We start from the raw sequence: 101,953 nt of genomic DNA on the forward strand, positions 1-101,953 counted from the left end.
ATATTTCATCATCGATTTTTTACGAGAAACCCTTACTCTTTCACTCTGAGCGATTTTGTATGTGTTTGCAATTTTACTAGTTTTAGTACGAGGAATTCCGGATTGGACCTAAAAATAGACGTATTTTAAATCCGATCACCTGGAACAGTTAAAACTATATATACGAAGAATGTTTGTGCATGACTAGATCGAGGTCGAGGTCTCAAGTAAACATTACCAGGATTTAATTGTATTTCATTGCACTTCGAAAGGATATATACACGTACTCGTTCCCTTTATGGTGAAAGGAAAAGATTGCGAAAAATCTCGAGACTGAAAAATTACCTGTTTTAAATTATTATTTTGTACATATATATGCGTTAGTAAATATTTAACTAAAACTATGACTCTCATAATAAATTCAACATAATTATATTGTTAGCAAACTGTTTCGCTAAGGAGAAAGGGCTTCTTTGGAAAAAAGTTGAAACATAAAAATATTCGCACATTTTGTAACTTATTCCTATGTATATACATTTTTTCTGTAATTTAATGTTGTTTCTCACACAAATTGCGAACATATTTCATTATCCATACAAATACTTACATCTGTTGCCATTAACTATTACGATTTTTATTGCTCCACATGAGTAAATAATGAATGTGTGTATGTGTGTAGCATTTTCACGTGTTCACATAGGGTCAAACACATATTGTATAATTTTATTAAGGCAGCGCTCGACACGTACATACATTCATGTATTCGCTTTAATGCCCAAAATGAGGAGATATGTGTAGTTGATATAAAAAAGTGAAATTTACAACGCAAACACATAAATCACAGCGATAATGGTATTTTTTTTGCATGTTTTTTTTTTTGGTGTTTAATCTTTTCATTGTATTTTTCTTGATTTCTTTTGAAGCTTAATAATTTAAATGCACTTTTAAGTTTAGTTTGGCTTATGGCCTCATCTACATGGCAATAAACCCTCGAGTACGATCCGTCAAAAACGTAACAAGATTTCAATATTTGCTATGCGCAAGTACTGTGGTTAGTAAAGATAACAACAGAACCTTTTTCTATGTACTTACATATGCACATACAAGTATGTACTTACATTCGGTGGCTCGTTTAGTAAGCTAAAGAACGGCCGAGCAGTAAACTCTTACTTGGTCAGTGTTACAAACTAGTTTAATGGTTCATTAGGTCAGGTTATAATATGAAAAGCGAAAAGAAATCTACTAAAATAAACAAATTTCTTTTTAGTTAATAGTTTTGCATTGTTTTTGTTGCATTTTATTTTTTATTTTTATTTTTTAGTCTTAGCGCTTTCAAATTCTCGAATTATAGTACATTCGTATACAATATTTTTAATCGTACTTTAACTAAATATATAATAAATAACTTACTAGCTAGCGGATGTGTTTTTAAAATTAATACATAACAAGTAAATTTGGCAAAATAGCAAGTTTGTCAGTTTGCATTAACGACACTCGCGTGCAGATCCCCAAGTCCATCTACATGCACATATCGCTTGACAAAGCGAATTAACTTTTACACTAAAGTGTAAGTAAATTTATTACGCTAAACAAACGGAAAGACACCTATGCATTACAAATCTGCTAGTTTTAAATGCTTGTGCGAAATCACACAAAAATATGGTCTAACGACAGATTGCGAAATCCACGAAGTTTCATATGCTCATTATTCTATCAAAAAATAAGAAACTGGCAACACTCTTTGTATACCTTAGCTGCTTCAACTAACATTTCATATCACACCAAGTTCCTTAGCAATGTTCCGTTTCCGTTAATATTTGCAGTTCGCCACATCCGTTCGTTTTAAATAGTCGTCATCGCCGTCGCCGTCTTTTTATATTACGTGCATCTATTGGGCAGCGTACACATTGCACTTTTTGTGCAGAAAATCAAACCTTTGGTGCATGTCATCTTGTGACCCTTCATCATACCCTGCGCATTTTTATAGCAGATAAAGTAACTGCTCATAGAAGTTTGATCAGCAATTTTATCACCTTCTTTGCAATAGTATTTTCTTTTCTTCACCGGCGCTGATGTAGGCTTAGCCGTTGTGCTATAGACCTTCATAGCAGCTGCTTGCTGCACATACGCGTTCAGCATATTCTTCTCACTACTATCCTCGTGCGCGCCATCTTCATTCGCCGCTTGTGTTTGGCCACCATATTTTTGTATCAAATTTGCAATATTTTCCGCTTTAATAGCTTGCTCTTGTCGACGCTTGGCATCCTGCCACGCTTTCAACGCCTCCATTTGCAAGCGTTTATTCTCCGACACTGTATAGCTGCTGATAATTGCATCCGGTGAGCATACCGCGTACGTATGGGCATCACAAATTCGCGATTGTGCATTGAAGGCGGTATATGGCGGACAGGAGTATGAGAGTACTTTGCCATCCTTTTTGCTGCAGACATAGTAACGCGTACAGTCGGTGGTGTTCGGTTGACGTACGCCGGTAGCGCAAGTGATAACTTCAACATTATTTAAATCACTAAGCGATTGTGATTGGCCGAGTAGTGGCAGTATTGTATTCTGAAAGGCATCGTAGCTAATGAAATTTCCACCCATATTGATCAATTGGGTTCCATCGGCAAATGAAGAGGAGGAATGAGTATTATATGGCTTCAGTTTGTTTGCGCCAATTGTATAAGATGGGCGTGTGGAGCCAACACCCGCGGAGGGTCGCGGCATATAGGCGTGCTTGTTGCCACCACTATGCCCACCATAAACCAGCTCTTGATACTGATTGCTCATATCAGGTTTATCATTGTCATAGTTATAGGTGAATAATTGCGGCAGTGGTCGCGCTTGGTTATCATTGTAATCATCCGCTTCGACTTCCATGCTCTCAATTGTATGACCATTTGGACGTACCTTGACTTTGTGCTTATCCATCTGTGGCGAGAAGAGTGATGGCCGCCCTAAACTCATGGGGCGTGGCAGATCGTCGTATTGTACCGTTGGATAACGATCGGTCGATTGAAACAGCTTATTGACGTTATTATCATTTAAGTGAGGACTAGGCGAGAAGTACTCTGTAAGTGTTGGTGATGTGGGTTCAAAGTGTATGGGGCGTATTGTAGTGGCACCTAACTCTGTAGGAAATGGCGAAGGATATTGTGCAGCATAGCCGGTCGGTGACGGTGTAGTAGAAATTTGTGGCCGAGTTGTGGTGTGACTGATAAGAAATTTATTGTCACCAAAACTATTCGTATGGAATTGCTGGTGATAGCCGTTGCTTTCGGCACTGTTAAGTGGCGGATAAATCCCTAAACTTTGGCCATAGCTGTCAACGATTTCCTTTTCACCCGAGTTCGTGGATGTCAGATGTATAGGTATTACGTTGTTGTGTATGATGGTATTGGCCGGTTTGTTATAACTGCCGGCGGGTCGGAGTAGCTGGTTATGTCCTGACGGGTTATGGTAAGAATCTGTAAAAGGGCCAAACTTTCCGCCATTAGCATCATAGTCTTCTTGTGGTTTATTATTATTAACGCTGTTGAAATATGCTGCAAAGGGGTTTGCTTGTGCTTGGGTTTGAAAGGCAGAAGCGGGCAGGAAAAGTGGTTGTATTAGTGGTTGCGCGTAATATCCGGTGTTGGGTATTATTTTTGGTATGTTTTGTGTCGCAATCATTTGTTTAGACAGCTCTAATACAGTTTTCAAAGTATCTTCAGATATTTTTGGCGTATTGTGGCCATACTCAGACGTCTGCTGGTTGCCGTAATGTGGCAAAGTAAAAAGCACCGAACCCTCGGGACGATTTACCACAATTTGCGAATTCGAATAGCCCGTAGTACCGTAATGTTTCGGCAGGGTATTGGTCAGTACGACTTTTGTTTCTGGCTTTAATTTATTATCTAAATGCTCTTGTAGGCGTGTTTTATTTTTTGAAGGTATTTGGTATTTGGCATACGCCATAGTGGACTCTGCTGGCGCTGTAGTCGTGGTTGTATCTGCTGTTTCTTTCGAATTCTTCTCAAAAGTAGGTTTGATCAAATTAAACTTGTTTTGTATATTAAAATGCGCCAAGAAAGCATTCAACTGATCGGGTCGTAATTCCGTTTGTTCCTTCTCGCCCTGCTGATATTGATCTTTCAGGCCATCAATCAATTGCGATAATCGCTGTAGATGTGCCGTAAGTTTGGGATCGATTTTTGACTTTTTCGTCGCTGTGTCGGGTTTAATATCATTTTCATCGTTTTCGATGAGCTGCCCCTCATGATGTTCTTCTGTCTCGCGGTTTTCCGCCCGCAGAAAACCATCTAATTCCATTAGCTCGCCAACACCATCACCACTAGACTCTATTAGGCTGTCATCGTGCTCCACTTCTTCTTCGCTGCCCACGCTGCTATCTATTATCACTTCCATATCATTTTCATTTGCGCCGTTCTTCAATGTGGTCATCGAATCAGCGTCAGTAATAGTTCCATCCTTATTATTTATAATATATAAATCTGCGTCTCTCATCACATTCATTTGTGTTGTCTTCGTTGTTTGCGTCTGGCCTTGACCTAATACCGCCGCTTTATTCCTCTCATTATCCTCTACCTTGCCATCGTGTGTGCTAACTCCCAGTATGCACTCCCAGTCGTCGTCGGGCAATACGCATAAGCCCAGATTGTGTTCGTATATCAGGCCCGATTCGCATTTTTCTGGCACCCAAACATAGCGCTTGGAGGGTAATTCAATACATTTGTAATACGCCTCGCAACGTGTTTTGTGTGGGCGCGTCTTCTCCGGGCATGGCTTGCCTTGAAAATAGAGAGAATAGTAAATAATAGTAGATTAATAAATAAAATATTAGAATAAAGTTAAAAGTGCTGAAAAACACAGTTCCTTCCAAACTTAAGCTTTCTTTTAAGATTATACGAATACTTTTCGAGCAAGAAAGTGTTTTAAGAACGTATAATGAGGGAGTGGATGGGGTGTAAGAAACATTCAGGCAGATGTGATTTTTACATTTCTGGACTTCTGGGGATATCATTGTCCCTTCATTGTACACTTCTGTTAGGTGTTTAGCCGAGCTCCTCCTCTTACCAGGTTTTTCAATAAATTTTACGGTTCGATAAAAGAGGGCACTGCTACTAGCCTAAATTTTTTTTTTTTTTTGTTGTATTGGTACACTCTTCATATAAACGTATGTGGAGTTTCATTTCAATCTGTCAATTCATTCTTTGTTTGCAACCCATTTAGTACCGACGTGTCAGTGTATTTTCTATAAGGAAAAAATCAAGTGATTGAATTTTTATTTTTGGAAGGTTTAAAAGCAACGAAAATTTATGAACGAATGTTGAAAGTCTATAAGGATTTTTCGCCATCAATTAGTACAGTAGAAAAATGGGTTGCTGAATTTAAACATGGTCGTACAAGCCTTAAAGACGATCCACGTCAAGGACGTCCAAAAACAGCAACAACACCATAAATCGTAGGGAAGTACAGGAAACCGTATTGGAAAATCGCCAAGTAACTAAAAGAGATTTAGTAGAAACCTTAGGCATCTCATTGGGCAGTGTGAGCAATATTTTGACTGAAGCATTGGGTGTCAGAAAGCTGTATTCACAATGGGTGCCGCATTCGCTAACAATGGCACAAAAACACATTCGAATGCGACTTTCTCAGCAACATTTAGAGCGTTTTCGAAAGGATAAAGTGGATTTTGTGCAACAATTAATCACTATGATTGAGACTTGGATCTATGACCATGATCATAAATCAAAACGGAAGGCTAAAGAGTAATGTGAGCTCGCTCTTCGGCTCTGAAACGAGGTGATGTCCAGAAATCGGCCAATAAGGTGTTAGAATCATTTTTTTGTGATGTGAAAGAAATTTTGTTTGTGGTTTACTTGCAAACTAGTAAAACAATAAATTCTGAATATTATTACAACCTTTTAGACCAGCTGAAGGAAATAATTCGTGAAAAAAACCCAGTTTGCAAAAGAAAAAAATTATTTTTCATCAGAACAATACGCCGTGCCATAAGAGCATTTTGACAATGGCTAAAATCCATGAATTGTTGGAGCATCCATAATAGTCACCAGATTTGTCCCCTATCAAGTTCCATCTGACTCCAGACCTAAGAAAATGCATGCGTGGAAAACGTTTTTCATCAAATGATGAGGGCATAAAAGCTGTGGAAGCGTATTTTTCAGCAGATTCTTGCTTCAGGGATTATTAAGTGTATTTCAAGCCATAAAATTGTGTTTTTCCTTATGGAACCGCAAAACTTATTAAACAACCTAGTATTTGTAGACTACGTCTTGATGTTGGTCCACAAATGGAAAGACCTATAGTTTTAAGCCGAATCCGAACGGCAAATGGTTTTTTATGAGGAGCTTTTTCATGGCAGAAATACACTCGGAGGTTTGGCAATGCTTTCCAAGGAGCGACCGCTATTAGAAATAACTTTTTGTATCATTTTGCTGCTTCATGCACGGAGATTCGAACTTATGCACTCCCGAATAGTAGCCACGCACCACCCCATTCGGCTACGGCTATTAAGGAAGTCCTAATTTTCGATTTTTGAGTGACAAACTATTTGTGTGTCATTGACATTTGTTCGATGAACAGTAATATAGTACCTCAGATGTTATTTTTTAATTTTCATGATTTATATATTTTATAAGTCTCCTTTTTGGCTAAATAAAAACACATAGCTGCTAGGTGGCTGGTTTACACTGATTTACACTGATTCTCTTTCTCGGATGCCACCGACCAGCCCCTTTTAACAACATTAAACGTCTTCATGATCCCTTATCGTTAGCTTAGTTGACTTGGGGTCCATTTTTTCAAGACGCTCTCTTTGCTTGTTTGATAAGTAGTATTCAAAAGAGCGAGCGTCTTTGATGGCTGATGTCTCTGTCTAAAAATATAAGACAAACATTTTTTCCTTCAGTTGGATAATACCTAATGCAAGGAATTTGGAGAGAGGTATTTGTGACTTGGGCTGGTTTTGATATCCTTTTTTTCGGAATACTCCTTTGAGAAGTACAGGGCTTCGAAAAAGCGTCTCCAACGTATGTGGTTAGATGCTATCCCTTCAGCATTGCCCCAGCTTGGGCTTATGAGGCTATCATAATGGCAGGTTTATTAACACCTGAATGTGCTCTGTGCAAGAAAATTCATTCTAACAATACCTATACTAATTTTCTTCCCATTTCTGGCGTTTCACGATCTTTAAAATGCTTATTTATACCTTCAATCTTGAACTCAGAAAAAAATTTAGTTAGTATACAGACACTGTCGAAGCCTATTGCGTTTATGTGTTTATGTATATTATTTGGTCCCGGATTGGAAGTACGCTGTGAAGCATCAAGTAATTGGAAAAGTGTTTTTTGTAATAGCGGGTGCGCTTCAATAGGTGGTAGAAAAACTCCGAAGGTCATGAAGAACTTAAAAACTTAAACTAAACAGTTTAAAGTCGACACGAAACTGTAGTAAGCCCCTCCACTACGCCAAAATCAAGAAGCACACCACAAATTGAAACCGCAGAAGCTGGGCGAAATATACGGCAAAGAATGTGCACATCAATTATGTTAGTTTTGGCAAGAAGAAATCCAAATTGTTGCGCCAATTGTTTTACGCAAATGGTTTTATGGTCGATCATCATTCGATTATTTCTGTAATTTTATCGACATTTTCTTTAACATCAAAAATGCCTGAACGGAATCGACGAAACCAAAATTGCACGTAATTAGCGGTTTCAGTATTCATTCACAATTTCAGCTTGCGTGGTCTGGCTTGCATTTCCGCCTTTATCAAAGAAAAACTGTACAATCTATAGAATTTTCTCTTTGTTGACTTCTTTGGTTAAAAACCTGTAACTCACAACTGAATGGAACAAACAAAAAACAGCAAAATAATTGTTTGTAACGAGAAAAAACTTTGAATTGTTTGATCCATAATTTAGGAGATATTGTTCACTACAGGCATCTACCGAGAAAATAATGGATTTCTGTTTTCCCAAACTAATATATGCATGTATGTATGGATATATATGCATTTAAACTTCTTTACAACGTTTTAGCATTTGTGATCTATTCAATTTATTGAATTATAGTTCAAAATATAAGCCAAGCTATTATTTTTCAGTCACTTAAAAAATTTTCTGCTGAATTAAACTTTTCATTTTTCAGATTTGATGCAGAACAGCATCACTCACTCCAGCTGTTTTTCTATTTTAGTTTAACTTTTCGAAATTTTTCTACTCTTTCACTTTTTTCACAATCACTTCCGCTTTTAAAAATTTCCGTTTGGAAACCGTACCTTCCGAGAAGTAAAATAATCCAAATATTATCAACGCGTAGATTCCGAATTGCATGGCTATCAATTTTCGAACTCCTCTTTGAGCCCAACTAACTACACACGTAAATAGTAACGGAAGCGTATTAATTTTAGATTAATTAGCAACTTCAAACAATCGCGTAACGTTTTCGTGCTTCGATGTGCGTACAGAGTGTACTGGAGCCCTCTGTAGCGCGCGAACCGTTCAACACCGTTTAACTAATTCAATCAAAATATCCTCTACTTTTGTTAATCCCAAGTCAATCCGAATGTTTCGTATAGTTCTGATCCGCTCGCCGTCCAAGACATGAATGATTTTACAGGGCGAGACGCTCCGCTTATGACTAAATTTTTTAATACAATATTCATACTTTCTTAAACCCCATTTAAACGAATGCAACTAACACTAATGAAAATGAAAAAAGAAATAAACCAAAAAACAAAAAATATACGCCACGAAAATGTCCATCAACTGCAGACTGGAAATGCTACCACTTCTTCCGAGTATGTTTATTAGTAGATGTTGTCGGTCGTGTTTAAATTCGAGCAAAGTGTTAAAATACGAAAAAACTAAGAGGCAAAAGATAAGAAACCATTCTGACCACTGACAACTATGCGCTGCACGGCTCATCGCCACACGGCTCATATGTATTATATATTGCGAGCATTTTTCGCGCTCATACACACATACCTGTACGGCCGCACTTCCTAATATAGTACATGTAATTATTATTATTGTAAAAAAATGTATTTAACATGCCGCTACTCGGCTCTCATTGCATTCGCCGCGTATTCGCTAGTGTCTGTCAGCGGCTAGCTGACGGATCGGCCCCTGACCAACGGCCTAGCGCGAGGCCGGCAGCGACGACAAGATGAACTTATGAATTGTTTAAATAAATACTCAGTGCCAACAATTTTGCTCTTTTTTCTTTTTCAGTACTTTTTTTTTAATAGAAGCTTGTTTATAAGCAAATAAAAAGAAGTTTCACTTTTTCATTAGTTTATCATATGCAGATCAAAAGAAAAATATGATATATGAAATATGAAATAAACGTCTGTGCGTATTTAAATGTAACTGTCGCACAAAATATCAAAAAGCACTTATTTACATCTGGATGCATTAATGTGTGCGTACCAACTAATGCACATGTACATGTGCTTGTATATACATACATACATACAATGTAGCTTCAGCCGAGTTCAATGAATGAGTACCATATGTATGTAAGTATTTTTACACCTGTTAAGAAAGCGTAGCTTGAGCTTGTGCTTATTGAATATTGTAATTGGAAGAAATTATAAAATAAAATAAAAACAAATAAAAGCAGCTTCTTCCAGGATAGTTGCTATGTGCGGGAGTGTCAATCTGTTTATTTGTTGTTCTTGTGAAACTGTTACGCTTCATTATAGGGTGTGATATTTATTAACTTTATGTTAGTTTGGGATAAACATGTGACAGTTATTTAATTGCGTTGCGGTAGTTAAATTAGTGCTTTTTTTAGTCACTAATTATGTATATTTGTAGCTGAGTTTACATCACACTCAATCCTTTTATCTTGTTTAACACTATCAACGCTTAAGCGATTTTGACTGATTTCAATAAAGCGGACCATGATAGAAGTGCCTAGTATTCGGTGTTTTCGTAATATTCATAAAGCACAAAAGTTCTTCATTGTTTTTGCCTAAAAGCATGAAATATTTCCCAGAAACATTTGATGAACATTTCTTAGTCAGCTATTTCGCGCCAGCTCTTCTTCCAAAAAAATACGTAACGCTTCATCTCCCGGTAGCATTCTCACAGAACTTTGGGTATGACCGATAAGGTATGACGGTAGTAAGAGAGTATTTGTAGTAGCTTACAAAACCCTCTTTAGAAACGTTATCAATGCCTGAAGTCGATGTCATCTAAAAGTATGCCCAAGAAACGAGCAGAGGTGAAACCAGAAGGGGTGATATGTTATATGAGTAAATCCAAGCGTTGTATAAACATGGGCATGATGGATAAACGGTTGTATCATGTATAGTATGGTTGTATAACCGATTTCCATGTTGGTCCAACGGTTGCATGAAAATCAAAATGTGTTAATTTTTGGTGGCTGGAGTTAGCGGTAGTACAATGAGTTGGAATGTATATACGCAGATTGTACAACCAACTTTGTTTACATTTTTTCTTTTTAATTATATACACAGAAAAAAACTTTAAAAAAATTTAAAAAAAATATAAAAATTTAAATATTAAAAAAAATGAATAAAATTAAATAAAAAAATATAAAAATTAAAATATATAAAAACAATTAATAAAGTTTAAAAAAATATATCAAAATTAAAATATATCAAAAAATTTAAAAATATATATATAAATTAAAATACATAAAAAAATTAATACAGTTTAAAAAAATATATAAAAATTAAAATATATAAAAAAATTAATAAAATTAAAAAAAATATATAAAAATTAAAATATGTATATAAAAAAATCAAGAAAGTTAAAAAAAATATATATTATAAAAATTAAAATATATAAAAAAATTAATAAAAGTAAAAAACAAAAATATAAAAATTAAAATATATAAAAAAAATTTATAAAATCTTAAAATCTTCCTTCATTTTACAAAATGCGGCAACGCGTTTTGTATTATGTTAGAATATGTACACATACTATATACTACAGCCGTCCAACTCATTACACAACGTGTTGGAGTTCCTTCATATACCGAACATACATATGTTGAATATGTTAGGGTCGGTACTGTAGAGCCCTTACTTGTTAATACTTGTTACAATATCTAGAACATATTTCCAGTGCAACGGAGATCTATCAGGGCTGCTAAAGCTCCTCATATGGAGATGGAGATGGAGATGGCAATCAATTCTTGGTAAATGTCGCTCAAACCCTGTCTGCATTATGCCGGACAGTCAATTGGAATAGAGAGAGAGGAGCGCGGTTTAATACTAAATACTGAAATGTATATTTTTATGTTCCTTAAAGCAGGGTATACACATGCAGGCTTGTGTGCATACTTCATGACATCAGAAAAAAAAGCGCTACTTGCACTTTATAATTTATATTCTATATAAAAAATAAATTTCAAATTTTTACGTGATATTGAATTTACATACATTTCTTTTCCACATACTAAAGCAATAAAAAATTAGAAAAGCATCACCTAAAATATTCAAGTTATTTGTTTTATTTTCCAAAGGACATTATTTGTTCACATATATACAGGCATAACAAATTTTAAAATAAGGGCACTGATTGAAGATGGGACCAACGAAATTGGTGGTATTTTAATATATGCGCACAGGTACTCTATTCTTATTCGGATTGGTTGGTTGGTTTAAGTGGTGATTCTCTAAGAATCCAATTAGCGCTTTCGCACAATTTTTTTGCCTCACTTCGCTACCAACAAGTTATACGGGTGATTCCTTTACGGCAATCTGTGCGATTGAGAAACCTTATAAAGTTGTTAGGTCTATACCAACCAGCTCTTCGGGTTACTCAAAAAGTGATTTGCCAAGGGTTAGCAACCTCGCCTTCCATAGGGCAGGGCATTCACAGAGGGTGTGAAAAATAGTTTATTTTTCCTCCAGTTGATTACAACTACGACTATAAATTGTAAAGGGGCCCATTTTGGCTGCTTTCATACCTATGAACCAGAAGTCAGTTATCACTGCCGTGAGTCTGCAGACTTCCCTCCATTTCATATTTATCAATGTTAAGGTTTGTTTGTGGTTTTAGGTGGGCCGTAACATTCTGCTAACTTTGCATATCGTCTGACCCCTCCATCTACAATCCGCGATTCGTAGGTATTTTGAGGAGATTCCATTCTTGATTAGAATGAACCATACAACTCATGCGCGCGGTGGATATCACATTCAAAAAATAAATGTCATCAAATTATTTACCAAAAAAAAATCATTCCAACAATATTTCTCTTCTGTATTATCATTTTCCAATCTCAAATTCTTAAAAAAGCACCCTATATATGTTTATCACGACTGAAAATAAATATGCAACGGATAGTGATTTGGTCGGATATCCGGCGAGCTGATTTGACAACTCCATTATCTAATTGTCGCCAAAATACAATATGTTCTGAATTGACTTGCGAGACATCTTCCAACAGCAGTTGTTCACCGACTTCTGTATCCAGAGCTAAAAGATTACGAAATGAAGCTGATTCAAATGTTTACTAGTGAATCTCACGACACGTTTTGGGAGTTTTTCAATGAAATGGCAGATGGAAACCATATTCAGCATAGCAAACAAGATAAAGGTAAAGATAAAATCCCAGCTCTTCTTAATTATGATTAATAATTTTACTAATTGAAGATTTAAGTAAATTTTCGTTTTCTGCTCTTTGTTACTTTAGCACATTTAAATGAATTTCACCAAAACTAGTGGCTAGCTTATTACCTAACAAACATTTTTTACTTAAAATCATATTGAGAAACTACCCGGCATCTCTCGATTAAACTGCCTACATTTCATTTACCTTACCGGAAGCTGATTGTAATAGCAAAATGACGAAATGCCAAGTGGTTGCCATATAACTGCTGTAAAAGATGCTAAAACGATTTCTTAATATTAAAACCAAAACATATTTTACAGAATTAAATTTATAGAACTAAAGTTATAAGAAAACATGAATTAAATAAATCGTAGTGTTAATGTGCTTGTAAATTGTTAAAATATATCTCGCCTTATGCAAAATGGCTGAAATCGGTTCTGCGAAACGATTTGCAACTGAACCGTTCAGTTATTAAAGTCATATTTTTTCATATTTTTGCAAGGTCTCTGAGTGCTTGCGAAATCTTTATTTTCATAAATTAATTAACCTAAGTTTGCACCAACAACAAAAATACAACACAATTATATTGCACAATATTTTCTCTCATTTCAATTGTTTGATGCACAGCTGATCAGCCTGTGACAAATTTTTTCGCTGTACTGCTGCAAAAATTTTCGCTGCCACCGACTTACTGAAAAAGTAAACAAATTTTTTAACAAAGGCAAATAATAAGCAAATTGAGTACAATAAATTGCAATGTCCGTGGCAGAGTCCAATTTAACAGAGCAGCTAGACAATGAGGAGGTTCGTGAAATACTCAAGAACACCACAGACCTCCGGCAATATTCACGTCAAATTGAGAAGGAATTCAAGGATGTGGAGAACAAATCCATTGAGGATTATATTGCAGAATCTCAAAATATAGCTAGTCTACATAACCAGATCGGCGAATGTGATGATGTTTTGGAGCGTATGGAAACAATGTTGATGAATTTTCAGAGTGTACTTAGTAATATAAGTAGCGAGATTACGCAGCTGCAGAAGAAGTCGGTTGCCATGTCAGTGCAGCTCACCAATCGACAGTCGGTAAAAGCGCAGCTTTCACAGTTCATTGAAGACATGGCGGTGTCGGAGGAGATGATTGCGATTATTATGGAAACACCAGTGACGGAAAAAGAATTTGCTACGCAATTGAATGTTTTGAATCATAAACTTTCGCTGGTAAAAGAGCTAAGTTTCAAAGACTCGAAAGCGACGGGTGATATGAATGAAGTGCTGCATAAATTGCGCCTGAAGGCTATGTCGAAGATCAGAACATATTTGCTTGAACAAATCTACAAATTTCGAAAACCCATGACAAATTATCAAATACCGCAAAATGCGATGTTAAAACATAAATTCTTCTTTGAATTCATTTTGTCCAATGAGCGGCAAGTCGCACAAGAGATTTGCAGTGAATATATCGACACAATGAGTAAAATCTATTATAGCTACTTCAAGGCGAGTAAAATACCTAGATTACCCACGTTAAGTTCAACTTCGTAATATTTATGATTTTATACTTGCATTGTAGAGTTACTCCTCACGTTTGACGAGTTTAAAATTCGAGGAGTCTTGCACAAAAGATGATCTAATGGGAATAGAGGATAATCTTTCGAAAGGATTATTCGCTAAGACCACAAGTTTGAAGCACAAAAGCACAATTTTTACAATTGGCAAACGCGGCGAGATACTTAATCAGCAACTAGAGGCGCCTATAATTGTACCGCATGCCCAGTTAAAAAATAGGGTAAGTTATAACTTATAATGCATTTGTATTTATGTACATTTACAATTACTTGGGGCCTTTGCAGTACACTTTTGAGGCTTTGTTCCGGTCAGAGCAGTACGCACTCGTGGACAACGCCTGCCGTGAATATTTATTTGTAACTGAATTTTTTATGGTGCGTAGCATACAAGCACAAGATCTTTTCAATCAGATTATGGGCAAGACACTAACGCTAATGATTGTAAGTATAATGATCATATTTCTGATTTCAAATTTATTATAAATTTTTTTTGAAAATTTAGAAAAACTTGGAAACCAGTATTCAGGACTGCTACGATACTATTGCAATGTTCCTTTGCATTCAATTAATTTTTCGATACCAACTAATGTGTCACAAACGCTGCGTACCTGCGTTGGATAAGTAAGCTTACTGGGTAGTGAACACTTGCATGATTTGACTGATCAACTTTTTGTTTACAGATATTGGGACTCGCTACAGGCTACCATCTGGCCACGTTTTGATCATGTATTCCGTTTAAACATACAAAGTATACGCGATTGTGATCCCACAAAGTTCAACAAGGAAATGGGGCCGCACTATGTAAGTGCATGCAGAGAAAAAAATATATACAAATTTACGCGAATACTTACTTACCTACTATCCTTCTGCTTCACATAGATTACCCGCCGTTATGCCGAATTTTCCGCTGCCATTGTAGGTATCTCGGAACACTTCCCGAACGAACTTGTTAGTCGCTTACTGCTCGAATTGCAAAACGAAGTGGAATGTTTCATTTTACGCATGGCAGCTATTTTCCCAACACGTAAAGAACAATTAATCTACCTCATAAACAATTACGATTTGGTTCTGGGTGTGTTGATGGAACATACTCGCGACAACTCCAAAGAAGCGGAATCGTTCCGCGAACAACTCAATGCACGCAGCGCCGAATATGTTGAAGAAATATTAGCGCCACACTTCGGCGGCATCATTCAATTTGTAAAGGAATTCGAACACTTTTTCGAAAAGGAGGAAATGGATGAGTTGCGAAAACAAGAGCGGCGTAGCCTTGCTCTAGTCGCTAGTTTTTCGACAAATTGGAAAAAGTCCCTAGAAGAGTTGAATCGCGAAGTATTGCTCTCTTTTCCCTCCCTACTTACCGGCTCGCAATTGCTGCAACTTGCACTGGCTAGTCTAGTGCAATACTACCATCGTTTTCATAAGTTATTAACGCCCAATGCGCGTGCGCAGCTAACAAACATACATGTCGTAATGGTGGAAATCAAGAAATATAAAAGTAATTATTAATTTATTCAACGCACACTAATACACAGGTAGTCAGTTAGTGAAATTAATTCAAATAAAACATTCCAATAGTAAATTATTTTCGAAAATATCAAAAGTTTTCATATTGACGTAGGTGATGTGTACACATTTACTCGCACAGTTCTGTATGCTTGCAAGTAAGTAAATATATCAATATATACTTAAAGAACATTATTAAGGGATCTCACAAACACTGATACATATGTACATGATTAATCCTCATCTTCGAATATCATTTCCACTAGATCCTTATTGCTGACGCGTTCGCCATCCAAACGCTGTGGCGATTTCCAACGCAGTAGGGTAGGCAAAAATATTAAATGCGTATTGGGATCTTTGCGAAATGGGCAATTCAAGTCTTTCCAACTAGAAGAGATAAAAAGAAAGGAAAATAAAATAAGTACTTAATAAAGATAACGGCAAGAAAGTGTTTATAATAACTAGTTAAGTGAAACAGAAAATGCATTGCCGCACAAAAACAAAAGTTATTGTAATTAAAAAAAGATTAATGATTAGAGTGAACTAAAAACACAAATGGGTGTACATACATACATACGAATAAAGAAAGGAAAAATAAAATGTATAAATAAAAAACAAAACATTATACACATCTTGAAGTGGGATAATGTTTATGATTTTCTGATAAGCAGATAAAATGAGTTTGATTTGAAATTACAATATATTAATAAAAGTACAACTGCACTTATTACGCTAAAATTGTAAGCCTCAATTTATGCATTTCACGTGAAGAAAGTGGTGCCGTGGAGATAGAAGCGACTGTGCGAAATTTTGTTTAAGAAAATAGATTATTAAAATATGCCATAATAGCTATTTGAATGAGCAAAATGAGAATGGCAAAATAATACAAACTACAGGGTGATTAAATACGTGTACCCTGCTAGTACTAGCTGAGGCTGCAGCTCCCACTTTCCCGGCTACTCAGAGATGATATTACTTGTTATCAAATTCGAAAAGTGCAGAATTGAACTGGACGATAAGTTAAACTGAAGTAGACTTGCCAGTATTATGCCCTGCACTGGTACACAGATGGCACGAAGACACCAGAAGGAATAGGCGCTGGAATATATGGCACCAGAACCAAGCGTTCTGTCCCGATGGGTAATTTTCTAAGCGGAGATGCATGCAGAGATAAACTTAGATAGAAATTTCCGGAATGAGCGGATTGCCATTCTGAGCGACAGTCGAGGCGACATCCTCTTGTGAGACTAAGTCCTCCCTGGTCCATGAGTATATGGGAAACTGAATCTACTAGAAACGCTCAATCGCATCCGTTTATTTGGAGTTTGGGTGTAAATGGGAACGAAGTAGCAGACACATTGGCGAGAGAGACTGCGTCCTCACCATTAATAGACCCGAGCCCCGCTGCTATGCGACAACACACCATCAAGGAGAAACTTAAAAGTGAAGAGTTAATGCTAAGGGAGGTTCGCTGGTACCAAACTATGGGGATACATCAGGCGAAATCCTTATTAGAAGGTTACAACCAAAACGGGTTTAAAAACTCATAACCCTCCCCAATAATAAACGGAGAATGCTCGGGCAGACAGCGTAGTCATCTGCACATGATCGGGATATGGTCCACTGATTCTTGTCGTTTCTGCGACCAATCGCAGCAGACTCCAATGCACCTTCTCCTATAGCGCGGGGAAGGTTGAGACATCTCGGCAAACTGCAGCCGGAAGAAAAGCACATACGCTCAATCCAACCCAGCTCTATCCCGAGTTTAATAAGGGAACTGGGTCTGGATGGGGTATTGCGATGAGCAGAGGGCACAAAAGCCTATGGGTCGAAGTGCAAACTTCGAAGAAATCTATCTACTACAATGGTATAAGTACGCTGGTCGGGGTTATGCTGCCGGAACAATTGGTATTCACCTACGAGTGAAATGCAATGCTGCAACACCGAGCAAAAATACTATCGCTTACAAACAGCATTATCCAAAATAATGAGAGAAATTGTATATGCTGCTATAACTAAGATAAATTTATCAAATTTTTTTAATAAATATAAACTTTGTAAAAATATGCATATATAAATTTGTTAGATGTTTAGACGAGCTCCTCCTCTAATATATATTCTTCCACAAATGGAGAAGCCATAGTTTAAAGACGCCTCCGAATAGAAGATGAGGATGTTTTTCGTGGCAGAAATACACTTAGAGGCTTGGCTTTGCCTGCCAACGGGCAACCGCTTTTCGAAAAAACTTGGAATCATTTGGGGTTTCATTAGTATGACCATACCGAATGGTAGTTGTAAGAGCATAAAAACATTTCAAACAACTAATGCTGACAAAATGAGGAATAAGAATGTTTGCGCGCACTCTTAAGCCCAGATTGTTGTTACATTACTAAACGGTACCTTGTTGTATACTAGTAAACATGCTTTTTCGACGTGGTTAGACCTAAAGCAAAATGTGTTGGTTTTAGTTTCCAAAAATAAGAAAATTTAAAGGCACTCAAATATATGTTATTTAATTCCACATTTCGTCAAACGTTCAGCAGAAGAATCTTTTATTATAGTTTTGAAAATACTTCACCATAAGTACATTGGTTAAAAATACGTCGCCACAATAAATCAAGAGAAATTTTCTTACAGAATTATGCTCTTCATATGCAATATAATAAATGGCTTCTGTTTTTATGCGATTGGCTCGTCAAATATCATGTCAACAAGATCCTTTTTGGTAACATTTTCACTATCGATACGTAATGGAGTATTCCAGCGCAAAAGTGTTGGCACCCAAACCATTTTAAGCCTAGGATCCGTGCGAAAGGGGCAATTCGGATCCTTCCAACTATAATAAGAGCGCATAACAAATAAAATGTTATTGTACAGATGTTAGTAACTCGAAAAAAGGCTAAACAAGTGACTGGACGTGATGTATTTTGCACAGAATTGAAACCATTTTATATTTAGAATTAACGACTGGCATACGCATCTTCCGATTAATTAGTATTTTATGAAGGCAAATATTACGAATTGTTAATCAATAATAAGATCAAACAAGAAAAGTTGTTAGTATGTCATTAGTATATTATGTTGAGAAGTATGCAGAATCTTTGAAATTATGGGATATTTATTGCATCAACTATCACTTAAACTGTTTTAAACTTCGCGATATAACGTTGAACACCACTTCAACATCTAAATTTGAACGTCAAGGATGATAGATAGAGCAAAATCTTTTCACCATGTTTGTACGTTGTACATTTTTCTTTTGTCGCATGGCATTTTAATTAGATTTTTACCATGAAACGATCCGCAGTAAGATTCGAATTACGAAAATTGTGAGTCATGGAGAAACAGACATAAAAACATGGAAGAATTAAAAAACATTTCTCAAGAAGCTCGCTCAAATGAGTTGAAAATATTTCCACTACATAATGACCTCTACCGCCAATGTCCTACTTAGGTCGGTTTTACTGTAAAGACATACACATGTACATATATTAGTCATAAGTTAAGCGATATCATGGTTATTATCGCATTCACAGAAACGATAATTACATTACAACATACATATACTGACTAACAAGAATGACAACACATATTTTAATAAATTCAAATTAATTTTATTACTTACTATGCACGCTCACCAACATCCACATGAACGAAATGTGATTTTTCTGGAGCTTTAGTAAGTGCATCATGCACAACCGGCTCCGCTGCAAGGGGCGTTAGTAAATCAATAGATGTGTACACAATATTTATTTATGCATCATTTTCGGGACGCTAGAAAATACCTTTTACACAATAAGGGCACCAGCTCTGACCATTCTCATCCTTGCCACCGCTGAAGAGCACATGAATTGGTTGCCCACCGGCATTTGATTCCAATTCTTCTACCAATTTGGTAAACTCTTCATAACCCTTTACGTTGTGTTGGATAACCATTTTTTTGTTGTTATTTTGTATACCGCTTGCTGATGATGATGCAGAAGTTGATGTATTTTGTAGTCGTTGTGAAATCGTTGGATTTTTCAACGACTTAAATAGGTTCTGAAGTAAACGCGTTTTGATTGACTTTACTGACGTACAATAGAAGGAAACAAAGCAAAGATTGTGCTTCGTCTAGAAGCTCCGAAATTTTTTTATCAATTGAAAGCAATCAGAAAAAGCTCCAGAAAATATAGTCGAGCGGTGCCAGATATTTTAAAAAAAGTAGTTTTAATAATTAGGTATTGGGTGAAAACTTGAAATCAAGAACTTCTTCAAAAATTATCAATAATATTATATTTATGATTATACAAAGGCACAAGATTAATCAATGTACTGATGAATTCTCCTCATAAGCAATTAGGTGAAATAAAATGAAAAGTACCAAAAAAACATTAATTATTTTAACATGTATTACAGTTTTACTAGCTCATGGCCAGTAATTTAGTAAATCAACAATATTCAAGTCAAACCTGTATTAAAAAACCCTAAAATATCGTTAAAATACAAGCAGAGCCCTCAATCAAAAATGAATTAGTTAATTAAATTGTGTCTCATTGTTAAAACGCATTTCTCAATATTTTAAAAAGTTTTCAAAATACATTTTTTCTTCCATTTTGCCATTTGGCTATTTAATGTGTAATTTTAATTTTTTAATGAAAGTTTTTCATTAATTATATTCTTCTTCTTAATTGGCGCTATAACCGCTTACGCGATTTTGGCCGAGTTTAACAAAGCGCGCCAGTCGTTTCTTTCTCGTGCTAACCGGCGCCAGTTGGACACACCAAGTGAAGCCAAGTCCTTCTCCACCTGATCTTTCCAACGCAGAGGAGGCCGCCCTCTTCCTCTGCTACCACCAGCTGGTACCGCATCGAATACTTTCAAAGCCGGAGCGTTTGTATCCATTCGGACGACATGACCCAGCCAACGTAGCCGCTGGATCTTTATTCGCTGCGCTATGTCTATGTCGTCGTAAAGCTCATACAGCTCATCGTTCATTAATTATATTAGATATCGAAAAAATATGGTACTGTTTATATTTTTTAATCAATTCTCTAAGAATTGGTAAAACATTTTTATAAACCGTTGGTCGCTTAAGACCCGGCTCATTCCGGTATAAATAACTAGTAGCTCTGAACTTCACGAAAGTTTCAAAAAGCCACACCAAAAGCTAAGAACAGTCAAGCCAAAAAGACAAGAAATTGAGATTAATTAATTTACGGATATGCCATATAAAGGCAAGAATGATAGAATACAACGTAGTGTAAATAAGTGCTCTGGAGTACATGATTCGGCATAGTACTTAATAGGGAGAGAGAGAGCATACGGTTATTGCGCTCGCCCACGGTGTGTAGAATACAGAAATTAGTGCCAAGGCGCATTTATTGAAGGTGGTGGCAGTAGACCAGCAACAATGTTTTGTACGTTTGATTGTCACGGCAAGGTAGTGGCGAAGTAGAAAACAAAAAATTAATTCGCCTTGTTTTATTCTATGCTGACAGCTACATGGACACAGTGAAAGCAAAACACTAATCAAATGATTTACACACACCACTTTTAATAGATTCGCCTTCGTTAATGCCTTCCGAAAATCGCACCTTTTTGCGATTTTAACAACCGTTGACATCAGTGCTGCGAATAAACAAAAGAAAGGAAGAGAAGTTATCACTTCGTTTTGAATATTCAATTAATGGCTTGGTAATATTGTCATTTTAAGATTTGTGACTTTTAAATTAGGCAAACTAATAAAAATGAAATGTTATATATTCTAAAATTTCTTGTGTTTAGTCGTTTCCATTGCTTTCGCTTACTTTTCTTCTTAATTTTGTCTCTTTATCCACAGCATTGACGTCACCGCAAATTGGAAAGGCGCAATCTTGTATGCTATTGGAACTCGTTTAATCTTATAAGAATCTCCGGTTTAAATGAGGGCATGTAATCATGAAGTTTTCCAGTGCAATTTAATAGAAATTTCCAGTTAAACTAGGTTTAAAAGTCATTTCGCAGGGTTAAAAGAAATTTAAAAATGTATACCTTTAAACAAGCCCTGAAAAACTGAACTCAAGGATAGAAGCTGGTAAACTCTTAAAGAAGGGTTGAAGGATTTGACAGCTGTGGGTGGTAGGTTTTCTTTCAGAGCTGTGCAAAAGGAAAGTAATCGCCTATTCTAGAAAAGTACGGTAAACATTTGCGAACTACAAATTTCTAGTCAAAATAAAACCAGAACTTAAAAATATTTGATATCTCCCAAAAAATTAGTGCAATATTATTCTTGGTCTTCAGCCTCATATCCGTGGCTTTTGTTCACTTTTTATTATCTGTATCACAGTTATACAAAAAAAATAATATTTCTTCTATATCAAATAATTATTTAAATAAAACACTTAACAGATAATTCTCATTAGCACTGCGTCAATTGTTTCAACTATTTGTTTTCTTTGAAAATTTTTCAAAGTCTTTGAAAGTAGGTATCCTTAAAAGTTAGTATTGAATGACGATAAAGCTACTCTCGGTAGCTCATTAGTTCTTCTTTTTCTTCTTCTCTTGGCCCAGTCCTTGCGATTCCTGATATTGTCGCACCAATTGTTCTTGTACATCTGGCAGGCAAGGGGAGTATCTGGAGTATTCCATAGTGAACTCGCCTTTGCCTTGTGTGCTGGAACTGCAAACCAAATTTGCGTTTAACATTTGAAACCTAATGCAGCCTCCTAGTAACTTACCGCAATTCACCCGCGTAACCGAACATGTCATTCAATGGCACTTCAGCGTACACAGTGAACCAGCCTTCTGCACCATCCGTGCCTGTAATAATACCGTGACGTTTACTCAGTTGGCCCATAACGGCACCTTGGAACTCCTCTGGTGCTGTTACCTCCACCATCATTATGGGTTCTAAAATTTGCCAAGAACCCACTTGGAACACTTCTTTCACTGCACCATGTGTTGCCAACATGAATGCCAGCTCACTGGAATCGACTATGTGATGACCACCATCTTGCAGGCGGAAACGTATGCCAGATAGTCTGTGGCCAGAGAGCATACCACGTTCAGCCATTTCACGGAAACCCTTCTCCACACCAGGCACAAATTGCTTGGGCACATTTGTACCCATGGTCTCGTCGACGAACTCAAGCACGGTGTTTTGGCTCGCTGGCAGGGGTTCCATGATGCCAATTACACGCGCATATTGACCGGAGCCGCCAGATTGTTTCTTGTGCAGGTAATCAAATTCGCAGGGACTCACCAGTGTTTCACGGAAAGCTACTTTTGGTTTGCCCAATGTCACTGGGCAGCCATATTCTCGTTCCATGCGTTGAGCATAAATCTCCAAATGTAATTCACCTGAAAGTGTTTTTAATAAATATGAATGTGCAAAACTAAAGATGATTGAACTCTTACCCATTCCCGAGACGAGTGTTTCTTTTACATCAGAATCATAAAAGAAATGGAAGGTTGGATCCTCCTTAGTGAAACGCGCCACAGCCTTAGCGAAATTGTCCCTGTCTTTTGCGTTACTTGGTTTGATTGCCATGGACACAACAGGCTCTGGCACGAAAATGGACTCCATTGAAATATTTCCTTTGGGATCTGTAGTGAAGGTATCTCCTGAAGCGCAATCAACGCCAAAAAGTGCAAAAATATCGCCTGCATAGACTTCATTTACATCCTCCATATTATTCGAGTGTAAGCGTACCAAGCGCGCTACACGCACTTTCCTATTGGTGCGAGCATTGTAGATGTTGTCACCCTTTTTCAACATGCCTTGATAACAACGCAGATAGGTAAGTTGACCGAAGCGACCAGCTTCCAATTTGAAGGCCAGACTAAGAAAAGGCTCCTTGCCATCACGCGCAGGATTGAGTATAATTTTTTCAGGCTCCTGCCCTTCTTTTTCCACAAAAGCAAGATTTTCAACCTCCCCTGGATTTGGTAGATAATCGATAACAGCATCAAGTAGTGGCTGCACACCTTTATTTTTCAGTGCAGTACCTACCATGACGGGTGTAAAACTTCGTTTGATGCATGTGCGCCGTATGGCATTCTGCAATAGGTAAAATTAATTAATCTTAATTAAAAAATGCTAACTCGTTTTTTATAACTTACCTTAATATCAACCTCTGTCGGTGTCTTTTCTTCCAAAAACAATTCCCCCAGAGTTTCATCAACATTAGAAAGATGTTCAATTAGTTCCTGGCGACGTTCAACCGACTCCGCGCGCATGTCTTTTGGTATCTCATCATAACGTATATTCATACCGTGTGTGCCCTCGAAATAAATTGCTTTCTCAGTTACCAAATCAACAATTCCCTTGCAGTCACTCTCCACCCCAATCGGCAGTTGTATGAAGGCTGCATTATGATTCATTTTGGAACGCATATGTGAAAGTACACGATAAGGATTAGCGCCTGTGCGATCAAGTTTGTTAATGAAGGCCAAACAGGGTACGTTATAACGCTTCATTTGCCTATTCACAGTAAGCGTTTGACTCTGTACACCACCAACAGCACATAACACTAGCACAGCACCATCCAATACACGCAATGCACGTTCCACCTCCACTGTGAAATCCACGTGACCGGGTGTGTCAATGATATTGACGTTGGTTCCCTTCCAAATCGTGTATGTAGCTGCAGATTGTATAGTTATACCGCGTTGGCGCTCTAATTCCATTGAGTCCATAGTAGCTCCAACGTTATCCTTGCCGCGCACTTCGTGCATTTGTTGAATACGCCCGGTATAAAAGAGAATGCGTTCGGTAAGCGTAGTCTTGCCGCTGTCAATATGAGCTGAAATTCCAATATTTCGGATTTTTTCGATTGGCTTGTGCTCAGCGAATTGTATGTGAGTGCAGAAACCACACTATTAATTTTAATTTAAAAGAGAAAAAATAAAACACGAAAATTACATAACCTACGATATCCCATAAGAAACCTATAAGAATTCAATGAGTTAACGTAAGAATACTTACTTGCTGCAATGTTTTAAGCGCACCAATGCGTTTAGGCAAGTTGGAGGTGATAATCCGAGTTAAAATAGTCATCTTTAACTAATTTTTATTGGACTTGGATTGTTGTTGGGTACACTCAACGGCTTTGGATGAAAACAAAAAGAACCCAAAAACCCCTTCAATACATGCTTCACAACAGCTGTTTTTGGGGGTAGTGAACGAATATGTGCAAAAAAATGGGAGGCGTAAAAACACAGTGTGATGCTGGAATTTAGAAATTTGAAAGAATAGAGTGTGTATTATGTGAAAGCAATGTTAAAAAAAATTAAATACAAATTAAAAAATATAACAGAGAACGTAATCAACGCTCAGATTATAATGCGAAAAAATGTAAGTTATTATTTCGATACGCTGGGCTTGGTGCAATCCACCGAATAGTCTTACAGCCAAACAAGAAAAATGTATGCGCTGAAAAAAGAGAATATCATCTAGAGATTCAAACCAGGGATGGATTAGAATAATAATAATCCAACTAAGCTTTGCAATGCTCTAGACCGAGTAAAAGGTCTATGTTCCTTAGAAATGCGTGCAAAATACATGCGACGTATGGTAAATTTGGGGATAGGTTCCACAATTTTTAAAAAATCGTTAAGATGAAAAAACTTTAAATATTTTAGCCAAAAATCGTGCAAAAGTAGTAATAATGAAATCCATATTACATAAGTAGTTATGTAACAAAAACAATTTACTTTTATTACAAAAAAAATTCAAATGCTAAGAACGAAACATATAAAAATTCAAATTGAGATTAGGAATAAAAATCCATTTTGCAACTGTTCATCGCTAACTGATAGCGCATGCACGTTTATTACGGATTGGACCAAAATTGCTATCATCAGTAGAAGCTTCAGATACTCTCTCAGATATGTCCAGCCCATCTGTCCGATTTTAGTTAAATTATTAACGGCTTCTTTTCCGTTGTAACAAAGGTTGTTATTAGCCATTGCTTTTTGCTTTTCGAGTTGTTTATAAAAGATGGCTCAAAATTAATCACCCTATCGGACATAGTATTCATATTTGACTCTTGTGAACTAGTCAGCTGCAGTATACAAACAGACATGGAACATGTAAACGTCAAATAAAGATTTTCATCACTCAAAATTATTTTTGTTCTCAGTAAAAATAAAATTAAAAGCAAAAAAAAGGATGATTCATTTTGCGCCACCTTTACTTGTTATCCAGCTAAACGTCACCTTAAGATAACGTTGAAATTTTAACGCACAATTGGACTTGGTTAGTTCTAAAATGCACTTATTGCTCTTACACGAAATTTTTTTACTGAATATAGTAAGTCATACTTTTATGTATTACGTTTTGTTTAGAAATACATTTTTTGTTTTGAGATTCGTGCAAGAACGAAAATTTCGTTTAAAAAAATGTATTAGTGAACCATGTTATTTAAAAATTGTGTAAAAAGAGAGTTGGGTACACGTGACAATCTTGTTTTTGTACAACTGCCAACATTTTGTAAGAATTCGCCTTATAAGGAACACGTCAAGTCGAATTCAAATAAGGTGATATCGATTTCTTGTTATTTGATGGCTTGATTGATGAAGTAACCTGATTTTGTTGTTGTTGTTGGTTTTTGTATACCAACTGTTTGAAATTTTGACATTCATCCAACAAATTTCAAAAACAAAATACATGTAAATTTCACCTGTTATCATCTTATCTGTACTCGCCTTTGAACACGTGTTGTTATTTCTTGCCGATAGTTTGTTGTTTTTTATTGGTATAATGTAGGCAAAACGTCACAGCGGTCCTATGCAACCCAGCGCATTATCAAGACATTTACCTTCCAATTGCTGATTTTACCCAAAAAGCCAAGAATCTTGTGCGAAAGATGTTTGAAAAAAGTTCTGCTTCCAAATATTAGTTTATTATTTTTTTATTTTCTCTTATGCAATATATATTTATTTTTCACGTAGGTACAGTAGGAAAGTTTAATTCATAAAGGGTGTTTTTTTTAGAGGTTAGGTTTTCAAGTTGGCACTACTTTATTCGTAGATGGTCTTTTTGACAGCTGTCACTTGATCTATGCTCAGTTTGGTCATAGATAACTAGATGTGAAACTTATTCATTTTGAGAGAGAGCGCGCGCATGAGGACGGTTCAAAACTTGGCAGCACTCACACATTATGGGATTTTGAACAGCTGATAGGCGAAATGGCAGGCTGCCAGAAGAAACGCGCCAAAAATAACAGACGAAAACAGTTCGTTTTTGCTTAATGGAGAAATGACGTGTTAAAATGTTTATAATTATTTGTCTTAAAATTAATTCAATTGAAATGTAATAATTTGAATTTAAGTGAGTTTGTAGAATCCAAAGCTCGTTATATCCTTTTCGAATTCTACTTTTAATTAGTCTTATGTACATAATGTAATTTTATTGAAAACTGTGTGTTGGTTTATGTAAATTTGTATATACGTAAATATTCTATGGTTGAAAAGCGTAGGTAAGGGAACTGAATTTCTGTTTAAGATATTTTACAAAAATTAAAGGTAATCTGCTTTAACTTATTCTGTTCGTTGTTTGAGAATTTTTTTTTGTTACCCAATTTCTGTGTTATATTAAAAAATCGCAATAAGTCATGTTTTTAATTATAACTTATGTTTTTCGCGTTCATTACTTTATTATTATTAAATTACTTTTGTATTTCAGTTTTAAATAATTTCATTTACATATAAATTTTTAAATTTTTTGCTTATTTACGTACATATTTCATACGGATTGTGCTTATTTTTAGTATATGTAGCTGTTTACGAGTGATATAAGGTTATTGGGCAACCGCACACTAAATACTAACCTCAATGATGGTGTGGAAACTAAAAATTCCAGACCTTTGGTTCAAAAATACCCAATTCATGTTTCTACCGGTGTGGCAATATTGGAAAATGTTATAAAAAATGCACATTTTTCAGCGCTCTCACGAGAAAAAGAGTTTCACATCTAGTCATCTATGGTTTGGTTTGCCATTTCATAATGAATAGACTTACACCTGAACAACGCTTGCAATTCATTGAATTTTTTCATAAAAATTCGTGTTCTGTTAAGAAAGTTTAAAGTCGAAAAATTTTATTCAGCGATGAAGCTCACTTTTGGTTGAATGGGTATGTCAATAAGCAAAATTGTCGCATTTGGAGTGAACATAATCCACAAGCCATTGCTGAGACGCCGTTATAAAAAAATAAATAATTGGCGCGTACACTTCTGTTAGGTGTTTGGCCGAGCTCCTCCTCCTATTTGTGGTGTGCGTCTTGATGTTGTTCCACAAATGGAGGGACCTACAGTTTCAAGCCGACTCCGAACGGCAGATATTTTTATGAGGAGCTTTTTCATGGCAGAAATACACTCGGAGGTTTGCCATTGCCTGCCGAGGCAATATTCATAAATATAATATAATATTAAAGTTTACAACTATTAACAATGACATCTGGCGAATACAAATTTCATGTATACGACGGCACTCAACGTGTTAATTTATACTGCTAACAAATATTTTATTTTCATTTATGTGAAAACCAACGTTAATATATAGTAATTTTATTTAAAATTGAAATACATTAAGTCTCAAGTACAGTTATTGACAGTTAACTAATATTAAAAATATGTTCATAAAATGTCATCTAAAGCTAAAATAGAGCTTAAGGGGTTACATACGTCCAGCAGCGCCAAAAAAGCGCTAAAAGAAAAACTGTTTTTAGAAGGGATAACAATAGAAATAAATATAAAATAATTTTATACATTGTTTATTAGTACTTAAACTTTGTAAAAAATTTATTTTAATTTTCTTTACAAAAATTAGTAATAAAAAATCACATGATCCAAAGTACAATGAAAAAATTAGCTCCACGGTCTGCATCATTTCTCCTTTAAATGTTGATGGATCTGTAAAAAGTAAACAAATTCTTCTAAAATAAATAAATGGCTGTCGAGCTGGATTTTTGAATTTCGAAAAATTTCTCAATTTACGGCATTTAAAAAAATATATGCGTTTTACGATATAAATGTCATATTTTAATTATGTTTATAAAATTGTTTAATAAAAATATCAAAAATCAAATCTATAGAGAAAACACTTTCGAATATTTAAAAAAAAACCGCATAAAAAAATATTGAAAACTGTATGTTATCTTGCAGACCGTGCCGGGAAAAGTACTTTCGAGAAAAACGAGTTTAAAGTTTGAGGTACTGGCGCGCGCGGACCGCTCTTTACCTAGTTAATGGGCTGTAGAAGCTTTAATATTGGGATTTTCCGCATGAAAATTTCACAGTATATTCTTAAGATACTATACTTTCGAAATATCGACGTTTTGAAAGTTCTGGACGTATGTAACCCCTAAAAATATAATTGCAACATATTTTAAGTGCCTTCTAGTCTTTAATTTTCCTAAAACAACATATGGACTACACAAAAAAAATAAATAAATGCGAGAGTATTTTCTTTGGCAACAAATACAGCTTGACTTAGCATTGTATACACACACAAACACATATACACATCGAGATTTCGTATAAAAATTTCTTCCATCGTCAACTTAAATTATACAACTAATTTTATAAATGTAAAATTAAAACTAATCAACAATTCATTCTACACAGATGTGCATGCACACTATATGGTATATAAAAATGTATATAAAACCACTAGGAAAAAACAAATTTTAAATAAACACCACCCCTTTTGGTCTTAATGCTTTAAACAGCGCCTAGGCCTTGTTCCTTTAAATTCAGTAGACTAGAAAACCGAAATGAGATTGTCTTCGAAAGATGTTTTTCAAAATCAACACTATCCAAATTATCGGGTATGCAGGTCTTATTCGTCATATCCAAATACGAGCGTCCATGTTTTACTGGCACCGAGTAGTGTGCCGCCATTGTATCATCGCCGCCACCATCACCACCACCTTTGCTGCTATTTTGACTATTCGACGTGGTGCTAGCGGCGCATACCGACTTACGTGTATTTAGCGGGAAGCGTAAATCGTTCGCATAACGTAATACCTGCTCCGTGGCAGCATTTTCAGTGAGTGGACGCGGTACGTCGTAACCAGGTGGTGGCTGTTGAAATTCCATGCTAAATGTGGTGGAGAGTTCACGGCTACTCGGACATTCTTGTGTGTCGTAGCACATTTTTGGTGGTTGCCAGAGATGATCTAACGAATCTGGCTCGCCCCACTGCTGCTCCAAGCAAACGTTTAAGTCTGGCTGCGAAGTGTTGGCCAATTTGGCTTCATCCAAACAATACATTGGATTGGAAATAGCACTCGACTCCATTTCTATATATTTGGCGTTATTGCCGAGTAGCTTTTCGAATTGTGAAGCGAGATATTTAAAGGATGGACGCGAGTTCGGATCATATGCCCAGCAAGTGCGCACAACGGAGTAACTGTGGGGGATGAGAAAGCAAGTTTTTTTACAACACTGAATTACGGGTATGCATTTTTATGTACGACGAGTTTGCTTGCTTGCATTTTAATTCTTATTTTTATTATTCAATTATTCAAAGTCTCACTTCACTCATTTTTTACTCACATTTCTTCCGAACAATTGTCTGGTCTTTCCATGCGATAACCAGTTTTTAATAAATTATAGAGATCCTGCGGTGGTATGCCAGGGTAAGGCGAGGCACCCAAAGTAATTAGTTCCCAACAGAGCACTCCAAAGGCCCACACATCCGATTTGGTGGTGTAGACATGATCGGCCAGAGACTCAGGAGCCATCCACTGCGTAGAAAACGAGCAGATGTATTTTTATTAGAGTAATATTTTTTTGTGTTTACTTCTATAAATAATATTTATATACAAACCTTCACCGGCACCCTATCACGTGAACGCTTCAAATAGGCATCGTCTTCGTAGACGTCGCGTGTGAGTCCGAAATCGGATACTTTGCAGATTTTCCCGTCGGCGAGTAAAACATTGCGCGCAGCCAAATCGCGGTGAACCAACTGAAAAGAAATATAAAAATTTAAAGGCATTTAGGAATGCCTCTTTTAGAGTAGAAAAATAGAACTCGTTTATGCTATCTTTAGAACAATCCGTCGCGATAGTTCGTCACCCTGAACGGACTTTGGCAAGGGGATGGGCTCTCATGTCTTCTCTTTAATATTACCCTTGCAATTATTGTCAGGGACTCTGTCGTAAACACAAATGGAACTATTTTGTTTAAATCGGTTCAATTGCTGGCTTACGCGGACGACATAGACATAATCGCTTCCTCGCTGCCGAGTTTAAAAGAAGCTTTTGCAGGTATTGAAAGAGCAAAAAAATGTATGGCTTTAGAAATAAACGAAACCAGAACTAAAGCGTTAGTTTCAACTTCATCGGACTCTGTCAGACACAATGTGGGTCAAATTCTAAAACACAGTGACTATGATTTCGAAGGAGTGAAGGAATTAAAATACCTTGGAGTGATCATTAATTATGACAAAAAAATGTCTGCAGAAATCGGCCACAGAATCCTTATGGCCAACCCCTGCTATTTTTCGCTGTGTGAACACCTAAAGAGTCACCACCTAGACAGAAAAAGAAAGATTTCACTGTTATGTAAAGTAATTATTATTTCCATCTTGCTATGCGGTAGTGAAACGTGCACACTCAGAGATGCGGATAAGCAGAAGCTGCAGATTTTCAAGAGGAGAGTTCTGCGAAAAAATTTTGGCGCGTTATATGATAAAGGCGAGTGGCAGAAACGCTACAATCGAAAAACTATATACGCACCCATCTGTGATAACCACAATCATGATCAACAGATTGAGATGTGCAAGTCACATATTGTGGGCTAATACGGGTTATCAACCTGAGCAAATACTCTTTGGTAAATGCCACAGACAGAGAAGAAGGGACCTCCCGCCGCTTAGATGGATTGACAGTGTAGAAAAAGACGCAGGCTTAGTTGGATTTCGAGCATGGAGACCTGACCAGGGTTGTCCAGCCAACAATGATGATAATGATGTGTTATCTTCTACACTGAGAGCATGCCTTTAAATGACAGATCTTACGTTTCCAAACGCATAACAACGAGAATTTAAATGTGAAACTCCGTCAGACTGCTGGAGAGCATTCAAGTTTGAAGTTTTCTACTTTCTACACCAAAAAATATACCACAAAAGAAATGAAAACGTCTCACTACCTTATTAAGCATTTAATGTGAATGCAAATTTACTGATTGGTCTTTTATGAGGACGTTCACTAGACGCGCTGTTCTAGCCAAGATTTCTTGCTTCTAAAAAATACTCCTTGCAGTTATTAGATTTAATTTTGTTCACATCACTTATCAGCTTCTGAATATATGCTCCATCTAAACTGCTCTTAACTTCAGTACCGCCTCATCGCTTTGGTGCAAGGTTGAAACCATGGTGATGGTGTGCTCCGTTATTCGGCTCCGAGCGAATTTGACAGAATCAGTTGATAGGCTGCTGTTACTTGGGATGTGCTTACAAAAAAACTGAGATTGTGCTGGGGATATTCAAAAAAGATCAACACAATGTCACTTCGTTGCCGTCTGAACAACGACGGATTGGGCGAGTGTGTGAAATGATTGTGCAGAATTCGGCTGCCGAATCTCCCAACTAACTTCGCAGCCGAAGTCCGCTTCACAATTTTCTTTTTCACCATAGTTAAAGAGCAAACCTTGTCAATCTATCATCCTTGGGTTGAAACTATATGCAATTGTGGAACTCTCCGAAAGTAACCACGCAAGTCTAGAGTTAAAGAGCAGTAGATTTATAGCCTCGTAATAAAGATGGAACATTTTACTTAAATATTTGAAAAGTAGACATACTCGGAAATTAAATTTCTTCTGTTTGAGCTAGATTTTTACGACCTCAACTTTTTAGGGGTCACAGTATTTCCAAAAACTTGTTAGGTACCCGCACTTCTGTAACAAGATATACTGCCTTTTATGGTTCCGAAAAACTTATAGAAGTACAATCAGGCCTGTGTATTTATATTTCTGCAGCCGATTCAAAACTCTTTAATACTGGACCCTACCAAAAATCACTTCACATCTCATTTGCTTTAATATGATTTTTATATTTTCAATGAAAAATAGGAAAAGTTGTGTGACCTAAAAGGTGGCCACGTTAAAAGGCTTAAGGAAAAGTGTGTTTGAATTAATTTAACGGATGAATTTATGATATGGCCTCTAGGAATTTTTTATAGCCTAGACTTACAATTTACATATGAAAGCCCTATAAAATTCTATGGGGAACTTGATTTTATATTGTTACGAGTATTTGTATTAGAATCGATGTTTAAAAAATTGTGATTTCTTTTCCTCACCTTAATCTCCGTCAAGTATGCCATTCCTTTGCAAATTTGCCATGCAAACGATAAAATATTCTTCACTGTTATTGGCTCTATACCGTCGGTAAAATCCACTCCTGAACACTCGATTTTCCGACTCAAGCGTAAATAACTGCGTAGCGACCCATATTTAGCGTACTCAATAATAATCATTGGCGTATCGCCTTTCGTGCAAGCGCCCAGTAACTTAATGACATTCGGATGCGAAACCTCTTGCAACAATTGAAATTCTGACAGAAGCGCCATATACTCCACGGAATTGGCGCCACTCTTCAGCATCTTTACCGCCACTGTAGTAACACCCGGTATATCCGCAATGTTGGTCGCATAACCTTTGATCACCTTACCGAATTCACCTTCCCCAAGCACCACATCCAGTCGCAGCTGTTCCCGATCGAACTCCCATTTCGAGTCATCTGTATCGAATTTCACCGAGCAGCTTTCAATTAGCATTAGTGGTACATCGCCGTTACGAGCATCACAAACGCCATTCGGAGATGGTTTTTGTGATAACGCTTCCTTGCCGTGTGTACGATGCATAAGATTGCGTTGTGACGCAAGCAAACATATAATCAGTACGATGAGTACAAGCGGGCATGTGATGGCTAGTAGGATGCACGACTTGCCGCACGTGAAGCCAGCCACTTGAATGCTCATAGCATCGCGTTCAATCATTTCATTATTTAAATTATTATGAGTAGGCAGTGCACCCTCCAAACCACCGAACTTCGCCAATTTGTTAGCATCAGTTGGCTTAGTTTCATTCTTGCGCTTGCGTTTCGGACGTGGTTCCTCATCATCGAGCGGTGCACACAAACATTTTCCATTGTCTTCACATGTGCAAGTACCGGAGGCAGAGTAAACGCCACGTTTATTATTGTTCGATGTGTGTGGGCCCATAATTTTGGCTGCTGCAACGCAGTCCTGTGGACAGATGAAGGTGTTCAGCTCTTCCAATGGATCGCAAATGTTGTCCGGACAATGTGTGTCATCGGATACACAGGAAGCGTAATTACGACCGAAGAAACCTGCATTGGAACCACGCCACTTACATCCGCCGCCATTGGTGCCGAGGCCACAGAATTTCGTACATTGCTTCTGATATTTGATTTGCGCGCAAGTTTGGCTGCGAGACTTGATCTTCTGTTCACAAGTGGCATTGTTGGCATGGCCATCGACGAGATGCACATTTACGACGAATGAACGTGGATAGGCATCGTGCCAGGTTATGTTGAGACTGAGGAAGGAGAGAGAAATTGGTTTTCTAGATAGCTTTGTTAATAAAAATTAAATTTAATCGCCTATAAGACCTCAAACAAAAAAATAGTAGACTCTTATTTCTCAGCTAAAAGCTACTATGAGTGAATGAGCTGTCAGAATTACTTCTACCTTAGCTTTGTACGGCTGAGTGCTTCTAGATTTTATACTGCTTCTAGGGATTCTAGATTTTCAGGCTCTTATCCTAAAACACTTTTACTTTGATAATGTGTATCTCAATTAAAGACCTTCGAGAATGGAGTTGTTCAACTTGTGTGCCAAGAGTTATGGATCTTTGATCATTGTAATTTGATGGTCAAGGGATCCCATTGGTTGAAAGATAGTTGACGCCGATTACTAAATAGATTTGACGCTTTAGATGTCGTAAAGGGAAGTAACCGGTCATACTGCCTTATATTGTTGAACACGTTTACTATCATTCCGTAATAGATAATTACACAGGAAACCTTTTCCAAACATCATTACACTCCCAAGAATTACCCAGTCAGTCAGCTGTAAGCCTCAAATGGTGCAGCCAACCAGAAAATATTGAGCTAAGAAATCAAGACTGAAGTTCAACTACGAAAACCTAATCGCTTCTTCCTCGGACCAACCGGACTCTGCTAGAAAACTAGATAGACAAAAACGAACCCTGTAGTGGTCCGAGCCGGACACGGCGCTCGAAGTGTAACCAATTAAAAGGACCACAAATTTAGTTCGGAAATTATTTTTATTCAATTCAAAGTAAGAAATGAGAGGGACCAGAAACGAAGCTGCCCGAATGTGGATTGTAGGTATTTTGGCCTACTCGAGAACAATGGCTGTTTTCAGCACCTCGAGACTGATGAATCTTTTAGTTCTGACCTTGCTCCCCAAAATAGCCCAAAGGGAATAATCCATCGGACTCGTGTCTAGTGAATTTGAGAGCCGTTGTGTGGACGTTATAAAGTTCGGAACGTTGTGTTTTAGCTATTCTTGGTTCACTCGAGCTTTTTGAGACGGTGCTGAGTCCTGTTGAAACGTCCATGATCTACCACCGAAATGTTTGTCTGCCCTCGGCTTCAAAGCAACCTCCAGAATACTTTCCCGATAATATTTCCCCTTTACCTTGACGTCAGGTTCGATGAAAACGACTGGAGAGCGCCCATCTGGGGTTACAACGGCCCAAACCAATACCTGTGGCGGGTACTGCTTCCTGGTGGAAAATCGCGCCTTTTGTATCTTGTAAGGCTTGACTTTGAGATCATTTTTCAGTATGGGGCGGATGCTACGGTCAGATATTTTCAGTTCTTTCACCATTTGATTGGCACTTCGTTGGGGATTTCGCTCCAGTTGCTTCTTCACTTTTTGAACCATTTCACGTGACGTTGCAGTCTTTTGATGACCACCTCCACGACGTTTCGCGATACTACCAGTATCATTGTAACGAGTAATGGAGCGATACACAAGTACTTTATTTACTTTAAGGTGCTCGAGCTCTCAAACAACCGCTGGTGGTGGTTTTCCAGCCAAATATAATGCAATCACACTATTACGCTTGAAATCCACTACTGTTTTTTTCGCGTTTACTTTCGGCAAAATATTTCCGCGCGCTTCTAAACAATATTCTGGGCTGTCCCCTTTTAAACTCAGTATAGAACTGGGTTGGATTGAGCGCATGTGCCTTTCCTCTGGCTTCAATTAGCCGTACGTATTGACCTAGCCAGCGTATCTGCTGAATCTTCACTCGTACAGCTCATCGTTCAATCTCCTTCAGTACTCACCATAGACAAAGCGCAAAGGTTCAAAAATATTTCGCAGAATCTTTTTCAGCCCATTCCGAGGCCTACTCATCGAATGTTGTCATCGTCCAAACATCTGCGCCTCACAATAGATCGAGTAGAAAGAGGAACTTATACAGTGTGGCTTTTGTTAATGCTTAACGCAATCCTCTCCTACTTCAAAATTACAATTGTCAGCAATGATGTGGGGGCCGAGGCTCGAGTGCGGCGATCATTTATTTAAAAACAATAATACTTTACTTCAGCCATTACTCACTGAATCATCCATACTAATTCTTTCTGTGTTTTGATAACATGATTTGGATTAGCCAGAGAACTTCAAGGGTTTTCATGAAAATGTTTTAGAAAACCTTGCGTTCCGACGAAACCATAAACAGATAACACTACATTTTACGTAAACCTACCCAACCTTATAATCTCCATCTTCATTTCTTCTACTTATAATACGTCACCATCTATCCATACTCACAAGTACACTGTTTCTGGTGAAAGCTCCAACGCCGACTTGTCTTTCACATAGACAATACCAGCCGTCGGTGTTATACCAAAAGCGCCACTACGATCTTCAACGATTGTGAAATGCACACCCGACATTTCTATTAAACTTTGAAAGTTCTCTGGCTGTGCCACACGACTATAGGACATAGCAGTGCGATGGATGAAGACATCCTTCGGATAGGTGCTTAGGATGCTAGGTGTTAAGAAACCCCTATCGTCGCTATCCAATATCGACTCAGCCGAGTTGGTTAAACGCCGGCCCATACCACGATGTTGACGCAACTCCATGACGCGCGGTCGATCCGCTTCGTGTATTTTGCCAGGATCGGTTCGTATGCAAATATTCGCTGTTGCCTGCACATAAACGGGAATAAAATTTCCATATATTAGATAATTTTTAAATTGAACTTCTTAACGCCTTACTGTTTTTGTTATATTCGAAAGGATTGTATTATCACTCGCTACCAAAATGAAGCAGTAGGATGGTTGACTCAGTATGCCATTGCGAGCAAATATGATTTCTGAAACATGCAAATAATTATTTAACAACAATTAATAGCTCTTTTACTAGTACATACGGCAACTAAAAATGGAGTTTCGTTTTCCTGTATGATCGGCCTCGTAGGCGGTGCAATCGGGACGCACCAACTCACTGGTGTCATTCAGAATTTGATAAGTTAAATATCCATTCACCTTCAGGGAATCTTCGTCAGTGAATATAATCTTGTTTCCAACAGGTTCACCCTGAAATAAACAGCATTGATTTTTAAGTCGGAGAACTTGCCTTAATCCATAAATAAATAATTAATAGTTCAGAATCGTTACATAATCAAAACAAAATCCAGCCCATGTCCAAAAGAATCATAAAAAATAAATAATTGGCGGGTACACTTTTCCTAGGTGCTTGGTCGAGCTCCTACTCCTATTTGTGGCGTGCGTCTTGATGTTCTTCCACAGATGGAGGGGCCTAAGCTGACTCCGAACGGTAAATGATTTTTTATGAGGAGCTTTTTTTCATGACAGAAAACACAAAAACATAGTTTCAAAAAATCGCTTCTTTGATTTGCTTAAACTTTTTACGAAAACTACAGAAGCGCTAACCTTTCTAAATACGCAAAACACACAAAAATCGGTTAAAAAAATCGATTAAATGAGCCCAAACCTCTCTAGACCAAGTTGCCTGGGCTAAATTCTTTCAGTCGAAGTTCTATAACTCCCTCAGTTTTCCTTTGGTTTGCTTAAAATTTTTACACAGAATTACAGAAACGTTAACGTCTAAATATCCCAAAAACACAAAAATCCGTTTAAAAAAATCGGGCAAATGAGCCTCAAGTGGATGGAGTGAACTTTGAAGGCGAGAATATCACTTTTCTGAATATATTGCAGGAACTTTTTGGTAATGGTGGTTATCATCTCGCCGTCTTTTTTTCAACTGCCTTGCTTTGGCGAGGCTAAAATTTGTCCTTCTTGGTTTTCTCTGTTATTGCCGTCTGAAGAATTATTTCATCAAGACGCAGTATTTTTTCATTCACAATTGTAAGAGGTCAGGCATGTCCCACTCTGTCCAAATTTGGAAGACCACAGCTTCAAAAGATCTTTTTGGACTGACAAATCTTTTTGGACTGCCATTATGAGACCGCCAACGGGCAGATATCTACAGCCAATCAAATCTGTTGATGTAATAGATAAGAACGATGGGATTTAGGTTGGAGTACTGCCCCAGGCTGTCGTAGAAAGGAGCAGCCAGTGACCTTAATCGTCTAGCTGTCAAACCCGGGCATTTACAGAGAAAGTGCTCAACAATCTACTTCTCTGAAAGATCCCCACAGCTTCGGAAATTGAATGGCGTGTAGTCCCAGGAAACTGACCAGAATGCTCGAAGAAATGGTTCGCTAGAAGTCTGAAGCGATTTTTCTGTGAAGTCATTATAGACCCTTTAAAGTGTCTTTGGGAAAATCAAATCAAATTAGCATTAAATCAAAGTGGTCTGCTAAATTCTGTAACCGAATTAGAATTTGGCCTTAAAGCAAAAATTAACGCAGGAAATGAATGACAATTCATAAATTAAATTTAACCACTCAACCTTCCACCCATCTAACATTTAAGCCAATATAAGAGGGTGCATTATAAGGAAGATATCCCAGCCAGACAACCAGCAGACGGTCATAATGATTAAGAAGTGATATGCGTGTATGTTTACGTCTGCAGTCAAACGACAGGGCGAATACCGGTTGCGTGATGTGAATTAGTTTACTACAAAAGTTGCCGGCATCGTGGAATGGAAGCAAACAGGAGGAGTGGAAATGCACGAAAGACGATAGACGAACTGGCAGACCAATAAACATGCAAAAAATAATAAAAGATAACTGTTTTATGGCAAATGTGGTAAGCAGAGTGTGATAAGCCAAACCGACCGCAATCGATAATTTCACTCCAACCTCTCCCCACTCCCACTAATGCTCAATCACGGTGCGTAAGCATACATAACCCATAGTTTACTCACCTGCTTAAAGTGTGGATTATCCAGCACGAAATTATACTCCTTCTCATTTTGTTGCAACTCCGGTCCGTTGTCGTTGCGATCCAACAATGCTACATGCAGCGTTTTATTGAAAGTAACCTCTCTCTCCTCACTCATTTTGACCGTACAACCGACAGTGACCGCGAAATTCGTTGTGTTGAAGTACTCATAATCCAGTGGCATTTTAGTATAGAGTTCATTATTTTTCAAAGTAAAGTATTTGCCACCACTTTTTAGCGTATATTTCACATCCATGGTGGGGCAGAGATAGCGTGTGGCACGAGGATTTAAAGTACCCACGCGTACCGGCTCAAAGGCATCCATATCGCCTGCTTTGGAGGAAACGTTCGTGGTCGCATTCTCGACAATCGTGTATTTTGCTGCTGCCCAAAAGCAGACATTCTCCAAATGGCTGCAATATTCGGCTTCTGCCTGTGGCGTCACTTCCAATGTCATTTGTGGGATGTTATTAAGCGCCTTGCGCGGGTTACGCGCAATGGCAGTTAAGAAGAGTTTCGTCTTTTTGTGTGCTGTGTGATAATCATTGGTCATAAAAACTTCACCACTGCTGCCATTGATACGCAAGAGCTCATTATTTTCCAAAACATACAGATACTCTAAAGTTTTTTCATTGCCAACGCGTAGTACTTGAAAGCGACCAATTGGTATTTTGGAAAATATACTTTGAGATTTCTCGTTGAATGGAAGATTGAACTTCACTTCAGACATGGGGAAGTAGACGAGGCGATCTATAAAAAAAAAAACAAAGGAAAGAACTTATTATTATTCTTATTTATAGGGGATATATACAATATAACCCTAACTTAATTAGCACACTGGCTACTAGGGCCTTCGGTGAAAGAAAGAAATTAATTTTGAAACACATGAAGGTTTTTTTGAATGGACATACGAGGTGTGGCTGTCAAATAATGCGACTGTTTTACAAAAATCTACTGTTTTCCAATTGAAAATGAATTTGCATGCTATTAATTCATAAAATTTTAAAGACATAAACCTTAACTTCTTTGATTTTATTTTTATTTTAAAATTAGATAAGCGTTACAATATTTTTGAATGTCTTAAAATTTTTACACGGTATTTTCGTTATCGCCTTCATCCTCTTCATGAGTTTGAACATCCTCAGATGTCAGATATACATATATATTAGCTTTAGATTTTTCAATGTCAATGTCTTTCAGCGGAACCTAGCCTAAGAAATCAAGAGATAAATTCAAAGAAATACCTTTTTTTCTTATTTTGAAACTCTGTAAACTGTATTACGCCCAACGCGTAAGATGGTTATGCAAATTTTTTCCATTTACTTTCAATCAATTTTTCCCCCTTTGAGCTCCATAACAAATGAAGTAATTTTGATCGGCGGAAATTGAGTCGTAAAAAGTTGTATACCAAATATCATACATTTGGTTTTGTATTGCGCATAGCCCGAAATATTTGGAAAGCTGGATCAAGCGCTGGTATACGTACATTCATGGGGAGTACTCTGAAGGCAATAATGTCACTTTTGAGTGATAAACTTGTATTTTGACCTTTCTGAATATATTCCGGGAGCTTTTTGATCGAGGTGGTACATACATACTTATTGGGTGTTTGGCCGAGCTCCTCTTCCTTTTTTGTGGTGTGCGTTTTTATGTTGTTCCACAAATGGAGGCTCCGAACGGCAGATATTTCTCTATGAGGAACTTTTTCATGGCAGAAATGCACTCGGAGGTTTCCCATTCCCATTGCCTGCCCCCTGGGGGCGGGGGGTTTCGCTATTAGAAAAAAATGTTTTCTTCATTTTGGTCTTTCACCGAGATTCGAACCTACGTTCTCTCTGTGAATTCCGAATGGTAGTCACGCACCAACGCATTCGGCTACGGCGGTCGTTATAGTTATGCATACATAATTTCGTTCTCTCAAAAGCTGTTTAAACTTTTGAGCTAATATATTTCATAATGCATTCTTTTACATTTTTAGTTAGGTTAAAAAAGCAACTGCCATTATAGTCCGGGAGCCAGGGGTTATTTTAACCTCATCATTTCATGCCGAATGATTTTAATACTGAAGGCAGATGCCATCCAATGAATGACGAAACCAACCATCAGCTGATCTAGTAGCGGTGGGTACGTGCGTGGGATGCTGCGAAACGTGTCGAAAAAAATGTTTAACAACTCATTTAATACCGGGTGAATTTTTGTGTGTGTATTGTTGACATTTAGTAGAATAAAAAAATAGTCAGCTGCGCCGTAGAGGGGGGAAAATGCGTCAGCTGAACAAGCGAACTTGTAATATAAATTAAAAAGTAAAACTACTTATGCCGATTGAAATTTTGTTACATAATTTTGGACACATATGGAAATATAATAATGATGGTCAGCTGCTTTTATAGCCGTGCGAAGACCGTCAGCCGACGCAAGAATGTATCATTGCGTTCAGCTGTCGTATTTTCCCCCTCTACGGCGCAGCTGACAATTTTTTTTTATTCTACTAAATATCAACAACACATAAAAAACTTTCAGCCGGTATAAAATGAGTTGGTAGAAATTTTTTTTCGACACGTTTCGTACCCTCCCACAATCACACCCACCGCGGTTGCCCCAGCTGACGTTCACTTTCGTTATTCATGAAAGCTAAATCCCAAATATAGTCAAGAATTTAACGGTATAAAAACGCAGTCCAAAATCGACCACTGGCTCCCGGACTATTAGCTTTTGTTCTCCAACGTTACCAACTTCAAAAATACTTGAACAAAGTAGTGGACTTCCACTACAGCCTCCCACAATTTAGCATTTAAAAAATTAATCCTCGCCAGCCAATTGAGAAAACGAAAGGAGTGTATTAGATAGATGAGAGAACGAGTCTAAGAGTAGTCCCTTTTTAAAATAAAAGCTTCAAATAGCGCTAAGAATGGTGATAAAGGGATCACATTGTATAATATTTTTTAACGAGCATTTGAATTTTCCACTCACAGCAGCTCAACGTCTACTGTCCAATGCGCCCTTTAAAGAAGAATAGTTTCAATTTGAATTTCATTTATTTCTATTAAGTTTTCCGCTCTTACATTTGCACTATCAAAATCTCGTACCGAAATGTGCTTCGTTGTGTCAACAACTTACTAACGGAAAGTAGAAATCTTTAGGACAAACAATCAACGGCACTATTCAGATAATCGTTTGCGCTTGTTTGTGCAGTTATGTGTGGTTATTTTTATACTGAGTCTCTTTCAAGTGGCTCTCGGTTAAATGGACACATTTGTTGATGGAGCACAAATATCGAGGAAAGTAACTAAGCATGTAACGAAATCAAGATTTGCTGGCATGAGTCATAGAAATTGGTGCGAGCTTACTTTAAAAATTTTCGCTAAATATTTAGCGCAGCCTTAAATTATAACTGAATCGTTAGTAATTTTCATATAGGTAGGTATAGTGGTTGTCGGTTGACACACCTAGGCCTGCTGTAGGCTCATTGTAATACCACCAGGGATGTCCCCTCTCCTCCCTCTACATTGTCCTCATTGAACCAACCTGTGGCTTTAATATATCTAACAAGGCTGGTTATTTTTATATTGGCTACTTCTGCCAAATTATTCAGGGAACCTTCTTCTATTCAGAGCCATGCACCTGCATAGAAAGTGTTCTATAGTCTCTTCTTCTTCAATGTCTTTACAGCTTCTGTAATAGTCGTTATAGGGTGTTCCCAGTCTACTGGCATGCCTGCCAATCAGACAATGTCCTGTTAGGACCTCGAGAAGATTTCTCATGTTTTTCGTATTTAGTTTCAACAGTTGGTTTGTGCGGCCCATGTTCCATTCCGGCCACGCCATTTTACTAGTTGCACAGGTCAGGGACTGAGACCATAGCCTATTGGCAGCACTGATAGTGTGTTTATCTATACGCCTCTTACAAGTTGCTAAAGGTATAGGTATGTTCGCTTTGTCTGGTTGGATCTTTCATATTCATCATCGTATTAGTATCTCTGAGAGAATGAGAAGAAAGCAATTAGCCATTTATAAAACCTCTAGACTACTAAGACGCTAGAATGCACGACTTAGCCGTTCCAAGCGATATAAAATTATCAAATTCTCTACGCATAACTAAGTATAGGCTGATCACTTTAGAGATGTCGGAATTTAAATTGAAATAAAGTAAAGAAAATTCAAATTGATTTAGCAATCTTTATTATTTTTGTGTATGTAGAATCATTATAGAAGATAATCCCTTTCAAATGTTGGCCGCAACTGAGCCGTAATTCGGTCCTCCGTAAATACCAATTTTGAATGATCCACAGAGCATTTAGACTTTACATATCCCCACAAATAAAAGTCCAAAGGTGTGATATCACACGATCTTGGTGGACAATCCAATGGTCCGAGACGACTGCTCACAGAAACGGGCAAGTAAATCCATTTTTTCACGTGCTGTATGGCAAGTAGCGCCGTCTTATTGGAACCAAATGTTGTGGAGATCAAGGGCTTCAATTTTCGGCATAAAAAAGTCGTTCATTATGACGCGATAGCTTTCGCCATTCACTGTTACATTGGCGCCAGCCTCGACTTTAAAGAAATATGGGCCGAAATTTCCTCCAGCCCATAGGTCGCACCAAACGGTTATTTTCAATGGATGTAATGGCTTCAAGTTGCACTTCAGCCCAAATACTACGACTTTGCTTATTGACGTAGCCATTAAGCCAAAAATGGGCCGCATCGCTGAACACCATAAGTTGGCCTGAACGCCGGATGAGCACTTATGTGGAACATTTTAACCCTCTAATTGCTTTTTTAATGAAGTTTTATTAGAAGGTAGGGTAGGTATTATAGAAATCTGAGAATAGAAATTATATTAGTTTCGGTGAAAAGAAATCTATTATTTTCTCGATAGATGGCTGTATTGATCGATATCTCATAAAGTATCGATCGAAGAATTAAAAATTGGTCTCTTAAAGGTGCTTTAAAAAGTGGCGCTTAGATGTCAGTGGTTAATAATTCCTAGACGGTACTTTTTTTATATAATCTTTGACATTTGTCAAGTAGAAAAAAATTATTAAAATTATCGAAACTTACTACGAAATTGTCGATCTTTAAGAACTATTTACATATCGCGAAAGTCCTGATTTTTTTGGTGGAAACACACAAAACTGAAAATATTTGATGCCAACCTGAAGTCAATAGTTCTGTATGGTTGTGAATCATGGAACTTAACAACAAGCACATCACAATCATTGCAATCCTTCCTAAACCATTGCCTACAAAAGCTAATGCGCATATTCTGGCCGGATATTAAAAGCAACGATGATCTTTGGGCGGCTACCGGGCAAACACCAGCTCACATAGAAATTATGCGTCAAAAGTGGAAATGGATCGGACACACATTTCGCAAACCACGGGATGACATCGCAAGGAAAGCGCTAGACTGGAATCCCCAAGGAAGCCGTAGGTGCGGGAGACCAGCTAACACATGGAGGCGACATGATCGTGGCGACATATTTATAATTCATTCATTCATTTCATAATTATTAGCGTTTCTTAGCTTTGAGTGACATTTTTGTAAAATTGTTGAACTGTTACCAGATCGTTCCATTTTCCTCTATTCTGGCCAACAGGTAGTAGATTTTCAAAGTTTTCCAATTCATGAGGAAGGCTAAAGTACTATAAGTAAAGGCATTACAAATTATTTCTGCATCATACTTTTTTTCAATTGTATTGCTCTATGAATCCGCTCTACAATGACGATAAACCTTTTATTTATCTCAGGCAGCCACCGCATAAGTATCGTAACAATACTAAATTTTATGTATTTGTGTCTGTCTGCTTTATGTAATACAAACTCTTATAGTATGAGGATTTATCCGCGCACAGATAGAATTAACCCAGAATATTTCACTGAGGTGCTGTAAAAGTGAAAATATTTGCGAAAGTCTCTGCTCAAGTAATAATTTATTTATGTGCCCAGGAATATGCAAACATGCATATGTACATATGTAAGTACTTACACTTGTATGTATGTATGTACATATGTATGTAGTATGCGCCGAATGTATGGAACAAACACTAAGATCATTAAAAATAGCTATGATATTGAAGAAATAGGGAAAAATGCAATTTGTTGCCAACGTTAAGTGCTACATTACAAATTTTTTCCAAGCTTTATGAAATAAGCGGAGCAGAGGAAATCATGGACTTTGTTGGCTTATGAACGTTTGTTTCAAGAAAAAAATTTAAATTTGTGTGTATGTGCATACTATATGCATACATACATATATATATATATATATATATATATACATTTATTTGCCTATTTCAGTGCGAAAGAATCTTTGTAGTCCCTACTAGTACCATACGTAAGTCCTACCCTGCGCCATTTAATTAAATATGAATTCCAACTCAAACTTATTATGCATTGTTATCTGATGATCTGTTATTTTTCAGCGTTTTGTAGCATTAAATGAGCATTTCATTCCATTGTAGGTATTACACAGATACCTAACATAGATATGAAATTATATCGAGTGGTTCAAATAGAACTGGGAACATTATACATCTAATCTGCAGATGCACATTGCCAAAAATTCGAAATAAACAGTCTTAGTGGGGCACTCAATACTATGATTTGGAAATAAAAAGACCTGTGCACAGATAGAGGTGCACCTATGAAAACCCCATAAATTAATTTCAAGCATGTACCATAGCTCTCGATTTTAATGAATTTAATATTTTTACCTCAGTGCCAAGGCGCATCGTATATTCATCATTAGTTTGCGGAAAAAGAAGCCGATTATTTTATTGGTAGATGGCTGTAGTGATTGAATATCTCCTAAATTATCGGTTAAACGATTGAAAATTTATGCTCATTTCAAGATGACATTTCACACTAAAAAAATAATCGAAGATGACCGGCATGTTAGTAGTCGTAGCATCGCCCAGGAGCTAAAAATCGACCTCGATCGAGGAGCTCGACGTTTAGCTGCCACATCAATTAACACCAAAAAACATGATGGATCGAATTTCCATTTGGGAAGCTTTGGACAAACGGAGTGAAATCGATCAATTTCTTACACGGATGATGATTGCAGATGAGAAATTAGTCACATACAGTCTGTGTCAGAAGAAAAGAACCGGTTTTTTTCTTGTAACTTCAAGATATATTTCGATGTGCTTTTTGCCGCGTAATAGTCCCACTCAAGAGCTACGACGCCAGTGCTAACTTAGGTTAGTGTCGTTCGAAACTTTTCCGTAAACGCAACCAAACAAAAATGAGTGAGAAGTACGCGAGGCGATTCAAGGCGGTATTTTTTTGCACGCATTCGAAAGGGCCGAAATTTTCTTATGGGATTAAAAAATCAAAAAAGTTTGTTGTGATGTGGAATCAGCGGTATAAAGTGCGCGATTTGAAGCGAGTGACGACAAAAAAGCAGGATAAAGTGATCGTCCAACTTTTTAAGCGGGGCCCTTCTTTGCGACTACACCAAGCATGCACAATTCAGCTAAAAAGGGAATAGATATGAGTATCAACACCATCGAACGAAGGCTGGAGGAGGTGATCATATCCTACTGTCCCACATCATCAAACTGCTATCAGATAATCACATTGAGAAACCACAAAACAAGAAAATGGCGCCACAGTATTGGACTGTCCTCCCTAGTCCCCAGACGCCAGGTTGTCTGTAAAGTCGGTTTACTGACGATAGTTCAACGTGACAACGTCATAAGAGAATACTGATGTAATGGTTGCAATTTTCAATACAAAATTTTAATTTTATTTGTTTGATAGATATTTTGTATGGATATAGAGGAGGAGGTAAATGGAATTGCAATGGAATAGGTCAAGTTACATTTATACAAACGTGAAAAATGACGAAACATTTATCAAACTCATGAAAGATATGTTCAATTTCGATTGAGCATCAGACGTTAATAAGTCAACAACACTAAGAGGCAACATCATCGATTTGCCTTTTTCAAAACACATTACACTCGAAACACCCCCTTTCATTTCCTACTTTTCCTATCATCTCCTATTCTCAACAGAGAAATGGTACATTACCATGCACACAGGAAGAAGGCATATGCAAACACAAATATGTGAATTTATATATGTACATAGGGGAAAATGGGGAGTTGTGAGACATTGTTACCTTTCGGCATTATTCATTTGTTTACATTCGATTTTAAGTGTCAACAAGTGTTCTCGATGCGATCTCTCTTTTCAGCTAGCATTGGTCATATTTACACGCATTCGACGCGTCTCTCCAGTTACTGTGTTTTGGAACTTCTCTGTAAGTTTTTTTTCATCATTTGTTTTGCGATACATTCGATCAGTTGTTGAAGCGAATTGCAAATGTTAATATATACAAATTATTAATTGTCCTATTAGCTTTGAATTTACACATTCACTTCGGCATGAACGTTCGATGTGTTTATGACTACGCGGCCATTTATAAAAAAAACGATTTGGGGAGTTGTAAGACAACAAATGTGGGGAGTTGTGAGACACCATTTTGTTCGACGTTTTAACGCATCTTTCATAAGTACCTCGCAATATTCATGCATTGTTTGTATATATATCATGAAATTTTTGGTTAAATTTGAGTTTTTATTGTTTTAAGTTAAGCAGAAACAACTCCATTCATTGCCATGTACGCGATCGAGCTGTGCACCTAAAGTGCGCCAATTTACGAACTGGTTATTATACATGTTCTCACTGCGAATCATCAGATTGATGGCATTGCATTTTTTATACACTTTTTTATAACAATTGTCTTTTCTTTTTTATTTTTCATCTTAATAAAGAACTAACAACTAAAATAAGTCATTTTTATTGATTTAAGCCATGGTGTCTCACAACTCCCCACATTTTTGTATTTTGTATTATATTTTATATTATTATATACAATTTTAATTTTAAGGAAAATTGTAGTTTTGTTAAATAGGCCACACCAATAGCTTCCAGTATTCATTGACTAAAGATTCCATCGTTGACATATGCAGAATATTAAGATTTTGAGTAATACGGGTCCAAAAACAAAACCCGTCTCAAAACTCCCCATTCTCCCTTACATATGCGCATATATATGCTCACTCAAGTAGGAGAGAGCCAGATGTCGAACGTTGCCGAATGCGGGGGGCCGATTGTGCTCTTTGTCGTTCGTTCCGCGATTTCGCTTGCAGTTCAAGAAAGGTAACGACGCATGAGCAAGATAACGACGATTGAGCAAGATAACGACACTTTTTTTCGTGCGTGCAGCCGGCTAAATCGAATTATAAGACGTTATCACGTCAAAACCATCCGCTGTTCGAAGGCGGCATAAAACTGTAGGAGAACGTAAAGACACACACCATAATTTGCGGGGAAACTTGGTCAGAGAAAATTAGCTAACAAAAAATACTCTTCACAGTTTTTGTAAGTTGCCCACTAGATCAGGGTAACGTAACGAGATCTACAGATCTTTTTGAATTTATTACAAACTACCGCGAATTGTTGTTTACTGGGTACAAATGATTTGCAGCTTAAACAATGGTTCCACTTCGCTTTAAACGAATTCCTTCAAGCGGCGACACAGTGACGGCAGCAATGTTTAACTTTTTTTATGCACAAGTATATGTTATATCAGGCACACGCACCTACCTACACACAAACATTTATGCATTTGAAGATAAATACAAGTACGAATATGAATGTGTTAACAATCGTTAGTAATAACACACCACCCCCTCCCTCTTATTAAACCTGATACTATACATTCATACACACAAACACTCGTATTTACATGCTTACAAGTGTATGCATGCAGAAGTATACTACATATATATATTCCTGTTATATGTATATTCATTTTATATAGCATACTTATGAGCGCTCAAATTTATTATCAGCCAGTTATGTTACCGCCAAATCTACTGAGGATTTCACACGCTCTGGTCATACTATTTGTCCTTTTACGCTTGGGAAAATTATATCACATGCATATATATGTATGTATGTATATGTAAGTATACTAAGTATGTGATATGAATTTATGCGCCATAAACAAACAAGCTTACCCTGGTTCTTGTTTGCATAATTTACTGCTCGAATGGAAAACAATGCGCATTGAAAATGATGATGAAAAAATTCTAGGACAGTTTTTGATATGAGACGATGCAATGCAAGATGGCACTGGTTATATATGTAGACATATACGCTATTTACATATCAAACTGTCAGTCAATTTGCCCAGCTTAACTACTTTTCTCTTGCTCCCTTTTGCTCTGCTCGCTCACTACATCACTCACAATTTAATTAAACTCGTTTATTAAACTAATAAATATTATTGATTACAAAAATGTAAAAATAAGAGTACGTATGTAAGTATGTACACAGGATTTATGTAGTTTGTAAGTATGTGCGATAGCTAATATCGTAAAAAAATCGATAATTGTAAATATAGCAACTGCATAGCAGAGTACCTATAGATATATGTACATAAGTATAAAGTATATACATATACATGTATATACTTATGTATTTATAGAAAAAATGGTGCCAATTTTACGGTTCACAATAAAAGCTCAGACGTCATCGAGTTGATGAAATGCGTTTGTCAAATTATTGCTGTCTGGCAAATTTGCATTAATATCTAGCAATATGTATGTATGCATGTATGTACGTACTCTTATTGCAAAATGTCCATCATAAATTTCAATATTTACGTCAGTTCATACTTTTTACATAAACAAGTTATAGGCAGGTTTAGTTTTAGCGGCCCCACAAAAAGACTGCACCTATCAGACGAACAGATCCACTGTGAAGCAACAAACTTTACAAACTTAGGTTAGAGGGGTCCCCACATTTACGTCTTACTTTATTCCCGTATCATTTCCGTCTTACTTCATTCCCATATCATAACTCTATTCCCCTCACATTTTCGTGTATTGGCTCTGTTCCATTTTCCCATGCGGGTACTTGCTCTCTCAACACTTCATTTTCAAAATAGCAACAACAGCCAAGGTTAGTTGCCGAGCAATAAAATGGCGGTTCATGTTAAGGTAGCTAAGCTAATATTTTTGACAAGAAAGAGATGTCTTAATACTGGAAATTCGTGGTATCCACCTGACGCTTTAGTTCAAACAATTTTTTTAGAATAATCCTTGAAGTGTGAAGATTAGAGATAGCATAGCTGACAGAATAATTGGCAGGAATACTGTAAAACGTTTCGAAGCGATTGAAATTCTAGGATTGATTTCAGAATTCAAGAAAATAGTATTGTACGAACTTATGACATTTAGAAAGATAATTTCCATCTAATTGTGGTAATCACAAAGCAAATATATAACGACGCCTAACCTGGTCAACGGGCGTATTCAATGTTTACATCAATGCCAAAGCCAAAAGTCAACAATTCGAAGGTTATTCTCCATACGAGTATTTAGTTGAAGTTAGGAGTTGCCAAAAGCGGGTAAAGTCATAACTGAGAATGTTGCTGAACACAACAAATACGGCTAATTCAAGTTAACTTATTTAGGGTGTTTTTTAATAGCTTGAGAACTTAAAATGGTAATACAAAACAGAAATTTGGTTTGAATATTTTTTTTATTATAATCTGTGCCATCATTAGTGTGTTGTTTTTGGCCAAAAAAGTCGTGAGCAGGGGCGTTATCGTGATACCATATTCGTCTCTAAAAAATATAATCGCAAGCATTTCACAGGGAAGCATTTCGAGTTCTCTGCTATATTTCCTGTATGCCCACGACCTACCATCGGCAAATTAGCAAATAAAATTTGCCGATTTTCTTGACTGAAATTTGGTTTTTGGGCCTCCAAGTGCAACAAAAAGTTTAAAAATCGAAAAAAATCCTCCTCGCTGTCACATGCTCAATTTTCAATATGCAATGAAAATTTTGAAAAATATTGCTCAAATATGTATATAGAAGTTGACTAAATAAACTTCCAATACCTGTAACACTAAAAATGTGTGTCTTACCCCTATTTTTAAATTTCTAAGATTATGGAGAATATTTGGAGGTTCTACATGCGATCATACATTGCAGAATTAGTTTAGAATTGATTACAAAACTTGTAGCGAAGAAAAAATAACAAAAGTCTAAAAATTACGATTTCTAGATAAATACTATCAAATAAACTATTGTTGTTGATGTGGTTGTGTAGCATAAACATTTCCCACGCATGCACGGAAAATGCTGCTGGAGTGACAGTCCTTGATCAGACATAAATCTGGGTCGTTCCGGTAACGTAGAACAGACTATTGTGGGAACGATAAATAAACTGTCAAAATAAACTATTTAAATATTTGTAGGCGATTTTCACATGAGCAACTCACTAAAATTTTCATCACTTTTCCTCAGCATAGTAATCAATCAATCAATCAATCATATTTTAAAACAATGTTGACATAGTGAAATATTTATGTATGTATGTATTCTTGTCTGACTAATTGGCTCTTCTAGTATACCAGGTTGGATTGATACAGAGGACGAAATAAATATACAAAACTTAATTTCATGAACCAAAATATTAAAGTGGAAACTTATCCCTCAACTCAATAAGACAAATTTGCCTGTCATACCATTTTTTGGAAATCCATTTAGAAATCCACTTTCGTTTATTATTTTAAAATTAAAGAAATAAAATATGCGGGAAACAGCAACAACAGCCATTTATCATTTTGAACGATTGCACTGTCCTTTTGCATATATTACACTTGAAGTTTCCGTTGACAATGTGTTACAAAATATTTAAAACAATATGTATGTACGTATATGAGGAAGCATAAAAACAAAAAGAAAACTAGAAATGGAAATATAAATAGAAATAAAAAATATATAAACGTCACATAAATAAAAGAATGTGAAACAGTAAAAATAAATAAATAAAAGAATATTTCCATCATAGCTATTACCTCCGAACGGATGTGGAAAATTCTCATAACAAAAGCTTTCACGCTGAGCGCACTTCCACAAAGTTGATCACCGGGTGGTATGAGTAACAATGCAATAGGATTTTCCGAATTTCTTGTTATTGCTTTACGCTATGCGTAAGCATGCACACATACATATATACGTATGCGCACGTACAGGGTTACCACGAATATGGTTTTATATACTTAAGGGCATTATTACTTAGGTAATTTCTTACTGATTTGGTTATGATGGACATGATGTTCGAAACTTAACAGTTTTCGAGATATTCGATCTTAAAGATTATTTAAGAAAAAATACATTTTTGCTTACTGTACAACTACTTTTTTAAATGTAAGTTCAGGGGTCTGATTTTTTTCTGTTTTTGGTTAAAAGATATTTCATTAAAAAAAATACTCAATAAAAATTGAGCCAAGCTCTGTCTGTTAACAATGGCTGCTTGATAAAGTTTTTAATTTACGATTTTCACTAAATTATTTTTACTTAGATATATATGTTATATATATAATTAGCGTTTATACTCTTTGTTCGATGTTTGGCCCACCTCCTTCTCCTTGTTTTGGTGTACATCTTGATGTTTTTCCACAAATGGAGGGACTTACAATGTTATGCCGTTATGCCGCCTGCGAACGACAGATGGGTTTTTATGAGAAGCTTTTTCATGGCAGAAATACCGTCTACCGTCCACTATTGTATTATTTGGGCGGTCACTCTTAGAAAAAACTTTTAATAACATTTCATGTTTCATGTCCGTGAGGTTTCGGCCTAGAGCCATATAATCCCTTTTTCGTTCCAATATGAGTCTCTCTTTGATCGGATCTCTCACTACATAAAATGCATACAGAAACCTCCGTTAGTATAATTTCATATTTCCCCTTTTTACGAATTAGTATATGAGTTAAACTTCTTCTTAGTTTTTGTTTAAATTTGTACTTGAAGGAGTGAGATGAGCTTTAATAGCTTTTACAATAAATAAATAAAAACGAAAGAAAATTACTTTGTGTTTTCTTTTACTCTTGGCACAATGGAATGTTAGTCAGTCACCAACCCATTCGGCTACGGCTGCCGTACTCTATTTCATAAAAACATTGGAAAACAATTTGTTTTTTGTATGGAAGCCATTCTGCCAATTATTTTAAAACCTATCTTGTTTTTTCAGCTATCCAAAAAGGTATAATATTCTAAGAATAATGTATAAGTAATTGAAGGGACTGAGCTGGTAGATGTGCTACACGGCACCTGTTTCTTCGTCTGACGGTAATTATCTGCCAGATTATAATAAAAAAATCACTCCAAAAATATTCATGTTGTCTATTATTATTTTAAGTTATCAAGCTTTTAAAAACCACCCGATACATAAATATAGACGCAGTGCAAGCGTTTGAAGCAATGATTCAACAATTGCCGCGTTGCTTGCAACAACATACAAAACTTTTTCTGCTGAATTTCATATAAGTAAATGATGCGAGACGCAACCACTTTTCTTCCACTTCGCAACTTTTTTTGGCAGCAGCGCAGCATTTGTCAGACAACTGAAAAGGAAAACAGTCTAACGGAAAATAAAAACACAACTTAATCATTGCAAAAGGGAAAAGCGACGTGAAAGTTTTTTATTGAATTGCGTCTTGTAAATCCTTATTCCTGTGTATCTGTGACAGTGAAAACTTTCAGAGAAATATTTATTTGTAAATATGTATGTGTATGTATGAACATACATATGTATGTTATACGTGCTTATAATGAGTCACAGCCAGCGAGCGGAGCAGAATCGCTTCAAATGCTGCATTCACCTTAAATATTAAATTTCCATTTAATGCGATCATTTTTGCCTTCATTTATTTTGTGATAAAATGTCTGCCATTAAATGCATGGTTTACTATCAATTCTTTAAAATCTATTTCATGCATTTAATTAGTAATTTGTCATCAAGTCTTCAACATTGCGAACAGGTGGGTAAATATGTATGTGAAACACACCCACTTGCTGCTGTTTGAATACCCTTCATTAAAGTTGTTTTTGTTAGTTTCCACGTAGCTGGCTGACAAGTATGCCATTCTAACCATTAAACCAGCTATAGTGGATAACAAACAGGGATTATTTTTCGCACATCAAGTTCAGCTGCAACATAAATTCCAAGCGAATCGTCGTTAAGTTTCAGTTTTCTTCCATCTAAAAGGTGAATTTCGAAACGAATTAGTGCTAATCGTCAGTCTCTTTGTTTTTTTTTGTAAAGAGAGTCCTAACGAGTTGAAAATTTTCATTTTGCGCAGCTTAATTAGAAAATGACATCTCGCAGTGTTTGCAAATATGGGACGTTGTCATTTCTTTTGCTTTAAAAATAGGTAAAAAGGTTTTGGAATTCGCCCATTGCAAACCAGCTGACTCCTGTTGTCCTGTGCAGCGCCACGCAAAGAAAATTGTTTACTCTTTTATATGTACAAGCAGATAACACTGTGCAACAATTGGAGGGTAATTTTCTGGGAGTGGAATGATTTCGACTCTAGATGAAAGACCTAAATCCTTATAGTAAAGCCACAAAAACGTTTTGCATTCTTTGGTCAAATTTCTTTGCTATGGCCAATTGCTATGCAATATTTTACCTAAGTGTTATCAATAAAGGATAGAATAAATGAAAAAAAGAGTTAAAATAGATATCGGAGAGAAATATGTTGTTAAGGTGCATGTAGCAAAATTTTACGAGGAATAACTTTGTAGAGCATTTTAACCCATTAGCTCTCACATGAAAGGGTCGTTTTGGCCCCAAGTCCAAATAAAATGGCATTTTGAAGGTCGCTAGATGGTCAAAATGTCCTAGAAAGTTATTTACCATAAAATTTTACCAGGGGTCCTCTCAGAGAAAACCTTTGGACAAAGAATCTGTAAGTCCACAAAAAAATAACACATACACACACACATACACGCATAATTGGCGCTTACACCCTTTTTGGGTGTTTGGCCGAACTCCTTCTCCTTGGCAGATATTTTTTATGAGGAGCCTTTTCATGGTAGAAATACATTCGAATGCCATTGTCTGCCGAGGAGCGACCGCTATTAGGAAACACTTTTTCTTAATTTTTGTGTTTCATGGAGACTCGATCCTACGTTCTCTCCGAATCCCGAATGATAGTCACTCACCAACCCATTCAGCCACAGCGGCCGCCATTGATTAAGTCATCCGGAACCCTAAATCGCCACATTCTAATGCTGGTCCTTGTGTGTGATTGGCCGGTAGTTCCATATACCGCTGGGAGCATTTGAATGCGTTTATCGCAATTTCGTTGGCACTTTTCCACCTACCTTTTACAAATGCTCCTCCAGAGTGCGGTTAAATCGTTCGATCATTTCAAACGGTTGAAGGTGCAAAGGTGTTGTGTTGTACATGTTTTCTTAATCCCCATCAAGCAACACATCTCTTCAAATACTGCAGACTCGAAGTTTCTTCTATGACATCGTCGTGATAATCAAGTTGGCTTAAGGAAAAATTTTGTTGTAACTCTACCATATTCTGCTAGCAAACCTTTTCATTTTCTACTTAAAACATACTTTTCGACTTTGGTAGTTATTATACATATGTTCATTCCAGAGTGGTCAGACAATTGAGTGGTGGAACCTCATGAGCTAAGTGAGACGGCGCATTACCACTTGGAGAGATAATCGAAAGTTATCTCGGTATGCATACAAGTCTCATACCCCGCTAGGACGAGTTTTATAGCCCGCTTCACAGTTATTTCTGCGACGCTATTTTCCACATAAATTGAATGTTTTTCTGAGTTAATGAGATGAGATGCACCTGAGTCTCACAAATAGACTTTAAAATTTTTTTGAATAGATTCATACGATAAATCAACAGTATCAACAATGTTTCCAATAGTTCATCGAATATTTGCATGCACAAAGAAGCTTTGGCCTCAAATGAGACTCTGGGTCCCAACAACATTAACTCATTAGGAACTTAATTTACGACTGATTCGCCGGGTCCTCATCCGCTTATGATCATTAATTTGTTTATACGCTATTGAAAGTCCTTCAAGGGGTTTTATATGTTAAAAGGTTGAGATCGTCCTTTTCCTTTCGGATCCATTATTTTTGCAATTGTTATTCCATATCTCCTATCAACTGTTAAATTCATTCGTGTGGATAATTAAAAATTTCAATTCGTTTTATTTAGACAATCTTTCAATTTAGAGAATGTGCCAAGAACTTCCAAATTACAACCGCATGGCATTTATAAGCATATACCGAGATCCAAATTAGTCACAATAGGATACAACAATTCAAATGAAGTTCGATTAAAAACCTAATACGCTATAATATCCTAGTTTGTATTGGTTTGGGAATCATTTCGATTGAGAGTTTCAAGTGACCACAATCACTTGGCTTGGAATTCCTATTGGGCAGCGCGGTCATCATATTTGTTCTTGCATACCTAAGTGTGTGCACTTGTAATTATGTGCATATGTATATAGTGAGGTTTATTTGTTTGCGTATACCTTTTAATATCAATTAGCTAGCTAACCTGTCATTAGGTCATCTAACTTGGAAATAGTGGAGCGTGAACTGGCTTGTGGCCTAATTAAAAGCGACATACGTGAATCAACACCAGTACTGGCAGCTTCGGAGTGGGAGGACAATTTCAAGCATTACCGGCTCTTTTGATAGCATCAGTTTACAATTTAATCGAAACTGAATTAAGTTCTTAAGTAAACAAGGCGGCGTGTTGTGCTATGTTTACATTGGATACCAAAATTGAAATATATTCGTTTACATTACTTCTACTGAGAACTAACTTTTTAGCAACAGGTATTGTCTTTCTACATAATCTTGGTTATAGAGTGAAACACGAGGGTTACCTTTCGTTTTTGTAAGATATTTTATAATAAAAACCAGTCAAATAACAAAGAAAATGGCTTCATTGTTTTTCAAAACAATCTTACCGGATGCATTCGCTTGAAGCTTTGATTTTCAAAGCACTTTTCCCACTCAGAACTGGATACATCCAAAACGAGCCGTTTAAAGGCTTCAACAGCTTCTTCAGTCGTTTAGAAACGTTAACCTGGCATTTTATTTTTGATGTTCAGAAACAAAAAGAAAACATTAGGTGCCAAACCGGGGCCGTAAAGCGGATGACCATTAATTCGATTTTTTGAGTGCTCAAAAACTCTATTGTGCCAGCCGATACGTGAGAGTTGAAGGATGATTCGACTTCAGCTGTTGGTTTTCCTTAATTCTCCAAAAACTTTTGGCAAATAAATAATTTTTTTACTAGTCAAAATTTATTGTTTTCAGCTCGACTAGAGAAGTAATAGTTGCGGCATTAGCTGCTTTCCGAAAAACAGCATACATACACACATCCAACATTCGTCACCTGTTTCAATGTCGTAGACATACTTTGAACCACCGTCGCCGAATTTCTTCAACATTTATTTACACCAAGCAACACGAGTCCTTTTTGCGCAATTGCCAAATTATGCGGTATCCAACGAGAACAAATCTTCTTGACGACCAACCTTTCATCTAACATTGAATGTGCTGGTCCCACTAATGTGCAAGAATGCCTTTATCTCGCAATACATCACTTGATGTTTCTGGCACAACAACTATCTTTGGATGGCCTTCACAGTGGCTAAATGTAGTGCTTCAATATCAAGAATCGAAGTACTCCACGACGAAAGTCGGAATAAATCAACGCACGTAAATTATCACGAGTAAATTCCATACTTTGGGCGAGATGAGTTTTTCAACTCGTAAGTGAAAGCATTACATGTAAAATTAACATATGCCAAAAATACCAAACTTCTCGATAAAATATCGAATTTACGACTCATCACACACAGTGTTGCAAAGGCGCAAAATACAAAAAACAATCATCGTATCTACATATATACAGAGTGCGGCAAAAAAATTTACGTATACGCATTTTAATACCTTTCTTGTTTCTTTTCAAGGTAAAACCTATTTAAAATAGATAAAGGTGCTGTTAGACTAGACTTCGAGAAACGTACAGTTATTTCAAAGTATTGCTATAAGTGTGAAAACATAGTAAATGCGCAAGCGCAAGGATCTTCAGAGTGATCAGCCGAAGGGACTCACCATTACTCGCACGATGTATAGACTGCAGAGGTGTGGCAACATCAGTCCTTCAACCCGTCCTCAGCGATTTGTTGACGTAACCAAGGTTATGACAGCGGCTTACGAACAAACTGAGATTGTGTTGGTGATATACGAAAAAAAATTAACACAGTCTCCGCTCATGTTACTTCGTTGCCGCCTGAACAACGAGGGATTGCTCGAGTGTGTGAATAAGTGTGAAATGATCAGGCAGAATTCTGCTGCCGAATGGATGGTCAAACTTATATTATAGAAATTTAAACATTTTTTACAATTCATTTTGTTTATAATATAACTATATATGGTATGTTCATAAGACATGACAATTTGCCGTCTGTCAGTTTTCTTTTTAAATATAAATAATAACAAAAAAATAATAGTTAAACTTCGCTTTCGAATAATTTCTATAGCGTAAAGCTAAATACAAAAAAACCTAAAATTTTTCACCAATTTTCATCGTTTTCTTCATTTAATTCATTATAATGCATGTCTTGCATTCTTTTTCTGTTAATTCTGATTTTTCTAACGAAATATTTCTAAACTCAGCAAGTACAGGACATCTTCCAATAAAATACTTCACATTTGCTGCTTCATTCAGATTGCAGAGACTGCACATTTTTGACACGTTTTATTTGGCATTTAACATAAGCAGGTGTTTTGAAAATCATTGAGATATCTTCAATCTGCATTCTTTCTTTGCGTGATGCACTTGCAAGTGCCTTTTCGTTAAGTTCTCTGTTGTGTTTGGCCTTTAATTCTGTCAGCAGCTGTATGCAACTGCGTACCATTGATGCATTCGTCGGAAGTTAATCCGATTTCTGAGCCCATTTCATTTATATAGATGTTTATACCAGAAAATGCTTTCTCGTATCACATACTGCGACAGGCTTCCGCATAGTCTGCTTTCTTTATATTCATATAAATTTTTAAAAATATATTTCATGTGATGACCCAGTGTAAAAAAGTGGCTTTTTTCAGTGGCGGCTTTCAGCAAAATTTAATAGTTTGACGTGAAGTCTGGTATTCTTAGGATCCTACTAGAAACTCAACTTCAAGAAAATCTGTTCTGGCATGTGAGGTAGTCATTTTAAAATGAGCAAAACTGAGCATCAGTTTAAATATTTGCTCTGACCAAATAAATTCTACAACTGTTTTCTTTAATTCGCAAATTAATCTGTAATCCGTCTAATCATTTTTGGGGAATACTCTGTATGTACTCGTATACTTGATTGTACAATGTGGCTTATTCTCTCGATTGCTTGATTGCCGCGGTTTTTACCCCTTTCTCTCTCTCTCTTATATGCCATATTTTCACATTTTTTCAGTGCAATTAAACCATTCTTATTCCACATTTATATACTTTTTTCACAACAATTTGCCAATTACTCGTATTCCATATAACTTTACGGAATTAAAAATGCCATAAAAAAGAAACTACTCAATATTTTTCCAAACTGTACAATCCTTCCGGTTAATGATGGAACACAACTTCATTCATATGGACTTTGTACGGCGTCATACCAAGGTCTTTACGCAAAATTCGTCTCAATGATGTCTCCGAAATGTCCAATTGTTGAGAACGACGGTGAACTGATGTTCCTGGTGATTCACGAACACTCTCGGCCACAGCAGCAATATTTTCGGGTGTACGCACGGTTTTTGGCCAGTCACGCGTTGGTTTGTCAATAAGCAACCCAGTTTCTCTTACTTTTTTCGCAAAGTAACGCACATACGCTTCATTCGGTGCTTTTCTTCTTCCCATTAAAATAAATAAATAATTGGCGCGTACACTTCCGTTAGGTGTTTGGCCGAGCTCCTCCTCCTATTTGTGGTGTGCGTCTTGATGTTGTTCCACAAATGTTGTTCCCATTGCCGTACGTAATTTTCGTACACATTCTGCAACATTACCATGATTTTCAAAATAATGTCGCAATATTTCCCAGCGTTCTTTGAGCGTATACACAACCATTTTCGTTCAGCGGAAGAATAAAACTAATTTTCTGTCAAATCAGATGACAGCTAACTGTTACCATTCTTCAAATAATACCTAGTTCAAATCCGTAACGATAGATGGCGGGCCCTATACATACAATAAATACTTTCCAAACATTCTTATTTAGTGCAACGTCTCAGTTTGACGCACTTTCCATCTTCATTTCTAAATAAATAACGATTATTGTTTCATTATGAACGCAGAGGCAAGAGAGATCAAAGACTTTTTGCAAATTTTGGCCTAAAAAATATGTTCTTAAGAAATTCAGTGGCTTTTGAATAGCGAAATTTCGTTGGTGCCTTCAAAATTAGCATTGCCGCACCATAAAAAAGCGATGCAAATATCCACTAAATATCAAAATCAGACGCAAATAGACGTAATACACATGAATACAAATACGAGTATACATATTTACGTACATATCTACTATACAAATGTGTGTCTATAATAGTAATAGTAATAGTACATCTCACATTCACAGGATTTAAGATCCAGTGCACACCCCCTTTATAAGTAAGTACACAGTATTTATACTCGCTTGTAGTTGCTGATGAGCCTCTCTGTTTACATTTAAGCAATAAACTTTATTGATTTATGAATAAAAAATCTATTAATTTTAATAAATAGCAGCGGGTAAAATAAAAAATAGCAGGTATTTATGGTCCAATTTATCGTTTCGGGTCGGTGCAGTACAACTGATTGTCGGCATTTTTTAAAATATCGGGTTGTTTAAGGCAATTCATGGGTCAAACATACCACTTGTTTGCTGAAAGAACATCATAACCTAAAAAAACAAAAACAGCGGTAAGTATGCAGAAAAAACTACCAGCTGTTCTTTTATGTTAACCCTATATAATTTCATGTAACTTTCAGGTGACAAGCTGAAATATATACTTTTTACCAAATAGTTTTTATTAAATTTTTGCTAGGCAGTGAGATCAAGCGCCGGCTTCTAAATAAAACAACTAATGCTTAGTGAACGCGCTGAAATCTTTATTAAATTTTAGTTAATTTATTATATTATACGAAAATATAGAAATACGCTTATTTGATCGACGTTATTCCGAATAAAAATTCGATCAAGAAAGTGGCACCACCGTAAAATGTTTCATCTATTAAATTTAACGGTGATGAATTCGTGGCTTCTATATAAGAGAGATAGTTCAACGCATTCTATGAGCGTCAAGCGTCAATGTTCTTTTTTACAATTTAAAACTGACATTGCATTTTCTTCATGTCAGGAGCACAAAGGAACTCGTATGTAGATAAGCAATTAGAAGAAAAAAAGGAAATCGAACGCGTACTTCCAGTACAAAAAGTGCGAAAAGATAAAGTAGCACTACAAAAAGCCGGGGTGTGAAGGAGTTCCAAAAGTAAAATGTTCCAAATGCAACATACATCGAATTTAACGCCTAAGGTTTTACATATATACAGAAGTGGAAACATTGTAAGCCGTTGTTATTTTAAAGTTATAAATTGAACTAATCTTAATAAAGTTGTTTAAACTGTTAAATATTTTTTTAATTAGCATATATGTGTATAGGTTTATAATAATAGATTTCCTTGTTTTGTCTTTCCTTTTACTTGATTTTTCTTTACATTTATGACACTTTTGTAGGCAATTGAGTAATATGTACGAGGGTCATTCAATAGAATAGAGATTGACCAAACTTAGACTTCGAGTCCGCTTTGACTTTGGCCTTTTGGTTTTCTACTTCGGCACAAAAAAAAACGGCCGAACTTTGGCTGAACATTTTTTAATATTAATTCCTTCGTAAAATTGGAATTTATTTGATAGCGATATGATTTGCCGTAATAATATTAAAAAAATGTATTTCTCATTAAATAACGAATTGGATACTTATCTCAATGTATATTTGTTAGCAAGAAATTGTATAATTTTTGAATACTGGGGTCAGAGTCCACATTTTCTGCTAAAAATTGTCTATCTATCTGTTCCTCCATCAAATGTGGCTGGCAAGCATTTGTTTTAGGTCCGCTCTGGGCCGTTTGCAAGGTGAAAATGCCGCTAAGCTGATGCGTTTACATTACAATATAAAAATATTCAAAATAATATTTTTTTTTATCATTTTTACAAACATAAGTAGACTGTATGTACTTGTCTAATAGTAGAAGCGCGACCGGCAAAATTCAAACTTAGAGTTCCGTTATAAAAAAAATGTAAATGCTGCTAAATAGGTGTATCCTTTGTGTAATTTGTTTTTTTTTTTTTTGACAACTTCCCCGGACGAGGCCCAAAAACCAATAACTTTGCAAAGCAAGATCATTGATTTTTCTGTGGCAAAGCCGTTACTCAAAGCTGAAGCAGTTTCTGTGCATAGTGAACCAATTGGCCGACACTTCGATCTAAAAGATCTTTTGTGCTTTTTGTGAGAATTATTGATTTCATTCGGATCCACTTGATCTCGATGAAAAATGTGCAGTTGCGCTTTGTCAAGGCTAGAGGTCGACACAAGGAGAGAGTCGACACTCTATCTCATTCCCAACGTGAATTTTTCAGAGATGGTAAGATTTTGTTGGAAAATAATAAAAAAAAATACCCAAAATAATTTGTTTTCCTATATTTTTTCTCGTACTGAACAAATATTGTACCAGAGACAGTGTCACTAAGAAAAAATTCAAACCCAGGGGTAAAAACGTATAATATGTATGAAATATTTCTAATATTTAAAATTTTTTTACATAAATTATTTTTAAATGCCTTTCTATCAAGGTCGGTGGAGTAAATCAGTTGAAATAATGGGCAATGGAATTACGGCTCACATGCCGTTCGACTCGGCGATTTCCACGGTTTAATAAATAAATAATTGGCGTTTTAAAAAATTTTAAAATTTTTAAGGAATTCAATTCAAAGTCTACGCCAGCATGCAGTTATTCGCTTTGACTCATCAAGAACGAGCCGAGCTCACGCAGAACCTTATTTGACTGACGCCATCCAGCCAATCAGTACGATATTCTTCTTATTCTCTGCTTCGAGCCACTCGCGAAGTGGTTCGAAATATTCTGCTGTAGGTTTATTGCGCACCATTTGCGTTCACCATTAAAGGCCTCTAATGTGTTCGGCCATGGCGTCCCAGAAAAGCATGACTCACTTCAAAGCTGCAGTAGATATCACCGTTGTCGAAAGACAGTACTGGGTTACTGGGAGCGTACTGACCAGCCTTGATGCACACAGATTTGTGAACTTGGATTTGAATGATGAATGAAACCAAATATCTTAAGTACGCCATCAACACATCATATTAAGCTGGTGCATCAAAATCGTTTTCGAGCATCATTTTTCAATTCAATTCAACATTTTCGACGGATGACCTCCAGATTTAAGTCATTGGGTTTGGCGCTTTGCTCTTCAAATTGTATTGAATTTTCTCTTCTTGTGGCAGGCTTACCTCGCTCAGGAACTGGTCATTTCAAAAACATATGTATTTTGAATGGTCCTGTACAATAACAATCACATATTCCTCATTGAAGATATATTTACGCTGTGTCACTCAAACCCAACTCTTTAGTGTGATTCCAATGATACAATTTTTTTCTCTACGCTGTTTGTGTTTCAATAACGCAGCGCCAAACTTTTTTGAAACGAAAGCCGCTTATCCAATTGTAAACAATTATTGCATAATGAGGTGATAAACATAGAATTCCCACAAGGCCTTTTCATATCCCAATAATGCATCGCTTACCCGCCGCTTTTAACCGCAATCAGGGCCATGCCTTGCGACCAAAAGTCAACAACTACATTTAAACACCGTTAGACAGGAAAGTCAACGCATCCGTTTGCCGAGCAAAGGCCAGTCCATGGACAAAGAGCAAGATTAAGGGAAATGGATGTCCAAAGGACAACGCCGTTATTTATACAATGTCGACGCGTCATCAATGGGTTGCAGACAAGGAAGCGACACTGGCGTTGATTGTCGTCGTCACTGCACAGCCTAATAGCTGTAAATATTCCTGTAAGGGTGTGTGAGGATGTGACTTTGTTTGTGTCAATTGAATGTTTTTTATATTTTTCCGATTTTATAGCAAAGTAAACAAAGGCACTGAGTGTTGTTGCTCTATTGCCGATGCCTGTGTCTGCGCTGTGGTGCATGCAACGAATGTCAAGCACAATAATAATAATTGAATATTGTAGGCGCAAACATATAGACAATTTCATGAAGGTGGGTGAGAATGTATGCCAGTGTAAATGTACTCGTATATGTATGTGTGTAATGTATGCATGTTCCATATGACATCATAATCGTTTCGTTTATTTTTTTAACGTTTTATTGCTTTATTTTGCTTTGCTCTTTGACTGCACAACTTCGCCGCCAAGCTATTTGTTGAACTTTCCTTTTGTTATTTTTTACCATCAGACCTCAGATGCAGATGGGACTTTGCTACGAACGATGAGATTTGTTTTTTAAATTAAAATATTTTCAGACCGGATAATAGAATTTCATGTTTAATCAGTCTTCTTTATAAGAATTGCATACCACCTCTTACACTGCTTATAGAGGCTCTTAGCTGTAGAAGGACACAAAGGGAGGGGAAGAGCAGTTTCAGTGAATATTTAAGAGTTGCTAGAATAAATACGTAGTCTTTGAAAGTCTACATTAATCACTCTATCATATCAGCCTAAATCAATTTGCTAAAGTTTTATGGCTTTGTCCTTCTTCAAGACTTCATCAATCTAGCTGCGTATTTGACAAACTCTTATATATTTCTAAGAACTATTTTCCAAATTCGGAATCATGTGCGCCAAAGGTCTTGATTATGTACAAAACCGGTTAAGAGCGCAGAATAAAAATGTAGAAAGCAAAGCGTTCACACCAGAGCAAGAGGAAAATCGGAGAACAAGATGGGCCAACGAAGTAGAGAAGGACACCAATAAACTAAGGATGACAATATCCCTAAATTGTGGATAGGTACAAGTTCCCTTACCTTTATGGATAAGGTAAAAAATTTGGGGTTTATTCTCAACACAAAACTTACCTGTGCTGACCATAAAAATAGGGTTGTGGGGAATATTTATGCTACATTGCGAAAGCTGAGAGTCTCTGCAACATTCACGCCAGAGAAAACGAGGCGCAAATTAGTTACTGGGCTGTTGCCTTAATAATTATCTGTCTGCTAGGAATTGCATATTTTTGTGCAAACTTATATTATTCAGGTCTCCTCCCTATCTGACAGAGAAGTTGATACCAGTAAGGTCTCGCAGACACATCAAATTCATCGTTCCAAAATTTAATTACCTACCATCATTTAGATTGTTTTCCATTAACGCTGTTAAAGTGTGGAACTCATTACCCGACACTGTGAAGGCGGGACTTAACAGATTTAACTTCAGGGCATAAGTCTATAATTATTTTAAAAGCGTTTGATTGCATTAAATTAGCGCATTAAATTTCTCTCTACATTCTCTAATTACCACTTTTGTTTTTTTTCTTTTCTAAATCCTTCTTTTCTTTTCCTACTGCTTCTTTTCTTCTTATTATTATACAATAGTTAAGTTAAATATATTGGATTGATTTGTAAATGAACTGGTGTAAAATTTAGATTAAGAAACGTGTATGTTAAAAACATTCCAGTTGTTTATAATACTGTTGAAGTACTATTAAAAGACCCTGTCTTACTACGTACTATTTATATAAACAAATAAACAAATAAATAAAATAAGGAATTGGAAAAAAATCCAGTGTGTGTGAGAGAGTGTTTTGAGGACCCTCCATGCATGGTACTACAATTTTTATCATAAACAAGTATGTGAAGGCTTTCTTTAAATTTGATAAATTATCTACAGAGTGTCGCAGAAGTTTCTAAAAAATGAATTTTTACGCAAATGGGAACGCTTTAAACATTTTTTGTTTTGGTAAAAAGTTAGTAAAAAAATGTATAAAAATTCTACGTTGCTCTGTATAAAATATATTTTGGAAAATGAGTACCAATTCGATCAGTTTAAATATATTTGAAAATGACCTCCGAGTATTCTAGAAAAACGCAAAAGAAGATGAAAAAATGCATTGCGCTCCCCTGCATTGTATTCAAATAATTATAACTTCTAAAATTAATTATATATTTTCATCGGAAATGTCTTAAGATGTTCCTGAAAAAACGCAAAAATTAGGCAACACATAAAATCAAGACTTACACCACTAATTGGATTTGAGCTCGGTTAAACAGCCAGAAAAGGATGTACGCGCCAATTAATATATATAAAATTAATCATCAAATTTTATTTTTTGAATAACTTTTTTACTAAATAAAAAAATACTTTTGAGTGATGAAAATCCTTATTTTGGCTTTTACGCGCTCCGTTGCTTGCCTGTTTGTTCATTGCAGCTGTCTCCATCACAAGTGTCAAATATAATTGAAGTACAACTCCAGTTGCAAAAATTATAAATCTAGCAGTAGGTTAATTTATTTTGCACCAGTTCGTATATACATAAATTAATCAAAAAAAAACATTTCGTAATTTTCAAAGTGGTATGATACCTTAACCACAGGTAAACAAGGCATTTAAATGCCCGAATTCCTCTGCAATTGTTGTTGTAGCAAAATTCGAAAACTCTATCACACTCCATTATGAGAGTCAACTTCTCTGACATAACAGAAAATGTTATTTTAACAGTACAAGATATTTTCAGCGCATACAGAGTCGTAACTGTACAAACAAGAGAGGGATAGAATTTTCAAACGGATAAACTGAGAATATTAACCCTTCAGCTGTTTAATTTTGTTTCGAAAAACTGTTTCTGTCTGCTTCAGTATTCACCAGCGGAGACGAGTATACTCGACATAAACGGAGTATTTTACTCTTAATGTTAATATGATATTAATGTCTTCAAAAGTAGATAATTATGACCAAAAATCAAACGTTGCGTGTTGGCTTTTTACAAATATATATATTTTTATTCGTTGTTAGCAAAGAAAATGTATTTCATTAATAAAAAATATATCACGTAAATATAAAATTAAGGCATTATTGGAATGAAAATGGAAGCAATAAAAGATCAAATGAATTTCAAGAAATCCAAGTTACAAAACTACAAATTTAAATTAAGGACAATGAGCAGCACATAATACGACCTCGGGCACCAATATCTGGATTCTATTCAAATATTATCTTTTGAACAGTATGAACATCTGGTAGGAATAATTACAATTATATATTTCACAATTTTATTCCTCAAAGGAATAAAAGTACTTACTATTATTTTTCTTGTCAATAAAATCCAATACGGCGGCCGCCGTAGCCGAATGGGTTGGTGCGTGCCTGCCATTCCGAATTCACAGAGATAACGTTGGTTCGAATCTCGGTGAAACACCAAATTAAGAAAAACATTTTTCTAATAGCGGTCGCCCCTCGGCAGGCAATGGTAAACTTCCGAGTGTATTTCTGCCATGAAAAAGCTAATCATAAAAAATATCTGCCGTTCGGAGTCGGCTCGAAACTGTAGGTCCCTCCATTTTTGGAACAACATCAAGACGCACACCACAAATAGGCGGAGGAGCTCGGCTAAACACCCAAAAAGAGTGTACGCGCCATTTATATATATATATATATAATCCACAAGACTCTCATAATTTTCAGGATGGAAAGAATAACGAGATGGCGCCTATCGTGGTATCGTTACTTTGCTCTCAACGAATTTGACAAAGAGTTACGGCGTATTAGCACCAGTATGACCAGATTACCATTTTCGTAACTTGATTTAGCTTTTTTTTTTTGTTATTTAGTCTCGGAGTTTTCGTTCGTTCTTCTTTTCTAGTCTGTTCTAATTAAAATGTAATGTTTACAGTTTTGTAAAATATACTTTTTTTTTTCATTAGTTCAATAATTCACTCAGTTTTATTTAGTTTTGTTTTTTTTTAACATCTAGTCGCATTGCCTGCGACTGCGGTTATTGTTGGTGTTCTCCTTTCAGCAGTCAAATCTCTCTCTCGCTACTGCGGTGTTGCCTAGCTTTGGATATGAAAACTCACTAAAATGTCCATTTAAAGAAAACAAAATACCAAATTTGTATTGAATTACTTAAGAACTTTGTTTGCGTGACAAATTGTCTTTTCTTAAGAGAACGATTTAGCAATTGAGGTTATGTTACAAGATAAGGTACTCTTTTTGTAAAATTGTGGATATAGAGTCTTTTGTATTTTCTGGTATATGTTGCTTATTTTTACTATGGATACACCTCGTGACGCCCTATGTCCCACTAAGGATTGAGGACCGGAAAAAACGATTGCATCACTATGGTTTTAATTCGCATTCAGTAAATTCAAACGCTTTTTAAAATGTGTAAAAAGGTTTTCAATGTTAAGAAAAGTTGAGGGAAGAACATTTTATACTCTAACATAACATTAAAAGTAGCAAAAAATTAAATTTTCACTTTCAAAATGTTAAATTTTATAAGAACCAACAAATTTTTATGAACAGTAAAATCTTTTCAGAGTGATCTTTTTTAACCTTCTTTTGTTTAATAATAAAGTCTTTTTAACTCACAGTTTCGGTAGCTTTAGATTAAAAATAATAAACAAGAAAGCACTAAATTTATTGCTAAGAGCAAATGGTTGGCAACACTGCACAACTCGGCCAATGTGACGTCAGGCACTCTCTGATGGGCGCAATCTTGTTTCTATCATTCTTGCATAACTTCCATTCTCTGAACTATGGTATCGCACGATCTACTGAGAAATGCTTTTTTATTTGAAAAGATCGTTTTGTAACGGTACTTCCCTGAATGTGTTATTTCAGCTTAATTCAAGCTATTGTGTATTAAAATAAAGAAGGTTACTAGACTAATGAATATTCTAAAATGTAAATTTTTTAAAAGATCTTTATTTTCCCTTTTTCAGGGGGAAAAATTACAGTTGATTTGTTGAATAATAATACGAATGCGATTTTTTTTTTAATTTTGACGACAAGTGTACTCGACATTTAATTATTGATGGCTCTACAACTGTCCGAGCCTCAAAGCTTATACTCATTTTGAGGCGCGAAGTTTAAAAATAAAAATATGTATGTATGCACGTAAGTATGTGCGTATTTACATGTAGAGTTGATATCTTATCAAGCGTAAATGCTCCGCATAAAACTTCTATGTACAGTAAAAAAGAGCAACTATGTGGGTGGGGTGGAGTAAGCGGGCGATATTCGTGCGCAGGATTAGTTGGGAAAACGCAAATGCAGTTGATTGCCCGCAAAGCAAATACAGTAACCATTAACTCACATGCACCCATAAACACCCACACACACATGCTTACAACTGGACACACTTTCAATCAGACACACGCAGCCGATTAATCGTTGTGGTAATCACCTTTCTGGCACACACCCACACAATCTTCTAATGACGAATGAATTGAATTTGCAGCTGTTTGCATTTTTCTTTATTTTTTGTTTTGTGCTGAGTACGATATTATTTGTTTTTGTTGTTGCCACGTGTGCCGTCGATATCACATCCATCATTGCGTTTGCGATTTCGTTCCTTTTTTAATTTTAACCAAATTGGCAAAGCCTTTTATTTCTTGTTCAACGAAAGGTAAAGGTCGAAAGTCCGTTAGTAGATGTCCACAATGCAGCAAAATTAAATTGGTTTTCAATTCGCTTTGCAATTCAAAAATCAATCAATTCATCTTTGCTGATATGCGAGGTCGAAAGTTGACCTGATTCTTTGTTTGATATAACTGCGAACTTATAAAAAAATGTATCGTGCACTCGTGTTCCATTCGCAAACATACATACATACATATGTGCATATGAGTATATGCTTGGAAGGGTATTCAACTTTTTGGCAGCATATGCAGGATGCCCAATAGGAAAATTTTTACGCATCTATGCGCTGATTCCATTGGCTATGTTCACCAGCCGCCTCAAGCACATTCTCTGATATTGATGATGTATAAGAGCTATGCTATATATCCATATATACATACATAACATAAGGCAATCAAGGGCGACATATAATAAAGTGTTTTTTTTTTGTTTTTTCAGCTTGAAAAATGTAATAGATGCAAAGAAAGATCAAAGAGTACGCACAATGAAGAGGTGTGAAATGAATGATTTTTCTTTTCTATACAATTCTCATATATTTCACAAAGTTTGTTTACGCAAAGCGGCGCAAAATTAATCATCCTATCGGAAAATTTAAAACTTCCGCAAATGACGTTTTACTTCAATCAAATTTAACATCCTTGAACTAGACAGCAGTATACAAGCAGATAAGCAATGGAGCGCGTAAAGGTCAAAATTAAGATTTCTATCACTCAAAATCACTTTTTTTTATTTAGTAAACAAAGAAAACAAACACCAAATTGGTAATTAATTTTGCGCATAGTATAAGTATGTCTAGGAAAACATGTTTTATCTAGACCTGGAAAATGGGCAGCGCTCCCCGATATTACTTCAACGTCGTCAGTAAATGCTTGTCCTCGAAGTATTTTTTCTTATTTTTCGAAATATTTTATAATCTGAAAGGGCTAATCTGAAAGGGCAGCAATACATTTTTTATTTTAATCATTTAAAATGGCGGATATACACTCAATACTTCCAGGAAGGTCGCAGCGGGGCTTCTCAATCGGCGGGCATTGTAGCATCGGCGTCAGTGACCTGAATACAAAAAAACCAAATTTTTTTGTTTATTAATGTCATAATTTCTAAATGAATTAAACAAAAATTGGGGGGAAAAAATTAGCGGAATAAAATGCTTCAAAAGAAATATTTTTTTCGATAAATTTTCGAAAACTTGTATTTACATAGAAAGTAATATCATAAAAAATATGTGTACAAAATTTCAGGTCAGGAGTTCGGTCAATAACTTTTCGAGTTATCGTGTACGCCAATACGTCTAAAGTCGGCAACGTAACTATACCTCTCTCTGCGCTCGAATGCAAAGAACAGAGTCGTCATGGTTGACGATCTATAATATAAGAAATACTTAAATTTACGTTTTAAATTTTTTTTGACATATTCTTAAAGGATTATATTAACATTTTATGAAAATATTTTTTGTTTTCCAAATTTTACAGGTATCTGTCCCCTTAAGCAATGATGGCAGGCCGTTTATTTTAAATTATGAACTGCTGTATTGTTTTTCTTGCACAAAAGTCCGTCATAAATATATGAAATTTCTTCCATAATAATCTGTATTTTGTTCCCTGCTTAGTAAGAAACTTAATCAAGGCGCGTAACTGAAGATGGTTTTTTCTTCCTGATTGACTTGCTTATTCGTGCTATCTGATTTTATTTGATAGTTTGATAGTTGTAGTTGTATTTATTACCATTATTATTACACAGAAAGGAGGTGATAGGTAACCAGCCTGCATTAAAAACAAAAGGAGCACTAGGAAATTGTTGTAGTTATATTTAACCGTCAAGTAGATAAAAAATGTATTAATTTCACTTAAAAGCCCTGTTCCCAAAAATGTTTGCCTTCACCTACAAGAGAGCAGGGTTCTTTTTCGTCATGCCAAGTGCCATTTTGGGTGACCTCTAGTCGTTTAATTTGTCTTCCGATAAGAAGATGACCTGAGTAGCTCTTGCGATTTCCTCTCATTCTACACTGAGCTTAGCTAAGTTGCAGGTGCCTTAATGTTTCAAGTTAGTATCTACTTCTTTCAGAAAGAATTCCTGAGAGAATTAAGAAGGAATTGCAAGAAGAAATCTACCAGATCAACGCATAGTAAGTAATAGGGAAGTACCCTTTCTTACCAGCTCGTCTGCTTTGTACGAGTAGGAATAGTCGACCGGGATAAAACTCAGTTTAAGTTCAAATTAAAAAAAGAGGTTGTCTGTAAAGTCAGTTTACTGACGATAGTTTAACGTGACAACGTCATAAGAAAATATTGATGGAATGGTTGCAATTTTCAAAACAAAATTTTAATTTTATAGATATTTTGTATGGATATAGAGGAGGAGGTAAATGGAATTGCAATGGAATAGGACAAGTTACATTTACACAAACGTGAAAAATTACGAAACATTTATCAAATTCATGAAAGATATCTTCAATTTCGATTGTGCATCAGACGTTAATAAGTCAACAACACTTAGAGGCATCATCATCGATTTGACTTTCTCAAGACACATTACACTTGAAACACTCCCTTTCATTTCCTACTTTTTCTATCATCGTTTATTCTCAACAGAGAATTGGTTCGTTACCATGCACACAGGAAGAAGGCATATGCAAATACAAGTATGTGAATTTATATACAAATGCGCATATACATACATACACTGAAGAGCAAAACTGTAACAAAATGTAATACTTTCTATTTCAACACATTTTTTTTTAGACATGTTTTAACAAATCAAATATGTTTTTTGCATAACTTTATTGGCATGTATGTACTCTCTCTCTCAAACCGGTTTGGTGTCAATGCAACAACAACAACACTAGTAGCAAGCAATAATGCAAATAAAGACAAATGTTACAGTTTTGCACTCACTCTTAATTTTCAAATTTTCCGTTATTTTTCTCGTAATTATATATTTGGTGGATTTTTAATTATTATAAACGTGACCGTGAATAAGACAAAATGTTAAATCGGGAAGTACAACGCCAAATAATTGATTTGCTGAAGAAGGGCGAGTCTATAAGAAAAATAGCTAAAAAATTCGAAGTGAGCCACATGGCTGTGCAAAGGCTGCGGAAAAATGTACCAGACGCTGTTCCCAGTAACAAAGGAGGCCGGCCAAGGAAGATAAGCGACCGCGATGCCCGCCATCTGGCAAATTTGGTAACAAGCAGCAAGGCGGTCACTCCCAAAGAAGCACTAAAGATGCTGGATATTGATGCCAGTCAGTGGACAGCCAGGCGCAGCCTGTCAAAACTGGGGCTAAAGGCAGCGGAGAAGAAAACCAAGCCAATGCTGACAAAAAGACATGTGCGGTTGAGGCGGGATTTTGTTGCGGCTCACCAAAGCTGGACAGTTGAAGATTGGGATCAGGTACGTCTTTATAAATGGATTATAAAAGACCTTTTTTCATAAAATTTCAAAACGATTGCAGGTTATTTAGTCTGATGAAACCAAAATCAATCGATTTCAGTCAGATGGTCGGGCCTGGTATTGGGTTAAAGACCCAAATGCAGTCCAGCCACATCACATCAAGCAGACAGTAAAACATGGTGGTGGCTCCATTATGGTGTGGGGCTGCATTTCCAAAAATGGTGTGGGTCCTTTAGTACGAATAGACGGTATAATGCGGAAAGAGGAATACCTGGCCATATTGCAACAAAATCTGCCGGGTGTAGTGGAAAGTATGGGTCTTGCTGCTGAAAAAGTAATTTTCCAGCAAGACAATGACCCTAAGCACTCCGCACATGTTGTACGAAATTGGATGCAACGCCAAAAATTTCGTAACTTGAAGTGGCCTCCACAATCACCGGACATGAACCCAATCGAAAATTTATGGAGTCATGTAAAATCGAAGCTTGCCGAATATTCAAGTCCGCCCAGTGGAGTTAATGAGCTGTGGGAGCGAACACGCGATGTATGGGATGCTATTCCGACTGACTTTGTCTTGAGGTATACACGAAGTATGCCCAAACGTGTCCACGAGCTGAAAAAATCCAAAGGATATTGGACATCTTATTAATATTTATTTTATTTATTGTAAAAAATAAAAAATGGGTTGAGTGCAAAACTGTAACATTTGTCTTTATTTGCATTATTGCTTGCTACTAGTGTTGTTGTTGTTGCATTGGCACCAAACCGGTTTGAGAGAGAGAGTACATACATGCCAATAAAGTTATGCAAAAAAAATATTTGATTTGTTAAAACATGTCTAAAAAAAAATGTGTTGAAATAGAAAGTATTACATTTTGTTACAGTTTTGCTCTTCAGTGTATATATGCTCACTCAAGTAGGACAGAGCCAGATGTCGAACGTTGCCGAACGCGGGCACCGATTGTGCTCTTTGTCATTCGTTCCGCGCTCTCGCTTGCAGTTCAAGCACATTAGCTTACATTTGCTTGCGTACGGAATAGATTCGTATATTTGATATGTCCATATGACTTGTATGCATCTTTACATATAGATTTGTTCTTTTTGAAAATTGCGCGAAATTGTATATGTATATGCATGCTTATATACATATATTAGTATACAACATATCTTATAAGGCATATGGTAAATATTACAATACCATACATTTTTTCCTTCATATGTAATAAGCATTCAGAACAGTAATGATCTCAGTTCAGATCACTCTCCTTTAATTGTTATATACAATGACAACGTTTATCACATTTCCAAGAAATATAAAATACTTCGACCAAAAACTGACCTCGAATCTTTTCAATATTGGATTGATAAACATATTGATCTGAATGCGCCGTTAGAAACGGGAATTGAGCTAGAAGCAGCAATAGAATCATTTACGAACCTTATTCATGAGGCCGCATACCTGTCTAGCCCGACAAAGGACCAACCCATTTCTAATAACCATTCCCAAGTCCCATCAGAGATATTGCTGCTCATTAATACCAAAAGAAGATTAAGAAAAGCCTGGCAGGAAAATAGATACCCTGCTCAAAAGAGAGATCTTAATAGAGCAAAGAAACAACTGAAATTAAAGCTTGCTGATTTTAAAAACCAGACTTTTAGCTCGTTTATTAAGCACCTTGAACCCACTAAAAATGATGATCACAGTCTTTGGAAAGCTACCAAATACCTTAAGCGACCAACCAAACGTAAAGTAGCAGTACGAGATTCAGTCGGCGTATGGTGTAGGAGTGACGAAGCCAAAACAGAGGCATTTGCAAAACACCTCTTTGAAACTTTTCAACCTAATTCCGTAGGTACCAGCAGTGATGAAGTAGAGATATTGAACTTTCTCGAATCTCCATGTCAAATGGACTTACCAATCAGTAAGATATCAAATAATGAAGTTGCTACAGAAATTCATAAATTAAATAACTACAAGTCACCTGGATATGACTACATCGATAGCAAAGTGGTTAAGGCTCTTCCTGAAAAAGCTATACAATTCCTAACCATAATATACAATGCTATTCTTAATTTATACCATTATCCCACCCAGTGGAAATGTGCCATTGTGGTCATGGTACCAAAACCCAATAAACCCGAGAATAGTGTCAAGTCTTACCGTCCTATTAGTCTGCTGGTAACATTTTCGAAAATATTCGAAAGAATATTTTTGCAAAGAATGTTGCCTGTAATTGAGGATCATAACATCATACCTGAACATCAGTTTGGGTTTAGAGTAAGACATGGTACACCAGAGCAGTGCCACAGGGTCGCAAATGTAATTACAGCTGCACTGAAAGAGAAAAAATACTGTTCTGCAGCCTTTTTAGATGTTGAACAAGCATTTGACAGGGTATGGCACCAGGGACTTCTGTTCAAAGTAAAAAAGATATTACCAGCACATTTCTATCTGGTACTTAAATCTTATTTAAGTGACAGACACTTCTATGTAAGGCACGGGGATGCCTCATCTGAAATTTATAACATTAATGCCGGTGTACCCCAAGGTAGTGTCTTAGGTCCTGTCCTTTATACTATATTTACAGCTGATATGCCCAATTCAGAAAAAGTAGAAGTAGCAACTTTTGCTGATGATACAGCATTTATCGCTTATGACGAGTCCCCTGTAGAAGCTTCATATCTTTTGCAAAATCAACTCCAAATTTTGGAGTCTTGGCTTAACAAATGGAAAATAAAAGTTAATTCCGAAAAATCTACACATGTCCCTTTTACATTAAGAAGAGAGCAATGCCCTGCTGTATTTTTAAATAATAAACAAATTCCCACTAGTGACAGAGTTAAATATTTAGGGATGCATCTTGATCGACGCCTCACGTGGAAAAGTCACATTCAGGCTAAGCAACAACAACTAAAAATAAAAACAACACGTATGCACTGGCTGCTTGGCCGTAACTCTCAACTTAGCCTAGAAAACAAAATACGGATCTACAAAGCTATTCTGAAGCCCATTTGGACCTACGGAATACAGCTATGGGGAACTGCTAGCAACTCCAATGTGGAGATCTTGCAACGTTACCAATCGAAAACATTGCGAAGCCTTGTTAATGCCCCTTGGTTTATTACCAATGAATCTATCCATAAGGACTTAGGTATTCCTTTTGTAAAGAATGAAATTCGAAAATATAGTACTAGATATCTGAAACGATTATCTAATCACATAAATCCAGCTGCTATTTGTTTATTAGACACAACCAATGAAGCTATACGGTTAAAACGCAATCATATCTTAGACTTGCCATTCCTCTAGTATGAATCTACTCAACCTATAAACTTTAAGGTAAAATTAAGTAAGTTAATCTTAAGTGATAATATTAACAAACAATGAATTTAAGCAATCTTGAAGTACTAATGAATTTTAATAATTTAAGAACGAACTGTACAAGTTAATAAGCTGTTGTAATTTCTATGTAGATTTGCACAAAAGCAAAACTACCGCTGCCATTATCTTATAAGATCTAATTTGCTGAATGTCTTATAGTAGATAGATTGCAAATAAAGTAAGTTATAAAAAAAAAAAAAAAAAAAAAAAAAAATATGTAATAAAAAAATTAATAATAATAACATTAAAACAACAGGTATTATTAACAAACTTGGTTTTATTTTAAATTCTTCAAGTAAATCAAATTAATAATAACACAGGCCGACAAAATTTAACCAACATTCAGACCCAGAAACCAGACTATATATTTCCGAAGGTTTATGATGCGCTGAATCCAAATCTGGCCTCAGAATTGCTCTATTAGTTTGAGTTTTCGAGATATCCTAACCTAAAAGTGCAAAAAACCCCATTTTTGCCCATATTTGAGGTTATGTAGCCTTGCAGATGTTTTCTTTCACCAAAATTAAAGGATGGCATCTTTAAATATAATCTTTCTTTTTTCAAATGGCGTTTTGTTTGCTCAAATATCATTTTTTTTCGCAGAGATATCGCATTTTGAAATTTTCATGTTTCGAAATTTTCCTACACCTGAAAATCGATTAAGATAACATAGACATGATATAGTCTGTGTTAATAGTATGTAAATTTGGAGTTTGTGGGAAAGCCTGCTTGCGGTTATGTGGGTTAGCCTGCTCGCGGTATGATAGGGGTGGTTTCTAGGGGTTAGGGCTGTGTGTGACTCGATACCCAAAGGTTAGATAGTGTAGGGATGTGGTGAGTCAGCACACTTATGGTGTGAGACAAAATTTTAAGAAAAATAAGACTCAATTCAAGAAAATTAGTAATCGAATATATCATGTCTATGTTATCTTAATCGATTTTCAGGTGTAGGAAAATTTCGAAACATGAAAATTTCAAAATGCGATATCTCTGCGAAAAAAAATGATATTTGAGCAAACAAAACGCCATTTGAAAAAAGAAGGATTGTATTTAAAGATGCTATCCTTTAATTTTGGTGAAAGAAAACATCTGCAAGGCTACATAACCTCAAATATGGGCAAAAATGGGGTTTTTTGCACTTTTAGGTTAGGATATCTCGAAAACTCAAACTAATAAATTAATTTTAGTTATCAATCCGAATTTTGCATGGACAGAGAAGCAGATATTAGTTTAAATTATTTCGGATACTTTTCCTTGTAGACTAGTGTAATCAATAAGAAGGCATATGCAAATACAAATACGTGAATTTATATATGTACATTTGCGCATATACATACATATATACGCTCACTTAAATAGGAGAGAGCAAGATGTCGAACGTTGCCTTTCGTTTGCTTTGTTTGCTTTGTCGTTCGTTCCGCGCTTTCGCTTGCAGTTCATTCAAGGTAACGACAATAAGCAAGGTAACGACAAATGAGCAAGGTAACGACACATTTTTTCGTGCGTGCAGCCTTTTAAATCGAATTATAAGACGTTATCACGTCAAAAAAGCTTAGCTTAATTGCTAGACGGTGCGGCTTATGTTCAAATACTTATACGATCTGGCACAAAATTAATCACCCTATTGGAAGATTTATAATTTTTGCACATGAGATTGCACTTCAATCATATTTGACACATGTGAACTTGACAGCAGGAGTATACAAACACGCAAGCAATGGAGTTCATAAAGCTCAAAATAAAGATTTCCATCACTTAAAATCACTTTTTTTTGTAGTAAAAAATTATTCAGAAACAAAATGGATGAATAACTTTGCGCCTCCTTGTACCATACTATACAATGTATCAGTTATTTGAAAGAGAGAAATATTTAACACCAAACTGTCATAAAATGTCATTTACTGTGACATTCAGGACTGTGAAAACTGGCTAGTTTACCAAACTCTTCGGCTATAATTGTTCAACAAGCTTACGCTGGGAAAAAATACTTTAGTGCTGATCTGCATTCCAATCGGAGGTTTCGCCCAGTAAGGCCTAATACCTGCAGAACCTTGCAGCAATTTTCCTACTAGGTATGTATGCAAATACGATGCATATAAAGAGTCTTCCAAACAATATTGTATTAAAATAAAAAAATAAATTTAGTTTATTTCCGAATTCCCTATTTTTAATCAAAATACGACTCTTAATAATTATATGTGAAAAATTACATCATTTAAATGGCGAACGACAGGTGAAAATATACGTTTATAATCCGTCGAACGTCGAGATATCCTTTGTCCAGCAAGACTTTGCGGTATAGCAGTAGAACGTCAAGTTTTTGGTCTGTCAGTTATTTTTCTATCTTCGGCCAACCTTTAAATTGTCGACAGATTAGAACGATTATTTCCATCAAAAAATCACACATTTTTTGAAATGTTTTTCTTAAAGATAAATCATTTTCATAATAACTTTCAACAATTTTAACGCGCTGTTCTGTCGTATAAAACTCTACATCTGCCTACTTGACGAATGTCAAAGATGACATAAAAAAGGTACCATCTACGAATCATTCTCTACGGACATCTAGCCGTCACTATCGAAGGACCCTTTACAGTATGAACCTTATTTGCACAGGAAAAAAGTATAATTTACCCTAGAAACTGAAAAATAAGAATTGACCACGCCTGTGATAGTTTTTGTTATTTACTTTTCAACATTTTTGGGTTTGAATTGTTTTGTTTGTTATTTTCTTCCCTCAATTTTATGGTTGACCTTTTATCAAAACTACAAAAGGATAACCCCGAATAGAGAGGTGAAATTAAATACGCTGGAGGGTGTGTGTATCAAAAACAAATAAATATGCATATATTTGCAAAAAAAAGAAATTTAGTCATGCATATGTATGTACACATATTCAGAGGTTAGGTATCTTGGCTCTATGGACAAACATATGACGGAAGAAGCGCATGACATGCACAATATTTACATACATATGTACATACATCATGCATGCAACATACATATGCACACAGACGTGCTCTTCCTAGTCCAGATAAATTTCGATGTGAACCAAGTAATGTTGCTATCCAAAAAAATAACTCGCGAACTTGACATAAATACATATATCAGTGCACACCTATAACATAGCTATATAATATCACTCTGACGATGGCAAAATGTCGTTCAAATTTTGTCTACGAACATTTGAATTTATGTGCACATACGCGCGCACACCCAAAGCCATATTTATAGGAAGTAAATGTAAAAATATATAAGTATACCCCTACTTGTTTGCATTTTACAACTCATTTAACCGTTACAGCGGTGTATGCTATACTCACATACAAACTATATACTATATACACAAACAACATGCCGCAGGGAAGTAAAAGAGAGTTGATTTTTTATCGATTCACGTACCATTTCTACAAAGTAAATTGCTTATCACTCACTTTCTATAAGGCCAGCTATTAACAAACAAATATTGTGCTTTCAAGTGTTTGTTGCTTTAGTCTGGACAACTTGACAGATGGACAATAGAATTATAAAAATATACACGTTCACAAATATGCATTCACACTTTGATCTTCCTACTGAAACAGAAAAAGAAAAAACAAATACTCACCTTGGCAGGTGCCATGGCCGACATAGTTCAACAGCAGCAAGAGCGGCAACAACAAATCAATAATAGCCATTCGGCTGCCGGCATTTAAACTGCAACGACAACTTACAGGAATCAGCATGTTGGATTGCCTCTAAACGCCGCCGAGTAGCTAAAGGAATGTACTCGTATCTTGCGTTCGTTTGCGCTCTCCCCTCTCAGCACTCTTTGCTTATCACTTGTTGTCACTGCTTTGTCAACTTTTCCGCACTTTATTACTCTTCACTTTTTCGCACACACACACAATTATTATTATTGTTAGTAGTAGTTTTTTTTTTTTTTTTATATTTAGTAATGTTTGCTTGTTGATTGGTTTATTTATTTTCTTATTTTCTTGATTTGTCTATTTGTTGTTTAACAGCGAGCATTATTACTCTTGTTCAGTTGCTATTCCCTTGTTGTTTTTGCACATGTTAATGTTGTGGGTGTTGATTGTTAATTTGTTTGCATTCCAATAACAAATACGCTCGTATGTATGTATGAATATATGTCTTCTATTTGCTTTTATTGCTTTTCAAAATGTTCAATGCTCTATTGAGGAAACTCACTTATCACTTTTCAGTTCTGAAGTTGTTAAATTTCATTCAATAGCATTGCAAAGATTTCCGAAGGTCATGGACCCTCTATTTACAAAATTAGTTTGCTTATATAGCGAAGATCGTTTGCTGATAATTAAAATAAATTGAAGAGTCAATAAAGTAGGCCAATATTGTGTGATAAGAAAAGACAAGCAGTTAGAAGTGCATTTCAGGTTTTCGAAATTACTGTCAGGAAAGAAGATTGGAGCACATGTATTCTACTCGGAGGAATGCAAAATGCCTAGTATGTACATTTGATCGCCCCAATGTTTGATGGGCTCATTAGAGTGTTTCATTCAAATAAAATGCCGCAAATGCTGCCATTTATGTTTTAGTTGGTCTAAAGGCCACTTATACAAAACACAAAATTAACCATTCAATATAGTTTTTGAATAATTTTTTTACTAAATACAATAAAAAAATGATTTCGAATGGCGGGAATCTTTATTTTCATATTTACGCGTTTCATTGCTTGTCTCTTGTATACGCAAGTGTCCAATATGATTGACTTATGACGCATTTTGCATAAATTATAAATCTTCCGTTAGGGTGATTAATTTTGCGGCACCTTGTATATATGTATATAATAAATCCTTATAAGTTTCTGCGCTTTCGCTAATAGACTCAGTTAAGCCGTTTTCTTCAAAAGCGGGAATGGGTCATTCGATACTTAAAAGAATGCCAATTTTGTGGCAGAGTAACCCTGAAGAAAGGCTAGATAATTTAAGTTTTACACCAGTACCTTTCTTTAATAAGGATTAGGCCAAAATTAAATCCCACAGAACCCGCATTTGCAATAACTCTTTATTGCATCGAGTAAGCAAAATTTCATAGCGACCAAAATTATTTAAATTCTCCTTGAAATCAAAGTAATTGGCGAGTATAACTGAGACTTTAGTCTATTTGAGTTTTTTTATTGGTTGATACTTATAACAAGATATTACATCACATAACTCGTAATTTTTGGGGAAATAATCATCCGAATGGGCCGACAATTCAAAGGTTGATGAAACATTTTCTAGGCAACGGATCGACTTGGACAAATCCTATTATTCGGAAGGGATCAACAAACTGGAACAGCGTTGGACGCAGTGTATAAGAATAAAAGGAGACTAGGCCGCCGTAGCCAAATGGGTTGGTGCGTGACTACCATTCGGAATTCACAGAGAGAACGTTGGTTCGAATCTCGGTGAAAACACCAAAATTAAGGAAAACATTTTTCTAATAGCGGTCGCCCCTCGGCAGGCAATGGCAAACCTCCGAGTGTATTACTGCCATGAAAAAGCTCCTCATAAAAATATCTGTCGTTCGGAGTCGGCTTAAAACTGTAGGTCCCTTCATTTGTGGAACAACATCAAGACGCACACCACAAATACGAGGAGGTTTACCCCAAAAAATAAGTAGTTTGTATTATTGCACGGAACAGTGAGACCTGAAAGAATCTAAATTTTTACATGTTTTATATTAAAACAACATCTAGCCCTTTATTATTTTGCGAGCAATTTTATGGGTAACAACTGAAAATTTTAAAAATCAAATAAGGCGTTAAATAATTGCAGTTGTTAAAAGAAAACAAAAAAGCAAACACAATTGGCGATAATCTTTCAGATACTTTAACGAACAAGTCCATCAATTAAAATTGCATTAGCACTTAAGACTTGTATGCAATTATTCATAAAAAATCAATTGAATTGCTTGAAAAAGATTACAAATTATTGTCCAGGCACACGCATAAATTCTAGTTAAGATTGCGACCGGATAGATTGTGGAAAACAAAAAAATATCACTTGGCTGGCGTTTGCGGACTTTTTGATAATTTTCTTTATGCGAGTATTATTCAATTAAAGTGGACAACAAAAGAAGGGTGCAGTAATATGAAGGTATGTATGTATATATATGTGTGCTTGTATGCATATGCATGATAAAAAGCATAAAAATGTGCAAACACAACGAAAGTATGCATATAAAAAACCTGCTCTACTTATGCAGCACAATGTAGTTTTCAACCGGTCCCAGCTACATGCATTTATACATATGTAGACTCTCAAAGTCACATCTAAGCAAATAGTAAATAAATTTGGAGTGTCTGTAAATTGAGAAGGACAGATTCTTTCTAAAGTTATAAAAAATGTATAAAGAAAACGAATAGTGGAGGAAAAGCTACATAGATTTTAAGAGACATAGGATAAACCCAAAGGTCGCTCTCTCCCACCCAACCAAATGAGGGGCGCTGTCCGCATGGGGTACGAAGCGTGCATAAAACTATTTCAATGTTCTAAAAAAAATAATAGTAAGGCAAAACGAGTTTTTTTACTGAAAACATATTAAGTTCAAATCTCAATGGAATAAATGAAAATTGTCTTTTCATTGTGGGAATTTGAATCTCTATAGATATAAAGATGGTCTGCCCCATTCAAGCGCTCTTGTGGCATTGTAACTCTTAAACATGCGCTCTCTCAACGATGTTAGATTACAAGTTTGGCCATCCGGATTCGGTAGCAGAATTCTGCCCGCTCATTTCACACGTATTCTTACGCTCGTCCATTCAGTCGTTGTTCAGACAGCAAGGAAATAATATGAATAACGGATGTGTTGATATTTTCATATATCACCAACACAATTTCAGTTTTTCCGTAAACAAACCATTGTTATGACCCCAGTTGCGTTAGCCAATCAGCTAATTCTTTAAAATTCGCTGAGAGCCGGTTAATGGTCTTATATTGATCACACCTTCTGAATTTTTTGTGTCAAATTTCTTTTCAGAATCGTCATGGGATTTGAACCCAAAGCAATGGGCATAGCAGATTTTGAAAAAATATCAAGTTTCAGAAAAACGTTAATGTCACGCAGGTATAGAAACCCAATTTGAAGCAATGGGAAGCTGATATCTTCTAACTGATTAAAAATTGTCTACCTAAAGTGTTAAATCTCCGTCTGGTGCAAGATCGAATCTCTTCTTCTTTTCATTTAGGCAGCTTCTGCAGAAGTCATGTGTCCACATTCATCGAAACTTCCAAGTCCATTCGCCTGGGTAGTTTGAATAGTATTTTTCAAACAGAAGTTCTCGACATAAGGGAAGTTTGCAGGATAATTAGAAACTATCCACAAAAACTATCGGAAGTATGTATTTTTTCAGATTGTCAAGCAGCCATCTTAGCTGTAAAATCCTCTATAACCAATGCAAAAAACGTCAGACATCACTCTCATCTGGTCATAGGAACATAAAAGGAAATGAGAAAGCAGATGAACTGGCAAGACAGGGCGCATTCTATAACGAGACCGAAGTGGTAGAAATAGGCTTTCCCCAAGGCGTGTGCAAAAGGGACATCTGCTCGCTATTCCATAAGCAGGACGTTGACAGATGGGCTAACACGGATACCTGCAAAATAACTAAATAAACGTGGCTCAATTTCAATAAATCAAGAGCAGGCGAGTTGTTAAAAAAGCAACGAGCAGAAATATTCAAAATTGTGTCAACAATAACCCGACATTGGCCAGGAAGATGGATGGTCGTACAACGATAGATAAAGAAGTAGCAATCAAGAATAATCTAAGGAAACAACCTTTCACTATCTGTGCTAGTGCTCAAGTCTGGGTGCTCTACTAAATAGAATGCTGGTGGAGTTCTCGATGGTTAACTTGAAAGAAGTTGCAGAAAAGAAAATAGACGACATAGGCAGAGTCATAGTCAAATCAAGATGTCTCGACTAATAAAAATCAGTGGTTGTACAAGTGGTGCATCAAAATGGCATGTTTTGCGCTAATTGGGTCGGGGATGTGTCACTCAGACAGCACCTCAACCACCAGTATTTATTTGTGCACGGCTGCTGTAGTCGAATGGGTTGATGTGTGACTACCATTCGGAACTGCATAGGTTCGAAACCTTATGGGCACGAAACACCAATTGATAGAAAACGTAGTTTTTTCTAATAGTGATCGGTCCTCGGCAGACAATGGCAACTTCCGAGTGTATTTCTGCCACGAAAAAGATACTCATAAAACAAACCATCTGCCGTACGGAACGTTCATACGTTCATACGTGAAGGTAAATGCGAAATATTATCGAGAAAGTATTCTAGAGGTTACTTTGAAGTTCACCAAGCCCGAATCCGATGGATTATTCCTTTTGGGGCTATTTTGGAGATCAAGGCCCGAACTAAAAGATTCACCAGACTCAAGGAGCTGAAAAAAGCCATTGTCCACGAGTGGGCCAAAATAGCTGCAAGTCACATTCGGGCAACTTGCGATACGTTTCTGGACCGTCTCAAGGCCATAGTTAAGGTGGTCATTATCGAGCCAAAGTAAATTGATTCTTAATTTCTTTATTGCTTTCACACATTTTTTACTTTAAATTGGATAAAAATAATTTTCCAAACTAAATTTGTGGCCTTTTTAATTTGTTACACTTCGAGTGTACACTATCATTCTTACTATTCATTTGGGGAAAAATAAATTCATTGTTTTTTCGTAAAATTTTTACGTAAATGGTTTAATACTTTTTTATGGTCGACTTTAGCTACCGGGCGATGTTACGACTACTATTATCGACATTATTGGTATTTTCTTTAACATCAGATATCGACAAAACCAAAATTGCACGTAATTAGCCGTTAAAGTATTGCATGGTATTGCATTTTCGCATTTATCAAGGAAAAACTGTAAAATGTACCAACTTTTTTCTTTGTTGACTTACCTTAACACCCTGTAACTCACAACTGAACAAACAATAACGAACAAAATACTTCTTTGATGTGAAATGTCACCTTGACAACGAGCATAAACTTAAGATTGTTTGATCGATACTTTACGATTTATCGATCACTACAGCCATCTACCGAGAAAATAGTGGATTTTTTTTTGCCCAAGCCATATTTAATAGTTTATTTTCTTGTATTACAATTAAAAGCCATCAACTGTATTCAGCGCATAACTGTGCTAAGACTGTCTTATTGTAAGACTATAATAATCTAAACAATGTAATAAAATCAAACAAAAGACAGCCAACAAGTTAACCAATATTTAAACACTACGAACAAAGCCGCCAGTAGCTGCACAAGAAAATGGGTGTAGTGTACCTCGCGTCGCGCACGATCTCACAATGCAATGGGCGTTAAGTAAAGTGGCACTAAGCCACATGGAGTACATATGTATGTATATAAATACATAGAAAAGTACCGGTAGATGTGCATGCATAGGCAGTTGGTATAAGTAAGCGGTGGAGGCGCGTTCTTGTGTTTTGCTACCATGGCCCCACTAAAACGCCAACCACGAAATGTTATGAGTATTTAATAATTTCATTAAACCGCCACGAAGCACCATTAAAAATTTGCGATTCTATGAAGAAGTCAAAAGTTCTGGCACACTCTTTGTACCATGCGCACACTTTGTAGTCGCACCACCTTAAGAACAGCAACTTTGTAATACTATGTCATAGTACCTAGTAAGTTGATTGTGTTTTCGAATTTTTTTTCAATTGTTTTCCTTCTTCACTAACACTTTGCACTTTTATTGTGCTCCTAAATTCATTGTACTATTTTAAAGAAAAAAGTATGGCATACAACAAGTTAAAGAGCTTTTTTTACCATGCACCAGTTCTGTACTCCTTTGTGTATGCAAGTGGGTTGGTCGCATATCGTTTTTGACCGCTCAAAACGTGGCCAAGTGCTGGCCAAATGGTCACCATACTTCTTAGTTGTTACACTTGAAACACCATCTGGCGTTTTCTGCTTTTTCAAGAGTACGAAAGTGTCTGTGTAAGTACTTTCGTTCACTTTTAAGGTGCGCCCCGGCAACCGCTTTCGGTTCAACTGCGCGCCGGTCATCAGACGAGGCGTCGGGCACTTCCTACTCGCAGGATAGTTGAATTCGAACTGTTCACTTAGAAAAATTCAACGCTTTACTGAATGCTGATTTCGTCTTTATTTATTGTCTGCCGCACATTTTAATGTTGGCTTATCGAGTATAGCACTCAATGATTATGATGAGAATTGCGTTAATGACTTTCACCAGCTAATTATGACCTTCGTGAATTCACCAAAATAATTACGACTCCCAGAGCCTGTAAGCGTAAGCTGTTGTATGTGCATAAATTAAATATTTCGTAGAAAAATTCAACGGATGCGCTTTTTGTTGCTTTGGGAATTTGATAAGCTGTGCGATTGGACCTTTGCGGCGTATACGTAACATTACAAGTAATTAAGTTGATTAAATATTTTTTTTAATGCTCATATTCCAATTTAAGGGGGTTGTATGGTTAATTCGGTGTAAAACAAGCATATTTTTCGAAATTTTTTTTGTCGACACAGTTGATTTATTCAAAATTTTAAAATTACTTCATTATAAAGTCATATTTAAAGAATATTGTGTGAAATTTTCATTAATTTTTATGAAGAAATGAGTTGGTGGCAGCGAATCTTCGCGGACGTCTCATAAAAAAGTTTTATTGCGGTGTCCCTCAGAACTCATTACTGGATCAACTAAAATAAAAAAACCAAATTGATTTCATCAGCTAATAAAGTTTCGCAGGTAACAACGTCGAATTTTTAATTTTTTTTTTTTTTTTAATTTTTTAAAGCGCTTTGAAGTCAAAACACCGATTTTTCATAAAAAAAACTTGAAAACTTTGTTGTTTTAAAATATGACAAAATTTAAAAAAAAAAAAAAATCGACGTCATTACCTCGTGAATAAAGTAAAGAAACAAAAAAACCAAATTTGAAAAGAATCGGTGCAGTAGATATGAATCTACAGTGGACACCGACCGTAAAAAAGGCAAGTGTGAGAAAAACGCGTTTAAAGATTAGGTAGCTATTTTCGGCAGCGTGAAATCCGGTTGGAGAGGTAGATACTTAATCCTTTGTGTCTTTGTCAATTTTACTCTAATGCACTTCAAACTTTCACACAATAATCTTAAGATGTTATAGAATAATTTAAAAAAAAAAAAAAAAATACCATACTACCCCCTTAATAAGATATGTAAATTTGAGCTAGAGAAAAGTGTAATGTTTTATTTGTGTCACGATGCAAAGCTTTCTTTTTTTTAGATAAATATTTGTTTAATTTTCTAACATTCGTAAATGAAAGTGAAATGATATTTTAAGGTAGTAGGAAATAGGTTTAGAACAATTAAAAGAAATTTTGAAATTTGTATTCAGAAAATCGTTTGGCTTTAAATGAATAGATAACTTTTATTTTTTATTTTTAGTTTTTATTTATGTTATTTATGCACTTAAAAAATAAGTGAAAGGAAATTATATTTTAATTGAAAAAAAAAATTGTGTATTGCAACTGTCAAACTTTCTTCAATAATAATCAAATTATAATATTATAATATTTGTTTTTAATTTGAAAATACAATGGACAACTAACTTATCCTTTACAAATCTGTGTTCAAACCCGTCTGGACTTATGGAATCGAACTGTGTCACAGCATCAAATTCAATCTTGGAAATACTGCAACGTTTTCAGTTTCCCTGCAACGTAACGAATACCCAAATTCATATACATATACATATATACCCTATGATCAAAAAGTACTGGGTTTGTTAAATAATAAACGAACCGCGCACGTGGGAAATGGTCCATATTTTTTTTATGTTGGTAGGATTGTAAGACACACATCTGCCACTTTTTAGCGCCATCGGATCATTGTGTGTCTGGCCGGCCGAAAATGTGGGCAAACAATTCTTGGATTTTGCATGATGATAATGTGCCATTGCACCGAACCCAAATAGTGCTGGATTATTTGACCAAACACCAAGTAAATACCATCGTGCAAGCATCGTATTCACCTGATATAGCCCCGTGCGACTTCTTTTTGTTTCCCAAGTTGAAGTTACCACTTCGTGGAAGGAGATTTCGGTCAATAGTGAACTCCTCTAGAGAATGCCACGAAGGAGCTGAAGACCATTCCTTCGTCGGTCTATCAGGGATGCATGGAGGACTGTGTTAAACGTTGGCGCATATGGGTTGCTTCAGACGGGTCATATTTTGAAGGAGATAAAATAAATTTGCTTGAAATTTAACTCTATTTTGTTTTATTTAAACATTTCCAGTGCTTTCTGATCATAGGGTATATACGAGGTGTGTTCAAAAAGTATCGCGAATTTTGTGTTTTTTTCAAAAATTATTTATTTATTCATTAATATATATTTTGTACGCTTGCGCCAATCGTCGAAGCACTTCAAAAACTCATTTTTTTTTATCTCCTTCGATGCCGTCTTTATCTCGTCAATCGTAGCGTAGCGTCATCCTTTCATAGGCCTCTTCAGTTTCGGGAACAAGAAAAAGTCACAGGGGGCCACAGGGGATCTGGAGAATACGGTGGCTGTGCCATCATTAGTGTGTTGTTTTTGGCTAAAAAGTCGCGCACAAGCAACGATGTGTGAGCAGGGGCGTTATCGTGATGCAAGAGCAAATTTTGGTTCTTCCACAAATACGGGCGTTTCTGGCGGATTGCTTCGCGCAAATTGCATATAACTTGCAGGTAATATTCCTTATTGACCGTTTTACCCTGTGACAAGAACTCGTGATGCACAACACCCCTGCAATGGAAGAAAACGGTAAGCAAAACTTTTACATTCGACCGAACTTGGCGCGCTTTCGGTATTGGTTCGTGCGGCAGCTTCCTTTGAGATGATTGAGCTTTGATTTCCACGTCATAACCATAAACCCTTGATTCGTCACCAGTTATGACCCTCTGGAGCAAATTTGGGTCGTCGCGGACAGAGTCCAACATCTCATTAGCAATGTTCATGCGATGCTGCTTTTGGTCGAAATTGAGCAGTTTTGGTACGAATTTTGCGGCGACCCGTCTCATGTCCAAATCATTGAAAAAAATCGAATGGCACGAGCCAATCGATATGTCTAGGTCCTCAGCAACTTCTACAGGGTGGCGCACGAATCGTGCTACAAAAACAAAACGTAATAACTTTTTTTCTGTGTGAGTAATCGGCTTTTTTTTTTTATTTTGCAGATTAGTATTTAGATTTACAAAAAATGGAGGCTTGGAATACCGAAAAGAGGATTTGGATAGTGCAGCGGTACCATGCTTTACAGTCCATCATTTCCGTCCAAAGGGAATTTAGGCGGGAGTTTGGCGGCACTCCCCCGAGCAGATGGACCATTATGAGGCTGGTGAACATGTTTGCTGAATCTGGAAGCATCGCACGCAGACCGTACCATCGAGATCCCCATGTTCGGGTCGAAGCCACAATCGCGGCTGTAGCATCGTCAATTCAGGCAAATCCAAGAGTTTCGACTCGTAACTTGTCGGCGCAAATTGGAGTTAGCAGACGGTCATTGCAGCGGATAGTTCATGATGACTTAAACTTGTTTCCGTACAAAGTTCAAATCACAAGCAAATTAAACCCTCTGGATTTGCCTATTCGCCTGGAATTTTGCCAAAAAATTATTGAAATGGCCGAAGAAGACAACAACTTCATAAATTGCTTGTTTATGTCTGATGAGGCCCATTTTGATCTAAACGGCAATGTAAACAAGCAAAATTGCCGTATATGGAGTCAATCAAATCCGCAAATACTCCATGAGATGGAACTGCACCCAGAACGAGTCACAGTGTGGTGCGCAGTTTCATCAAGGTGCATTGTCGGGCCATACTTCTTCGAAGAAAACGGTGTAACAGCGACTGTAAATGGGGACCGTTATTTAAACATGTTGAAGGAGTTTTTTTATCCAGAACTGCGGCGAAGACGTATCCCTTTTAACAGCATTTGGTTCCAGCAAGATGGAGCAACTGCACATATAGCCAGACCGGTTATGGAGGAGCTCCAACGAAAATTTAGAAATAAATTGATATCCAGAAATTCCACTTTCCGCTGGCCCCCAAGGTCACCTGACCTCACTGCACCAGATTTTTTTTTATGGGGTTATCTCAAACAAGAGGTGTATAAAGCAAAACCAAGTAATTTGACTGAATTGAAGCAGTCCATCACAACAATAATTGAGGCGATCCCGACTTCAACCCTTCAGTGCGCAATGAACAATTTTCTCATCAGGTGTCGCATATGCGTGAATGAGCATGGAGGTCATTTACGTTCTATTATTTTCAAAACTAATTAGTTACATAAAATAAAATTGAATTATCTATACAATAAAAAAACAAAAAGTTAAATACATTGATTAGGAAAAAAGTTATTACGTTTTGTTTTTGTAGCACGATTCGTGCGCCACCCTGTATAACGGTGTTTCGACGTTTGGCCAATACCATTTTCTTCACTTCATCAATTTTTTCGTCAGTTACTGAAGTGCTCTGGCGTCCGGCACGATTTTCGACGTTCACATCTTCTCGGCCTTCTGAGAACATTTTGTACCATCGACACTCCGTATGACACAGCCAACATTCGGATTCCATCCGCGCACTGCATTTCGTTTTTCACACAAAATTTGATACAGGTCCTTTGATCCATCTTTTTGAATAGGTAAAAATCGAAGACGAGCCGACAAACGTGCAAGCAAATCAGCTGTCAACAATTAACTGAACATTCAAAATGGCCGAACTCTTCGGCATAAGTGAGAGACATGAGTACCAACATAACGCCACAAAAAATTCGAAGTTCGAATATACGTAACCTGCGAAAATTGAAAATTTGCGATACTTTTTGAACACACCTCGTATATACATATATATATATATATATATATCCCGTGGAGGAACGAATGGACCCGAATTCATCAGGACTTAACTATTGCTTGATTAAAAGAGGAAATAAAAAATGTAGGCATATACCGTCTTCAATCGCACCCAAAATGAACTTCTAGGGTATCTTTTTAAAGTTGAAAAGGAAAACAGTCAATTCTTCGTTAACGGAACGACCCAGATTTAAATCCGATTATATTCGACCAAAAACTCCCACTCCAGCAGCATTCCTCGTACATGTGCAACTACAACTACAAATTCTGTGGTTTGTAGTAAAAAGAAAAAAATAAATAAATAAATAATAATACCACACCATAAAAAAGTTAAGAAAATTTTCAGAAGTCTAAATCAAAAACCACTACTATCACAAAATGTGCACTAAAAGATTGCCAACTGCTTCTGATTTTAATCAATGGCAAAAAGTTTTTACGCGCACAAATAATGCTGTTCAATTCGCAACTAAAATTTCGTATTTAAATTTTTTCTGGTATATGTACAATTTTTAATGCCCAATTATTTGAAATTCTTTTTTTTAACTTTTTAAAAGTTAAAAAAAATATATATATATTAATTTAAGATAAACACGTTTTCGCAAAATATGTTAAAACGACACGTATCGAAATTTCGAAACATTCAATTTTAAAAACTTCTAAACTTTGAATTAAATTTTAAATTAAATTTAAAAACTTTACAATTTTAATAGTTTTAGTATGAAGAACTTCTTAATAAAAGTGATTTAAAAATCCTAAAAACGTTAAATTAAATTAAATGTAAATTCTTTTAGATTTCTTTTTATTCGACCAGCTCGAAATATCAACAAATATTAATAATAAAAACTTATTGTTGTTATATATATGTATGTATATGTATAAGTATACATAATTGACACCACTATTCACTGAATGTTGCGGCCGCTCTCCTCCTCCTGTGGCTTGCGTTGTGTTGTTGTTCCACATTGGAGAGACCTACAGTTTTATGCCCCCTCCGAACGGCAGGTGGTTTTTTATGAGGAACTTTTCATGGCAGAAATACACTCGGAGGTTTGTCATTGACTGGCGCAGGGCGACCGCTAAAAAATGTTTTTATCATTTGGTGTTTCTATTGGTTAATGTTTATTGTTATTCTTATTATTTATTAGAGCGATATGAATATTACACTAATTAATAGACCACACTAGTTGCTTAGGCCTACGGTGCTAGTAGTAATTTAATTTATTGTTTTACTGTTAAACCGGGCTTGAGCTCACTAAAAAAAAATATGGAAACTAAGTATTTGAAGAACTTTAAAAATTTTAGAATTTTTTATTAAATGAAATTTGAACATTTTTAAATTTAATTAAAAAAAAAATTAGTATATTAAAAAAAAATTAAAAGAAAATTAAAAACAAATAAAAAAAAATTAGAAGAAAATTTAAAAAATTTTAAAACTAAAAGAAAAAAAATTCGAGTTTCTTAAACTTTTGTATTAAACGAAACTATAAATTTTGAGAAATTTTATAATGTTAAAAATTTATTTTAAAATTGATTTCCAAATTTAAAATCATTATAAATTAAATTTCAAATTCTTATAATTTCAAATTAAATCATATTTAAAAATTTCTAAATTTAAAATTCAAAAATTTTAGTACTGCAAGGTGACGCAGAATCAGTAATCCTATTGGAAGGTTTATAATTAATACTTGTAAACTATATTTGATACTTGTGAACCAAGCCAGCATACAAGGAGTCAAGCAGACAGGAGCGCGTAAAGTTCAAATTAAACATTTCCATCACTCGAAATCATTTTTTTTATTCAATTAAAAAGTTATTCAAACACAAAATTGTATGAAACTGATGATTTTAAATTAAATCCGAGTTAAAAAAATTTTCAAATTAAAACATCACTTTTTAAATGAACTCAAAAGGTCTGCGAGGAATTATAAGTATAGACAGAATGCAAAATAAAGTTGGATTACATAAACAAAAAAAATTGTAGTTGTGCTAAAAAATAAGAAGTGATTTTAATTTGTATCTATTTTTTTCCTGAAACTTTTTTATTTTAAAATTTTATTTTGATGTTAAAGAAAAGTTGCGTGGCATTTTAGTTGTGTTCACAATTAAAAGCTGACTTTAATTTTTTTTTTTATATTTATTTCACATTTATTTCAAAACTTGTTTGATTTCAAATTAAAAAATAAGAAGTGATTGTAATTTTATCTATTTCTTTTTTTATTTTCATTTTCCGAAAACTTTGTTCTGCTGATATTTTTGATGTTAAAGAAAAGTTGTGTGGCATTTTAGTTGTGTTCAAATTTAGGAGCTGATTTTAATATTTTTGTGTTTTTTTTATTTATTTAACATTTATTTTAAGTTGTTTGTTCCAAAACTTGTTTGATTTCAAATTCAAAGTTTTTGTTTGAAAGGGAAAAAAACTTAAGTTATGCATCAAATGAATTCATAAATTTTGAACTAAATTAAATTTTTAGAATCTTACAATTAAAATTTTTTTTTTAAATTAAATTAAGTTTGATATTGGAATTATAAGTTTATTTTAAAATTTCTTAAAACTTTAAAAGAAACTTATTATTTGCAAATCATACTAACAAATCATTTGGAAAATATTTTCTTCTTAACTGAAAAATTGTGTTTTTTGTTTGTTTTTATAATATCATAAAATAACTTTTTATACTGTTGTAAGTTCTTCACTTCTGAGGTGATCATTTGCTAAAATGCATTTTTTAACACTGCCACAAATATGATTTTATGTTCACCTTTGGCCCAAAAGTCCTTTTTTAATGTAATATTTTGAATGCAGTTATTTCTGCTTCTCAAAAACTTTTTTAACATCTATGACAAATGTATGTTCTAATTTTATTTTTAGTATTTTTACCACCAATTTTTATCAATTCTTTCAAATTATTTCTGTTTCTAATATTTTTGAATTATTTTAGCTTTACACGCACATTGAAAACTCAGTTAATATGAATGTGAATTTTGCCCAACTGAAACGAATTCTTATTTTGACGCGTATCCGCAACGTCTTTCCGTTCTAACTGTTCATTCGCGCTTACATCCGTTCACTAGCGCAGTTCGCCGCGAAATGATGTTGCCACAGCTCAACCAGCGGTTCTTGGTGGTATCTATATTTTGCTTAACCGAACCGCACACTGGAGAATACGTCCGCACTCTGAGCAGATGATGACGCTAAACGGAATCTAACAGCAGCTATGGCCAGCAGCAACTACAGTCAACGCGAATCGTGCCGGCGACGCGTGCATGGCTGGCGCTTGCTATCAACAGCTGGTGGTTATGCTCGTAATATCAACCACCCTCGCATGTGTGGCTTGCTGCTGCTGCTGTTAGTGTCACGTCATTGCTATTATGTCTAGCAGCGGCATGCGTTTGCCGGCATTGTTGCTACTCCACTGGTACTATTTTTTGTCTGCTTCGCTTTAGCCATTTACTCATCAGTGATACGCACTTATATTTATTTTTATTTTTATTTCTTTCTGCAATCACCAACTTTATCATTTTTTCAAGCGGTGAGTCAGTCATATCCTGTTGGTTGTAGCCTATTTTTCTGTTTTGGTCGCTTTGGCTCCCATCGAAAGATTTGGTTAAAATGTTTTGTTGGCATTGCAAGTTGCTATTATTTATAGAAAAACTATATATTTTACATATTTCCAGTGGTGTGGTTACCGATCTCTTGAAGGACTTTTAAACTCCTGACGTTCGAAGTGTTTAATGCTCTAAGTTTAAGCATCCACGCCGCGTACTCTATGTTCCACATTTGCAACTTGAAACGATTTTTTTTAATATTTTTTCTATATTTTTATTATTTATAAATTTCTTATTATTTTGTTTGGCGTATTTTATCATACTGAGTTGAATTTTTCCCCCCCAAAGGCACCATTTTTTTACCCAGGTGGTGTCCCAAATTTTTGCTTCTTAATAATCCATTACTTGGGTAGTTTTACCAATGCCTTTCCAGCATCCTCTTGAGCCTAAAATAAGTCTTTGGCAGGGTGCTAAACAGATTCTCAAACAGACAACGGAGCTCTTTGATATTGCACTCAGTTTGAATGTTTTTAAAATTCTAAAGCAATAGCAAATCGCTTAAGACCGCCAGTTTACTAAAAAATATGTCGATTTTAGTGTCTGTGTTGCGGCGAATCCACTTGTCCACATTTTGAAACCTCTCTACGCTAAGCAATTTTAACTATACTGTAAATATCCGTTAGATTAGGTAAGATTACTCAGGCTGCTCTTTTAGTAAGAGGCCACTCACTTGTGGTCTCCAAGAGAAGATATTTGGATATTTGGAGACCTGTAACTATATGTTATGAAACCATTCCAATCTTCTTGCGAATCGTGAAACTTGCCTGCAGCTTTGTATGGTCCCTCACACATCCAAAGCGCATTCTGTAAGGCATTCCCACATAAAGAGCTGGAGAGAAATAAAACGACTATGATAGACCGGGCGGCTATATTATCAAGAGCCCAGTGTTCTGCATCTAGAAATTATTCCATCTACTGTTAGTGCTTGCTTAAGCCCTTTTTCTACCGTGTAACAACAGGAAGCTCTGCTGGAATCGATTCCTCAAGCCCTGTCTCAGACACTTTCTATATACGTGCACTCATCTTCTATGACGTAAAACCGTCAGTGCTCATGCTGTACTCTAGAAGAGAGTGAACTAATTTGAAGTAGTTCGTTAGACTGCGCTTTGATCCTATTTGTGGCGTTCGTCTTGATGTTGTTCCACAAACGGAGGGACCTTCAGTTTCAATCCGACTCTGAACGGCAGATATTTCTTGTGAGGAGGCTTTTCATGACAGAAATGCACTCGGAGGTTTGCTATTACCTGACAAGGGGCGACCGCTGTTTGAAAAATCGTTTTCTATCATTTTGGTATCACATGCACGGAGGCTCGAAACTACATACCCCAGAATAGTAGTCACGCACCAACCTTTGCCTTTATTTCAGTTGCATCGATATCTGCTTCAACTAGTCTGGAAGTCTGTAACCTTCTCTCTACGAGAAATGCTGTCCATTTTTGAGTTTCTGGAAAGGTTTCGTAATTTCTTGTTATTCTCAACCTTTCCACAAAATGGTTTCTTGGATCTTTTATAGTTGCGTGCAAAGTTAAAGTCAGCGCATCTCCCTATTGCGTAGACTTCCGCTTGAAATATATTATATTTGTGTTCTCGCCTAGCGCTTCCAAGTATCTTTTCCCAGGTTCGCTAATGCCAGCCACTGCACCTTCCTCACTGAGGGATCCGACCGCGTTCCACGTTATCATGCTCTGATTCATCTTGGTTTTTATTGCCCAGTTCAGTTATGAAGCATTAGAATCTCTAGGAATAGTACAGCAATTAAACTTCCTGCGATTTCGATAAGCGCAATGGTAGCTTTGGCTGTTCTCAGAGTAGCCCTCATCGCTTGGTCGCTTGGGATTGGATATGAATGTGAAGAGGTGTGAGTATTAGAAGAACCTCAATTGGCTTTTGTTATTTTCGATATATCTCTTAGAACGAAAATAGATTCTCAGTCACTTCCGCTATAACAAGACATTGAAAGTGTTTCTTTTGAAAATTGTGATATGTTTGCTTGCGTTAGAATGATTTCGAAAAACCGTGAGTATATTATATAATAGGTAAGTGTTATCTTTTTAAAATACGTCTAGCGTCATTTTTGAAAGCATTTTAACGATAAGCAAATTTGGGCAAGATTATGTAGTACATCAAAAAAAAATACTTGAAGAGAACGACAATTTTTCTCACCCACAACTTTCTATCGCCTTTACATAGGCTTTCACAGATACTTCCAAATCATACATTTTTGTCATTTTGATGCACATAAAAGAAAAGTACAATGGTCAAAAAAAAAAATTACCATTTGTTGACCCACAAGACCAACCGAAAAAAACTAGAAGCAAAACAAAGCTTAGTTCGATTGTACTACCCAAAGAGATTTTAATATGGTAATTAACTACAACCACAACTTAGCACTCACTCACCCACTCACAGCTGTAATGCGGCAACACAAAGGGGAGCGCCTTGAAATAGCCAATATAAAACGAAAATAATCCACTCAATACCCCACAAACTATTGAAAGGCAATATAAACGCATAGGCGTACATATGTATGTACATAGATGCGGTTTTTCACCCTCCATTTGCATTGTATTTTGCTGTTGCCTACTATCAGGCGATACCCAAAAACTGGGTGTGTTTACATACACTTTTGTACTCGGTGTTGATGCGATGTTCCCTTTTTTATGTTTTTAAGTTATAAAAAAATGAGAACCAGAACATCCCCGAAGTCTAAGTCCAAGCATGGCACGTGTGAGAGTTGGGGATTTGTTTAGAAAACATGCATAAAGCCAATATCCAGACATTTTACGCTGAATTCCTCCACGCTTCAAGCAAGCTATGAACGCACACGCACACTCGCTAACAAGTACAAATTGAAATTAAAATTCTGTGATGTTTTGGAATGAGAATTCTTGGATTTTAAAACAGCTCAAAATATGTCTGAGAGTTTTGGCGTGAATACTTTCAAATGCAATTAATACGAGCGTGCCCTTGAGAGGATAGTTTCGTATTAATTTGTTTTTTCGGAGTAATGGAGTGAAAAAAACCATGTTTGCAAGTATGGCTTTTGCAGAGAATATCTGATATTAAAAAATTTTTTTTTTTTGAAACATAACTAGAAAAAAAACAACCGCTTTATGTTAACTTACAACAGTGTGTAATTAATATTTTATGTTCTTCCTGCAATTATGCTGCCACTAAAACTATTTATACGCGCTCCTTGTCCGCCCTTCACCTATTTGCTCCACTTTAGTAAAAGTGCAATTAAATGCGAAACGTAAAGGAATCCGAGAGCAACCAAAGGAATGTCACTGTGCCGCCATAATGGTGTCCTGTGATGATATTGTCACCACAAAGACCCATATATTTTTAGCTCATAACTTTCCACATTCCGCACTTGTTGACTTGTTTTATAAATCGTTCCTACTACATACCATACATAGTGAAAAAATACAGGGTGGCTGATGAAAGCCGCTACCAAAAAAAAATTGAATAACTTTTTTTCTTTTTAAGTTATCTGTTCCATTTTTGTTTTAATTTGCAGATTGATCTTTAAAATTTATTAAAATGGATAACTGGGACACGCAAACAAGAATTTGGATAGTCCGCCGCTATCACGCACTGGAGTCCGTAGTTTTGGTACAGAGAGAGTACAGACGGATGTTTGGCGGCGATCTCCCGAGCAGATGGACCATAATGAGACTGGTGAATAATTTTGCTGAGCAAGGAACAGTCGCAAGAAGGCCTTATCATCGAAACCCACCAGTTCGGACGGAGGAAACGATCGCTGCTGTAGCTGCAGCTGTACAAAGCAATCCAAGGGTTTCAACAAGAAGCTTATCTGCTCAACTTGGTGTCAGCCGACAGTCTTTGCAAACAATAATGCACAAAGATTTAGACTTATTTCCCTACAGAATTCAAATGGTTAACAAACTGAATGCAGCAGACTTGCCGATTCGCTTGGAATTTTGCCAGAAGATCCTGCAAATGGTGGAAGAAGACCAAAACATGTTAAACTGCCTTTTCATGTCTGATGAGACCCATTTCGATTTAAACGGCAATGTGAACAAACAAAATTGTCGAATATGGAGTACTTCTAACCCACAGATACTCCACGAGACGGACTTGCATCCTCTTCGCGTGACAGTGTGGTGTGCGGTTTCTTCACGCTGTATTGTCGGGCCTTATTTTTTTGAAGAAAATGGTCACACCGTTACGGTTACTGGAGACCGTTATTTGAAAAAGCTGAAAGAATTTTTCTATCCAGAACTACGCCGAAAGAGAATTCCTTTCAACTCTGTGTGGTTTCAACAAGATGGGGCAACGTCTCACATAGCCCAGACTGTTATGACAGAGTTGCGACGAAAATTTCCCAATAAACTGATTTCAAGAAACTCCGAATTTCGTTGGCCCCCCAGGTCGCCTGACCTTACTGCACCTGACTTTTTCTTGTGGGGTTTATGTAAACAAGAAGTTTATAAAACAAAGCCAACAAATTTGGATGAACTAAAACAATCCATTCGGGCAACAATTGCGGCTATTCCTGTCGCAACTCTCAAAGCAGCAATGAACAACTTTTTACTAAGATGCCGCACTTGTGTCAACGAGCATGGGGGGCATTTAAATTCAATTATTTTTAAAACTAGTTAAGCTACATTTAATAAAATTTAATGACCTTCAACTTGAAAAAAAAAAATAAATGAATTGCATACACTAAAAAAAAAGTTATTTGAGTTTCTTAATGTAGCCACCCTGTACATATTTACATGCAAGGCACATTAGTCGTTAGTTAGATATGTACTCGTACATACATCTGTGGGTAATAGAAGAATCCAAGTATGTCGCCAACACTTTATAAATGTTTTGCAGTTCCTGGGACCTCTATTCGGCAAATGCACCCTTACAAATACACGAGTATATTTGTATACGTATTAAAATGTTGTACAAATGCGTTTATTTGCGCAAAGAGAAATAGAATGTGAGAAATGTGAGCGGAATACGAGCGAAAGCGTAGTAATTAAAAGTTGATTTCAGGGATATTTTCTAAAAATTAGCTTATACAAAAATATTTATACGGATTAAAAATAAAAACTTCAGTGAAAACTTTGAGGCACATTTTTTTCTAGGAAAGGCTAGAGAAAAAGCAGGGTAAACGAAAAAGATTCCCATATACGATATTTGGCTATTGAATAACGGGATTACTGTTGAAAAAGGTTTCATTTTGATCTTATACATATTTATCGGCAGCTTAAATATTATATTATATAAGTATATGGTATGTATTCCACTCCCCTTCCATGCGAAACTTCTATTGCCCAAAAAAACTGCTTCGTTGGGAACTTTGAAATTTTAAATTAAAAAAAAAGCTAGCCAAGAAGCACCGAGAGAATAGTAACTCCTAAAACACTCAGGCTGGAAAGTAAAAGGGTAGCAAGGAGAGAAGTGACAGAGATAAGAGATAGGATAGTCTTGTGAGAATTTTCCGGATTTGTGAATTTAAAAGAACCGTTATTTTAAGTTGCGTTATTGGTTGCACAGATTCAGTTAGTTTCGTAAAGTATAATTGTTCCTGGGCACTAAAATAGGTGAAAAATATGTAATATAAGAAGCGAATTAGGTAGTTCATTGAATAACTAATAATTAATATAAATTTCTTTCAACTATGGGTCGTGTACAGCATTACACAGTTGACGAGCGAAAACAAGAAAACTCGTACAAATTTTGTCGCTGACTCCAAAAATTTTCTTGTAAATGCGTCTTGAACGACGTGGTGGCAAAAACAAAGCCACTTGCGCTAGTGATAATTGAATTGTGATTTGCCAAGAGGGATTCTTTTAAGTCATCAAAGACCATTGCTGCTGAAATCAGAAACATTGGGTCAGCGAGCACTGTCCGACGTCTATTGTACAACATGAACCTTCCAGGCAGAACAGCTCGTAAAGTTGCTTTGTTGAAATAAGCAAATTTAAGGAAGAGGAAAAGTTTTGCTCATAAGCACAAGTCATGGTGTAAGCCAGAGGGTAGGAGAAGATGGTATAACATACTTTGGAAAGATGAAACAAAAATAATTGTATTTGGAAATGATGCTGGGATTTGGAAATGATATCAGACGTTCAAAAAGACAAGATTTCTCACCGTAGTTAAAAAAAACCCAAAACAGTCAAGCACAGTGGCAGCGACATAATGGTTTGGTATAGAGTAGACCCTATTCACCTCATAACCAATAAAATGGACAAGTTTATTTAGAAAAACATGCTTCAGGAACTGATGCTGGCATTTGCAGTTGAGAATATGGCACTTCGGTGCAGCGTGACAACAGACAACATAAAATCTTCCAGGAGAGAACGGCAGATTGAGACGCTATGAATCCATCAAAGAACCACCGGTATATGGAGGTGTATCATCGATGTTTTGATTATATTCAGTGGCAGGAAAGGTACCTACGAATACAGAGGAAATTTTTTTCGTCTCTCTCGTTCTTTCCCTCCTCTTCCAAGATGTTGGAGCCCAACTCTGACGTCACTAAACGACATCAAGATGACAAAAGAACTCTTGCAGCCGTATAGTCCGCCTCCTGAACTGAAGCTGGCTAAGTTTCCATTAAATTCCGACTTTTAGAATATGTAGTTTGCGTCCTCCAATACAAAAAAAAATTTTAATCCCACTAGTAGTATAGTGGAATTTCAGGGAGTAACTTTCTAGTCAGCCTCCTACTTAACAACGTGCCTTAAATATAGTACGGTAAGTTCCAGGCAGTCCAATTTAGCAATTCATCACCATCATCTCATCCTTTATTAGCGTTACAGCCCGCGATGGGCTTTAGCTGCCTCAGTAATCTTCCAGCGCTAGAGATTTCCAGTTTTTGCTACTGCGACTGCCACGGGATCTTGAGCATAAAGGATTGTAATCAAGAAGAAGTTTTCGTGGCCTACCGTCGTCCATGCGGATGATGCTACCTGTCCCTCTGATACGTTGCTACTTGATAAATCTTGCAAAAACTTAGCAGCTCCTTATTATGCCTGATTCTGTTCTTGTCATCTTCTTCGCGTATTGGGTCAAATACTTTATGCAATATTTTGCGCAATATTGTAAAATTTCATTATAATTGTCGGTGCCACTAGTTTTGTCTAAAAGGTGCCAGTCCA

The 101,953-nt window shown here is 36.2% G+C and overlaps 5 protein-coding genes across 6 annotated transcripts; 1 reads left to right on the top strand and 4 right to left on the bottom strand.

Moving 5' to 3' along the window:
- Positions 1 to 1,834: 1,834 nt before the first annotated feature.
- LOC128863943 (uncharacterized) lies at positions 1,835 to 8,409 on the bottom strand. The gene is made up of 2 exons (XM_054103372.1): positions 8,281 to 8,409; positions 1,835 to 4,769 (listed from the first exon to the last, which is right to left on the bottom strand). The coding sequence occupies exons 1-2, from the start codon at positions 8,333 to 8,335 to the stop codon at positions 1,858 to 1,860; spliced, it is 2,967 nt and encodes a 988-aa protein (XP_053959347.1). The 5' UTR covers positions 8,336 to 8,409; the 3' UTR covers positions 1,835 to 1,857.
- Positions 8,410 to 13,216: 4,807 nt separating this feature from the next.
- Positions 13,217 to 15,756, top strand: LOC128863426 (vacuolar protein sorting-associated protein 52 homolog). Its single transcript, XM_054102579.1, has 6 exons — positions 13,217 to 14,093; positions 14,167 to 14,382; positions 14,447 to 14,602; positions 14,664 to 14,782; positions 14,842 to 14,962; positions 15,041 to 15,756. Exons 1-6 carry the CDS (start codon positions 13,350 to 13,352, stop codon positions 15,668 to 15,670), a joined length of 1,986 nt encoding a protein of 661 aa, XP_053958554.1. The 5' UTR covers positions 13,217 to 13,349; the 3' UTR covers positions 15,671 to 15,756.
- On the bottom strand, positions 15,653 to 19,833 carry LOC128863427 (thioredoxin domain-containing protein 17). Of its 2 annotated transcripts, none has more exons than XM_054102581.1 (3): positions 19,453 to 19,825; positions 19,293 to 19,374; positions 15,653 to 16,054 (listed from the first exon to the last, which is right to left on the bottom strand). In XM_054102581.1, the coding sequence occupies exons 1-3, from the start codon at positions 19,601 to 19,603 to the stop codon at positions 15,901 to 15,903; spliced, it is 387 nt and encodes a 128-aa protein (XP_053958556.1). In that variant the 5' UTR covers positions 19,604 to 19,825; the 3' UTR covers positions 15,653 to 15,900. The 2 variants fall into 2 exon arrangements, with proteins under 2 accessions (XP_053958556.1, XP_053958555.1); XM_054102580.1 differs by lacking the exon at positions 15,653 to 16,054 and adding an exon at positions 18,170 to 18,503 and having other exon boundaries at positions 19,453 to 19,833.
- Positions 19,834 to 21,921: 2,088 nt separating this feature from the next.
- LOC128863803 (elongation factor G, mitochondrial) lies at positions 21,922 to 24,789 on the bottom strand. Its single transcript, XM_054103156.1, has 5 exons — positions 24,615 to 24,789; positions 23,750 to 24,505; positions 23,045 to 23,687; positions 22,366 to 22,987; positions 21,922 to 22,307 (listed from the first exon to the last, which is right to left on the bottom strand). Exons 1-5 carry the CDS (start codon positions 24,684 to 24,686, stop codon positions 22,166 to 22,168), a joined length of 2,235 nt encoding a protein of 744 aa, XP_053959131.1. The 5' UTR covers positions 24,687 to 24,789; the 3' UTR covers positions 21,922 to 22,165.
- A 3,296-nt stretch (positions 24,790 to 28,085) lies between these two features.
- Positions 28,086 to 80,661, bottom strand: LOC128864131 (proto-oncogene tyrosine-protein kinase receptor Ret). The gene is made up of 9 exons (XM_054103648.1): positions 79,968 to 80,661; positions 39,002 to 39,768; positions 37,077 to 37,242; positions 36,922 to 37,019; positions 36,470 to 36,852; positions 32,939 to 34,199; positions 30,463 to 30,603; positions 30,189 to 30,379; positions 28,086 to 30,042 (listed from the first exon to the last, which is right to left on the bottom strand). Exons 1-9 carry the CDS (start codon positions 80,083 to 80,085, stop codon positions 29,352 to 29,354), a joined length of 3,816 nt encoding a protein of 1,271 aa, XP_053959623.1. The 5' UTR covers positions 80,086 to 80,661; the 3' UTR covers positions 28,086 to 29,351.
- Between the last annotated feature and the right edge of the window lie 21,292 nt (positions 80,662 to 101,953).

Source organism: Anastrepha ludens, chromosome 5, assembly GCF_028408465.1.
Source record: "Anastrepha ludens isolate Willacy chromosome 5, idAnaLude1.1, whole genome shotgun sequence".
In the NCBI taxonomy this organism is placed as follows: Eukaryota; Metazoa; Arthropoda; class Insecta; order Diptera; family Tephritidae; genus Anastrepha; species Anastrepha ludens.

Excerpts from the sequence above, each read along its gene's own strand:
- LOC128863943 (XM_054103372.1), bottom strand. The coding sequence starts at position 8,335 with ATGCAATTCGGAATCTACGCGTTGATAATATTTGGATTATTTTACTTC. Across the intron at positions 4,770-8,280 it reads ATTATTTTACTTCTCGGAAG|GCAAGCCATGCCCGGAGAAG; the intron begins GTACGGTTTCCA and ends TCTATTTTCAAG.
- LOC128863426 (XM_054102579.1), top strand. The coding sequence starts at position 13,350 with ATGTCCGTGGCAGAGTCCAATTTAACAGAGCAGCTAGACAATGAGGAG. Across the intron at positions 14,603-14,663 it reads AGACACTAACGCTAATGATT|AAAAACTTGGAAACCAGTAT; the intron begins GTAAGTATAATG and ends TTGAAAATTTAG. Across the intron at positions 14,963-15,040 it reads AGGAAATGGGGCCGCACTAT|ATTACCCGCCGTTATGCCGA; the intron begins GTAAGTGCATGC and ends TGCTTCACATAG.
- LOC128863427 (XM_054102580.1), bottom strand. The coding sequence starts at position 19,603 with ATGGTTATCCAACACAACGTAAAGGGTTATGAAGAGTTTACCAAATTG. Across the intron at positions 19,375-19,452 it reads GTGCCCTTATTGTGTAAAAG|CGGAGCCGGTTGTGCATGAT; the intron begins GTATTTTCTAGC and ends CGCCCCTTGCAG. Across the intron at positions 18,504-19,292 it reads GATGTTGGTGAGCGTGCATA|TTGGAAGGATCCGAATTGCC; the intron begins GTAAGTAATAAA and ends CTCTTATTATAG.
- LOC128863803 (XM_054103156.1), bottom strand. The coding sequence starts at position 24,686 with ATGACTATTTTAACTCGGATTATCACCTCCAACTTGCCTAAACGCATT. Across the intron at positions 24,506-24,614 it reads CGCTTAAAACATTGCAGCAA|TGTGGTTTCTGCACTCACAT; the intron begins GTAAGTATTCTT and ends TAAAATTAATAG. Across the intron at positions 22,988-23,044 it reads AACACTCGTCTCGGGAATGG|GTGAATTACATTTGGAGATT; the intron begins GTAAGAGTTCAA and ends AAACACTTTCAG.
- LOC128864131 (XM_054103648.1), bottom strand. The coding sequence starts at position 80,085 with ATGCTGATTCCTGTAAGTTGTCGTTGCAGTTTAAATGCCGGCAGCCGA. Across the intron at positions 37,243-39,001 it reads ATAATCCACACTTTAAGCAG|GGTGAACCTGTTGGAAACAA; the intron begins GTGAGTAAACTA and ends TGTTTATTTCAG. Across the intron at positions 30,380-30,462 it reads GTGATAGGGTGCCGGTGAAG|TGGATGGCTCCTGAGTCTCT; the intron begins GTTTGTATATAA and ends TTTTCTACGCAG.